Below are 144,179 nucleotides of genomic sequence, written 5' to 3' on the forward strand. Positions count from 1 at the left end.
AGAAGGATCAGACAAAGGGTCCATCTAGTCCATCACTCTGTTCCCACAGTGGCCAACCAGTTGTCGACCAGGGATCAACAAAGCAGGACATGGTGCAACAGCACCCTCTCACCCATGTTCCCCAGCAACTGGTGCACACAGGCTTACTGCCTCGCATACTAGAGGTAGCACAAAGCCATCAGGGCTAGCAGCCATTGATAGGCTTCTCTTCCAGGAATTTATCCAACTCACTTTTAAAGCCATCCAAATTGGTGGCCATGCCATGCCATGGTAGTGAATTCCATAATTTAACTATGCGCTGTGTGAAGAAGTACTTCCTTTTATTTGTCCTGAATCTCCCACCAGTCAACTTCATGAGATGACCCTGGGTTCTAGTATTTTGAGAGCCTTCCATCTGGACACATCCCTGTTTTAAGGCAGGGTGAGGGTGTTGAACCTCTTTGAGCTGAGGGGCCAAATTCCATTTCAGAGAAGCTCTCAGGGGCTGCATTCCAATGATGGGTGGGGCTGAAGGCAAAAGGGGCGGGGCCAAAACTACAAGGATATTTTGGCTTAACGCTCTTACTGCCAGTAGCGGAGCCTTAGGAGAGGCATTTCAGAATGGGGAGGAAACTGCATGGAAACTAGGAAATCATCAAATGATTGGATGGTCAGGGGGAAGTGGGTGGGGCTAGTGGAAGGGGCGTGGTCCTCTGGAAAATCCCAGTGAGCCAGATTTGGCCCCTGGCCTGAAGTTCTGCACCCCTCCTTTAAAGAATGCTTGCAGCATGTGGTTCCTCGCTTTTGGATCCTCTCTTTCAGCTGAATGCACTTCAGCTTACAGCTGAAGTAATTAAGTCCCGGGGTTTCATTGAGAGTTATTTTATATGCTAGTGCAATGAGCTCAAACCCTGGTACTCCATTTCTAATTCTTAGCACTGGCATTGTACCATGGAGTCAACACCAGGCAAGGCAACACAGGGAGAAAGTCTGTGTATGAACTCAATGTTGGAATCCAGCCTCTTGCCTAGAATATTGTTTGGAATGCACTAGCTACCAGATCATATTGGAATGTCACTATAGCTACAAGATATAGTACCATCCTAATAGAATCAGCTGCCTGTTAATAGTATATTTTCCAAGTACTATTTGGAGCAAGGAACTGGATATAATAATTCCATTCTGTGGCAGAGCAGCACCTATGCATTGCCCTTCTGCACTAGATAAGAACATCTAAGGATGGCAGATCAGGCCAACCAGTTTGGAATATCCAGAGGAGGCTGGTGGCTCTGCTTTTGATGGGGCAGAGATTACATTCTAGTTTAAGTTACAACCAGCCAGAAGTCTGAAGGAGCTATCCAAGGTGCTGAAACATAACCCCAAAATGGGTCCAGTACCCTGGATAGCTCCTTTAGACTTCTGGTTGGCTGTAACTAAAACCTAGAATGGAATCTCTGCCCCACTGAAATTGGAGCCACCAGTCTCCCCTGGTTGTATGTCCAGTAAAGTTAGTAGTCCTGTGTCAGGTTATGCCAGTCAAGGATCTGTCTTGATATCTTTCAAAAACTTCAATGTCTTGCATAGATGTTCTGCACTGTAAAAATCAAACAAGGCAGAGCTTTAATTTAAGTGTCTTCGCATATAATTCCAAGTAAGAAATTCAGAAATAGAATTCAAATTGTTGCTTCATGGTGCTTATCGAAATAGAGAAGGAGTCTGGAAAGTTGAGTTAACAATGATATAATTGGCTAGTTCCTATAATGTCAAAAGTAAGATATGATTTATGCTCTCCTTCCAGTGGTACAAAGCTAGGATAATAATACCATGAACAACAGCCAAGTTGCATCATACTGGCACTATTGTGTGCAAGAGCAGAATTTGACCCATCATTGACTTGATTCATATACATAATATCTTAAGTATAATGGGCAACATTATATAACTGATCCAATCCCCATCTGGCCTATCTCAGTATCAATTTGTTATTTTAAGAAATGCCCCCTTCTGTGCTTTGTGAAGATATCTAATCTAGAAAGCCGTAGAATTGCTAATCACGATCTTCTGAATCAGTGCTGTGCTGAAAATAGTTCACATTTTTTTAAAAAACTTTTTTTTATCCCGCCCTATATCACTAAGATTTCAGGGCGGTGTACAGATAAAAACACACAGTATAAAACAATAAATACACACAGTTAAAAACAAATTAAACCATGATCCAAGTTAAAACAATATATCATTTAAAAGCAATAGATACAGTTAAAACAGTTACAACAATGTGCCAGTGAGTTTAACCATCAAAGGCTTTGTTAAAAAGCCATATTTTTACTTGGCGTCAAAATGAAATCAATGTTGGTGCCAATCGGGCCTCCAAGGGGAAGGCATTCCACAGTCGGGGTGCCACCACAGAGAAAGCCCTCTTCCTTGTCCCATCATAATGTATATGTTGTCAGGGCCGGTGCCAGGCTTTTTTGCGCCCTAGGCAAGGTGAGCTGCTTTCACCCCCCCACTGTGCACCCCCACCCCGCCGCACCGTACCCCCACTCCAGCCCAGGTAGGCAGAGACAGGTGGGGATGGAGGCTGCCTTACCTTTCCCTCATCTGAAGTTGTCCTGGCTTGGCTTCGGCTGGGCGGGACGCTGCGGTGGGGCGGGCGGCTCCACATTCAGACGTCTGGCATGCCCAGATGCCAGAACATGGAACCATCCATTTGCGCCCCCCCCCCCCCCAGCATCCTGGCTTGGCTTTGGCTGGGCGGGCCCAGCTGAAGCTAAGCCGGGACACTGGTGGAGAGGCGGTCAGACAGCTCCATGTTCTGACGTCCGGCGCACGCTGAAAGTCAGAACGTGGAGCCGTCTGCCCACCCCCTGCCCCCCCAGTGTCCTGGTTTGGCTTTGGCTGGGCAGGCGCCCAGCCGAAGCCAAGCCAGGGATTCTGGGGTGGGGTGGGCGGAAGGGCGGCTTCGGAACGGTGCGCCTGGAAGCTGCCCTCGCTTGGCCAGAGCGGCTCAGAGTGGGAGGGCGACTTCCGGGCGCGGTGTTCGGCGCCCTCCTTACCTTGGCGCTCTAGGCGGCCGCCTGACTGGCCTCTATGGCAGCGCCGGCCCTGTAAGTTGTATTAGTGGGATGCAGAGAAGGGCTCCTCCAACAGATCGAAGGTCTCAGGCAGGCATATATAAGGAGAGGTGCTCCCTCAAGTATCGAGGTCCCAAGCCGTTTAGGGCTTTAAATGTCATTACCAGCACCTTGAATTCTGACCAGAAGCATATAGGCAGCCAGTGCAGTTCCTTTAAGACCGGTGTTATGTGGGCTCTATAAGATGTACCTGCCAGCAGTCTAGCTGCTGCATTTTGCACTAGCTGCAACTTCCACATCGACTTCAAGGGCCACACCTATTCAATTGGATAGAAAAGAAACTGCATTCAAATAGAAATGGAAAAGAGAAGAATATTTTGGAGCAATTCTCATGGGCTGGGTTTGAGGTTCTTGTGCTTATCTTACTTAGGAGGTGGCCAAGGAGTGCATCTGAGTTTCTTGTCTTTCATTGTACAATCATCTCACCAACAGCTTGTAGCTTGCTTGGCTTCACACACATGGGAAGATGTTAAGAGATGATTTTCAGATCAGGAAGTCCAGACGCCTGGGAGGCAGCAGGGCAATGGAGAGATGTGTAATAGAAATAAAACACGTTGATGATGGAACCCAGCACACCATCATAGTGATTACGTAAGCTCAAAAACGACACTAAAACAAATTCAAAATTGATGATAAATTGCTCTGAGACTGAGGAAAATAAAATAAAATGGAATCTTCTTTCATAGGGGAAGAAATCTTTCAGCAAATTGAAGTACAAATGCCACCTCTTCCCTGGAACTAGACACAACACTGCCCCCCCTTACACCTGCATTGTGGAAGCAGCAAAATATAGGCCAGGCTGTCAACAAAAGTTGATGCTGATGCTATTGCCAGTAGCAGCACAAACACACACAAACGCTGAGGAAAATAGAAAGAAGTTGCCTGTGCTACAACACCTGCTAATGGTGAGCTTTGCCTGTGAAGAACCATTGGAGAATTTCTCCTCCCCCTGGTCTCCCCAATTTCTCTGCCCACAAATAGGGTGGTGAATCTTGAGAGGCCATTTGCACACAGCTCTGGTCTAAATCCCCCCCCCCCCCGAGTACATTTATGATCACACACCTTAAATCATGGCTTTAACCATGGTGGTTAAGCTAGAAAGCCGGGCTGTGTTCAGAAGACACCTTAAACCATAGCTGTAACCATGTTGAATAAAGCGAAAAGTGTTATGGTTAAAGTTGTGATTTAAGGTGTCTTCTGAACCTGATCTGGCTTTTGGGTTTAACCACCATGGTTAAAGCCATGGTTTAAAGTGTCTTCTGAATGGGCCCACTAATAGCAATCTCTGTTCTCCTGAGTGCTGGCCCTAACCAAAATGGCCCCACCTTTCCAAATAGTACTTGGAAAATATACTGTTAAAAGGCAGCTAATTCTGCTAGGATGTTACTATAGCTCAGAGCTATAGTGACAACCAGCATGATCTGGTAGATAGATCATGATGTCTCCTTTAGAGTTCTTACTGCTTCTGACTGAAACCCAGAGCAGATTCACTGCCCCACTGACATCAGAGCCACCAGCCTCCACTGGATATACAACACCCACATTTCCCCTTTCAAACAGGCCTACAGTTAATTTGCACCTTGAAAGTTGGAATAATGTATCATTTTTGTAAACTTTGTTGGTGCAGTGAGTGAACACAATGTGTTTACTGTATAGTATTCTTATTCTGATTCTTTTTTTAAAAAAAAAATCCTCGCTTGAATTCAAGAGGGGAGGTATCAGCAGATTCATTGGAAATCCTGGGGTCTGCAGAACAACAACAACAATAACATATTTATTTCTTACCCGCTTCTCCCTCTGGATCGAGGCGGGGTACAACACAAATACAAAACACCATTAATACATATAATTGATTAAAACAATATAAAACTAATACATTATTAGAATGTAAGCCTTTACGGCAGGGTCTTGCTATTTATTGTTTTACCCTGTACAGCACCATGTACATTGATGGTGCTATATAAATAAATAATAATAAATAATAATAATAATTATTAAAAGGCATCTTAAAATTCAACTGGGTAGGTCTGCTGGAAGAGATCCATCTTTATGGCCTTCTTAAATTCTGGAAGACTGTTAAGTTGACGAATCTCTCCTGGCAGGCCATTCCACAGTCTGGGAGCAGCAGAAGAGAAGGTCCTCTGGGTAATGGTTGTCAGCCTAGTTTTTGCTGACTGGAGTAAATTCTTCCCAGAGGACCTGAGTGTGCAGGGCGGATTGTATGGGGAAAGGCGATCCCATAGGTAACTTGGGCAGGATCTACACTATTCCTTTAAATTTAAAGCAGTAGTGTAGATCCCCCCTTGGACCCAAACCATGTAGAGCTTTAAAGGTAATAACGAACACTTAGGGAATACCCATTCTCTTAGGTATGTCTGAGTATATTTACAGAGTGCGGAATGTTGGACTGAGTGGGTGTGGCTGCTGATGCTGTGGGAAGGGGAGTATATATATGGGTGAGCTGAGTGGTTTGAGGGCTTCGGCTGGTGATTGGGTTTGGAGGGTAGATGTGTTTAGCTGAGTGATTTCTTGTCAGGAGCTGTGTGAGGAGTGAGTGAAAATAATAATAATAATAATAATAATAATAATAATAATAATAATAAAAATTTATATAGCACCATCAATGTACATGGTGCTGTACAGAGTAAAACAGTCAATAGCAAGACCCTGCTGCATAGGCTTACATTCTAATAAAATCATAGTAAAGCAATAAGGAGGAGAAGAGAATGCAAACAGGCACTGGGTAGGGTAAACAGGCACAGGGTAGGGTAATAAGATCGTAGGGACTAAGGATTGTTATTATTAGATTGGTTACTACCAGAATTATTAAGAATAGGCAGGATTGGAATATAATTCAAAGGAACTAAGAACTGTAAACTACAATAAACATTTTCTTTATTTTGCAACCATAAAACCACATGTCAGTTTGGCTGTGTCTCCTGCTCTATTAGTTCATAAATAAATGCATTACATTAAACCTTCAGCCTGCTATATTCACAGAAAAGCCTTTTTACAAATCTCCTTACCTTTTCCCTCTGCTATAAGGGAAAGGTTACACTTTTCTTTTTACCCCTTCCTCGGGTATTTAAATGGTGGTGCTTAGCCTGAGGGAGGTGTGCCTGTCAAAGCCTTGTGTGTGCGGTGGTGGCTTCGCACAGCAAATAAAGATTGAACATTTCCATTAGGCAAAAAATGCTGTCTGATATTCGGTGGGGGGGGGGGTATGGAAAACCAGGGGCAAGAGGACAGAAAGACTGGAAACTTAACGCAGGATAATGACACACTGCAATATTTTGTTGCTGCTTCCACTTGTGGATATACCTTAGAATATCTGGGTGGCCTAGCTCCCATTAGTGCCCAAGAGAGGAGATTTAGGGTCATGGCATAATGACCTTCCTGGACTGAACAGCTTTAGACAGCAGCTAGAGGATCATCTTTTTGAATGCTCCCCACTGGTAGAAATCTAGCATACAACTGAAAGAGGTTCTTGCATAATCTTTCCAACCTTTTGTTTCCTTTGGTCGCATCATAATCTATGGTGCGAACACACTTAGAATACTGTGTACTGTTCTGGTCACCACACCACACGTAAAAAAGGTTATTATAGAGCTGGAAAAAGTGCAAAAAAGTGCAACTAAAATAATTAAGGGGCTGGAGCATCTCCCCTATTTATTTATTTATTTTATTTATTTATTTATTACATTTTTATACCGCCCAATAGCCGAAGCTCTCTGGGAATGAATACAAGTCTGAGGGAAAGTTACATCAACTGGGATTTTTTTAGCTTGGAAAAAATGAGGCTAAGGGGAAACATGATAGAGGTGTACAAAATTATGCATGGTATGGAGAATGTAGACAGGGAGACATTTTTCTCCCTCTCTCAAAATACTAGAACCCGGGGTCATCCCATGAAGCTGATTGGTGGGAGATCCAGGACAAATAAAAGGAAGTTCTTGTTCACACAGTGCATAGTTAAATTATGGTGATGGCCACCAATTTGGATGGCTTTAAAAGGAGGTTGGATAAATTCCTGGAGGCTACTAGCTCTGATGGTTGTGTGCTATCTCCAGTATTCGAAGCAGTAAGCCTGTGTGCACCAGTTGCTGGGGAACATAGATGAGAGGGTGCGGTTTCTCTTTTTTCCCAGAGACTGTAGATCTAGCACAGCTGCTTTCTTGGAACTTTTGGCTTGGCAAACCTATTGAGATCTGCATTATTGGCTAACAGAAGCTGTGTCAGCCTTCCCCCTAGATAAAGGATTTGGCTGCAGACTTGTATTCAGTTACTCGCTTGCTTAGTCCCAATGAATTCAATCGGCTTAACCACACATAGCTGGACGCAGGATTACCATTTTTTGCCACTTATCTGGATGTTTAGAAGCATTAAGCACTTTTAATTCAAGCTTATCTTTATATGGAGGCTTTGTGGGATCTGTCAGATGAGATACCAATTGCGTGCTTAGTGAAGTTATTAGGTTTTGACAGCAACAGTTGCAGATTGCCCAAAGGGATATAACCAGCTTTCAAATAATGTCCAGGATGCAGTATTGTTGCTGATTTATTGCCTAATTAATGTTCCATTGCTTTGCTGGAGATGTACAAGATTTTGCACATGAGGCACAATGAAAGCAATAGCCTCACCACCATTACAGCCAATAGTCTACTTTGTACAGGTCATTTCTGTCCTCTAGTTGTGTTTAAACATTTCTATAACAGAAATACGCAGTGGAGGCTGCGGCTCAGATATCCGTGGGGTGGTGAATCTGCTCCGGGTTTCAGTCAGATCTTTAAAAGAGCACTTTGGAGTTCTGACTGATTCAGACTGAAACCTGTAGCAGATTCACTGCCCCACTGACATCAGAGCCACCAGCCTCCACAGGAAATACAACACCCTTATTTTCCCTTTCAAAAAGGCCTACAATTAATTTGCATGTTGAAAGTTGGAAAAGAGTTCCATTTTATGGGTATAGGCCAAAGCTCAGTAGTAGAACACATACCTTGCATGCAGCATTTTACGACTTGAGGCAAAGGACAAGATGGGGGACCCCTCTTTCAATGTACAGGAGCAAGCTGGACTGGCAGTTGAGCCTTCTCTCAGCACTGCCAATGTGATAGTGTGTATTCCACTACACCTGAGACTACAGACTAATTTAAGGGCCTCAGGATAGGTTGTATGTCATACATAGCTCTGCCTTCAAACAAAGGGGAATAGCTGGGACACAGAGGGGAATAGCTGGGACATTCAGGAGGGACAGTCTTGCCACTGCCACTGCTGCCTTTCACAATTGAGAGGCAATTTCCTCACTCTGCTTAATGGTTGGGATGGCCCAGCAAGTGTTGTGCCTGACATCTCCACCGAAAAGGACCAGGTAAAAGGCAGCAGATGCCTGTGACCCTGCAAACCTGCCACCGGTCAGAATAGATGAAGCAGCTCCATATATTGATAGGTTGCTTTTCATAAGTACTGCAAAGCAGCTCCTATTTCAGAAGTGTTCAGCACTCATTCCAAGCACGTTTGTGCTGCTCTGAGGTTGCCATCTTGTTACCCCTTTTTTCCTGCTGCTTCTTTGCCCTTGCAATCCTTGGCCTCATTTGTCCCCACAGTCAATTCGTTATTGGCTGTGGAAACTCATGTGATAGTGCAGCACTCCATATGGCCATAGTGCAGCACTACAGCTAATGCGCTGATGTCCCAGAGATCCATAAACAAAATCACATGGAATGCCACAGCCAATACCTGAGAGTGCTCAAGGCCAATCCATCAGGCTGTCTTTTCAAGTTTAGTTATCCTGAGACAAAACAAAATAAAACACTGAATTCAGTTTAACCTCAGCTGTGTGGTCATGTAATCAATAGCATACTTGGTCTCTATGATGGGTAAAGCTTGCCCTTCTCTAAAGAAACCATGATCTGTGAATGGCCTCCAGATACTAAGCATTTCAACTATGTGCATGCGAAGTACTTTTGAATTCCCTGTAGAATTTGAGATAGGTAAACATGCAGAGATAATCACTTCTGAACCTTGATTGTGTAAACAGGTTCTGATTGAAATGACAGTCCTGAAGGAAGAAGAAAATATATCTGATTTTTCATATTACCTTGATCCTGGAGTCAAAGCAGCAGCCCGCTTTGTAATGCATGACACACAATTATTCTACAATGTGAGAAAAAGCACTTTTGGTCCTTGATTTGATTTTCACATTAGAAATAAACCTGCTCTTCTCCTTGTCACCTATCAGTTCTGTCATATTCTACAAAGGATGTTGTGCCTCTGTTCCCTGTTGTTTATGAAGCTGCTTGGTAGATTAATCTTTCCTATGTGCTTAGCATTTAAAAATATGTTTGTTTTCAACTAGGTTCTGACTTGCATTTTCTGCTATTGTCCAGAGGTGGTGCTGAATGCTCAGGTACTTCATAGCTAAAACTGAACCAGAATTGGAATAAGATTCTTAGGAACACAGGAAACTGCCTGATCATTTAGGTTTTTCTTCAGTCATCCCAACACATTCTGAGTGTTCATTGCAAATAAATTAATATAATATATATTATTTAAAATGGTGAACTGAAGGGGCCGGTGGCAAAATGAAGGATGAAATTCTGTGCATGCTAATCTTGTTGTTTTAAACTCTTGTTTTACTGCTTTAATTAATATATTGTTTAAATGGTTCTTTTTATGTATTTGTTTCAATTTACTGAGACACATGTATTATTATTGTAATAGAAACCTGGGTTAAAAATAAACAACTAAGTAATTTGGAATATGTCCCATTGAACAGTGGGAACACTGTTCAATGGGGACACTAATAACATAAGAACATAAGAAGATCTATTCTGGATCAGACCAAGGGTCCATCCAGTTCAGCATTTTATTCAAACAGTTGCCAATTAGCTGCCTGTGGGAAACCCATAAGTAGCATCTGATGTAATAGCACCATCCCACTCATATTTTCCAGCAACTGCTTTGCATAGGCATGGTGCCTATGACACTGGAGGTAGCATACAACCATCATGATGACTGGGGGCCATTCATAGCTTTTCTCTCTCCAGGAATTAGTCTAACTTCCTTTTAAAGCCAACCAAATTCCTTTCATCTGTCCCAAATCTCCCACCAATCAGCTTCATGGGTTCTAGTATTATGAGACAGGGAGAAAAATGTCTCCATATACAGGTTCTTTACACCAATGGTAATTCTGTACACTTCTATCATGTTTGCCTTCACTCACCCTTTCTTGAAGCAAAACATTCCCTGATGTTGTAACCTTTCTGCATAGGGGAGTTGCTCCAGGCCCTTAAACATTTTGGTTTCTGCACTGTTCTAAGAGTAGTTGCACCATAGATTTGTATGAGGACAGTATGATATTTGCAATTTTATTTTTGATTCCTTTCATAATTATGCCTAGCATGGAATGCCTTTTTCACAGCAGCCACACACTGGGTTGACATTTTCATCAAGCTGTCCTCCACAACACCAAGACTTCAATCTTGCTAAAGGAGTTTTGGAAGTCCAAGTAAACAATGTCCACCAGATCACCCATGTACACATGTTTATTGACACTCTCAAAGAACTCTAAATGTTTAGTGAGGCAGTGCTTAACTTTGAAGAAGGCATGCTGATTACTTTTGAAGAAGGCATGCCTCTCCTCTCAGATGTCAGGAGGTGTGCCTGTTCTGCACCAGTTACACTGGTTACCAGTTTGCCAGGGCTGGCCTAAAATATTTTGTGGCCTGAGGTGGGCAAGATGGTTGAACCTTTATTCAATAACAGCAATGGGATATCATCCTCCCCCACACCTGAGGGCAGCAGGCCAACAGCTCTCGCATCCTACACCTCGCTGCTACCTCCCAACATTTGCCACCTGAGGAGGCTGCCTCACTCAGCCTCATGATAAGGCTGGTTCTTGACTTTGTAGCAAGATCTTTGTAGCAAGAGCAGTTTGGATCTTGCCTTTGTAGCAAGATCTTTGTAGCAAGAGCAGTTTGGATCTTGCCTTTGTAGCAAGATCTTTCCTTTCTGAGCAGGAGTTTGAACATTTATTTATTTATTTAATTACATTTATATACCGCCCCACAGCTGAAGCTCTCTGGGCGGTTCACAAAAGCTAAAAATAGTAAACATTGTTTCTTTAAGATTTGTTATACATTTAGTAACGTTAACCAGGAACTGGTTTGGACTAGTTAGGAAACAAGGTGTGGCTAGCTGCAGAGAAGGGAAGAGCTCCATGCAGGAAAGTAATTGAATGCTTCACTAGTTGATCAATGAAGTTGTTTCTATAAAGTACCAGTATTGCTTCTTCAGATTGAAAACAATACAGTACCCCCCCCCCCGTGTCTATAACGAATTGTCTTTTAAGAACACATTTCTTTTATTTTGTTTTATTTACTGTTCTCGTTTTATCACAACCAAGCAGTATAGACCTGTTTTGAATAATACAGAGAAGTTACGAAAAAGCTATGGAAAAAAAGAAATCCTGCTGAAAAGGAGAGGAGAGCTTTGAGAGATGCTGATGCCAACGCTGAAGAAGAAGTCAGTCTTATGTATTTATTTTGAGTACCTGTATCCTGTTTTATAGCCCCAAGAGGTTCTCAAAACAGCTCACAAAAAAATTTCAGCAAAACATCTCTCTCAAATCTAGGACAAATCTAGAGCAGGAATTGCATAGTGTTGTACATAAAGAGAGAGGATTATTCAGGAAGCTCTTCTCCCCCACCCCCACGTCCTTATTCTTCCCTGGTGCCATACCAAACAGCAGCTTCCACCAAGGTCCTCTGAGACAAGGGGAGGGAGAGGGGCTGAGCAGCTGGAACCTGCTGCCACCATCATGGAAGTGGTTCTCTTCTTCACTTAGCAGTAAATGACGAGCTGTCTGCTCCCTGCCTCTTTAGCAACCCAGGTCTTAGCCAGTGGTAACTGGATTTTTTGCACCTCTGCTATTGTGTGGATTACAGAAGGTGCAGTTTCTTCTATCACAGGACTGTTGCAGTGGACAAAGGAGAACCTGCCACTCACTTCTGTTCTACTAGAAGCACAAGACCCTTGGCCCATAAGGAACCTTGTTATAACCCTATCAACAATGACAAGGTACTGAAAATCTGACTTCTGAACTCCTTGCCCAGTATCAGTTTCTGACTTGGTGCTGATGCACAGCATTCTACACAGATTCCCTCTATTTCCAATGTCCAGGTCATTGCTTCTGTGTCCAACATGGCATCCATGGCAGCAGGTGCCCATAGGCAATGGTATGGAAGAGGGTAAGGCAGCTAACGGGAGATGGAACAGAGGGGTTACTGTCCTTTGAACTCAAGTAGTGAGGGAACTCCAGAAAACAAAGCAATGTACTGTACCTGTTTTCCATGTCCATCTATGCGCCAAAATAATGTGAAATGAATAATCATAAAAAGTAGGAATTTATTAATTACATTGTAACTGAAGGTAGATTCACACAAAACATTTCTGCATTTAAAAAGTCACCATGCGGTGTGTGTGTGTGTGATGAAACTTGTGAACATACCCCACTATGCAACATTGTCATGTGTGGGTGTTTAACAAGATCGTGTTTGCTTAACCAAAAATAACAGTGAAAACTGCATTCAGCCTGAATATAAAGCACTAACTTATTTATTTATTTATTTATTTATTTATTTTAAGTCTATATGCTACAAATCTCAGTTGCCAATAGAAAGTAGTGCCTTGGGAAAGATCTTGATGGATTCTTTCTTGATCCTGCTGTTAACCCATCGCTAGCATATCCCAGATAAGGCAAACAATTTAAATATAGTCTGAGTCCAGCTGAATCTGATTTACAATATATGTTTATTATTTCTTCCATAGAGAAGACATGGAGAGTGGGAACAATGGTGGTATCTTTTTTAGCCCAAGGAACTATATGCTGGGTTTTCAAACAAAGGGAAAAGAAGGTTTCATGCCAACTTACCTCATAACAAGAATTCCAACACCCACCAAAAAGGTGGCATTACCAGCTGTGTATTGACTGACACATTGGAGCTCATTATAATCAGAGTTAAATCTAAATCAGTATCACTAATTATGAAAATATACAATTATTTAGAGCAGTGGCATCAAAAACAAAAATAGCTGTAATGATAGCTAACCTACGATAGGAGAAGGCACCTTAAGAAGTAGAATTATGAAAAACATTTCATACTTGGGGGACGGGGGTGATTGAACCCACACAGTATTTCTACCTCTCAAAACATATTCTATCTCATGCTTTTTCTTTAAATGTGCTCTGACAATGCCACAGTTTTATTCCTAAAATCATTGAAAATTGGGGGTTTGGGGTGGGGAGTTCTCATCGTTAGTTTGGAAGTTTTCATTACTTGTTTTTAAGCACACATTTCCAACTCCTGTTGTTGTGAAAATAGTCTTAAGAGTATGTGGAACATGCCTGGTGAAAAAAGCCCATGTGTATATGTGCATTAAGCTGGATTTCCTATGCCTTGGCAGTAGGTTTTTACTTTTTAGTACCCCACTTGGCTTTTTGCATCCCTATGAAGATATTGTTTGTGCAAAAGAAGCCAAAGCACATTTAAGCAAATGTTGTGAAGGCTGCAGAACGTAACTTGACTTGGGGCATGTTTAGATGGGGCGATATCCCGGGGATCCACATGATGCACAGGGGATCCCGGGATCAGGGAGGGTTGATCCCTCCCTTTCCCCAGGATATCGCCCTACTTTTCTCTGGGATATCACCCTACCCTTTAATCACAACTTTTCTCGAGACCGCAGGATGTGTGGCTGGCTGTCCCGAGTTTGTCCCGGCTTCTCGCGAGTCATCGTGAGGAGTCGGGAACCAGGCACGGGGCGCGGAGCTCCTCAAGAGCTCTGTGACCATTGGGGGTGGGGTAGGGGGAGCAGGAAGTTTTTTTTAAAAAAAACTTACCTTTGTCACTCGAGCGCTCATGCGCTCTTTTCCGATAAAAAAATGGCAGGTGTGACATCCTCTTCCCCACAGGACGTCACGCGCTGCGTGTAGACACAGGGCAACAATCCCAGAAGAAGGTAAGTCTGGGATTGCCCCCTCTCTGGCCCTCTACACCCGTAGGTGTGGACATGCCCTTGGTGCAGTTTTGGGTTTAGATTTTTCTCATGCAAAGTACGCTCAGAACTTCTTAAGGTGCATTATGCCACAGGAGCACACCAAATAAACCCATCTCATTAGATCTCTAGTACAAACTATGTTTGGCAACTCCCTATTCAGAATGCCAGTCTCTTCAAGCTAATTATCTTCCTGGGCTGTACCTGGAAAAAAAATCTGCCAAGCTCCACTGCTCTGGCAGCTTTTATGAGTCTTACAGCTTGGCATGAGTTGGGTTAGAACTACTTGGTGCAAGTAGGGTTAGCATTTATTTCTCAACGGCTCTCTCTTCCACCTCTCCCCACCAGCTTCCTGCTGTACAATTCTGAGGAATTCTTTTAACAAATTGCTCTCATTTTTTTTTCTTTTGATGCACAGAGTTTTCTCTCTCTCCAATAGATATATAGCTACGTAGCTGGCTAGATAGTGACCCTGTTCAGATGACATGCTAGACCACAGTGGTTAAACATTTTAAGCTAAACATTATGGCTTATTGTGTCATGTGAGCCATTCCTAACCACAGTGGCTTCATAACCATGGTTTCAAACACACTGCAAAAGGTTTAGTGAGCCTAGCCATGGCTCAGTGTGTTGTCTGAACAGGCCCAGTATTTCATCACTGAAGGTGCTTCTTCATTTCCTTTCCCCACTTTCATTTACCTTTTGCAGTGTGTTGCTTCTTATCACTGGAAATGTTTCATACCTGCTGCTCATTATTTTTTTTCCATCTTTAAGGGTACAATCCTATGCAGGTATAGACAGGAAAAAAGTCCTTCACCTTCGAGCATTCCTGGGAGATGAAGGACTTTTTTCCTGTCTAAGTATGCATAGGTTCTCCTTCTCAACATCCACTTCATGAAGTCTCTCTCTTTGCCAGCTCTAGAACTGCTACACAGCTTCCCTTAAGCCAGCCTTCTTAAAGCTAGTGCCCTCAAGATCTGTGGGACTACAACCCCCATTATGGCCATGCTGTCTGGGGATGGTGGAAGTTGTTGTCCAACTCATCCAGAACACACCAGGTTGGGGATGGCAGCCTTAAGCCATCCATGTTATTGTCAGTCCCTGGCCATTCCCCTACATCCTGGTCTTGACTATCTAATGGAGGTTGAAACTAGATCATAGAATCATAGAATAGCAGAGTTGGAAGGGGCCTACAAGGCCATTGAGTCCAATATTATCATGTGTAATATGCAGCGTCAGCCTGGTTTGTTATATGCAGTTAAAAGACCAGGTCTTGGGGCTCTAGGAGGTATTTGTTCCTTACACCAAATCCGAAAAATAAGACCTATCCTGTGACTGTTATGCACATCTTGCACTGCCTGTTCTGCACATTTTCCATGATGCTCCTACAAATTATTTCAATACTTCGTGGATCTCTTCCAAGTGTTTGGAACCCTCTGGGGCCCAAATTTGGCAACATGTGTGACAACTATAGCCTCAGCCTCATACACTGACCATGTACAAAAGTCAATTTTAGGACTGCTCTGTTAAATGTCTTCTATCAGAAAAATCTGCAGGACATTTTGTGGAGAACTTTTAACCCAGGTCCTGAGGGTTACTGACTCCCCCTGCCCCAAAATGCAGAGATTGTGTAGTCCCGCGGGTTTGCCATAAATTCATTTCCCATGCATTTTGACCAGCTAAACTTTGAGAAGACTTCTTGAAGGTACAACCTTTTCAGTAATGGAGCTCAGACTGCTTCAGAAGTTCTTCACTATAGATTTTTCAGTAGAGGTTGGATGCCCACCTATTATTATTATTATTATTATTATTATTATTATTATTATTATTATTATTTACATTTATATATTGCCTCATAGCTGAAGCTCTCTGGGTGGTTTACAAAGATAGGGGTGCTGTAGGAGTAGATTTCCTGCATCAATGGGGTTTGACTAAATGACCTTTGAGGTCTCTTGCAATTCCATGATTGCATGATGCTTTAGAACAGTTGGAAGTTTTAATCTCTCCCCACTCAAAAGGTTAGACTAGATTAGTGTTCCCCAATGTGGTACAATGTGCTGTAGAAATAATTTAATTTTCCTATTTAATGCAAGCTTTTTTGAGTGGAAAAAACTAAGGTAAGCTTTATAGCCACTCCAAACAAAATGGAAAGCAATAAATTTGACATGGACAATAGTCAGCACTATTTCTTGTATTAAGGACATAGTCCTCACTTTATTAATCTCAGAGATTACACTGCTCTCCAACAGTACTAGTGCCTTCACTAGAGAAATCTAAGTCATCCTTCACAAACATGAATTATTGAATTCTGAGCAGGTGGCTTTGATGGATTAATACTCTGACATTTCAGCTAAATTGTATCATGTCTAATGCCATTATTCCAGGTCAAAGTCCTGCTCTATTTTCCAGTGGCTAATGAAGTTTGAACATCCTGGTCTAGTTGTAACATGTCTCGCTCTTTTGGTGGTTACCTTCCTGTTTAGGAAAATAGATTTTTCTATGGGTTCTTTGCATATATGTATTAAACCTACCAGCCTGGATTTCAGCCTTAGCATGTATAGCAGCTGATGGGACTGATAGTTACTCCAAAATCTTGCTTTGACACTGGTGTTGGGACAGCATCTTCGAAAGCACCTGGCTAGCTGAGGGAGCACAGGACCGGCTGTGCGGTGCATGTTCAGGTCTGTCCTCTGACACCTCACCATGGCTCCCCACCTCTGCCAACATCTGCCAACTGAGGCAGCCACCTCACTTTGCCAAATGTTAGGGTAGTTGTCTAGACAATGTACTTGTATTATTTATTTGCAAATGTATGTCTCCTTTTGGCCCAAATGCCCCCTCAAGGCAACCTACAGTTAATGTACAGAAACAACCTGGTTATATGACAATACTAGAGAATTATTTCTCCCCCCACTCCCCACCTTTTTTTATTTAATGGGAACAAGAATAAGTTTATTCTTTCCAAATTTTGCTTCTGAATATTTGGAATGCTTCCTGTAGCTGTTATTAAGAAGGATATAGCATGAATTGCCTGGAGTGTCTGGATATAGTTTATTTCTAGCATTAAGGTTATTTGTTGTTGTTGTTTCTTCATGTTTGGTTTCTTTTTCAGTGACAGGTAGGAACATTTCTTATGCTAGCTCTTTTGGGGCACAATCCTATGAATGTTTAGTCAGAAATAAGCCCTACAACTTCCAGCATCCCCCATCCAGCCATAATAGTTGGGGGATGCTGGGAACTGTAGAACATATTTCTGTCTAAACATGCAGAGGTTGCACTTTTAGAGTCTGGACCATCACAATTGTCCTAAGGAGTGTTTTCTGTGTTTAGGAACGGGAAAAATAAATCCTGCTCTTCATTTAAAAAATCTCCGAACAACTTTACATGAAGCTCACAATGGTCTTTTATCCAGGCACACCACTTTAGGTTATAGCATTAGATGCTTGCAGAGCCCTCAGTTACTGACCCAATTCATGGAAAATAACATGTCCCCGGACACCTCCCTATTCAATCAATTGCATGAGCAAACTGTATGCCCTTTGGGGAACATGGTTGTGGGAATATTGCAAAAGTATGGATAGGATATATGTTAACTTTGAAGTCTTGGTGCCTGAAAAATGGATGGATGGATGGATGGATAGATTGATGGATAGGACTTACGCTTGATGGCTCAGGTTTACTGCGGTTGGAACTATTTTTGTGATAAGTGTGTTTCAGATGTTTCCAAAATTTAAAAATATAATTCCTACCCATAGATCATAGGGCTGGGTGTGTGGATGTAAAGAATGAATCCAACAATATTGAATTTGAAACAGAACCAGAGCCAGAAAGACAGAAGACAAAACCTTATTCAGTGGTTAGGGTAGATGGGCATAAATTGATCAAGAAAACTTGTTAATCATGGCTCTTTCATCTTTGAATTCCATACATGTGGCACTGCAGATGGAATAATTAGGAATGCTAAAATCTATCATGAATTAAGATTTGCCCCACTTCATGAACGAGTGAGTCAACCGAATTTTTGTTTTTAAAGAAAACTGACAAAATGTGGGCAACATGAAATAGTCAGTATCATTTTATATAATAAAATTTACAATTTACATTTTGAGGAATGAGAAAACAAGGAATGGCAATTAGGTTGATATGTCTTCATTTCGTGTGCAATAAATTATCATAGCCCATTATAATAGAGCTGTGAAAACAGTAGTTGTTCCAATAGAGAGAACGGCACAGAACTGTAGATGCTGAGAATTTTATCAACCACATACCATGCTGCATAACATACCTACCAGGATTGAGCCCTTTCCCATTCATACAATAGATCTGGGGAAACTGCTAACCTTGAAGGAACATTGTTGTTACATAGCAACATCCAATACTATTCTGAAATATTTTCCTTTTTCATTCCATTCTTCCGTGAAAGTACCAAATTGTAGAGCTGTGCACAGCCCCATAAATCCACCTCGGAGGCCAACTTGGAACTTCCAAATCAGCCCCAATTTGACTCAGGGCACTTCAGAACTGCCCCAATCCACTTCAGATTCAGTTCCGAATCCGAAGTGGCTGTTGCCCTCCCTCCCTCTCTCCATCCCTACCCCGAACCTGGTGAGCTGCTGCCTTCTGCCCATGCAACTTACTTGAAGCCTCTGCTCAAGCTCATAACCCACCCATCCTCCAGGAGAGCTGCTCTGTACTGCCATAGATCTATTGTTGTAAACTATGGTGGCTAGAAATGGCTGCTTTGGGATGAGGTGGCCCAGTCCACTTCGACTCATATTCGGGGTTCAGGACCAAAGCAAAGCAAAGCCCTACCAAATAGAGTGTGTGGGAAGCCCTCATCCAGGGATGCTCTCAGAATGCTCTCAGCATGGTTGTTGAACTTTTTTTTTAGTGCAAAGACCAAATTTAATTCTCAGGGGCCACGTTCCAATGGTGGGAGAGAGCGTGGGCCAAAAAAGGTGGGACAAGGTTACCACATTTTAGCTTAAAGCTCTTACTACCCATAGCTAAGCTTTAGGAGAGGCTTGTCAAGCTTTTATGAGCCTCGTGTGGCTCAGAGCGGTAAAGCAGCAGTTTCTGCAGCTGAAACTCTCCCCACGGCCTGAGTTCAATCCCAGCGGAAGCTGGTTTCAGGCAGCCGGCTCAGGTCAACTCAGCCTTCCATCCTCCCGAGGTCGGTAAAATGAGTACCCAGTTAGCTGGGGGAAAGGTAATAACGGCCGGGGAAGGCAACGGCAAACCACCCTGCTATAAGGCCTGCCAAGAAAATGTCCCTTGGAGCGTCCCTCCAAGAGTCAGTAATGACTCAGTGCTTACACGAGAGGTTCCTTTTTCCTGTCAAGCTTTTAGAATGGGAAAAGACACACACACACACACACACACACACACACACCAGCCAGGAAAGCCCGAAATGGTTGGCAGTTGGGAGAAAGAGGGTGGGACCAGGGGGAAGGGGCATGGCCATGTGGGGTAGATTGGGAATCCAAGCAGGCTAGGTTTGGTCCATGGGCCTGGGGTTCTGCACCCTTGATTTAAAGAGAGCAGTTTTGTCTTGAATGACTTGGTCATTCAAACATCAAGATCTATGAGAAAGATTGTGTACAACTATTATGGAGATGCAGGCAGTGACCATTCCTGTCTCCTGGATTTGCAAGCAAGATGGTATTGTTGTCTGGGATGGAAGAAAGACTAGTGGTGGAGCCAGGTGCTAGGGCATGATTTCTGAAAGAGCAAGGAAGAACTCCAGAGGATAGCTGTCTCAGCAGGGAGTTGAACAATACAGGTATTACATCTGCAGCAGCAGCAAATCAACTGAGGATTTGTAGAGTAAGACCTGCAGTCCACCGTTCCTGGTGCATCAGCGGATATTCTGATCTTGGAAGCAGTCCGAGATGTTATCCTTGTAATCCTTTCTAGGCAGCAATCCTTTCTCCTCAAAATGCACATACTTTTATTCGCCCAGGCATTTTAATCTGATGATAAAATGTAATCATTATGAATTGCTATTGTTTGTAATTGAGTTTGTAATTGAATTTGGTTTTACTGCCCTGAAATCCTACATAGGATGGATGGCAGTATAAAAATACTTCAGATGAACAAGACTGCAAACTTATACTCTCTTACCTGTGAGTAAGCCTTAACAAAATCAATGGGAATTACTTCTGAGCAAACATGTATACGTTTGTACTATCAATATAATCCATTTTAGGGAAAGCATTATTGCATTCTGTGCCCTTAGCTGTAAACATGGCTTCCAAGAAACTTCCAGGAAACCAGACCTTCATCCATCTCAGATACGGCACCTTTAACCTAGGTATAGTTTAACTGCCTACCTGAAGCTTCAAGGTTTCAAGCTTCCTTTGTACAGATTGCAACAGAATTTCAGTAATTAGGGCTGAAGAAAAAGCATTGTCTGCATTTTGAACTTGCTCCCTTCAAGAAATTTGGCAGACCCTTTCCATTGCCTTAACAGAGGTGAAGGCAATACGCAGGAAGGAGATGACTTCTCATGCTGTCACTCCAAGTTTGAATGTGAAAAACAGGCGATTTCCTTTTGAACTGCCAAATAAGTAGTTGGCAAACAGAGAGTGATTATCTGGATTTAACCTGCTGTCAGCTGAAAACGTTCAACTCCCTTTTGTAGATTTCTGGTGGGAAAGTTCTAGTGGGGAAAAACACAGCGCAGTTCAAGAGGCTACCATGCTCCATTTCCTCAGACAAGCCCTCCAATTACTTTTCTTCACACCATCACTACCAGTTAACTACTATGGCTGGACCACACGTTATGGTTCCTACAGGACGTCACATCACTATAGTGACTGATGTTCCTTCCCATTGCAATGATGCAAAGTATTATGTTTTGGGAACTCACGTTGTGAGTCTTCTTGTCTGCAATCCAGAGTCCCAGCACCTGCAGGCAAGAGCATAACAACTCACAAAGCTCAGCACCTCACAAAACTGTGAACTGAGTACTTCCAAACAAGATGATGCTGATTGGGAAGCAGAATCACCAGGAAGCCATTTGTATGGATTGGCTGTGGAATGCTCTCTCTAGGGAGGCCCACTTGTCTCATACAGCGATGTACAGTATCTTCAGCATCAGGCAAAGATCTTTCTGTTCAACCAGGCCATGTGTTTTAATTTTTGAGATCTAATTTGTTGTATGTCACCTAGAGGTGTGTGTTGTCTAAAGTAGTAGCTTAATAGGCAACTAATAAATATAAATAAATAATAAAATGAGTTATTTGGTTTATGATGTTTATATCCTGCCTTTCTTTCAAGGAGATGAAGTGTGTACAAGTTTCTCTCTCACACCTTTGTTTTATGTTAGGTACAGTCCTGTAATATAGACTACACTGAGAGATGGTGACTGGTCCAAGGTGATTCCATTATCTTCTTGGCGAGGTGGGGTTTCCCCAACCCCATCTACTCTAACTGCTACATCACATTGGATGTAAAACATCTGCACATTTCCTCAGATCTGTACCCACCATCCAGAAGCTGTGGTAGGAACATGTTGGGTCTTCTTGGAACCACTGCTGCAGGAAAGTGGATTGATCCTTCAGTCTTTTAAAACCTCAAGTTCTTTCTTTGGTTCATTCTCCTCTGAACTGAAACAAAATTCTCACCCACATCTACCAGCCAAATTCAACAGGTTTTGGTTTCTCCCATTTTTTTAAAATTGCAATTTCTTTCTATTTTGAATAAGAAGAAATTTCTGGATTTTGGTAAATTCTTCTCAAAAATGAATTGAAATGAAATTCTCTCTCATCTCTACTTGGCTGGGAGGGTGCTGTTGCTTCATGTCTTGCCTTGTTGGTCCCCGGCTGACGGCTGGTTGGCCACTGTGTGAACAGAGTGCTGGACCAGATGGACCTTCAGTCTGATCCAGCAGGGCGCTTCTTATGCATTTGTGTCCATCTCCTGATTTACTTTTCTCATGTCCACCTATTGTACAGTCCAAACAAAGCACAAGTGTAAGCAGTTTGTTTCTTATTATGGATTGCCTGTAACATTAAATTCAAATACATTATCAGAGCTGATGTGACTCTACCATCTATAGCAGTGGTTCCCAAACTTTTTCAGATCACCGCCCCCTTGGTTTCACAAACTCATGCCCAGTGCCCCCTACCCTACACTATAAAAATCATTATTCAGAATAGTGGTTTTCAACGACCCACCAAGGAAGATAATAACAATAAAGTTCAAAACAGTAACAATTAATTGAATACTTTATTCAAAATCCAACTGGTGTGCCCTGCCATGCTGGCTGCAAACAGAGGCGTTTGCTCTCTTTTCCCTCCCTCCCTCGGCAAGCCTGGGGCAGGTGCTTCCCATTTAGAGGGGATTCTAGGAGTTGAAGGACTTTTTTCTGTCTAAACATGCATAAAATTGTGCCTTTAACTTATCATGTCACACTAGCATGAATACAGGAATCAAATAGGATTTCCTTCTTCAGTGGAACACACTTACTTAGGAGTAAGCACCATTTTGTTATAGGAAAGGATAATGTATTTTAATTAAAATTTTAAAATAATTATCTGCCACCTGGTACAGAGTTTTCCTATGGAAAACCTGGCTGGGACTGAAGTAGAGGGGCACTAATTTTACTGTACTTATTGTCTTTAAATATGGTTAAATATCCCACAGTTACCTTGCTATTCTATTTCTACAATTCATTTTCTCCTGTCTTTTCTTTGCCCTCTCTTCGTTTTCAGGCTGAGTCCTATGCACATTTACCTCAGAGTAAGTTCTATTGATCTCAGTAGGGCTTACTTCTGAGTAGACATACTTAGGATTGTGCTGCAGCTCTATTTTTATGGTGACACAAGATACACACATATCATACCAAAAGAACACTTGAAAAAGGGGGGCTGGACACCCTGAAATAAGCAAGGGTAGATAGGAATGGTTTCAGCAGGCATTCTGAGAAAAGTTGCTGCTGAATCTTCTTTAGCCAGGAAGGACCTGGGGAATTGCAATTCTCTCTCCCAATCCTGTTGTAGTCCAGATTTTTTGGGTGGTGGGAGTACACACAGAGACACACAGCATCTCTCTCTCTCTCTCTCTCTCTCTCTCCAACCCCCCCTCCCGCCAAGCCTCACAATAGCTGCCGGGCTGATTAGGACAGGACGGCAGCAGCTCAGAGGGGAGATGGCCCCAATCTGCAACTCCTGACAGGGGAAGGGAGCCTGGTGATACCTTGCAGCAGCACAAGCAGTCCTGCGCCCCACCCAGCCTGCCGGCTGACTGCTGTTCTTGGCAGCTGCTCTGCCACCCGCCGTCCTCCACATGCTCCTTCCTCTCCGCCACATGGCTGCTGCTCCCGCCTTGCGCAGCAACTATCGCGAGAGGTCTGCCGGGGTAGCTTGTAGGACGGAGCAGCTCTGGCCGAGGAAGCGAGCAGGCGGCGGTGGCTCCAGCAGGAAAGAAGCCCTGGGCCCTCCTAGGCAGGAGAAGAGTGGGCAGAGCAGCTGAATTCGCCGCGGTTTCCTGCTCTGCTGCCTCCTGTGGGCGCTTCCCCCACCCCCTACTTCTGGTGGGGCTGCCGTGGGCTTGAGATAGGAGGAGAGAGTGGCTGCGTGAATGAGAAAGTCCTTTCTGAGCAGGAGCGGTGTGGGGAGAGCAGCTGAATTTGCCGCTCTTTCCTGCTCAGTCCCTGGGTTTTAAGACCTTCTGGAGAGACCACCTCGAGCGCCCCCCTGCCGCCCCTTTGCCTGCCAGCGCCCCTCTGCCGTCCCTTTGCCTCTTAACGCCCCCCTATGCAATCCCACCTCCCCCAAGGGGGCAATACCGCCCACTTTGGGAACCACTGATCTATAGAGACAAAGACATGAGTAATCTGCCATATAAATAAACTATTGGAAACATATGCAGAAATAAATTGGCTTTACAAACCAGCACAAGTGGTGCCCTTTTATGAACCAATACTATGCATAAAAATACAATTATTGTGTTATTTATTTATTTATTTATTTATTTATTTAATTACATTTATATACAGCCCCACAGCTGAAGCTCTCTGGGCGGTTTACAACAATTAAAAATAGTAAACATTAAAAGTATACAAAAATTTAAAAAAAAAACATAAAAACAGTAGAAAAGCAACAGTATCCATTTTTAAAACAACAATTCTGGGGTCCATTAAAAACAAACTTAACGTTGTTAAATGCTTTTAAAATGCCTGGGAGAAAATAAAATTTCTTTTTATTTTCCATAAAGTGAGGAGACGAGTGTGATGCTTAGAGGGTTACATTGTATTCAATGTGGCAACAGCAGAACCATCACAAGGTGAGTCATGAAGGAAATAGATTTCTTTTTATCACTTTCTGTTCAGCACGTCAAGTTCAATTAGGAGCAAACATTTGCCTCTGGTCTGTATAAACTGAGTTTCAAGGCCTTGATCGCTGTGCAAGCAAACAGATACAACTGAAGCATGTTGTCAGGCAGCAGAAAAAGAGAGACTGCGAGTAGTTGTTATCGCTAGCAAGCCAATTAGTGCTTAAGGCCATTACTAGAGTGTGGAAAATATGTGATGACTTGAAAACATTGATGCTAAAAGCAGAGCACTACAAGTAGAAAGTAAGCAGTCTGCTGGGTCTCCCTCTTCTCTTTGTAATTGATACACCTGTAAGCAACAGGCAGATGGCATGGCCTAACCAGGGCTGACACCCTAGGTATTACTAGTCAGATTTTAAATGACCCCTATGATAATGCCCACAGCACTCAAGTTTGGAGCTGAATGCATGATGTGCAGAATGTGGATACGGAGACATTTTTCTCCCTCTCCCTTAATACTAGAACCCAGGGTCGACCCATGAATGGGATGGTGGGAGATTCCAGACAGATAAAATGAAGTACTTCTTCACACAGTGCATAGTTAAACTATGGAATTCATTACCACAACATGCAGTGATGGCCACCAATTTAGATAGCTTTAAAAGGGGCTTGGATAAATTCCTGGAGGAGAAGGCTATCAATGGCTACTAGTCCTGATGGCCATATGCTACCTCCAATATCCAAGGCAGTAAGCTGCTAGGGAACACGGGTGGGAGGGTGCTGTTGCACTCTGTCCTGCTTTTGAGCCCCTGGTCAATGGCTGGTTGGCCACTGTGTGAACAGAGTGCGGGAGTAGATGGACTCTTGGTCTGATCCAGCATGGCTCTTCTTTTGTTGTTATGTCTTTATCTCTTGGCTTCATTCCTCAGGATTGTAAAGGAGAAGATAGCAACCATGCACAATTGGATCTAGATTGCAATATTTGTTCCTGTCAACTGTCAAAATGACAATCATTGTGGATTCACAAACCAAAGGCACTTCACTTTACATTGTGCTTATTTTTGCAATGCAATGTCATGCTGATGTAAGAATAGATATCCTGTGTGGCTTTTTCTGAGTGCCCTCTTCTTCATGTTGGCTTCACGTAGGTATTTCCCCTCACTTGATTTCACCTATGTGTGTGAATGAGCCACCACACATCATCAGACATCACAACAACTCACACACAATGCATTTCAGTTGTTCACATGTTCAACTGCGAGCCACCCAAGTGCTAAGGAATCAAGAGATGTACATTGATGAGTGAAGTTATCTTAAGTAAACACTATGACCTGAATCCAAGCTTCCTGTGACTGGAATTCTACTCATGGGATTCTCCCACTGGCAAAAGTGGGGGGAAGTAGGAGTTGGGGAAGAATTTCATTTTAGTTTGGTTTTTTATAAGAATTTGCCAAAATCTGCAAAGTATTTGGCGGGAGGCGGAGAGCTTGAGATTTTTTTAAAAAATGAATATGGGAGAAACCAAAGCTGACAGATTCATCCATTCAGCTCAGCTCTTAAAAGTCTGGGTTTGAATGCCATTTTGTGTGTATGGTGCTCAGATAACGTGGCCACCTCTTTTATCTGGAACTCTCCTCATCTTTAACAGCTACATGGCAGGCAGGCATATCCTGGTATTCTCCATGCTGGAACTAGACATGCCCGTTGAATTTGGCTGATGCAGAATAGATGGATGAGTATTTCATTTTAGGTCATTTGGGATATGAATTTACTAATATTTGCCAAGTTCAAGGACTTCAGGTTTTAAAAATTCAAATGCTGGAGAAAGCATTTGAAAGAGATCAACTTGTCCGTTGTTAGAGGGAGGGGATTTTTGCCAATTTGCCTTTCCCCCTGCAGACCCAGTGCCATCTGAATCTGACCCAGAGGTCCAGGAGACCCTCCGGAGTGGCATGCAGGGTGGTGCTGGGGTCTCCTCCTCTCCCTCCTTTATCAGCAGGATTGGCTTGGAGCTCCTTCCATGAACAGAAGGAGCTCCTCCATTCTAGGGCAACTCAGGATTCAAGCTGACATGTCCCCGCTTAGTTTATGCTTTGGTTCCTTAGCTAGCTCTTTACCTCTCTCACGATGACAAACGACTCGTACATGGTAATCATTTGATCACTGTAACAGGGCTATTTTTATTGGCCTTGCTGCTTTTTAATACACTCAGATGTCTGAATTACGTGTCATGCTGTCTCAGTTTTTGGAGTTTTAAATTTGTTTAGTTTACCGTAATTGTTTGTGATTTTATTTATTTATTTATTTATTTATTTATTTATCTATTTGTTTTGATGTTAGCCTCTTGAGTGCTATTTACTTATTTCATACTTTTTAGGCACCTTTCAGGACTGCAGTCTTCCTTTTCTAGTGGAAAGATGGGGTAGAAGTTCTCTTAATAAAGAAGTAATATGTGAATGGGCCATCAAAAATTTCACTACTGTTATTTGTAAGCCGCTCTAGGAGATGTGTTGCTAAAGGGTGGGGGTAAAAATGCTTGAAAGAAAGAAAGAAGAAATACGTTTGAGATCACCTCAAACACAGTGCTTTTCAATAGAGTCAGTTCATAATTCCGTCACCAGCCATTGTGTATACAGTAATCAAGTGTAAAGGATTTGCAGTGTATATGCACATGTGCATGTCTAACATGTGCAACGTGTCCCATTCTCACCAACCCAGTTGTCTTGGATTCATTGGTTTGCAAGCAAGATGTTCAAATGTCCAGCAAGCCAGAATGAGGAATCGGCACTAGGGCAGGAGATGTTCACAGCATAGCTGTATAACCAGCGAGCTGTTGAACGGTACACCTGCACCAACTGAGCATCAACGGAGCGTTCTCGTAGCAAGCCCTGCAGCCCATCTTCCTGGTGCACCAGTGGAGATGTTGATCCTGGAGAGGCATACTAGAGTCTTGACTTCAGGAGCAGAGCTCAGGGAAAGAAGGCCACCACTGAGAAGGCCATCTCCCTTATTGCCAATCTTTACCTTTTGCCTATTAGTGTGTTTATTGTTTCTGGATCCTAAAAAGGATCCTTGCCTCTTGGCGATGCACCTATGTCCCCCTTTCATTTTGTTTTCTTGTTCTGGCACTCTGAGCAGTGCCTGGCAGCTGGATGTAGCCACTGTTTAAATTTCCTAAAATGTTCCTGACCTGGCATCTCTCTGTGCAATTATGGGAAATCAAAAGGGTGGCTAAGCCAAGATGCATCACCACCACAGCCAGGTAAGCCCACCAGGGTCCACTGATAGAGGAGAGAGACCAGCAGAAACTATCTCCAGACACCCTCTCAAACCTGGATCAAGTCTTTGCTTTATTAAGATCTATGCCTGATGCACTTGATACTTTGCTATGAGCAAACCAAGTCCAAAGCATCTCTAACAGCCACACAGGACAGAACTTACACTCATTCCATCCTGTTTATTAATCCCATTTAGAATGTGTGTGTGTGTGTGTGTGATCAGTTCACTTATAGTTGAACCATGGGATTTTGGTAAACTTTACAATGAGTTCTAATAAATAACCGTTTCTGCACCCTGAGTGCAACCAGGCTAATAAGTAAGTATCTGAAGATCAAGCTACACACTTCAAAGACATTATTCTGATGCACATAATGCCAAGTCCACCATATGCTGTGTTTGTTTGTTTTTATCTTCTAGGTCTGATTTTTTCCACACAAGTGTTTGATTCAGGTCAAGTCGGGTTCCTCCCCCCCCCCCCCCGTTTTGTTTTGGTTTTGTGTTCGTTATTGAAAGGTCTCTGCCTGTTCTTATCTCTCTATATTATTGATTTTACTTTTGTACTGTTTCTTGTCTCCATCCACTGCCAAAAAAGGAATGTTCCCAAGCCAATAACTGAGAAATGTTTTATGAAATAACACCTACTGTAACATTTCTTTAATAATATCTAGGGCTGTGCACAGCCCTCCCTGTTGCCTCAGAGGCCATTTCAGAGCTTCTGAAATGGCCCTGATTCGACTCAAGTCACTTCAGAGCTTTCCCGACATGCTTCAGTACCAAAGCCAAAGAGAGGTTCAGCCCCCCCCCCCCAAAGTCAGTCAACTTTGCCTGCCGTGCTTGGGTACTGAAGCGAGGTTCAGCCCCCCTGAAGTGGCTCAACCCCTGAAGTAAGTCCTGCGTGGCAGGCACCCTAGGAAAGCTGGGTGCAAGGCTGACTGGGAGTCTATTAGTTTCCATGCTAGACTCCTTCCCTTCCCCCTTACCTGTAGCTGGAGCCGGAACTACTGCTGCCGGTGCAATAACTGCAGCTCAATGCTCATAGATCTGTGAAAAAGAGAGACAGCCCTCCTTACCTTTCCACTGTGACTCTAAGGGAGGAATACACATGGAAAGGTAAGTCCTGGCAGCATCTGGGGGTGGGTCAGGAGGTAACCAGGGAGGGAGGTGTCCAGTGAATCCAAGGGACTCATGATCAGCCTCCTGCCAGCTTTCCTGGGTGGGCAGTGGGAGCAGCCCACCATCACTCTGAATCAGCCCAAGGCATCCCGAGGCCTTTGGAACCAATCTGCTTTGGCCTTGGGGTGCCTGGGGTTGACCCAGTCCCACCTCGTATTCGGGCTGAGGCAGGCTAAATTGGCCCTCCTTGACTTCAATTTTGGGCTTCAGCATAACACGATGCATAATAATATCTACAAGATTGTATTATATTCTTTCTTTACTTTACTTTTTTTGCAAGTTTAGTTGTAATTTCATTAAAAAAAAATGTTTTAGGAATAAGTCGTGATTGTGGTGGGATCATCTGTATTTATTTTCAATGGCACACCCCATTTATTGTTCCTGGCAAAAGTGCTGGATTTGCCCTTGGGTCTCAGCTGACTTTTCAGGCCAGAAGAATTATGGGTTGTGATTGTGAAGTGTCTGTAATTCCCTCTTCTGACCTGCCATCCTGATGGAGCAAGGAGCCAATGCAGCACCTGCCCTTCATTCCAGATAGCATAAACCCACTTAACTCTGTGTTAGATTATGCCATTGGAATAAACTGATCCTTAGGTCAGAGTGTAACATTTTGGTTTCATATTAAGAACACTTAAGGCCTAATCTACACCAAGCAGAATATTCCACTATGAAAGTTGTATATAAAAGGCAGGAGCCACACTACAGCTTTAGAGTGGTATTGAAGTGCACTGACAACTGCTAGGGCCCATTGACCCATACCATATACTGCTTTCATAGTGCTATATCCTGCTTGGTGTGGCTCCTGCCTTTTATATACCACTTTCATCGTGCAATATTCTTGCTTGGTGTAGATAAGGCCTTTGGCTATCATTCATTACCAGTGGAAGCTGGTAGTTCTAATTTCAGTGGGGTGGTGAATCTGCTCCAGGTTTTCACCAGAACCATCAGAACTCTAAAGGAGCTATCTAAGATGTGGAGCACCTTGGATAGCTCCTTTAGAATTTTGACTGGTTCTGACCGAAACCCAGAGCAGAGCCACCAGCCTTCACTGACCTACAGTATATACACTTACACATTGATTGAACTCAATGGGGTTGACTTCTGAGCAAACATGCATAGGATTGCACTGTAAGGCTGCAATCTTATACACACGTACCTGGGAGTGAGTCTCAAAATACTCAGTGGGGCTTACTTAGGAGTAGACATGTACAGACTTGTTTGATTGTACTTGTCAGTGTGACTTCCCTTTAGACTTCTGGTCCTGTCTAAAAGAATAGATTTCTGTTTCCCTGTGCCTGGTGAACTCTGTATGTGTGATTCTGTTGGAGAGAAAGACACTCAGGGACAACCGCAGGCTAGTTGGGATGCTTCAAGCAGAAGCAAAAACACCATCTGTTTTTATTGCAATGAATGAGCAAGCTCAATAGTTATCCTGTCAGTGGGGAGAAGAGCCAGGAGCTTCTGGCATCGACAAATGTATGCCAAGTACACTTAGATGAGGATTTTTATTCTACAGTGTCATATCTCAGTGCCTAATATGTTTAATCAAAGCAGTTTTGTGCTTGCTGCATTTCAAAGCTGCTTGGTTTTGATGAAAGTAGCGCATTCAGTTTACGGAGCATAGAAAATATAATTTGACATACTTCACTGTGACTCGAAGGCCTGTGTCACCAAGCAAAGGTAAACTTCCATCTTCGGCAGTAGTTTGATTTGGTGCACAGAGTTCATAATGCATTCAGTATTTCTAGAAATTGTTTAAATAAACAGAGCAGTATTCTGCTGGGCGGTTGCTATTGTTTTCCTTAACTGCTGCACTGAGCATTCATATTGCCCCTTAATTGTGCCAAGTGATACAATTCTTATCTGTGCCGTTTACATAATGCCTCAGTAGGTAGACCAATGTTCTTCTGTTTTGACAAATGAATATTGAGGACGAAGGAGTCGTGATTTAGGGATGGTGAAAAAAAATGAGACTGAAGGGAACACAGGAGAATGGGAGAAGATTTCAAACAAGAATCCCTTCTGGAGCTCAATGGTTTTAGTTTCCTTGCTCTGTGCTTTTGTGTAGCAAATAACTAATCCATATAGCTTGCTTAGCCCTAGGGATGTAGGAGGAATTCATTTCCGTTTGGATTTCATCAATATTTACTCAGAATGAAACACAGACCTGAACGCAATCTGCAGTCAAAGTCCATACATTTCTGAGCTTGTTTTGCCATTCGTGAAACCAAATAAAATGTGTGTAAAATATGCATACATTTCAAAAATGTGCATGAAAAAATACGTGCACATCTGAAAAATTCACACAAACATGTTTCAATCAATGGGAGAAAAATGTATCCCTTTCAAAAACGTGCACAACTCATGTGTATATGTAGAAAAATGCACACACACGCGCGCACACACACGCACACAGTTTTTTGTGTAGAACCTGCCCACCTCTCAGCCACCTCCAGAGCTTACAATCTGATATGGATATGGGTCAGAATTAGCTTCAAGGTGGAGTTTGGAGGACCTTGATGAGTGTCAGTGCATCATGCATCTCTGCATACACCTTTTCCTTCCCAACAATAGACAGACCTTGGATACTCAACCTTCAAAAGCCCAAACTGAAGTTCAACAGTGTTTTGCAAAAGATAAGAGATGTATTTAATTATCATCCCATTAATCATGGATGCCCTATCATTTCACTTAATTCACACTACATTTGTTCTGCACTGTGACAGTGGACGTTGAGTCTTTTAACTAGTACAGGAGAGGGCACTCCTTTGCTTGTACTTGTGTACTCTGACGGTAGCCCATGCTTCCTTAGTCCAAAACACAAACCAGCAATGCCCAACTCCAGTGTGCTTTTTCAAAGCATGTATTTCAAAGTTGCACGCAATGTATTTTGGGATTCACACTCTCCAATCTGTGGTATTGTATTGATCTCCCAACATTAATAGGGCCTACTTCTTCTACTTGTACAAATATATCAGGGCATTTGGGTGAATGCTTTCTTGAGATGCGATCGCAAGGACCATGAAACCAGTTCAATGATTCCAATGGTGAGAGTTACCACGGCCAGCACATGTCCCCTGTGTGAGGCTGAACAGTCTTTGGATCCTAGGCTTGGTGTCTGCTGGCTTAGCAGTTGTTGTCTGAGTCCAGTAGATCCTGGTGTGCTGCTTAAAGCTATTGCAGAGACTAGTTGATTCAGTAGTCTAATCTGATTTGGACAGTGTACCTTTGCAACCCAGTGGGTCAGGGGATAAAGCATGATCAGTATCAAGACTACAGACTCAAGTTTTGGGTTGGAACAAATTAATCAGTTCATCAATACACAATGCCTGAAATTAATATTATCTTCATACAGAAAAATAATATTATTAACTTGAAGATTTTGTTAAACCCATTCCATCTGTTTTTTGTGGATTGTCAGCCATCTTTCATTCCTTCGTCTGCTTACTGACAGAATCAGCATTTTTAACCAGCATGTTCTTCTACTTGTGCTAACTCACATTAGCACTAATTCACATTAGTGCAAGTACTCATTAGTGCTAACGCACTAATATTAATGCACATTAGTTCATGCAAATTAGTGCTGATGCGAATTAGTGCAAATCTCCCCCCACCCCAAAATGGGAAACTGGCCCGCCAGTCGGCAGAAGCTGCATGACTCAGAAAAGCCCGGTCCATGGAGAAATCCGAAGGTGAGATCCATAGAGAACTCATTTGAAACCATTGCAGTTTTCTCTGACATTCCTGAACATTAGTATTTAGAAAATATCATAAATAGTCAGAGAAGGTAATAAGAAAGCAACCAACAATGAAATACAATTGACAAAGCATTCAAAGCAAATAGTGATACTTGCCTTACCCCTCCCTCCAGCCCATCTCATGATTTTCCCAGCTATTTTAAACTATTACGCCATGATAGGCAAACTTCATATTATCAATGCAGTATGGCAGGCCGTAGATCCTTTCATCTTCATCCGAGCCAGAAACAACTGGTTTTGTGCTGGGCTGCCAGCTTGTTCATGAACTCAATTGTAGCTAACCAACCCATCTGGGACCTAGCTATGAATAGAAGGTTTATACCCTTCCTGTACAGTCCAGTAATACATGAGTAGAATAACTGAGGAATGGCTATAAACTACATAAAAACTATAAACGTAACAGGTGATTGTTATTATATTGCTGTTCCTTAGAAGTACAGCACAAGAATGAAGAAAATTGCTTCCGTTACTTTTACCTGGGCGGAGGGGAGGAGGAGGAGTAAGTGGAAGAGATGTATGTAAGTTAAATCTCATTTGCAAACCAGGTGAGACTTTCACTTGGGCAACAAATGAATCTTGAGCATTACCATGCATGTTTGCCCTTTGAAAAGCCTCACAGCATTACCTTCCATTATTGCATTTGTTCTTGCCACAGGCCATTACCATTCTCAACCATATTAGAACAGCAAAATCAATTTTCTTCCGATTTAGCTGGATCGAGGTTCAGTGCTCCAGACGACTAATGACTTCAGAAGTGATAGCCAGACAATCTAAACCATATTTCCCCATGCTGAGAGGCATCAAACGAATCCTATTCAGATGTTCGTTGAATGGGTAAAGGGTGGTGAGGCGAGGCAGGATGTCAACAAGAAGCCCTACTTTTAGATACAAGAACCTCTTTTGTAATGTCCCAGTTCTGACTTCTCAGCTGCTTTAAGATTAAGGGCACAATCCTGGCGGGGGCATGCTAGGAGTTCTAGGACCTTTTTGTGTCTAAACCTGTTTAGGATTGCACCCTAAATTGCCTTCCTAGCCTCACAAGGATCTGACATGCTGCCATATCAAGGGCAGTTTATATGGCAGCAGATCCTCATCTTCATCCACATTGAGAAAATTGTCCTGTGTCTGACAGGACGTGTATGTGTGTCATCCTATATTTAACTTACAGATATAGGTATAGACATGTTATTAACAAACATTAATAAATAAGTGTGTGTGTTGGGGGAATTATAACTATAATAATATTTTAAAGTCTCTGAAAACATATTGTAGAAATTATAAATTTACATGATAGAAAAATACTAAGGATATTAAAGACAATATTTTGTCCACCTTTTGGAAGTTAAACAGAAAGACACAAATTAGACATAAATCGTCCCATTGGCTAATTTTTGTCCATTTAATTAATATAGTTAATTGTGCTATTTGCACAAACTGCTTATCCATTCTTTAAGTTGGAGTCTTTTGTTTGCCTGAAGACACATTCATTGCTTGAACATTTGATATCGCTTGTTTTATTTGTCTGCATTTCTGTTTTTCAAATACTGGCAAATGCTACAGACAGCAAACGCCACAAAATAAGCTGGTGCAATTTAGCTTAGTTTTGTCATAAAATCATATCAACAACGGCACTCACTACCATGTGATGTAGTAATGGCCACCAACTTGGATGGCTTTAGAAGGGGATTAGACAAATTCATGGAGGATAAGGCCTTAGCTAGACCTAAGGTTTATCTCGGGATCATCCCGGGGTCATCCCTGTTCATGTAAATGACACACAGGATATCCCAGGAGCAGGCAGGGACGACCCCAGGATGATCCTGGGATAAACCTTAGGTCTAGCTAAGGCTTGAGACTATCAATGGCTACTAATCGCGATAGCTAGATATTATATTCAAGTTCAGAGGCTGTATCCCTATAAATTATCAGCTCTTGGGGAACAACAATGAGAGAGGGACAATGCGCTCATATCCAGCTAGTGGGTTTCCCACAGGCATCTAGTTGACCACCGTGAGAAATAAGATGCTAGACTAGAACAATCCCACAGGGCTCTTCTTATGTTTTTAATAGTCACAGAGTGTGTAGAAACTGAGTTGATCAGAAATATAGAAGTTCCTGAGAGATAACCACAACATTTCAAACTACCCTTTCCCATGCACTTATATGGCATGTCACAGTAGGCAAGATGGCATTTACCAGTGATTTAAACCTTTGCACCATATTTAGTGCTTTGCCCCATAATGTTCAGTCACAATTAACCTACATAGAACTTTTAAGATCAGTGGGATTGCTCGTATTCTGCATGGCAACCAAATTAACATTTATATTGGCGTTGTATATAGTGCCAAAGAGGTTTAATGGCTTCCTTGTTACATGACTCCTGTCTGCAATAGATTAACTTTTACCTTTCTTCCCTTTCACTAAAGGATCCAGTACATACAGTTTAGGAGAAAATGAACCCCCCCCCCTCATTGTTTGCTTGAGCATCTGACCTAAAGAAATACCTGAAGAGTAAGTCATTTTCCATTACTTTCCTGTCATGCATCTATGGGGTGATGATAAACATCTAAAATATAAGCCTGCGGCACTATTGAGTAGTCAATAGTTCCACATCCCAAAGGTCTTTTCTTTTTCTACATTGCTTTGTGATTTGTTGTTGCTTGGTGGTGTGTGAGTTTTCCTTTTCATTTCTGAGTTAAGCTTTCTGGAGTAAACCTGAGCATAAGTTTTTTTGTATATATAAATTGCTGCAGATGCCAGGCAGACAACTACAATGGTCTGTAGCCTGGGCATTTTAGTAGAAAATAGGAAGTTCTTTGGGTCCCAAGTGATTGCTGCATTCTGTGCTCTTTCCTGTTTAGAAGTACATAAAAACACATCTTCTTGAGGACAAAATGTTAGCATGGAACGGAAGGCTATTTTGGTAGCTGTAACCCTGACTGCAAAGCATTTCTTTGTTTGGTGACTCATTGCTGCTATTAACCTGTTTTACTCTCCAGGACCAGAACTACACTTCGTGTCAAATTAATACAACCCCAACATGGTAACGCTACATCCCTCTTGCACATTTATACCTTGTCGCAGAGACAATGACATTTGTTGCGGTATTTGGGATAAATAAATAAATAAATAAATATGATAAAAAGTGGGAAATAACGCTTGAAAAGCGGTATGTGGAATATGCAATGTGCCTCAGCAGTTTTCAGTGCCCTTCAATATTGATAAAAAAAGCACTAGTGTAGATCTAGGCCAGGAAATGAAGACAGAGCAGTTTCCAATAGCATGGTGAAATAGCCAGGCATCCTATTTTACCATGGAAGCATGGTAAATAGGGAGATGTGAGTTCCAGATGTGTACAAAGACCATGCATGCCTCCCATTGCCAGGTGTGATATACATGCTTCTGCTGTATTCAACATGTGGCAGAGTCTGCCAGCTGCTTGCAGTCACATCAGAAGACCAAAAGATTGGAGAGATTTTGCTCTCCAAGACAAGTCCGAAACTGGCCACCATTAAAAATGTAATTCCATCCAGATTCTAGCCTTCAGTCTGCCCTAGTTGTCAGGAACTGAGCCTGGCTGAATGGGTGACTCAATGAAAATGAAGTAGGGAGTTAGTCTATACTGCCATCACCCAGGTCTGAACAAAGAGGAGATTTAAAGGAAACTAGCCACACCAGCCAAGGCAATTTTGTTATAATGTTCTAAATGTTATTTCTATTAATCAGTCTTTTGTGTTATCAGTCGAGAAGAAAGAAACACTAATCGTCAACTTATCCAGTATAGACTATCTGAGATGGAAGAGAAAGTTCTCAACATTGACCTTTCCTTTGTTCCAACTCCAAAATATGACATAGTACAGACTCATTCTGACCTTTTTTAATTTTTCAGAAATATCAAATTAAAACATTATTTTTACAGTCAAAATACTATATTTAGAGGCACACAATCTAAATTTAGAGTTCCATCCAACTTTATACCACCAGGACCCGTAGATCCAGCCATTCAAGTGTTCGAGCGGTGCATGTCAAAACAACTAGAAATCTTAGAATCTTCTACACATCAAACATGGCACAATATGACAAAATCATAAACAGACGCCTTACACCACCTGTCCAGCAACAAAGACAAAGTTATAAAAGAGATGGATAAAGGAGGAGCCATAATTATCCAAGCTCGCCACAACTATGAGGCAGAGGTCACACGCCAGCTGTAAGATGAGAACTATAAATCCATCGCACATGGTCTAACTTTGGTCATTGTTTCCAAAATTAAAACTACCCTGGAGGAAGGATTAAACATGGGGTGGATCAATCCTTCTTAGTATAATTTTTTGCTCAAAAAGAATAATAGAATCCCCCTTTTCTATATTCTACCCAAAATACATAAATGTGTCTTGCAAAATCCACGTCAGCCCATAGTCTCAGGGATTGGCTCAATTCTAGAACCGCTTTCACAGTTTCACTGTTTACACTTCCCTGTGCCTGTTTGCATTCTCCTTCCCTCTTTATTGTTTACTACAACTTTATTAGATTGTAAGCCTATGCGGCAGGGTCTTGCTATTTACTGTGTTATCTGTACAGCACCATGTACATTGATGGTGCTATATAAATAAATAATAATAATAATAAATAACAGTTTGTGGACCATTTCCTTAAACCATTCATTCCGACTATGAGATCCTATGTCCGGGATTCTACACATTTCCTACAAATAATAGACTCCATGAACATACATCCTGAAGATTTACTGGCCACTATGGATGTCAGGTCCTTGTGTACAAGCATTCTGCATTATAACGCACTAGATATCGTATTCCAAACTCTACAAAAATGTGAATGACGAGATCCTCCCTCGCATTTCCTTGTGTCTCTAGTGGACCTGTCTCTACGAAGGAATTATTTTTCATTTGATAAAAAATTCTTTTTCCATATAAAAGGTGTGGCCATGGGATGTCCCATGGCTCCAGAAATTGCCAATCTCTACATGGAGGACTTTTAAAAGTCAAACATCTTTACCAACAACATCTATCACTGTCACTTAATGACCTGGCTTCAATATATAGATGATGTTGTCCTGATTTAGAGAGCCATGGTTGAGGAACTACAAAAATTCATCAAATGGGTCAACACAAGGGATACTAACCTCAGTTTCGATAGTTCATACAAAGCACAACAAGTGAACTTCCTCGATATCAATGTACCAATAAAAATACATTTCTTCAATATGATAGCCATAATCCTGCACATCTCAAAAACAATTTGCCATATTGCCAATTCCTTCAGATGAAACAGAACTGTTACCAAGACCAGGATTACATAACAGAATCACAGGCTCTAGCACAACGTTTCAAAAACAGAGGCTACCCACTGAGGATTATAGAAGAAGCTAGACAAAAGGCCAATAACAGCATACATCATAATCTTTTACAAACAAAACAAAGGTGAACAAATGAAAGAATCTCATGTGTCCCACCTTACAACATGGTAACCAAGAAACTACAAAGACACATACATGTGAATTGGCATTTCTTGCAAGACCTATCAGGTTTGGCCTCAAGACATTCAAGGGTACGAAAAATCTGAAGGGCTGGCTAATGCACACTGACCACTCAAAATACCGTAACAAGAACACTGTTATTCAACCTACAATTTCACATTTACCCAGACAAGAAAGGTTTTACCCGTGTGGCCACTACACATACTGCATATTTACAAAAAAAAGTGCAGTCATTCACCAATGACAGCAACAGAAATCTGATAAGGATTACAGATTTCCTCAACCACAAGACCATCAGAGTAATCTATGCAAATACATGTCCATGCAACAAAATCTATGTAGGCAAAACTTCCAGGCAAGTAAAGACGAGGATAGCTGAACATTCATACAACTTGAGGCATGCCAGACCTGGGGAGCCTCTAGTCAAACACTTTTTGGACAAAAATCATGGACCTGAGTCCATATCCTTTTGGGCCATTGAAAAAGTTGCAGGAGGGGAACCTTTACTGAGCAGGAGAGAACTATTTTGGATCCTATCCCTAAAATCTTTGTTGCCACAGGGACTTAATGACACCTTGGAATGGAACTTCTATAGATAATCATCATAAAAAAAGAACTTTATATTAAAAACATGATCCAGTCCCTTTAAAGCCTTGCCCAAGATATGAGGGCTAAGTTTGGGCAGGATCACTCCATCTGAACTCCATGCTGCCTTTGGGAGCTTGCTAATGCAATTAACCAACATAGATAATATCTGGCCTTGGCCTGATAGTACAAGCAGCATTTTGGATAGTAAACGCAGCTCTCGATGTGGATGCTCCATAGATAAACTGTTTAACTTTGCTATTAATGACAATATCATTGTCCCCAACAATGAATACTGCTTATCAGGTTAGTTATTGTGATTAATATAGCTGTTTAAGATTATTAATTTTGTGTTCCGGATTATCTGTTAGGACCTTTTATTTCCTGATTGATTTATAGCTCTGTTAACTCACGACACAGAACATCTTAATGTAATTAAGAATATGCATGTATCCAAAAAAGAACTCCTATCATACTGATAATGCAAAAGACTGAGTAATAGAAACAAAATTTAGAACAGTATAACAAAATCTTTTACTAAAAAATCGGTTTAATATTTTCTAAAGTGTGGGTGTTGTTCTGCATAATTATATGGTATTTGTTTTGTACTTTGACTGTAGCTCCTGACAAAGGATCCTGGTATCTGAAACGTTGAGCTTTTTAAACTACAAATCTATTTTTCCGACAATACCATTAAAGATTTATTATCCTTCATAGCACCAGAGTTGGTCTCCTCTCTAGTACCTATCATTTTCAGTGCCATTAAACTGACCAAACTAATTGAAGTCCAAGAACATTGGTGTACTGGTTTGTACACTTCTTCAATCCAGTAATTGAAACTGAAGTACAGCTTTGAGCAAGAGCCATGAAAACAACCTTTCTCCAAAGATGTCTTTCAGTGTTGTTACTGTTGTAAGTGATCTGCTAATCTTGGACTGGAGTGGGTTACCTTTCTCCTGAGGGCTGCATTCTCATGTGGATAATCCATTGGGGGCTGCATGTCAGTTGTGGGAGAGGTCCCAGCAGTAACAGGGTCAGAATCAAAAGTGAGTAGGTCACCCCTTTGGGCTTTTTCTTTCTTCTACCCTCCTTATTCTGCCACGCCCTTTCTCTCTCATTCTGTAGCCCTCCTTTCTCTTTCATTCTGCTGCCCTCCTTTCTCTCTCAAAGCTTCATCCCATGTACCCTTTTTCCTCGAATTATCCCCATAGTGTAAAGCTGTTATTAGCTAAATCACACCCTGGGCGCCAGCACTCCTAAGATCCTTTGCATACCAGGAAAAGGGTTTAAGGGGGAGAAATGTAAAAAAATCATTAAAAATCAACGGATGACCCAATCCAATTCAAATTTGGTATGCTGAAAGCCCTCCTTAATATCTATTACTGTGCCAATTTTGATGTCTTTATCTTTAAAACTTAAACAGATGTAAGCATTTGTTTAATTTGTACTTTAAACATATCAAATCCTCCTCCTGTGCCCCCAGTGGCCGCTTGGAGAACAAGAAAAGATCCACCCTTAAAGGGGTAGTAAAATACAACGCTTCTTTTGGCTAAGAAGCACAATTAAAGCAGGATGCATGGGGGTGCTTCACAGTTAAAGCAGATTATAAACTGGAAAACTTCGGAGTCCTTTGCACGCAATTCGCAGAGATTGCACATTATAATGCCACCCTCCTTTCTCTCTCTTTCTGCTGCTCTCCTTTCTATCTTTTGTCATTTCCTCTTCCATCCAGCAGACTGCCAGGCAAGAAACAGGTCACTCCTGCCAGACTTCTGAGCTGAGAGATGTAAATTGCCCATGATGATCGAGGAGAGTGCCAGAGATGGGATTAACCTTCTCCCTTTCTTTCCTGTTTTGTTTGCTTATCACCATGCTGAGCTCTGATTATTCCTCTACCTGTCCTGGAGCTGTAATGAGGAGCTGCAGATCCATTGCTTCTTTCAGTGTGATTGCAAACCACTTCTGCCAGCCTTTTCTCGTATTGTTAATCAGCAAGATTTATATTTGTATATTCATAACAATGCACACTTTGGGATTTTTGTTTATTAAAAAGAAGCAAGCAGAATGGAATGCAGATGCTACAATAGTAACTTCTTCTCTATCATGATTTTAGGGGTATGGAAATGTGGAGGCGTTAAGAAGCCAAAAAAGATTCTCAATGATTCTCAACTCTTTTCTAGACTCTAGACCAGCAGCACTGGCAAAGTCCAACAGGTTGGAAATCCAGTCTCACTATCTGGCAGATGCCAGAGGTAGTGCCCATATTTTTTAACACAAAAATGTGAATTATGCCTGCATTGAACACCAAAGTATAATTTCATCTCTATTGGCCACTAATAGCACCATCCTATAAAGTAAGTCTGTAATCTGATATACACTTTTCTGGGAGTAAGGCAGGATCTAGAGCATTATCACACGTGGGTGGGAGGAATCATGTTTCCTTACTGTCACTTCTCTGTAGTTTCTCATTCTTCCTGGAAGGGAAAGAGAAAGTAAACAAAGGCCCATTCAGAGGCCGTTTTTATCACGCCACTTTTCCTACACACCGCAGGAGATCGCGGCACATTCTGTTGTAAAAAAAAAAAAAAAACTGGATTAAAAGGGGTCTATGGAAAAATGAGTGGGAGATGTATGGGAGGTGGGCAGCATCACCTAAAGGACACACGTGATCTGTAAGTGGGCAGTAGCCAGTGTGCAATAAAGCACTTGTCTGATGAATCTCCTACACTATTGCTTTAGAACAGTATTGAAGTGCATTGATAACAGCTGGGGCCCATGACACGTTCCATATACAGTTTTCAAACTGCTTTCCTGCTTGGTGTAGATCTGGCTTAAGTCCCATTGAAGTCAATGGGTTTTACTTCTTATTGAATCTTTTTCTTTCTTTAAAAAAAGGTGTCAAAACATGTGTACAATGAGTAAGCTGCTGTTCTAAGAGAATCAGCTTCCTAGCTCTCAATATGGTTCAGTCATTAATGCTGTCATACATCTTAATTAAGGCCAGACTGAGTAATGTTAGAATTATTCCTGATATTATTACCTATTTGTGTTTGCTTTTGTGCAGGTTTTTGGAGATCAAAAGATGGAGAACTCTCTGCTCATTTTGTTTTTGTTCCACAATTCTCCAAGAGGACATTATGTCCTTTCTTTTTGTTTGAATGTTTGAATGCATTATGATTGTGCCGTGAACTAGGGAATAGACCCTGAACTTTGGTGCCCTTTCATCACATTGTAAATTCTTTCACAGAAATGTGCGTAGGTGGTATATAGCAATATAATTTCTCATGTATGTAACCAGAGCCCACTCTATAGGCAGATACATAACACTACAGTCAGCTTTACCTGCAGCAGCAGAAAGCAAGGTTAATAATAATAATAATAATAATAATAATAATAATAATAATAATAATTTATTTCTTACCCGCTTCTCCGATTGGATTGAGGCGGGGAACAACAAGCATAAAATACTGGTTAAAAACATGGTATACACTGTTTAAAAGCATCCTAAAAACATACTAAAATATCCTAAAAGTCTACTGGATAGGCCTGCTGGAAGAGATCAGTCTTGATAGCTTTCTTGAATGCTAAAAGACTGTAAAGCTGATGAGTCTCCTCCAGCAGGCCATTCCACCATCTGGGAGCAGCAGAAGAGAAGGTCCTCTGGGTAACAGTTGTTAATCTAGTTTTTGCTAGCTGAAGTAGATTTTTCCCAGAGGACCTGAGTACGCGGGGTGGATTGTACAGGACCCAAACCATGTAGGGCTTTAAAGGTGATAACCAACACTTTATACTTCGCCTGGAAACTAATTGGCAGCCAGTGAAGAGATTTTAGGACTGTGAAGAGATTTACATTGGGGTTACATGTTATGGTGCCCATGGGCATCAACGCACCCCAGACACTTTTCCTAGTGGCCATTAAGGATCGCAGCTGGGGTATGGAAAACTATGGATTCAAATGGGTAGTTTAGTTCATTGGGGCTCAGGTCCCACTTCTGCCTTACCCTCAGGGCAGGTTACTTGTCTATGCCACAGCATTTTGTGGTGGTAACCAGGATAGTTTCTAAATATGCCCATGGCCCAAACAGGTTTGCTATACCTGAACGACAGCTGTGGAATGTATGAGATAGATACCTAGCTTGCCCCTGGAATTATAACATTCGCTATACTTTCCAAAATATCAGGTACTGCACTGTTTAGAGAGGTGCTAATGCTGTTGTATGCAGAAGCTACCATTATATGTGTAAAAATACCCACCAGGCTCATTCTGTCTGATTGGGAAGTGTTGACTGTCTGAGACATTTCCCTGCAAAATCTTTGAAAGATACCCTACTTTGATTTCTCAGTGATTCTGCACTGTGTTTCCTGTGTGAGTATGAGTGAATCTGTTGGATGTGTTCCCAAGCATAGGGCTCCACTCTTTGAGCCTACCAGGGCCCACCTCTGGGTGCCATCCCTTGATACATCTGGACTCTGCCTCAAAGCCTTGCCTATGTATCCCATTTCTTTCAAGAATGAGCAGCCCTACCTTCTGGAAACAAGGGCATGGTGGAGAGGAGGACATAGATCCATATGGCTATCCTGGGTGCCCTGCTGCTCAAGAGCCTGGATTTATTCCTCTTACTGCTTCCCATATTCCTCTGTCTCTACCTGTAGGAGAGAATAGACAGAGCAGCAAATGAAGGAAACTTAGGTCAGCCTGGAGGTGCAGGTAGCCCTGCCAGTGGAAAGTGGTTTATCGTTTATTTATAATATTTCTTGGCCACCTTTCAGGGCAAGGTGGTGCATAATAGTAAATCGCATAATAAAAACCAACACAGTTTTAAAAAATTAATAAAAGCACAGTAAAAAAATTAGCAGAAACAAAATTAAATTGCATGAAAAACAACAATCAAAACAGCAACAACAGTAAACATATCAGGGGAAGACAGAAGTAAAATAATACGTTTTCAGGGCCTCCTTAAAAGCGTACAATGATGGGGCCTGGTGGACCTTATGGCAACTCGTTCCAGAGATGTGGGGCTACTGTGGAAAAGGCCCTTCATGTGATTGCCCACCTAGCTGCTGCTCTCACAGGTGGGCAAATGTGAAGGGCTTGCTGATCTTAATGTGAGGGCAGACAGATATAGGGCGAAGGTGGTCCTTCAAGTAATTTGGGCCCAACCTGTTTAAAGCTTTAAAGATCAAAAACAACACTTTAAATTGGGCCTAGAACCACACCGGTAACCAGTGCAGCTGGCACGGATATATGATCGAATCGCCTCACCCTCACCCTCTCTCCGGAAAGCCTCATTCTGCACCAGCTGAAGTTTCTGAACAATCTTCAAAAGCAGCCCTATGTATAGCACATCACAGTAATCCATCCTGGATGTCACTAATGCATGGATAACTGAGGTGAGGCACATCCTCTCCAGATAGGGCTGCAGCTGATGTACCAGACTAAGCTGGTAAAATGTTTATTATACACAAACAGAAAGAACAATCAACCACATGGATTTTGCCTTTTATTTAGCTACACTAAACTATGTTGGATAGAATTAGAGTAGTACACTCAGAAAGCGTACACCTATGAATTCATGCTTAATGATGGGTTACTTGCCCGTTGACATTGACCACATGTTTTCCGGAGGCTTTCCAGAACTTGCTGCAGAGTGGAGCCATCATTTCCCTGTCTACACATTACACTGATCTCTTCATGTGTTTTTTCCCCCTAAGAAGAGTAAACCTTACTTTGGGCAAATAAAATCCAAAATGTGAACCTGTTCTTTGTACTGGATAGCTTTAACTACAGCTTAATCATAAACAACTCTGTTAATCCATCCAGTGAAACATATGCAAAACCACTCATTCGTTGTGTATATGTGTGGCTGTTTAGACAAGAGCAAAATATGTGATGTGGGTGGGTGCATGAGGCAGGGGGATTCATTCGGATTGTACAGCAGGATTCATTTCCATGGTAACAGAAGGAATCCCACATGTAATTCTGTTAATGCATTCTGCATTGTGGAATTGAAGCACTTGACTACAGTCTATTACTAACTCCATTTGGCAAGAAAAGAAATGTTCTTACATGGAGGGGGGGAGGATCAAATGCAAAGTGAATACAGGAACTGGGTTGAAATGACCTTGTTTAGGGTGTGTGTTTTTGGTGTGCATGGAGGGGAGGGGAAACTATTATATCAAACGACTTACGTTACCAAGGCTACTTTATAATTTGTTCCTTTTTACAGTCACAGCAGCACACTTCCAACAGGCACTGGAGATATTCCTGGGGGAAGTGGACCCTGAGTATAAAACATGAGGAATGGCACAAAGCTAGAAGTCTTTGTAAACCACCCAGAGAGCTTCAGCTATGGGGCAGAATAGAGATGATGATGATGATGATGATAGAAAGGCAATATTCAAGATGGACCACATGGTTTGGGTCCTCTATGATAGCACTTCAGAACTCTTTTAGTGGAAAAATGAGAACTGCTGTGGGCATGGGGCACTGCTACAAGAAGCCCACAAGAAAGCTGGGTCTGACATTTGGGGGGCAGTGAAAGTTTTACAAGACTTTACATTCTGCTCACTTCCATAGGCAAATCCAATGCTATTAATCTGCATGGTACTGCTGATGTCAACCCTTCGGAGCAATTTATATTTTCTGAAGCGCATTTCATGAGCTGAGCCCATCCACTCATACCTGTGGAATTAAGTGCAGAAGCATCCCTGAGTTCCATTCCCTGTGATTCTGCTGTATGGACGGATACCAGATTACAAGGTTCTCCACTTGGGAGAGAGAGAGAGAGAAAAAAGAGTTGAGGAAGTGTATGCCAGAGCGAAACCTCTTACCTCACTGCTCCAGCAGGCCCTTTGCTTCCCCTTTCTTTATGCTACATACTCTCTCACTGCCTTGGGACATTTACAGAGCAATCTGAACTGTGAGGAGCCCTACTGGCAGAACACCCCGATCCTGGGGGCTTTGTTCTTTCTGGGAGGACAGGAGGAACTGTGTATCTGAATGATAAGAACAGGTTGCGTAGCACACAACGAAAGTTTTGGCTGCAAAGTCCTTGCACTTTACCATGAGAGACTCATTGAGGCGAATAAATAATACTCACAGTCCTTATTCATTAGTAAAGTAAAGTTCTTTTACTGAGGCTTTCTTATCAGTTTAGTATAAACTTTCATTTACGTGCATGGTCATCATAATCATCATCAACACAGATCTCCAAACACCTAATCACCTAAACATAAACCACCTAACCTAAACCTAAGCCTAACAAGATGCCATTAAACACTGTGCATCTCAAATACATTTCACCACTAGGATTGCAACATACTTAATTGTCCAATTATCCAATTCGCCTCTGTCCATGTCTGACACGTAGGCCATGTCCTCCATGCTCCAGCTGCAATCTTGCCAAGTCCAGAAACATGATTACAAAGCTTTTAACCCTTTACAATCATTTAACCCGCTGTATGTAAAATTTTACTCAACACGGTGGAGGCCTCTTTGTTCCCCTCCAAAAAAAAGGAATTTCCCTCTGTGCCAGGGGGGCTCGGCAGGCTTAGGATGCCTTGGATCACCAGCATCTGCAGCATGCGCAGCACATTTCATTAGGGGGTTCAGCCAGGGATTTTTTTTTAAGGTAAACATTGATTAAATATATAGTAATAAAGGACTTTTTTTTCATTCATCAAACAAACAAAATAAACGAAAACTGAAGTAAACTATTTTTTTTTAATTAACAAGTAATCTGTACTTTAAAAATACACATTTTAAAATGGAGACTCTGAATACTATTTTTTTGCTGTAGTGATAACCAGGCATATATAAAGATACAGTCAATTTTCACCATCTTTAAATTTAATCAGATAATGACCTAATCCAAACTTACTAAAACAGATTCACATTTAAAACAGATTCTATCACATTAACAACAATGAGTGTCATCTTAAGTTCCAGCACCATACAGAGAATACACCATACATCAAATGCCCTAATAATGATTTTAAAAGATTGCCCTGTGTGCTGCTGAGCAAAGAATTTGGAATGAGGTCCAGGAGAGAGACTTCTGGGGTGAATATAGTGAGGACGAGGGGTGGCTGCGAGCCTAGCATAAGAGAGGGCTGGCTGGCAAGATTTGGAAAACTTGGGGGAGTGTAGGAGATCTGGAACTAGGGGCATCTCTGAAAGGCCGCGAAGGGGCTATTGGCAGAAGACAGGAGATGAAGGAGAAAAGAGAGGATGGGAAACCGTCACAAGGGCACATCAGTCTTCTTTACTGATCAATTGTAAGCCGCTCCGGGAGACTTTTAGGCTGAGGTGCGGGATAAAAATACTCTAAATAAAAATACTCTAAATAAAATAAGGGCAGAAGAAGAGGATTGGCGTAGGGGGAGCCCTGGGGAAAGAAGAGAGAGAAATGCCCCTATGTGTGGGGTAGAAGAGGGAGAGAGGGTGCAGACAGGAGAGGTATGAGTGTCCCGGAGGGGAAAGGAAACAGAGGTAATGTTTAGCCTTGAGGAGAAGCCTGAGGGGAGACATGATAACACTCCTCAAATACTTGAAAGATTGACACACACAGGAGGGCCAGGATCTCTTCTCGATCATCCCAGAGTGCAGGACATGGAATAATGGGCTCAAGTTACAGGAAGTCAGATTCCAGCTGGACATCAGGAAAAACCTCCTGACTGTTAGAGCAGTATGACAATAGAACCAGTTACCTAGGAAGGTTGTGGGCTCTCCCACACTAGAGGCCTTCAAGAGGCAGCTGGACAAGTATCTGTGGGGGATGCTTTAGGGTGGATTCCTGCATTGAGCAGGGGGTTGGACTCGATGGCCTTGTAGTCCCCTTCCAACTCTGCCGTTCTATGATTCTATGATATATTGTTACCATCCTTGGGCTCAATTCTCTGCCTGTTCAGACAGAAAAAAAGTCCTACAACTTCCAGAATGCCCAAGCCATCTATGCTGGCTGGGACATGCTGGGAGCTGTAGGCCTTTTTCTGTCTATAGGACTGCACCCTAACTCAAACTAACTTCGCAAAAGCACAAGCTCCTGGACCTAGTTCTAACCTTAACCCTAAAAAGAGCCCTGTGCAACCCCATGCATGTCTACTCAGAAGTAAACATGCTGGCTGGGACATGCTGGGAGCTGTAGGCCTTTTTCTGTCTATAGGATTGCACCCTAACTCAAGCTGACTTCTCTTGGACCTAGTTCTAACCTTAACCCTAAAAAGAGCCCTGTGCAACCCCATGCATGTCTACTCAGAAGTAAACATGCTGGCTGGGACATGCTGGGAGCTGTAGGACTTTTTCTGTCTATAGGACTGCACCCTAACTCAACCTAACTTCGCAAAAGCACAAGCTCCTGGACTTAGTTCTAACCTTAAACCTAAAAAGAGCCCTGTGCAACCCCATGCATGTCTCCTCAGAAGTAAACATGCTGGCTGGGACATGCTGGGAGCTGTAGGACTTTTTCTGTCTCCAAATCATCCCCCCAAGTCACAGAAAACTACAGCCACCCCCACTACAAACATACATTCATTCAGTCAAACAACCAGGCATCCCATTCAGACATCAATACACTCACACTGTCAGCACACATGTGCATGCACACACATACACACACTCAGCATCACTCACTCCAAAAACACACATGCATGCACACGTGCATTCACTCCAAGACCCCATGCACCCCCACAGTCTCTCTCACACACAAACCTCAGTCTTGCCTCCTCCTCTATCTTCTCCTCCTCCTGCTTGCTTCTTCTTGCTGCTTCTTGTGCTTCTTCTTGCTGCTGCTTCTGCTTCTTCTGAGCTGGGGGGTGGGGTGCTGGATGCTGCGTTGTTGCACACAGACCCCTCACCTTGCTCTCATCGCCCACCCCACGCGGCGGCCATCTTGAATCTCGCCTGAACTCACGTGAGATCTCGGCTGTTGGCTGGGTCTCACAGAGTTCCCAGCCAGCTGCCGAGATCTCACGTGACTTCGGGCGAGATTCAAGATGGCCGCCGCCACTTGCCGGGGAAATTTAGGCCCGGTTAATTGGAGTTGTGGTTGCTGCGGGCCCAGTAACCACAACCCCGGTATTTTGGCAGGGACGGGGCAAACATGGCGGCGGCAGCAGCATATTAGGGGGTTCAGCTGAACCCCCTGAACCCCCTGTCTGCACGCCAATGATCACCAGCCACTCTCTACTCACGCACGCACATATCCCTGAGTCTCCCTTTTTTCCCACTCTACAAGGGCTGAATTCAAACTTGTAGAGGTAGCCACCATAGAAACCTCTGTGATGGCTTGAAGGAGCCAGGGGGAGGGGGGCTCTCACTTGAGAAAAAACACTCCAAGGTTGGAGTGCTGTCTGAGACATTGGTGGGGTTCTTCTAGACAATCTTATGCCCCCTGGGATGCTGTCTAGGGGTCACAGGGTTGCTCTTTTAAACTGACAGGCAGAATCTCTAGGCTGAACTTGTGCTGAGCCATGTGTCCTGTTCTGGCAGTAACCGACTCTTGCTGCAGTTCAGATGACAATAGCAGTGGTGAAATTTCAATCTGAGGTCATAGCTCAGGAGGGCAAGCAAACAAGAGGAGCAGGCATCAACAAGAATGGTCACAAACAGGCAAGTGGTCAAAACACAGGTAAACAGTACATTACAAAGTCCAAGAGCAGAGTAATTAGGAAGTCCAGAGGTCAAGAAACAAGGTATCAGGCAGAGGCACGGTTCAGGAAACACAACACAAGGTGGGTGGACCAAAGTTGTTTTAAGCCTGAAGCCTGCTGGACACCACACAGAGCTCACCTGCAGTCATCAGACCTCTCCTTTCACAGCCCTACTCCTGAGGAGTCCCTTTCTCCTGAGAAGACCTTTTCTGTAGGCCACCTTGCCTCAGTCAGCCCAAGGCACGCTGAAGCCGATTGGCACCGAAGCTTCAGGGCGCCTCGGGCCACTTCAAAACAGCAGTGGGCCACTCTCCCTGCTCACCAGCCACCATCACTGCCACCGCTGCTGCATCAGTCCTGCTGCCATCTCTGCCACTGCCACATCGGTCCTGCCACAATTGCTGCCGCTGTCGCGTTGGTCCTGCCGCTATCACCGCTGCATCACTCCTGCCACTATTTTCATTGCCACTGTCACATCTGAGAACCAGGCTACAATTTTAAGATATCATGGGGGCTCTGATTAGTACCTCTATGACCACCATAGTTTGTGGCCATAGAGGTACTAATCAGAGCCCCCGCAATATCTTAAAATCACAGCCTGGTTCTCAGATGCAGCGGTGATGGCAGCAAGACCAATGTGGCAACAGCAGAGATGGCGGCAGGAGCAAGGTGGCAGTGGCAGCAGAGATGGCAGGTGAGCAGGGAAAGCGAGGAGAGGGGGGTGAGTCCAAAGGATTCATGGCTGGCCTTGCTACATATTCCTTGTAGGAATATTTCAGCCATAGCTGGAGATGCTGGAATTTGAACCTGGGACCTTCTGCATACAAAGCAGGTATTCTGCCACTGAGCTACAGCCCTTCAATTGTCTTGTAGGTGACTTTGTTCCATGAACTTTATATGAAATTGAACAAATGTTTAGTTTCCATCTATGACCTTGTTATTTAATTAACTAAATGAAATGGAACCTTTGTGTAAAGTTTGCAAAAGTAGAAAGATATGATAATGTTGAGCTAAAATTTTAATAAGAACAAATGAAACTTGTTGAATGTATGCTTCACTGAAAATATTGCTTATATATAATTATATAGTTTGTCACATTTTTTTAAAAAAAATGCAATTAAATGGAAGACATGGAAAAGGAATTAGAACACTTCTCAAGAGCAGCTCATTTAATTCAGTGTCGAGCATTTCCAATTAACCTATCAGACATTAAATGCTTTAATTTAACAATTTTTTTTGCTGCGAAAGGCTAATTGAAACTGCTGAAACAGGTTGTCATCTTAGCAAAGATAAAGGTGTTTTATTGCATGCACGCATGGATATTAACTGTATAGAGCATTTTTGGCTGGCAACCAAACATCATAGTAAAAAAAAAAAGGAGAGTTGACAGAAATTGCTTGCTAATAATAGTAGCATTTTACAAACTATAATATTTGTACTTAGAGACACATGTCTTCAACTGAGGCTCCATTCTTCCTCTGTATTTATTTATTACATTTATATACTGCCCCATTGCAGAAGCTCTCTGGAGCGTTTACAAAAATTAAAACAGTGAACATTAAAAACAAATACACAAAATTTAAAACCATAAAAAGCATAAAAACAGACAATATCTATTTGAACAACTATTCTGGGGTCAGTTAAAAACTCAGCATATGCTGTTAAATGCCTGGGAGAAGAGAAAAATCTTGACCTGGCATTGAAAAGATAATAATGTTGGCACCAGGCGAGCCTCACTGGGGAGATCATATCATAATTGGGGGGCGGGCACCACTGAAAAGGCCCTCTCCCTTGCTGCCATCCTCTGAGCTCCCATTGAAGTAGGCACTGGAGGCGGGCCTTAGATGGTGAGCGTAGTGTATGGGTCAGGTTGGTTCATGTCAGAAGAGGTGTTCCGTCAAGCATTGTGGTCCCAAGCCATGTAAGGCTTTATAGGTTAAAACCAGCACCTTGTATCTGGCTCAGAAATGTAGAGGCAGTCAATGTAAGCGGGCCAGAGAAGGTCTTATATGTTTGAACCTTCTGGTTTCAGTTATCTATCTGGCTGCTGCATTTTGCACAAGCTGCAGCTTCCGAACCATATTCAAACGCTGCCCCATGTAGAGCGTATTGCAGTAATCTAACTTGGAGGTTAACAGAGCATAGACAACTGAAGCCAAGTTATCCCTGTCCAGATAGAGGCATTGCTGGGCCACTAACCAAAGCTGGGAGAAGGCACTCCGTGCCACCAAGGCCACCTGAACCTCAAGTGACAGCTATGGTTCTAGGAGAATCCCCAAGCTATGAACCTGCTCCTTCAGAGGGAGTGCAACCCCATCTAGAACACCCACTGTAGTGAGCAGTCAAGTCTCAAGGCTATATAGATTCCAGAAGGCCCGTCCAGTCCTTACTATCAGCACAAGTTACAACAACCTGCACTACATCTTTTGGCCAACTGGTTTGCAATTTGATTAGTTAATTAGATCACATTTCCTGTCTTTCTGTTTTTAGAATGCCTAGATTTGGATGTGCTTTTTGTATCATCCATTGCAGTCTACCTACTTCATTGTCCATTGTGATTTTACAGCTCAGCTTTTTGTATCATCCATTGCAGTCTACCTACTTCATACTCCATTGTGTATTTTACAGCTCTGCTTTTCTTGGTTTTGATATATCTCCTTGGATTTTTTTGTGGGGGGAGGGTGATATGACTTCAGGCTCCAAAGTGGGATGACTGTGCATACTATCAGCCATTGATCTCAAATCCTGGCTTCTTTTATTTCTCTTTTATTTCTTTACCTCTTCTGTAAGAGGTAAGAGTTCTGTAAGAGTTCTGTAAGAAAGAAGACATGTGTTAATTAGTGTCCTGATTTCAATTATGCAGTATTCTATCTGCTTATTTTAACACTGTGACTTTAAAAGTCCAAAACAACATCAGTACAGTATAGGAATCTCTTATCTTGTCCTCCTCCTTTGTATATCAGATATCTTAAAGCTTTAATTCAAACAATGAATGGAATGCATATGATTACTTTAGAATAACCAAATACACAGGTAGGGTGGCCCAATGCAAGAATTTCCTCTTCTATACAACTATTAAAGGTGCAGGATTCCTGTCCCCTTTTGTACTGGGTCACCCTAGTCAAAGAGCTAAGTTGGGTTGCGTGTTGATATATATATATATATATATATATATATATATATATATATATATATATTCCCACTTAATTAAAAACAAGTCAGATATCCAATCTTGTTTCACCTTCTGAAGTCAAAAAATGATTTCCCTTAATCACCATCTGACCATGAAAAGACAAAGCAATATATAATTACAAAAGGCAAAACTGCCAAACCTATTGCAACAGTTTTGAATTTCTTTTCTTTTTCTTTTTAAAGAAAGCAGCTGAAAATTGTGAAAAGAGTATAGCAAAAGCTTCAAAGAGTATAGCAAAAGCTTCAAAGTACAGCGAAACCTACAGAAGTAGGAGTGAGTGAAGTGAATTTCAGATACATTGAATGTCTCACTTGTTCTTTATTTCAGTGATTTTAACATTAAGATGTTATGTAGAACAGATTTGTCTTAAATGTGTGCTGTAAAATCAGACATGTGACCAAGGCTATGTTCGGGTGGGCATGACCCCTTGTAGGCCGACTATGTTGTTCTCCTTTTTGGTTTCCAAAATATGGTCACCCTAGGTTTAACCATGGTGAATAAGGCCTTTTTGCTTTATTCGCCATGGTTAAAGCCATAGTTTACTTTTAAGGTGTCTTCTGAACAGGGGCCATGGAGTTTGCAGGCTTTGGGGGCTTTGTTTTACTTTCCTGAAATTTAAGCAAAATTTATCCACAGGAAAATAGGCAAGTTTCTCCGAAGACATATGCCACGCTGGAAAATATACACAGCGAAAAGGTGAATGGAATGCGGGACAATAGTACCCTAAATGTCCTGTACTAACATAAATTATGCAAATTGTTGCGGACTTTCTTACGGAATTATTTACATATTTTTCTGCATAATGGAAAAATAGAATCCATCTGTGAATAGACATCAGAACGAATGACACCGCACAATCCACAAAACACGTGCGGGATGGATTTCACAAAATCCGGACATCCCTACGTGACAGAAAGCATTGGAGGCTGGTGGCTTGGATTTAGGTGGGTCTGTGAGTCCATTCTGCAGTTCAGTCAGAGCCAGCCAGAACTCTTAAGGAGTTATCCAAGGGGCTGGACCTATTCAGGGGATACGATTCACAGCCCCACTGAAACAGGAGCCACTACCCTTCACTGAAAGTAAGCCCTATTAAACACAAAGGTATTTACTTCTGAGTAGACGTTACAGGATTGTGCGGTTAGCCACTTACATATACCAACTCTTGAATAAATTGTTACATTTCTGCATCATAATTGACATTCAGACAGTGTAGAGGAAGAAACTGTGAAAATATATCCTGCCACCATAAATTGCTTATTGGGAAGCAATAAAGTAACAGGCTAGGTGGCCTGGCATCAAACCTCTCTCAGAAGGAAATGTCTTATATGCAAATCATATTCATACTTCCACCTGCTCTTTTTATATTTAACTCTCTATATTCTTGTCAAGGGTGTGATTATGTAAGTTTAGTTCCTACTTCAGGTTCGAACTTGTCATTACCTGCTCCACGGACATTTTCACACCAATTTATCTCCCAATCCCCTATCATCCAACCTGCTCAGTACTTTTGCATGTCTAAGAGTTTCTGTAGCTTTGCTGCACCTTTGCTCTATCTCTGCTTTACAAGCATACATAAAAACTTGGGCAAAACCAGATATTTTAAAGGCAAGATCATGTTGTGAACATATCCTGTTCCAAATGCAAGCAGAAGTGTGTGTGTGTGCGTGCGTGCGTCCTTGCGTGCAGGGGGAAGCTCAACAATAATAAAAAAATGAAATTTCTCATTATTTTAATATGTGAGTGTATAGTTTTCTTTAAAAAACATACATTTCAGAATGCAGTTTACCCTAAAATACACTACATTGTACATATTTATCCTAAAATAGACAATTCTGTACAAGTTTTAACCCAAACACACACAAACTCCCCACACACACATACATTATGTGGTGAGAGAGAGAGAGCTGAGAACCATATAACAAAATTCAGAGAAGTGTGAAAACTGAACAATAACTGTTCTAATCCATGTATTAGTCTAAGAAGTGTGAATCAGGTCAGTTCGCTTAAAAATGCAGACAGAATGAAATCCTCAAGCATCTGTTGTTTATGATGCAGATAGCTGTATCTAATCATGCTTTCAAGCATGGGCGAATATTGTATCAAACATAGTGTGAAACTAAAGTTAGATAGTATATTAAACATTGTGTGGCATTAGAGTTAGGTATAATTGTGTAATACAGCTTCCGAGAAAACCTTCTTAGGAGTGCCTGTGTTCTAGATGAGTCCTGTGCTTACAATACATGGCATTCGTGGATAGTCCCCCAGGGAGGGAAGCAAGGTTGGCTCATAGCAGCATCTCCCTATATTTGCCTGTGATTCAGATCAAGTACAGTATCTGTTGTTAGCACCATCAATGGATACACAATTTCTTTTTTGAATGAAGAGAAGAACGTGGGAAAGTATGAAAACCAAGCAGGGGTCCAAGATGTGCTGCTGGACTCATTTCCTTGAGTGCATCAGTAGAAACTCTACAATATCCTTTTGTAGGCCTGATCACCACACCTCAAAAAGAATATTGTTGGGAAAAGTACAGAAAACAGTAACTGAAATGATCAAGGGGCTGGACCAACTCCCCCTGTGAGAAAACATTACATTTGGAGCATTTTATCTTAGAAAACAGGTGAGTGATGTGGAGGGCATGATAGAAATGTATAAGATTATGCATGGTGTTGAGAAAGTTGATAGGGAGATTCCCCCCCCCCCCATCTTTCCCCCCATATTAGAACCATGGTTCATCCCATGAAGCTGAATGGTGGGAGATTCAGAGAAGATAAAAGGAAGCACTTCACACGGCACATAATTAAAGCATGGAATTCACTGCCGCAAGATGTAGTGACGGCTACCACCTTGGAAGGTTTTAAAAGGGGATTAGACAAATTCATGGAGGAGAAGGCTGTCAATGATTACAAGTCATGGTGAATATATATTACCTCCAATATCAGAGGCAGAATTTATGTATTTATTTATTGCATTTTTATACAGCCCAATAGCTGGAGCTCTCTGAATGCCTTTGTATACCCATTGCTGGGGAGCATGAGTGAGAGAGTGCTGTTTCATTCATTTCATGCTTGTGGGTTTCCTACAGGCAGCTAGTTGGCTACTGTGTAAACAGCATGCTGAACTTGAGAGGCCTTTGTTCAGATTCAGCATGGCTCTTTCTATGTTCCTATGTTCTTAATGGCCAAACCAGGCTTGTTGTTAAATGTATGACATAGCCTTCATTGTGTAAGTATCGTTGATATTATACCACATGTGCTACTTCATCCTCCATCTTGAATCTCTTTTCTAATAGGGAGCTGTTTTCCTCCTCATATTTTGCCCCCCAGTGGTGATGTGTGTTTTTTAAAAAATATTTATTTATTTATTTATTTATAAAATTTTAAATTTTATTTATTTATTCTTTATTTATTTTATTTATTTTATCTCTGTATGCTTTCCTCTTCCTTGCTCCTGGCCAGCTGAACCACTCTTTCGGGAACAATCTTGCCTGTAACTCTACTTTCCTTTTAAAAAGAATATCTAGGCCAACAACACAACCTATATGGACCCACTCTGCATGATTTTTTTTTAATGTCAATTTTTTATTGTCTTACATGTTAAACATTCCTGTCGTTTTTTCAGTTTACAGATTGGTGCTGGAACCTGAGAGATAATTGGTTCATGGCGAAGGGTGGATTCAAACACAAGGCCTTCCGGATCTCTGCTCAGCTGTCTATCCACACTTGATCACATTGTCCCCCTACCCCAGAGTAAAGACACAAGACAAGCATTGGGTCCAAATGGTCACAATTTTATTGATTCAATAGCAAGGATTTGCAACAATAAACACCCAATTTAACTAATACATTGCCAAATTGAGAAGAAAGTTGAGAGAACCTTCTGACCCTTTCCCATTGGACAGTATCATCCCACGTTTGGACACCAGATGAGTAAATTAAGTGGTCCATACCTTCCTTTGTCCACTCGCCTTACAGGTGAGATAAGACGGCACCTGAGTAGTGTACCTCTCTCACACCGGCCAAACCCTCCAGGACTCAGGGTAGCTCTACCTCCCCGAGTTGGCTGGTAATGGGGTTGGCCTAATCCTGCCCATATTACATGCCAGATGTGACAAATGAAAAATTAGAGAGAGAGAGAGAGAGCTTTGGTTATTGGGCGGTATAAAAATGTAATAAATAAATAAATAAATAAATAAATAAATAAATAAATAAATAAAATTAATTCTCTACAATAGATTGCCTTCTTATGCCAAGGTCAAGTCCATAGGTGAAAGAAGGGCATTCTCCTGGTCATTCGAGATTAACCCCCCCGCCCCGTTCCTACTCAGCCTCTGATGTATTATTATTAATAATAATATCCTGCCTTTTGTCCAATGTTGGACCTCAAGGCAGTATTACAAAACTTAAAACATATACATTTAAAATATATAAATAGAAACACACAAAGTTAAAATATATTAAAAATATTCCAATATTAAACTATTTAAAGTAACAGTTTTTAAGGTCCTTGGCACAGACAGAGGTCCTGATCATTCACCAAAGGCCTGCTGGAACAAAAAAGTCCTTGCCTGCCTCCTAAAGCCCATCAAGGAAGGTGTCAATCTAGCTTCGCTGGGAAGAGAGTTCCAGAGCACTGGAGCAGCCACTGAGAAGGCCCTCTCTCGCGTTCCCATCAGGCATGCCTGTGATGGTGGTGGGAATGAGAGAAGGGCTTCTCCTGGAGGTCTTAAAACACAGGCAGGCTCATAAGGGAGAACACAATCTTTCAGATAACCTGGACCTGAGCCGTATAGGGCTTTATAGGTCATAACTAGCACTTTGATGAACAACTGGCTGATCCCACATTGCAAAGAAGAGATGAGTGGGAGGGATGCTGCACAGCAAGGAAAGAGGCATTAGGGGCAGGCTGTGTACCCTCAATGCTGGCACGCTGATACTCCCCACATGCTCCCGGTTGGCATGGTTTTACTCCTCCAAAGTGAGGTTGGACAAACTCATCCTCATTCAAGTGCCAAGGAGCAGCATCCCATCTTGCTTTCCATTTCCTTCTGCAAAAGGAAGCAAAGGGATGTAGGGTCTGAAAACATTCAACCCACATTAGACACCAAAAAGAAAGTAGAAGTGTTGAGACCTGAAAGTGCAGAACATACAGAACAGAAAATGAATGGCATGTCCATTTTATGAGGAAAGCTGTTTTCATACAACGGGATGGTCATTAGCATCTCCAAGATACTGGCATTTTATGTTTTCCATTAAAATGCCTCACAGCACCATCAAGATTGTTTTTTTTTTCCACTGAGGTCCAATTAGTGTTCTTCAATTAAACCAGCAGAATATGCCTCTTAATGGATGTGTTAATGTAGATAGACACGTCATTAGCACAGTCAACTTTCGTTGTAGCTCATTAGCGAGAAGTAGAAAAAATAGTGTCACTACTTAAATTACTAATACTATATCAGATAACCATAGCCTTTGATCTTGTATTATTTCAGGCTATGCGCAGCTTCTAAAATCTTTCATTAAAATAATATACTAAGTATGGCTGTATGCAAATACAGTTCTTTCCTCTTGCTTTTCCTCTTGCGCTCCCTGCTGGTGCTGCTCTTGACCATTCCTTCCTCTTATTTAATTCAGCCTCTTTTCTCTCTTCTCACATCCCATGTTAATATGGATCTTTCTAATATAATTGCAACCTTTTGGGCACTGCTGTAAAGATTAATTTGTGAAGTTAAGAAGATCTTACCATAAGCTGTTTTCTATCTATCTATCTATCTATCTATCTATCTATCTATCTATCTATCTATCTATCTGAGAGAGTAATAAATACAGTAAATGCCATGATTCCATGCCCTCCCACCAAGATGAGGGAGGGCTTGGAATTAGCCTCACAAAGCAAGGCAATTTCCTATAAACTAAATGGATGGCTTCCCACCATGCCCAACTGGCTTTTACCAGACTCCTTCTTCAGGGAGGGTCCTCATGCCACAACTTCTGCCATGTTACTAGTCTGGCGGACCACCTCCTCTCAACTCTCCCTGTTTGATCCTGCTGTGGACTCTGGGATCTGTCAGTTCCGATGCTCCCTTCCCCTCTGACACAGACTGAGTTCCTGGTGGGTGGGAGGCAAAAAGGAAGATGATCTCTGAGCCTGGGCCTCCTGTTCGATAAGCTCCTGGAAAGATTCGTCCCTGACTCCTGGAGACTCTTAGAGAATTTCCTCCCCCATTTCATGTCTTGGCTGGTCGTCTTCTACTTCAGCCTCTGAGTCTGATTCAGAATCCCCACAAGGGAGACTGGGCCTCATCCTGACAGTAAGGGCGCAATCCTTAGACAGCTGCTATTAGAAGGTGAGTCAAAGGATCTGCAACTTGTCCTGCTCGCATGATTCCTGCTGAAAAGTCAGCCCAAGGTGGGTGGCCAATGCATTGTAGTCATAAACCTGTATTTGATGTTAATATGAAATACTGGTGCAACTGTCACTGCAAAATGTTATATGAAATGATGACCAGTAAAAATAAAAAGCTAAACACATTTTGTCAGAATTTATTTGCATTGGCCAAGCCATCAACCTTAAAAGTTAACCTCTACCTGTACTAGTATCACATTAGCAGAGGCGTGAACAGCCCATTTCATTTGGATGTGGACCCAGGGAATTTTTTTTAAAGGCAAACATTTATTGAATACTCAGTCATAAAGGACATTATTTTTATTCATGTATTTATTAAACACTGTAGACACTGATGCCCTGTCCACAGGAGAGCCATTGCAGTTGTCATGTGTGTGTGTGTGGAATGAAAAGACACTCCTCAGGCCCCAGCATTGGTAGGGTGTTGTCATGATACTGGCTGAACAAGGGGCTTATAAGGTGATATTAGCCTTCAGGGGCCCTCTTCCTGACCTCTTTGAAGTGTGGCTTTCAGCAGAGACACTCCCAGCAGAGCAACAGTGCTCTCTGGGAGGCAGCAATTCTTTGGTGTGGCAGCAGAGCAGCCTGAGGACTGTTCCTGCTCATCTGAATCCCCCTCTGTATCCCTACTCAAAGGCCCCCTCAATTCAGTGCTTATTGCTTGAGACATTAGGGTGTGCCTGGGCACACCCGACACACCCCTTGTGCACATCTATGCACATGAGTGCTATTTTGCGCTCCCTCTCTTTCTTTTACACACACACACACACACACACACACACACACACACACACACACATCTTCCCCCCCCATTCCCCAATACTTTTTATACATTTAGGAGAGAGATTACAGTCCATTGCATAGTAATATAATTTTTGCATTGATATTTTACAGTAAAGCAGAACCAAAAAAAAAAGGGGAATCAGAAGTAGACAATTCTGTATGTTTTCCAGGGCTCTTTTCTCCATAGGGTTGCAATTGCTATCCTGAAAAAAACGCTGCTTTGTTAGAAAAACAGAACAGCCAGAATACAGAATAACTTGAGAAGCATTTCTTCCCACAGGAAATAATGGCTGCATTTGGATGACACTTTTGTCCATGGAGGGTTGACAAGTCAACTCACAGGTTTTTTGGGGTACTCCCCAGGTGACAGCTTTACTCACAACTATTTTTGTACATACAAATGCAGGCCCAGCATAGGGTTTCAAGAGAGTTTGTTCAGTACATTTTGTGTTCCTTTACCCAGGCAGGAGTGAGAGAGCAAGTCATGTGCTTCCCACAGTGGAGGAAGGTCAGACTGAGCAAGGGGAGGAGCAAATCACTGGAAAAACACACTGGCCCTGTTCAGCAGACACCTTAAACTGTAGTGGTTAAGGCTTTTCTTGTTAACAAAAAAGCCTTAACCACCGCGGTTTAAGGTGTCTTCTGAACAGGGCCACAGACTTGTATGCTCAAATTCCTATGAACTTATTGCAACTCTGCCCCCTTTACTGTAACTTGCAGGCAAGGTTGCAATACAGTATATCCAACAGAAACTGGGCTTGTCATTTTCACCAGGTAGGGGTTTCGCCTTCAAACACTAAGAGCACTGTTGATACCAAGTGATACCAGCCATTTGCCAACAAGCAGAAGTCTTTTGTTGTTGATTAAATGCCAGTGTCATCTGTATTTGATAGTCACTCACGTAGAGGGCAATGGAGCAATTGCATAACGGCTGGAGTAGAGGTGGAGGGAAAATGAAGAAAATATAAGTTCAAACAAGCACACACAGTGTGAAGTCGATGGCACATTTTTATACAAGACAAATTCAAGGCTTTAAAATGAGCAAGAGTGGAGTGACTTAGTTTTGTTAAATATTTCTGTTTCAGCAGCTAAAGAAAGTTGCATATGTTGAATAGTACAATCAGTGGGACCCAAAAATAGAAGTTGCAATATTTCAAGTTGGAAATTACAAAAGCCTCAATCAGCCACATCTACATCGCTCTGTTTGGCTAAACACGTATCACACAGGCATTCGTTTGGAATGAAGAAAGGGCATGACACATGAAAATCTCCAGCTTGATTATTACATTCTAAGTACAATTCTGAAATGCATCACCCCAACTTTCTGAATGTGACATTGCTGCAAAAATATTTGTATAATAGCCAAACAGAGATGCCATGTATCCAGAAACCTATTAATATGATTTACTAAGGTCTGTGTTGCCACTTCAGTAGTATTTTGTAACTGTTGCCAAGGTTCATTCTTCCTAATGAACGGCAGCATCAAAAGCATATTCACATCCTAGGGATCCTGAAAAGCTTCTAAGAATTATGGGACTTTTTTTAAAAAAATACATCTAAATAGCATGTATCAGCACCAATTTTCATTATGAGAAAGGATTGTGGGTTTTTTTGCAAGGCAAAAGAATGGGAAAGAGTTGTGTTAATGTTTCTGGAGAAGTTGTAAAATGTGCCTTATGATGGGCTCCACTGGTAAAATATAGCCTTAATATTTCCCTGAGGTTGGTACCATACTCTTCAAGTGTCCTACATTGCACTGGGCAATCTGCCATTTGCAGAAGCTGGCTGTTCTTCAAGAATTGAAAACGTGAAAGGAACAAGAGGGCCAAGTAGTTGGTATTTTGTACAGCTGATGGATCTAAAGGAGGACTGGGGTCTATCTACACATTCTGGAAGCCCCGAGGTGGCTCTGCAGTGCTGCTGCATTGATTATACAATGCATCAAATCACCTCAAAGCCATTGCGGGGCTTTCCAGAGAAGCTCAGCGTTTTAAAAGTCAGGGACTTACCCTGAGCAAGGTGAAAACGGCCCTTCTGCCATCTAACCTCACTCCATCCTTGATGCGGAGGCATGGCCAGGCAGATAGCGACCCCTGATTAGTTGTCTGCCTGGGAAGAGGGTGGGAGCAGGCCCAGCAGCCAGAAAACCCACGCTTTCACTGCACATTGGGATTAGTTGTCATCACTGTATAGGCAGCCCCCTCGACTGAAGAACACTTTTGAGTTGCCTTTACACTCCATTACCTGAGAGGCACGTGGTAAAAACAGCTTCTGTTCCACTTCAGCATAATGAGGAAACAGGGCAGTGCAGAGTAAGAGTGAGCCAGTTCTCCATCAGAATGTATAAGAAATCTATTTCATTTCAGTTCATTTTTAAATATGATAGCTAACCTCTAATAGGAGAAGGCACCCTAAGAAGAAGTGCATGAAAATATGCATAAATGTTCATGCGAAAGAGAAAACACACACCAGAGTTTGCAATTTGATAAGGGCACGAGTTGGAATGACGTTTGAGCAGGAATCTGGAGAAACTTGATGAGCTCATGATTTGCTGTTTTGCACATTCCTAGGGCTCTGTGTCACTCCTCAGGCACCGAATAGCTCTCATGCTACAATGGTCCAATTCTCTGCTTGTTTCGCTGCAGTTTAAACTCATTATTAGGACTTTTTTATTAGACTTATAACCTGCTCTTCCTCCAAGGATCACAAAGCAGCTTACACGTGGTTCTAAGGCGTTTCTCAGTCCATCTGAAGAACAGCAGAACATTCTTTAGTGGGTGAAGCATGGCTGAATCACACTGTTAGTAACAGAAAATGTTATTAATAACTAGGTAGAAGTATCAAGTGGACAGGGCTGATACTACTGGATTTGTTTGGATTTCATTCCTGGTTCCATTCACATGGACTTGTTGAACAGTTCTGCAGACTCTATGGTGTTGCAGAACATCTTATTTCAAGATCATATCTGGTGGTGTTGCTAATGGGAGTAAACATTTCAGAGGAGGGTCTTGTCAGAGTACCCCAAAATGATAAAACAGGCTTTGGGTTTGATCCAGGAGCTGCCTTTCATGAGCAGAGCTCACCCCATTCAGCAGGGTCCACTGACTCTCTGTGTAGCATTTTCAGGGGTTGCTATTGGGAGGAGGGAGCAGGGAAGCCTGCTTCAAGTTTCCTGGTTGCACACACCTAAATCTGGATCCAACATGTTGTCTCTTATATTCTTATGGCTCTAGACCCAAATCAACTCTACTATTATTATTTTATGGCTCACATAAGGAGCTGCTTCACAAAGAGGGTATTATATTCTTATTAGTGGCAGTTGACCAAGAAATAGCCAAAAGGTGGGGAAAAAATCATCGTAGAACATTCGTATGTGGCTCATAACCCCGTAAGAAATGTTAATGCATTGGCTCAGAATCTCAAAAGGATAGATCAAAACATGTTTATGCAACATGGCATCCTTTTCTTCAATAGGTAAACAGTGGTGCTTAAGCACATCTACCACACACTCACCAGTCCTCCTGTGATGAGTTACTGGGAGAGGTCTCACACCCATTGTATCACATATGGGGGACACCCTACACTCTGCTTCTTTTGAGATAGACTTGTTGAGGTAGACCTCTTACTTCTGTTGAGGTAGGCCTGACTTTACCTGTGCCTTGTTGGAAGTGTCATGTAGGCTATGCTTTTTGCATTCATGTTTTCCTTTTTATACGTTTTTAACTGTGGGGAAATAAATAAGTTACAAAAAGATCACCTTCAGGCGCAGATGTAAAGAGCAAAAAGAAATAACCTAGATAAGGGGTGCAGTACCTTTTTCAGCCTGAGAGTTGGATTCCATTTTGGAGAAGCTCTCATAGGTTGAATTCCAGTGGTGGGTGGGGCTGAAAGCACAAACAAGGGGTGGGGCAAAAATGCCAGCAATATTTGCCCTTGAGGTTCTTACTGCCAGTAAGTTAGCCTGAGAAGGAGCATTTCAGTCTTTTAGAATGGGGAAGAAACTGTTCAACATCTGGGAAACCACTCAATATCAATTTGGGGAAGAAGGAATGGTCTCTTATATTGCTAGGGCCAAACCCATTCAAGGCTGTTTCTCAAATGCTGCATCTGTAAAGTAGATGTAATCCAATATTGTAATCCAGCTGTTTTTTTTTTTAAGGCTCTTATTGTAGCTGTGTCTAACATTCCAGGTAGCAATCCATTGGGGAGGGGGGAATACAAAAGAAGAAGAAAAAAACTTTTAAAAAATACATGTAAAAAAGATTTTTAAAAACCTCAAAGCAAGCATTCACCTTTTAAACACCAAGCCACCAAAAGCCTCTATTTCCTGAATAGTCATTTTAAAATGAATGAAAGAAAAAGAGCTAACAAGCCAATCAAAGGAGAAAGCAGAAATTGTTGTCATATGCAGTATTCAGGGAAATGTGACCATGGTATGAAAGATCATCCATACAAATTGAAAATCTCTAGTTATAGTTTGAAATTACAGCAGGCTGCAATGGCGAGTTACCAGAGGCTGAGATATGCAAGTTACCCCATGACCTGAGCATCATATTAATATCCATCAATGTTTCTAATATATGAATGCATGAACCTATTAGAGTAATATTAATTTTTCTTTCCTCACTGTCAACTAACATGCCCCCTTTCCCTCTCCTACCCACACTGTTTGCAGCTGAATTTCACATCTAGGTGATTGCCATTTCAGTCTTAGGTCAAAGAGACCAGAGTGTCAAATGCTCTGGGCTGGAAACTAATGCAGGCACCCGTGCAGATAATGAAAGATCTCCCAAGGATCTTGGGAGACCTTATACATACTTACTTCTTACTTACCTCTATAGGAAGGGTGATATTTGGCTTTTATGACACAGTTCTATCCTTGAGCCTCATTCAAGTCAATGCTTTCATGCTGCCTTTCTGGCACATTTGTATTTTTAGAAATGGCACCTATCTATTTTTAGAGATGATGAAACAAACTGCTGAGAATTAGACAGTGTTTATCAGATCTTTCTAGCCCTGAGATATGTGTCCTCAAAACGGAGGGGGCTCTTGCTTATTATTTATCTAATGCTGCCCAACTTCCTATTTAGGGTGCAATCCAATGCATGTTTACTTTAGACAGAAAAAAGTCCTACAACTCCCAGCAATCCCTATAGGATTGCACTCTTATTACTCTGTGTAAGAGTACTTTACCAAATTTGGTTCTTTACCAAATTTCCTTTAGTTTCTTGCTTTAATTCAATAAGGGTTTTGAACATTTATTCTCCTGTCTGTGTACTTACCACATTAAAAAAAAAATCCAACAATATCAGCTGTTGGCAGAAAGGAGAACTGTGAAGTGTTGTTGATCTTTGGGCACCATCACTGATTATTTGACCTGCTTGCAACAAGCTGAGCCCTCCTGCATACTTACACACTCACACAGCTGCTCTCCCATTGTATAATCTGTAGCTCTCAGGGAGTCTGTATAAATTGTCCAAGCATGTGGGTGGGGTGGCGGTCAGTCAAATGGGTCTTTCCCACACAGAGGGTGCTTATAGGCTGGGAAAGATACAGACAAATTAGTTCTGTTCATGTGGTTGGAATAATAATACAAACACACCAGACATAATGTATGGATGTATTTTTAGGCTAAACTCTTCCCATGGTGGCCAAGAATACAATAAAATCAGAATTTTAATTACAAACCAGTAAAAACAACAACACAGCAGATAGACTCTATCAGTTAAAAGGAGTAAAACAACAACAACAACATTTCACTGCCAGCAGTATCATAAAACCATCAGGAAAGAGCAAGCCTGAACAGATGGGGTTCTTCTTTTTTTTAAAGAGACATTCACACCTCAGTTGGTAAAGAATTCTATAGACATGGGGCTACCATGGGAAAGTTCTCTCTCACATGCCCACCAGTGCCAATCTAACTGATTTTTCCTGCAGGCATATGTGGCATGTGGGAGAGGAGGATTTGGTTTGGTGTACACACACACGTGCGTGCGCGCACACACACACACACACACACACACACAGATTTTATTAGCTTTCCAAAACAAAATCAAACAAACAAAATATGGAAAGAGAGGGGAAAAAATGAAAATAGATAAAAAGAACTAAATTAGGTTTAAAGCTAATTATTGACAAAGGGTAGTACATTTAACATCTATTTATGTTTTTCCCTATACTTTACAGGTTTGGTCTACATTTTTTAAGCAATGCAATCTAATTTACGCTTCCCAAATGATGGTGATGATGATGATAAATATTATTACAAATTCTTGTTGTTGTTATTTATTTATTTATTTATTTATTACATGTTTATAACCCCGAATAGCCGAAGCTCTCTGGGCGGTTCACAAAAATTAAAACCATCATAAAATGATGGTATGATTGTTAAATATATTTCTATACTGTTGAACATATTTAAAATATATCTAAATTGCATATGAGATTACAGTTCTCCTCCAAATTTTGCGATGCAGTTCTTGGTTAAAAAATTGCTTACAAAATGCATATATTAGGAAAACATGCATACAAAAATGCATATATTCGGAAGAGGTGAACAAAAATATGTATATGAGGAAAAGTGTAGAAAGTTAGAGAAAGTTGAGTATGAAAATAAATTTAAATGTTCATGTCTTTTTTTAAAAAAAAAATAAACATTGCAGACTGATGAGGACTTCCACCGGCTCCATGAATTTTGTACGTAAAAATGAAAGGTGGATTGGGTATCATTGTATATGTGACTCTGCAGGCAAAACCTCCAGAAACTTCTCAGAAGTTTCATGTAGATGTTAAAAGATGGAACTCTGAGGCACCCCATAAGGACTATGGGATGGAGCAAATGGTCCCCCAGCACTACCTTCTGAGAGACTGAACCTCCAGGAAAGACTGGAGCCAGCATGAACTGTGGAAATTAACCCAGCAGGCAGGCACACAAACCCACCTGAGTTGCTTTAAACATGTCCTCTGAGAACTGCTGACACAAGCCATTGCTGAGAGAAGTCCCCCATTTACTTGAATGGAAGTTGGAGCAGGGGCTAGAAGTCTACAAACTTGATAGACTTTTACTGCTACCCACAGTACTTGGTAGAGTGATCCATTTCAGCACCACAAGGGAGAAAACAGAAGGCTGTGTTATTAAATTTGGAATCACGTCCATCCCATTACTCAAAATGAAACATAGCTCTAAAGAAGACAGTAATTCTCTGGTTTCATTCCTTTCTAGCTTTTCTTTTCTAGTCATGCTCTGTAACTGTGGTTGGGGAACATACTAATTCATCATGGGAATTCCCCCACCCACCATCTAAGCAATAGATCTTATAAGCAATTACTCCAATTCAACTGCACCAGCACAGCAGCTGTGGAGAGGGGAAGAGCTACTGCTACTAGTGAGCTTGCATCTCCAGGTGGTGTCTGTAGTTCCACTTCTACAAAGATACAAACAGCAACTAACTATTCAGCCTGTATTAAGATAACGTGAGGGTTACACAGTCTAGCCCTACTAGGAAATTCCATTTAATTATGATTTGGGCCTCCTTACCATACATAAAATAATCACTGATAACAGCAACCAGTTGTTAGGGGATGAGCCCATAGGAGCTGTGGTGGGTGGGAATTCTAATTATCTGACTGGGTTAGTAATAGTACTGCCACCTGTTTTGGACCAGGAACTACATGAACAGAATCCTGCTTCCATGTTCACATGTCCCTCCTTGGATCAGTGCCAATGTATCCGAGAGCTGGACTTTATGCCATAGGACCAATTATTCCTGCATAATATTTACATCCAGTGGTTAGGGATATAGAATTGCTGGTCACCATGGGCATGGCTAGACAAGGGGGGTGGAGGGGAATAATCTCGCGACATGGTGATCATGAGATTGTTCCCCTCAACTACACGCAGCGCACAATGTCCCAGGAGGAACAAGATGTCGCGCCCGCCATTTTTCTTTAAAGGAACAGGAGCTGGAGCGCACCAGAACTCCAGTACAAAGAGTGCTTGCAGAGCTTTGTGCCTGGTTCCCGGTGCTTCATGTTTACTTGTGAGGAGCCGGGACTATACCAGGATGGCTGCCCACACATCCTGCGGTCTCAGGATCATCCCAGGACCATGGGGAAAAGTGAGGAAAATGTGTAGGGCAATATCCCGGGGCAAGGGAGGAATCATCCCTCCCTGCTCCTGGGATCCCCATGCATCATGTGGATGCACAGGGATGATCCCTGGGATATTGCCCCGTCTAGCCATGCCCCATGAGGCCTCTTAACATGGACTTGGAAGGACTATTATGTCATAAAAGGCAGCAGATTATTATTATTATTATTATTATTATTATTATTATTATTATTATTATTATATTTATTTATTTATTTATTTATTTATATAGCACCATCAATGTACATGGTGCTGTACAGATAACACAGTAAATAGCAAGACCCTGCCGCATAGGCTTACAATCTAATAAAGTTGTAGTAAACAATAAAGAGGGAAGGAGAATGCAAACAGGCACAGGGAAGTGTAACCAGACACCGGGTAGGGTGAAGCTAACAGTATAGAGTTAGAACAAACTCAATATTTAAAAGCTATAGGGAAAAGAAAAGTTTTTAGCTGAGTTTTAAAAGCTGTGATTGAGTTTGTAGTAGAACAAGTTGTTCATTGCTATATTAGGGACAAAGCTACTCCTAATTTCTTGTATTAGTAAGACTGGGTAGAAGTCTCCTGGTTCTGTCAGCCATGCTTACTTTGGCTTGTTCAGCTTGTGACCATCCAAAACTACCTGAAATTGAGCAAACCCTACACTGAAGAAGAAGGAAAAAATAAGGCCACTACTCATATTACATTTTAAGGTACTTGCAGATGAAAAAATCATGAAATCTGTATAACTGCAGGAAATGTAACAGGTAAAGTAGTAAAACAAAGATTTCACCTATTATCTATGCATTTGGATTAATGCACAGATCTGCCTGCTGCTGAGATTTAGTGTTGTTGTTATTTCAGTGTGCACAGTGCATTGTGCAGTAACTTATGCATGCACAGAAAAACTACATCTATGCCCCAAGGAGATTACACTGTTTACAAAACACATTTAGATGGGAGAAACTGGGAGGCAACAGTTGGAGGGGAAGTTGGGAAAAGCAAGGGTAAAGAGAAAAGGATGTGAAGAAATAAAGTTACATGAGCTTAAGTTTGTTTGCTTGTAATCCAGCCCCTGATGCCTCCAAAGTTCCCTACCCATGGTATAGACCAAGAGTGGGCAGAAAATAGATCTCCAGATGTTGTGGACCTCACACACACACTAAAAAAAACCCTGCCAACATGGCCAATGGTCAGGGATACTGGGAGTTGAAATCCAAAACTCTCTGCCCACACTAGTGACTTGATATAAGGCAGGTTCCTATGTTCATTGGATGGCAGAGGGTGGGAGCAAATTGTGGCCCTTGACTTAATTTCATGCAGCCCTCAGCCTAATTCCAAAGGCATCTACATGCGATTGTTTCAGACCTCTGGGAACAATGACCAGCTTCTCCCCTGCCAGTCCACTGGATGAGAACGAAGAGGGAGGGGGAGAGAAAAGGGGGTGGCAGTAAGAGAGAGAGAGGAGGGTGACAGAAAGGGAGAGACGGGGTTGGCAATGAAAAGCCTGAAAGGCAGCTCCTGACAGATTAATCATAGGATAATTTGGCACTCAACAGAAAAAAGGTTGCCAACTTCAGGGCATTACCAAAGGCTTCAAGGAAAAAATAGGCTTGGAGAAGGAATTTGAAGGTATGGAGAGAAAAGATCTGTATTTTATATATTTTCATGGGCTTACAGCTGAGGGGGTCCTGCATCTTGAAATACTTTGAAATGTAGCATTAATAACAAAATATAACCAGAGTATTTGCCACAAGGCCCATGAAAACATTGTCATCTGATTGTGGTGCGTAGGTTGATAAATGAGACGAGACAACAACAGCTGGATTTAAACAGGGCTACATTTATTAAATGATCTGCAAAGGGGGTGAAAACTACCAGGCATCCAGTAGGGCCTGTTGCCAGGCCCCTAAAGTTGGGCGAGCCATCCATGGCCCCAGGGAGGCGTTGTACTTTTCGCCTTCCCCTGGGCCTGCCCCTTGTGGGGTAGGAGGACCTTCCTTTGTCACGCCCTATCTCTGGCCGCCCGGCTCAGAGTGGGTGAGTAGGGTTGGCCCCAAAGGTAAGCCTTATCTCCCAGGCAGGCTGTGGGGCTCAAAGCTGGGAGCCTCAGACTTACCAGTCACTGTGAACAGTGCCATGTGAATGCTCACCATTCCCACTCCCTCTCTGGATGCCCGTACCTAGCACCAAATAGCAAATGTGACAAAATTAAGAAACCAGATTCACCTAATTAATACACCCAGACTGTCTCACAATGTGGAGTAGGTGAAAAAAACTCCTACAATATTTAGTACAGGAGCAAAACATTCCTACTCAGCTCCTAATGGCAACTAGCAAGCCCACACTGCCTACAGGGAGGGAGGGTGGGAGCTGTGCAGCAAAGAGGGGGAAGGAAGGGAGAGCCCACCTTTTATGGGCTTGTTATCCCATCCCCCCATATGGCACCATACCAGCGCCTGGCCGATGCCAGCTGGGCATGTCTCCATTCTCCCCCACCCACAAACGCCTCCCCATGCCCAGGCTAGGCCAGGTGTGGCAGAATGGCCATAGTGATTAAAATTCAAGGAACATAAAAAGAAATGAAAAGAAGTGTTAAGTCACAATCACACAATCCATTTTTACTCATCAATTTCTAAGAGCAATTTCCTGGACTCTCATGCCTTATAAGAGGTGGCAGTCAAAGCAGGTTAGGAGTGGTGGCGAGGAAGTCAGGCTAGGAGTTAAATCAAAAACTTTGGGGACAGTCTCTTCTCTAATCAACATCGGTGAATTACAAAGATCATGTTGATCTACAGATCAGTTTAATAGAAAATTACAACACAGACTATATAACTCTGACAGAGCAAATTGAGTTAGAGTTGCAAAGCTAAGTTAATAGACACCAAGGTAGCATTTAGTCTGTCTCATTTGAGTTTATAATGGGCTCCTTTGCCTGTTAAGAGAAGTCAGAAAGACTAATCTTATTCCACATATGACCTTAAGGGCTCGACCATTTAATTGCATTATTTTTTATGAGAAGACAATTATTCAAAGTGCTGTAAAGTATCTTAATAGGGAATGAGAAAATAGCCCTTTATTGTTTCAAATTACTCTCCAATTTAATCTAGGGGGAAACAGAAATAAGTGCATTGATTTCTGAAACCCTCTCAACAGGAAAATTCACAGCATAGCTTTTCTACAGAGTCACACTTTTTAAACCTGCTGCGTATAAATATGTTGTGAGCAATGACCCACTTGGTTCCATTGATTTTAATGTAATCTCTTCTGTAAAAAGTGTCTTGTAGTTTGTAGACCAATAGCTCAGTTTCTTGTGGCACCAACACAAAAGTGCTTATGAAAGATGCCAGCCCTTCTAAGCATCATATTATTGAAGCATTACAAACCATTACCATCTGCCAGAGACAGTGGACTGGTCTTTTGGAGTACTCACAGGAATGCCTATACATCTCTATTCATGGGCCATTCTATTTTCCAGACACTAGTTTAAGAGACAGAACTATCCATTGCTCTCACAGAAGCTCAGTTTATATCCTCACCTAGCAGCAAAGACTTTATACAAAGTACATGAGTTATGATGTCATTGATTTGGGAGGGGTGGTGGCTAAATGTCTGATGTGTTTCCTGAAAGATTCACTGAAAAGACCAAATGTGGTATATTGAATTCCAAGGAAATGCATGAGATGACAATGCAACAATTAGAAGACTTCACAGTTCCATTGGTTAGTAGAATTTTGGGTTCAAAAGCATATGTAGAGTTCCTTGCAGGAAGAATAGTCTGGGAAAGAACTTCTTGGCCTCCTAAGCATATGTTGTTAGGAGGGTAGTGAATGAGAGCAAACTCTCATTTCCATGGGAATCTGAGTTCAGCCCCCTAGCAGAAACTGATCATTGTTTTGTCCAATAGTATGATACCTTCCATTTCTCATTTTACTGGTCTAGACAGCAAATTAGAAAATTGCTAAGTGGCTGGTCCCAACTTTTTAATGAGCCTAAAGTTGGATTATTGAGCTGACTAGTTCTAACAGAACACACCATTCCACAAAAGAACTGATGTTTTAGATGTGTGTAAGGGAACAAAAATGTGAAATTTGCATTTGCCCATTCAGCTTTCCCGGTATGGGGCCAACTTGCCAGAGCCCTAGAGGCCACTGCTGAGCTACCTATGAGTGGAAGCATTTTCTGAAAGGTGCCTCTTTCTCATAACATTTGAACACAACACATGGTGTGACATCATTGTGCTATGGGGAGGGCAGGGGGAACGCTCAGTACAATAAACCACATCCTGTATTGTGTTTACCTGGACTTTATGAGGAAGAAGAGGAAAGTAGCCACAGAGTTTCTGCCAGAGTATGTCTCTCTAGTTAAGTCATATGAGTCATTGGATAAAAGCCCCAAGAATCACTGCACTCTAGTAAGAGAGTTTTCTTCATAACATTAGGCATACAGTTCTCTGTTTTGCTCTGGCTGCTTCCCCACCCCTACCCCTGGCTGCTAAAAACCTGTTTGAGAAATTTTACAAATAGGCTAAAGATGTAAACTATTAATCTGCTAAATTATAAACCGCTAAAAACGTATTCTTAAGGAAAGATGCACTACTATCTGCTTACTGTATTCACTTTATTAATAGGGACGGGTGAGATTTGTATTTGGTTCATCTTTTGATAAGAAGGAACAGAAAGAACATGAGATAAAAGAAAACTGAACATGTGAGAATACTAAACTGACAGATTTGTCCTTCCAGGCTAAGGGCTTTGTGTGCTTGCTTCTAAAATGTCTGGGCTTGAATCCCAGTGTACTCAGCCATGTTTGTGGTGCCCAGTTAGCATTGCCACCTCTTTCATCTGACAGGCTCCTCATCTTTAACAGCTACATGGCAGAAAAGTACGACATGGATCTCTCCATACTCGCAATAATTGTACCTATTAAATTTGGCCAACGCTGGTAGGTAATTGGTTTGTTCATTGATAGGAACTTCACAAATTCCTTCATGATAGAAAAAAATTGAGATTTTAAAAATTCAAATATAGGAGGAAGCGTACTTGACATTTCTCTATCCCTATTCGTGAACATTTTATAATAAAATGAGAATTACGTCCAGTAAATAACACAGTAATGAATGGTTTCAAACTTGGGGATCTGTGGGCACATTTGAATTTTTGAGGAAGAGTTGTGGGCATCATCACAACTTGGAGCCCAGAGGCATGGTGAGGAAATGAAGATGCTGGCAGCTGGATGACAGACTTCAGGTGTGAAGTGATTTCAGCTTCCAAGAAGGATTTCTCTTTAGTAGTGAGGAGTTGGGTGCCTCAGCAGGTGCCAATGGAGGTGCCTGGGTTTGCTCTGGTGGCCATGGGCATCACCTTGCTGACCCAAGGATTATATATTCTTTTGGTTTGAGAATGATGATAAAAAAATATTGTAACTAGCCTAGAATATTTTATCTAAAGCCCTTGATTCCAAGCCATTTTGTCTTATAGGGAAACGCAGCTGAATGTTCCCTCCCCCAGCACCTGTAAATATAAATATTCTAATTGCCTTTCATTACCAAAACCCATCAGGATATTTAAGGAGCATGCATGCATGTGATTCCATTTGGTTTCCCTTAAGCAACGAGTAATTAAGAATGCCTCCATAGACATTACATAGGTGGGTGAGAAGTGGCAAGTTATAACTGAACCTAATGTAATCCATATGGAACATAATACAGTCTAACCTGCCCAGTGGAAGCAAAAAAATATGCAGTTTTGAATTTGCAGGGGGAATTAATGCCAGCAATATGCCCTCTAAGACAAAACTATGTTTTAATATGAGCAACATTATTTTTGGCATTTGCATTTAGTTAATTTCAAGATGCAATAACCTTTACACACATGGGGATTTTAGTTCAATGTGCAAAGAATTGAACCTATGCAGGCAATTGTATTGGTTCACTTTTTTTATCTGTGATGGGGGGAGGGACACAATTCAGCCAACATTAAAGCAATATAGTCCATAATATAATCCTATGCACACTTTCCAGCTTGTAAGGTCCATTGAATTCTGTTGGACTTATTTCTAGTGCAGTGCCAAAAAAAATTATTGTTCCACTTTTGCCACTTGGTGGGGGGAACTCTGGTGAAAGAAACTGGGAGAGGTGAGAATTCTGGAGAGGAATTCTTAACTAATACCTTTTAAAGTGTAGGCAGATGTTCAGGGGGCTTCTTTCTATTTTTTAAAAAATCATCCTCGGCACTTTCAGGAGCCCAAGAGTTCTTCCTCAGTGCCCATTGGAGAGGGTGAGGGACTCCAATAGGCATTCAAGAAGAACTGTCAGGTTCCTCCAAGTGCCAGGGGTGTTTTTAAAATAATAATAATAATAAAAAACAAAAAATAGAACGAAGACTCCTCAACAACCAGCTACACTTAAAAAGGTATGTGGAAACCCTGTAGCCCTCCCCAAAGAGAAAATTCTCCAGATTTCTCCCCCTCCCTGCAAAAGAGGCAGTAGAAACAATGCCTCTTTTGCAAAGAGAGAAAGGGTTCCCAAAAATAGGAAGCAGGATTTGACACAGGACTACTTATTTCTGATTAAATCTCTGTAGGATTAAGCTCTCTGTCCCCAATGCAAACATTTGGATTTCGATATGCTGAACCTTGACTCATGTGTGCCCTTTGTGTTTTGGACTTAGCCTTTTTAGGGGGGCTGGATTGTTACCCTAAAAAGGGACAACCCTTTCTAGAAAGGCTCAGAAAATCAAGCTCTTTCCCCCACCCACAAACTCAAAAAATAACATGGTTTATTCCAAGCGAAATCATGCACCATAAGACCTTTAATGATGACATCAGGACTGCAACAGGGCCAATGCTTTCCCAAAAACTCAGCTATGGTGAACCTCCAAGCCACCTCCCTCCCTCCCACCTGCTGCCCTGTCCAAGTCTGGAGCCCACAGGTGTGTCCTGCCCAAGTGCAGCAGAGATCAAATTGAGCTGAAAGTGGTCAGGACCAGAGACAGTTCACTGTGGCAGCTGTTTGCACATAATCAGGTCAGACAGAAGGCAAGGCTAGAAGTAGAATGCTTAATTAAGGAGCGAGGGACTTGCGATCCTTCAGATGCTGTTGGAGTACAACACCCATCACCTGTGACCATCAGCCCATGCTGGCTGGAGCCGATGAAAGTTGGAGCCCAACAACAGTAGTCCTGCAGCAAGATGGGTGAACCTCAGTCTTCAAAGAGGGAAATTCATGAGCTTAAGATGTAGGGATTGGTGAACTCACCCATGCCTGAACCGCGCTGCTTGCTGGGCCCCCACTGGAAGGCCAACACTGAGAGCCACCAGGTGAGTGGCGTGTGACCTCCCTCATCACTTATTGAGCTATCATTTTGCAGAAAATGGTGGTACATTCTTTCATGTAAAGGGGCCTTTTATGCAAATGGTGGTCTTAAATAAGTCTTATTTACACAAAAATGGAGGTGAAAATGGTCAGGCAGGTGGGGCAGTCCAGATATAGCCCATGCATGGGGATAGACATACTAGGGTCTGATCTATGCCAAGCGGGATATAACAATATGAGAGCAGTTTGAAAATGGGATACGGAATGTGCCATGGGCCCCAACAGTTGTCAGTGCACTTCAATACTGTTATAAATCAGTAGTGTAGATCTTCCCAAGGTCGAAGGACATGGTTTACAGGATGCAGGCACTGCAATGTTGTGGCTGTGCAGAGGCTATGTGTTAAATGAGTGAAGAATGACCCTGGTTTGTATCGGCTGCTAGATGCTTCTTTGTTCAATGTCATTGTACCCAAAGTGGTGGTTTAGAAGTGTAGTATACATCATCATCATCATCATCATCATCATCATCATCATCATTATTATTATTATTATTATTATTTATTTATATAGCACCATCAATGTACATGGTGCTGTACAGAGTAAAACAGTAAATAGCAAGACTCTGCCGCATAGGCTTACAATCTACTAAAATCATAGTAAAACAATAAGGAGGGGAAGAGAATGCAAACAGGGACAGGGTAGGGTAAGCAGGCACAGGGTAGGGTAAAACTAACAGAATAAAGTCCGCACAACATCAAGTTTTAAAAGCTTTAGGAAAGAGAAAAGTTTTTAGTTGAGCTTTAAAAGCTGCGATTGAACTTGTAGTTCTCAAATGTTCTGGAAGAGCGTTCCAGGCGTAAGGGGCAGCAGAAGAAAATGGACGGAGCCGAGCAAGGGAAGTAGAGGCCCTTGGGCAGGCGAGAAACATGGCATCAGAGGAGCGAAGAGCACGAGCGGGGCAATAGTGTGAGATGAGAGAGGAGAGATAGGAAGGAGCTAGACCGTGAAAAGCTTTGAAGGTTAACAGGAGAAGTTTATATTGGATTCTGAAGTGAATTGGAAGCCAATGAAGAGATTTCAGAAGCGGACCATAATTGAATCCATATGTAGCTGGTTGACGGCATTTGCTCTTCAGGGCTAATGCACCAGCAATGGCTAGGTCCCTCCATGTAGGCTCTTCCTAATGAATGATAAAGCAAGAAGCATTACCATGTGGCCATTCCAGTCTCTCTTTTACTTGAATCTGATCCAAAGCAAGTTTCAGAGTTCCATTTTTAACCATGGTTCATGCTCAGCCATGCCCTCCATTCTAATAGTGCTTGGAACATTTTTGACAACCTTTCCTTACACCCTTTATGAGAAAAAGATCATTTTATTTATTATTTATTTATTACATTTCTATACCGCCCAATAGCCGGAGCTCTCTGTACTTTCAGTAAAAAAGCAACAACAAAATGACAATGATTTTTCTCCAAGTTGCAACTTCCTTTAGGATTAGATGTTCTGAAATCTATCTATCTATCTATCTATCTATCTATCTATCTATCTATCTATCTATCTATCCATCCATCCATCCATCCATCCATCCATCCATCCATCTGCTTCTCAGTGAATAATTTCAACAGCTGATCATCTAAGACTTGTACAAAATGTTGCCAGCTCATATCACAACCATCTCTGCACACACCGCATGACATTTTCCTGAGCCTAAGAGCAGGATTTCTTTCACTGTCTTAAAGTATTTGTCTTTGTCTGCATCCTAATTATATTCTTCTGCCCCTGCCAATTTGGTGTCTGCATACTTAAATTGGCAGGAAACGTCATGGCACGTCTTGCTCATGTTTCTATTAGATCTACGCTAGATGGTGCTAACTTTCACAATTTTGAGGAAAGAAATTAACCGACATGAGTTAATATACATCCACAGTTCTGGTTCATTTCTGTTTGGAAATCAGAACTTTTAAACACCATATTTGTTTCCCTTTTCATCATGAATTCTGGGATAAAGGCACTCCAGGGACAAAATCAATGTTACATGCAAATGCATGACTGGATGCCCAGACCCATCCAACCCTAAACCCAAAATCAGCTTCAGAAGAGTGTGATTTTGAGCACTGGAGTGGTGGCATTGGAAGGTGCAGGCAGCCTCTAGGGACTCTTTCCCATGTCTTGGTCAGAAGAAGGAAGGACTGCTCAAGCCATGTATCGAGGGAGGTCTGTGTTACTGCTGCCCCCATCACCACAGGAGGAAAAAGACAGGGTGGTTGCCACCAATGTCATCATCAAGGGGAGGAAAAGGGGAGGGGGCAGTAGTGAGTGCCACTTTCTTCACACTCACACACACAGTGTGGGCAGTGGTACAACCTCCCACCTCAGGCAGCAGGAAGACTTCTTCTGGCCATGCAACTCATCTCCCCACTCATCCATTTGGAGTGAAAGGGCACCTTGCATTTTGAACTAGCAGCTGGATCAAGGCAAGGAACCAGACACATAGAGCCTGTTGATGTACACAATTCCTTGTCCAGTGAAGGAAACACAAGCAGAGGGCCTGAGGCTGGAGTCCTATATTTTAAGTTGGGTTTTAGATCAGAATCGCTCCCCCCTCCAAATTCAGCATCTGTCCAGTTTTCTCCTCTATTCTTACAGAAGGACCGGGTGGGGGGAGGGTTCTGACATTAAACAGAAAAAAGCCAAGAGCATCATTATGACAGGTATCACTTGAAAACAGTTTTATTTATCTATAACATCATGCCTTGTGAGCTGTATAAAACATGATGGGATCAGGCCTGTGTCACTTCAATTCTTCCAGAGTTGTACATAATGACATGGTCAGTATGTAAGCCATATTGAAGACTGATGAGAACGTGCCATGCCGGGCAATTGTTTTCATTTCCTACCAAGTAGAGGCAATAGGGAGGTGGAGAGAAAATGTAGCAGGCATGTGGGCTGTGGCTTTTTTCGGCTGCCACTGAAATCAGATTATGAATGTAATTATTTCAGGTTATACGGGGCCCTTGCAGCAGCAGGCTGCCCAGTTTATAAAAATGAGTATAATAATAAAAAGTGTCCCCCTAAGACAGGGATGGTACAAATGTCTCAGCACAGTAGCTTTAGGCTACTGACCTGGCCAGTTATTTGTTATGTCTGCCTAGATGGCAGTGCAGTATTGGTAAACCCTATATATTTTGGAGTGCCAAATTTCATCTTTGTCAGAACCTGACCACTGCCACTATATGTCAAGGTTCCTTCCATGTCCTGGACCCTTTGAGCAACTCTTTAAGGATCTCCTGCCTCCTCAAGAGTCCCACCTTTTGTCTCTTTACCTTCCCCCTTCCAGTAACATGGGGTTTAGGCTGTAGTCATGGGGTGCGTGACACTCCAGACACCTGTGGCTTAACACAGCAGTTTGCTAGTAAATCAAAACAAGCAAATTACAATTAAAGGTATTTTATCAATACTTATTTATTTATTTATTGCATTTATATAATGCCCCATAGCCAAAGCTCTCTGGGAGGTTTTCAAAAGTTAGGGCTGAGTGATACAAAGGCATTAAAAGAAAATAAATTTGCAAAAGGCAAGTTCTTTTACCCTAGCTACATTTATTTCTTCAGGCTTTTTCTTCCTGCTCTTTCCTCATGCTCCGGTCTTTTCTGTCTCTGTCTCCTGGCTGGCTCTCTCCTCTCTTTTTATACCTTCTTTCCCAAAAACTGAAAGCACTATTTCAACCTTGAAGAAATGAAACTTAATCGGAGAAATGAAAACTTTACCAGGGAAATAAATCTTAAACAGAGCTAAATGGGTCCCATCTTTCTCCAGACCGAGTGTGTGTGTGTGGGGGGCAACTTGTGTATAATGGCTAACTGCTTGTAACACAATAAACTTACTCTCTGTGTGTGGGGGAAGCAGAGCGCAATGGAGGCAGATCATTCCAAAGTGGAGTGGACCCAGTCGAAAGTTGCGGATCGGGATCCAGAGCAGATCGGGGGGGGGTCCGTGCACAGCCCTACTATAAAGCGTTACATGGCTTGGGACCACAATACCTGACAGATCGCCTCTCCCAACATGAACCTTCCCGTACACTACGCTCAACATCTAAGGTCCTCCTCCAAGTGCCTACTCCAAGGTAAGCTTGGAGGATGGCAACAAGGGAGAGGGCTTTTTCAGTGGTGGCCCCCTGATTATGGAATGATCTCCCTGATGAGGCTCGCCTGGCGCCAACATTGTTATCTTTTCGGCGCCAGGTCAAGACTTTCCTCTTCTCCCAGGCATTTAACAGCATTTAACAACATAGGCTAAGGTGTTTTTTTTCTTAATGGACCCCAGAGCTGTTGTTGTTTTATACTGTTTTTATATTTTTGATGGTTTAAAATTTTGTATACTTTTTAATGTTCACTGTTTTTAACTTTTGTAAACCGGCCAGAGAGCTTCGGCTATGGGGAGTTATATAAATTAAATAAATAAATAAATAAATAGGGAGTATGCAAATGTTTTTAATAAATAAATAAATTGGGGGTATCTGCTCCTCAAAGAAGAAACTGTTGTATGGCATACCACAAGGTGCCACCCTATTCCCAATGCTGTTCAACATCTACACAAAACCACTGGGAGAGATCGTCTGAAGGCTTGGGGTAGGGTGCTATCAGTATGCTGATGACACCCAAATATATTTCTCCATGCCTTCATTTACAGTGTCAGCTAAAGATAGTGTGTCTCCTCTGAATGAATGCTTGGTGGCAGTAATGAGCTGGATGAGGAAAAACAAACTGAAGCTGAATCCAGACAAGATGGAGGCGCTTGCTGTTAAGGGCCCTAACATGGGTTTGGAGGTGTGTCAACCAATTCTGGATGAGAATTGGTTGACACTCCCCATGAAAGACTGCATTTGCAGCTTGGGGGTGCTTCTGGATTCATTGCTCCAAATGACAGCACAGATAGATGTGACAGCCAGGGGTGCGTGTTATCAGCTTTGGCTGCTATGCCAGCAGGAAGACCTGAAGATGGTAGTGCATGCGCTGGTAACTTTGAGGCTTGACTTCTTCAATGCGCTGCACATAGGGCTACCTTTGTACCTAGTTTGGAAACTTCAACTGGTTCAAAATATGGCAGCCAGATTGGTCACTGGCACACCTAGGGTTGACCATATTACACCAACATTAAAATCACTCCACTGGCTGCCAATTAGTTTCTGGGCAAAGTACAAAGTATTGGTTATTGCCTTTAAAAATGTATGTGGTTTGGGTCCAGGTTACCTGTGGGTTCGCCTTCCATGGTACAATCTGCCCCACACACTCAGGTCCTCTGGGGAGAATTTACTCCAGTCAGCCAAAACTAGGCTGATAACTGTTAACCAGAGGGCCTTCTCTTCTGCTGCCCCCAGACTATGGAATGGCCTGCTGGGAGAGATTCGCCAACTTAATACTCTCTCCAAATTTAAGATAGCCATAAAGCCTAATCTCTCCCCACAGGACTACCCAGATGAATTTTAAATCTAAGAGTTTTAAGATGTTGTGATAGTTATTTTAATATTGTATAGGTTTTATATGTGCTTTTAATCAGTTTATGAATTTGACTTATATTATATTGTATTTAATGTTGTTCCCTGCCTCGATCCAGAGGGAGAGGCAGGTAAGAAATAAATAAATATATTTATTTATATATTTATTTAGAATTTACTTCAGCCAGCAAAAACTAGATTAAGTTTTTAACCTAGAGGACCTTCTCTTCTGCCGCTCCCAGACTGTAGAATGGCTTGCCGGGAGAGATCCACCAACTCAACAGTCTTTCTGAATATAAAAGCTATAAAGACTGATCTCTTCTGGCAGACCTACCCAGTTGAATTTTAAGATCTCTGGCTGTCATTTTAATAATGTATTAGTTTTATATGTTTTAATCATTTATTTATTTTATAGTATTTTTTAATCTACATTGTTCCCCGCCTCTATCCAGAGGAGAGACAGATAAGAAATATATTATTATTATTATTATTATTATTATTATTATTAAATATAAAAGATTGTGTGTTATTTATGCAGTGAAGACATATCTTTAAAAGCTGTACATATTAATGTTAGATAACTTCCATAAAAAGTTCAAATTGGACATTAACAACATCAGTGCAATATTTCTTTTTCATTTTTATAGTTACACTTCTGTAGTGCTCAGCGTTTTAACTGCTTTGCAAACAGTCTTTCCTTATGAACTTAAGTAAATAATGAAGATAACATAAGAGCAGACAACTAAGTGAAACAGTATGAGAAATAATAACCTTAAAGGCAAATTGCTCAAACTCGGATTTTATTCTTAATTACATAAACTCCCTTAGCAAAATAAAATAGTCCCTTCCATTAAAGAAGCAAACAGCAATCCTGAACAGCAGTGCTTATCTAAGGTATGGCTGTGTGTCCACCACAATCAAAAGTACTTCACAGAGCAATACAAAAGCCACCCAAAGACAGGGACAAGTTTTAGCTGAAAGTTCTTGTTGCCAGTAACAAAGCCTTAGGATAAGCATTGCAACCTTTTAGAATGGGGGAAAACTGCACAAAAGCAAGGAAACTGCCAAACCATTGGTGGTCATGGAAAAGGGGTGGTGCTGAGGCCATATGGGGAATGCTGGAGGACCAGATTGGGACCACAGGATGTGTGTGAAGGTTTGACCCCTGGACCTCAGGTCCTGCATGCCTGGTAAAGATGCGTTGCTATTGGTGTCCCAGCCAGAGGTACATCTATGCATGCGGAATTCTCCTTAGGCAGCTCAGCCCAAAATGGCTAAATCCCATCGGTATGCTGGGGATGGCTTTGGATCCAAAGCTTCCTCACTGATCAGATATGCCCATGGATAGTGCCTGCAAAATAGAATCATAAAATAGTAGAGTTGGAAGGGGCCTACAAGGCCATCGAGTCCAACCCCCTGCTCATTGCAGCAATCTACCTACACTAGCTGAGAGCTGGCATAGTTATTTACCATTAGTCCATTTGTGTCAATGGGAGAGAAAATGGGTTAAGGACACGACATGTTGTTTACATTGCTTTTAATGGGTAATTGTATGGTTCTTTTTTCCATTGTTATGTACATTTCCCTGGAATCCTGTGGATGATGGGGCACTTATAAATTCTATAAAATAATAAGCAAACAAACGAATTTGTGTGCGAGAGATGGAGACTGAAAGCCCCCTCAATGTCCCATTATGTCTAAACTAGGAAAACGGTTTATTCTGACTGTGGTTTGTTCAAGCAAACCAGGATTAACCTGTAGTTTCAGATCCTGGTTAGTTCCACAGTTAGAATAAAGCACAGTTTCCAATGCTTGGACATAATGGGAACCCACAGCTCTTCAAAACCAGAAGTGGGAACATTTAAATACTACCCCCTTGTTTGTGAAGGTGAGAGAAAAGGAGAATGTGTAAGCCCAAGGTTTGCTGTTGCTTGTTCTCATAATGCCAGACCACATTTAGCGTTATGTCTGAATCAGGTCTACTATTCCATTTCAAAGGAAGAGGGCGCTTCCACTATGGAAATATAATTTATTGCAAAACATATATTGTCAGCTCTTGAATTTATCATTCATATGTACTTTCCTGCTAAACTGCAAAGGCTGGAAATATTACTTATTTTTAACATTCATCTCCCACATGTTGCATAGTGCGCTTCCTGAATGAATTAGTGTTGGGCTAAATGTGTTGGGCTAGGGTGACCATATGAAAAGGAGGACAGGGCTCCTGTATCTTTAACAGTTGTATTGAAAAGGAAATTTCAGCAGGTATCATTTGTATATATGGGGAACCTTTCCTCTTCATTACCACAGTTAAAGCTGCAGGTGCCCTGCCCTCTTTTAAATCTGGTCACTCTAGTATAGCTCCTGCACCTTTAACTGTTGTGATGAAGAGGGAATTTCATCAGGTTCTCCATATATACAAATGACACCTGCTGAAATTCCCTTTTCTATGCAACTGTAAAAGATACAGGAGCCCTGTCCTCCTTTTCATATGGTCACCCTATGTTGGGCTAAATGTGTACAACCACATTTTTCTGTTTCTATTTGCTATTCATTCTCATACATAGCTTGTTCACCCCCCTTTCTCCCTTACCCTCTGTCTCCCTCCCACCCCCTACACACTTACACACATACTGAGCAACAATACATGCATAAACGGTCCATTTACGGCTGTACTGTTGTGTAAACGGCTGCCATTTGTGTAAGAATCGATTTACGGAAAAACAAGAGTCACTATTTGTGTAAAAATGGCACTGAAGAGATGGACAGCTGCTGGGCGCTCACAGACAGGTCTGGTAAGGTCTGGTGGCTTGTGAGCAGATCAGAAAGTTGCTTATTCCTCTTAGCAAATCACACAGGATTTGGGCAAAATAAACAGACTAGAACCTCAAATTTAACCTACAATGCAGGTAATGGAGTGTCAGCCTGGAGTTCCCCCCTCCTCAGATCTCCAGGCCCTAATTGAGTATGCCCTTCCTCCCCACTGCCATGCTTGTGCTAGGCCCCCAAGTGAAGGTCCATAGTACCCAAGGCCAGCCAAGTTATTTTTGTACCTGAGGCACAAAATCCCACAAGCACTTCTCCCCCTCCCTGCTTCAATAATAGATTAAACAACTAATAATTTCCTTCCCATTCAGAACAACCCAAATCATCTTCCTGAGGTGTCCATCTCACTTTGCCCTGAAAGACATCCCTAAAATAGTGCGAAGGATTGGGGTCTTATGGCCTGGCTGGGGCCCAGTGTAAAATAAGCAGGCACCTCAGAGTCCTCTGAAGTGCACATGTACATTAGATCCAGATTCTGACTAAGCAGCTGCAGCAGGATATGAGGTGGAGATGAATGAGACTCTGCCTTGCACTTTGCTTTCAATTTCACTGATTATTAAAATGTTATTTAGGGGTGCCACAAATGCCCAACTGGGTCCAGGAGTCTGGCAGACACCCCTCCCCCAGCGTCTGGCCTCCTAGACCCAGTTGAGCACTCCCGATATGAGTGCAGACCCCCACCTGCACTCACAAGGCCCTGGTGAGCGCTCAGTAGCCACTTGCCCACCACACCAAAATTGCGAACTGCCAAGGTGAGCGCAGGTGAGTTCGCCCACCCCAAGATTACACTTTTAAGAGAACCAACTGGAACTTTGGCCAAAGGAGGGGAGAAAGCAGACTCTAAGATAGTTGCTGTTGTTGTTTATTTTGTCACTGATTTATATAGTGCCATCCCTGTGCATAACACTTTTCTGAATGTAAGTCCAGGGCCGGCCTTAGGGGTGGGTGAGCTGGGCAGTCACCTGGGGCGCCAAGGTGGGCTGAGAGGGGCACTAAATTGAGCTCATACCTAGTTGTTGTTGTTTTTAATGTGCTGTCTGCATTGAGCTGGGGTGGCAAAAAGCAAGGTACCACTCCCCCCCCCCCCCCAAGGTTCTTCAAGTTGTTTGGGTATTAACAAGAAAAATAATGTTCTTTCAATTAGCTTTAAAGTGAGTTTCTTTTCCAATTTCCACTCTGATGTCATTTGCAGTTGGTAAAAATCAGTGGAGCACAGCTTTACTTAGGCCTAATCTATACCAAGCAGGATATTCCACAACAAAAGTGGTATGAAAGCAGCATATAAAAGGCAGGAGCCACACTACTGCTTTATAGCGGTATTGAAGTGCACTGAAAACTGTTGGGGCCTATTGACACAGACCCATATACTGCTTTCATAGTGCTATATCCTGCTTGGTGTAGATTAGGCCTTGGAGGCAACATTACTAAGCACTTAGCACTTCAAATACTGTAAACACTGTAAGTGCTATATAAATAATAATAAAATCATAATAAAATAAAGCAGTAAGTTGCAAGAGGTTACCTGGATACCTTTTAAATTTATAACTTTTCTTTATTATTTTTAAAGATAACAATGATGGCTGTTCTATAACAAAGAATGCTTAACAAAAGATAGGAACTGCTGCAAGACAAACAAAATAAATAAATATTGCAAGTGAACCTGTGATAGCTCCAGTGTGTTGCCTAGGCACTGCCACTGCTCAGAATGTGGCTTTTCAAACGTTGGCTTGTGCAAACCGTGGCATAGTGGCTGTATAGGTCCCTTAAGTTTGTGAATGTGTGGTAGTCTGCTTAGATCTCTAAGAAATTTCAGAATTTTTTTTTTACAATAAGTGTTTAAATTTTGACATCTCCCTGATCTGGAGTGCAACACGTACAGCTTTGACAATCCCTGCAGCTACCTGAGCTTATGGCCCAGAATTCACCCCTGCTTGTAACTTCTGTCCTGGTGCTGGACCTGCTGATCTCATGAACCAGGAAGTGTTACCAAAACAATTTTATGTATTTATTTATTACATTTCTATACTGCCGAATAGCCAGAGCTCTCTGGGCGGTTCACAAAACAAAAGAGATAACTAAAATGTCTTCAAAGTCTGCCCCCAACCACCATCTGAGATCTATAGGTCTGTTATGGAGCAATGTATAGCATTTTTGTGGAAACAGGAGACTTAGGCCTAATCTACACCAAGCAGGATATTGCACTATGAAAGCGGTATATAAAAAGCAGGAGCCACACCAAGCAGGATATAGCACTACGAAAGCGGTATATGATATGTGTCAATGGCCCTCAACAGTTATCAGTGCACTTCAATACTGCTATAAAGCAGAACTGTGGCTCCTGCCTTTTATATACCGCTTTCATAGTGCAATATCCTGCTTGGTGTAGATGAGGCTTCTATCTTCTGCTCTTCAAAGCAGTATAATTTTTCTCCTGGTGTCCTCCTGCCACACCCAGCCCCCAAAACGTGAAATTGGCACAAGATTTGTAGCAAAACAGTGGAGAATGCAAGGCTTCTTTCTGGGCTTTCTTAAGTGAAGTACTTTTCTTTTGAATGAAAATGAAATGGAAGGTAAATGAGAAACAGCATTTGTATGGGCTGGTAAACAATCCATTCCTTTGTGAAGTGCTGTTGTTGATTTGTGTTATTAGCGTTCTAGTACAGCAGGAAGCATCTCTTTAGAAATCTTGTTGATGTTGGTTTAAACATTAACATGACAAGGTTACTAATTCTATGGTGCTGTCACCCCCCCCCCAAAAAAAAACCCTATCAAACTGTCAAGACAACCATGGGACAGTGGGGAAACCAGAACACCCCTTTGCCTTTTGGTCTTTGGTTTCATATTCACCAGTCAATGCATTCAAATCTGTAGCCTAGAAACAAGTTAGTCATAGAGTTCATTAGAAAACACACTTTTTCTTCCATTTTTCCAAGGCATTAGAAAAATCTTCACATGAAAAGAATCTAGTAAAGAAAAGATACGGAAGTTAAAAGGCAATAGATACAATCCAGCTGTGTCTGCACGCACGGCAGCTGGAGCTGCATAATGAAGTTTTGTTAGGGAAGGGGTGATTCAACTGATCAGCTGTTCTGAAATTAGGGGGACTAAATGCAGCCTCCCTCCTGCTGCTGAACATCAGCTGAGGGGTGTAATTACTCCTTTGCTAACTGAGTTCATAATGCGTAGCTCTGGTAACCAGAGAGAAAAGAATTGCACATGCAGCATCCAGTTTCTCATCCAGCTTTGGAGACATCATGTGCCCAAGCCGGAGTGCTTCCAGAAGTAAAGTTATGAGCACCACCACTCAGAAGCCATAGCGCAGCTCTTCTGATTTTCCATTCGCTTTAATGGATTTTCCACTAAGAAAAACAAACAAACAAACAGAAGAGGGTGGTGGGAAAACCCAGGAGAGGTACAACTGGAAGACGGTGACATCTGGACTCCTGTAACGTTCTGTGAATGAGCCAGGGCAACTGAACCATAAAAGCTTGGGATGTGCTCCGCTTCTAATCGGACCGGAGAAGCAGGAGCGGAGCGGGGGGCTTCGCCTGCCCTTAAGGCGGAGGCGAAGAGGATTGGGGGGCCGGCGGAGCGTGGCGAAGAGGATCGAGGTGAAGGCGGATCCTTCGCCTCGATCCGGAGCTCCGCCAGAAAGGTAAGTGGGGTTTACCGGTCCCTGCCGCTGTCGCCCATGCGGCGACGGCAGCAGGGCCCGGTAACCCCCCTCCCCGCCCTCCTCTCCCTTACCTGCCTCCGTCCGCGGTCCGTCGGCGTCTTCAATTGAGCCCACGGTTCCACCAGGAAGTCTGGACCGCTTGCGGCCCAGACTTCCTGGTGGAACCGCAGGCTCAATTGAAGATGGCGACGGACCACGGACGGAGACAGGTAAGGTCCCCCTCTCCCTTGGTCTTTTACCGGGCTCTGCCGCTGGGACTGCCTTGAGTCTTGACGTGCGTGTGCACCCCTGGATAAGCTTTCATGGTGCCGAGTTTGAGATTTTTAACGTGCAAATGGACGGAGCTATGGAAAGGGGTGTGAATGGGGTGCCCGGTTTTGATAAATTCCCCAAAAATCAGGAGATGATGGGACTGCCTTGAGTCTTGGCGTGCGTATGTATCCCTGGACAAGCTATCATGGTGGCAAGTTTGAGATTTTTAACGTGGAAATTGACGGAGCTATGGAAAGGGGTGTGAATGGGGTGCCCGATTTTCATAAATTCCCCCAAAATCAGGGGATGATGGGACTGCCTTGAGTCTTGGCGTGCGTATGTATCCCTGGACAAGCTATCATGGTGGCAAGTTTGAGATTTTTAACGTGGAAATTGACGGAGCTCGGAGCAGAGTGGACATAGGCGGAGCGGGGGCGGGGCGGAGTGGCCCGATCCACAAATCACGGATCTGGAAGTGAAGCGGAGCGGGGGGGTCCGTGCACACCCCTAATAAAAGCATCACCTGGAAGCACCCACTATCAGGGCAATTGACTTTAATCGGAACAAAACTGCTATTACTAAGTCTGCGATCCTATGCACACTGTCTTGGGAGGAAGCTCCACTGAGTGGCTAACAGGGGTGGGGAACTTATGGCTCTCCAGATACTTTGGCCGACAACTCCCATCGGTCAATAATGAAGCATGATGGGAGTTGTTGGCAAAAACAACTGGAGAGCCACAAATTGCCCACCACTGGGCTAAAGTAGAGATCGAAGATATGAAAAAAGTGGAGATAGAAAGATATGAGTTGGAAGATATGAGAGTAGAGATGCAAATAGAAATGGAAGATATGAGAACCATCTGAGATATTATGACTGGTTAAGGAGGCACACAATCCTAAAGTCCACAATCAGTCATTTCTGTATATAGTTAGAACTCAGTAAAAGAAATTATTTTATTTTTTCTAGTCAGAGCTAGTGGTTCTCCTAACCAATGTCTACTTATCCCTCCAGTCCTTAAAAAAATGTGTACAAAATTCTGCTTGTCTAACTAACCAGGAAGATGCTCTGGTTTCTGAATTGTCAAGCAAATTACAGCCCACATGCACTGGTGTTATATAGCTCATCAAGTCTTATTTGACTGTGATGTAAGTGTGCCTAAGATACCTGGAAAAATTCTGTGAAAGAACGTGGACAAATGATCCGGCTTTGATTGTGTGCTCCATTGCTTGTAATGGCTGTGAGCATTTTACCAAGAGCAAGATTATTTACCAAGATATAAATCTCCATAAGAAGTAGTCAAATTAGCATTCTTCAAACCAATGCACTAAGAGAAGACCAAATAAGCTTGTGGAATTAACCCATGATGATTGGTGCCTCCATTCAGAAAGGTAGGAAAAGTGGGGAGACAATAATGGCGTTTGCTTGTTTTTTAAATTAGTTTTTGCTTTCCAGAACTTTGCTAATATCTTCTCTTTTCTTTTCTTTTTTGCTACCACCAGATTATTAATGTTTCATTCTGCCCTTTTCCATGGAACAATAGCCAGATTCTTTAATGTATCTAAATAGCTGCTATATCTCAGGGTAATTGTACTCTACACATTTCAAAAATAGAAGATCCCTTCTTTCCTAAAATGCTGCACTTTAGCTCAGCTGAACTGGAAAGAACCCATTTTCTTCACACGCTGCCCAGCATTTTTCTTAATCTGCACAAAAAAATGGTTCTCTTTAAAATCTTTGCTCATTAGAGCCAGCATGGTATAGTGGATAAAGTGCCATCCCCCAAACTACGGAGACCTACCTGCAAATTGCCTATGAAGCCCCTACCCTACCCTTCCTCACCGAACTGTGATGGTCAAGGTAAGTGGGGGAGAATCTCAGATTCTTGGGGAAAGATAGGACAAAAACAACAACCCAGCACTGAATAGGCATCAGCTTACAGTTTCCATTTACTGATTTAATACGTTTTTCAAATTTAGTAGAAAATTACTCCCCGTAGTTTATTCTGCATGCAGACATGCTGATGTTTCAGGAACTAAGGGGGAACAGTTCTCATTTCCCCTTAGAGTGTATCTTCTGCCTCATATTAAAGGCATTTGTTATCTCTGCATCTCAGTTGAACAACTCTTGTCATATTCACAATCGAGGTGGTTCTAGAGAGGAAAAAGGGTAGATTTTGCTCCCACCTTTGTCTTTCAGTGCCTGGACTGTTAATCCAAACTGATTGATATTGATGATGATGATGATGATGGAGCAATTTGAATGGGGCTGTTAAGAACTAACATCAGTGGACTAGCCACCCTGGCCAGCAGATTACCTCTTGCTTCCATCTGGCAAGGAGCTGTTGCTGTGAGTCTGACACACAGTTGGGGCTCTTTGCTTCACAGAGCAGCAGGGGAGGCAAGAGGTGAGTCAACTGTTCAGTCCTTTGTGTGTGCCTCTGCTGCCTGTGGAGGCAGCAGCAGCAGGAGGAGGAACCGCCTTCAGGTTTCGGGACAGAGAAAAGGTATCTTTGTGAATGCATGAAGGGGCCTGTAGGAGTGTGTGAGGCCAGTTCTAATCCTTCAATGATGTCCAGCACACCCACAACATGCCTGAGCACGGTCGGCTGAGTCTGAAGGGGGCGGGAAGTTTCATTGTGCATTCAGAAAGGCTTATGATAGGAGAAACGTGCACAAACTGCTTGTGAAGTTTTGTTTTTTGAAATGGAAATAGAGGCAGAAATAGGCTGAAGCAATTTTAAGTTACAACAAGAGAAAGGGAGATAAACCAAAATGGACAGATTCATCCAGCTCTATGTATATATCAAAATTCATGTCATCAGGTAAGCCAGGGGTAAGCAAAGTTAATAGTGAGGGACAATAATTGTAGGCCAAATTGTCTGGAGGGGCACACGCTGCCCACCCCTGACCTAAGCAATGAGATTCTAACAATACAGTAGTCTACAAAAGCCAGTGCAATTCAATTTAGTTTTTGTGAACTGCCCAGAGAGCTTCGGCTATTGGGCAGTATAAAAATGCAATCAATAATAATAATAATAATAATAATAATAATAATAATAATAATAAGAAGATGATGATGATGATGCAATAAGGGGAGAGGAAGAATGATAGGCCTTCAATCCATACAACAGAAAATACAGAAATGTACCCCCAAAAGGAAGGAATGTTCTGCTTCTCTGCCATGTGCGCAGGCAGGCAATTAGCCGTTTTGCAACCTGACATCTGCACGAATGTGTGCGCACAGGCCATAGAAGCAGGAGTGCATCTGTAGTTATTAGAATCTTCCCAGGACTTTTTCTGGAGTGACTTTTTGAGAGTCTCCTTGGCACAACAGATTATTCCTCAGCAACACTGTTGGGGGCATGGATACACGCCATGTGCTTGTGTTGATCCATATGATAAGCTGCAGGCACATTGTGACTAATGTGAAATGTACACTGATCCAAAGTGTGATTGCTGCAATGAAACAGCTGTTGGCTTTATTGCCTCCTCTTCTTTCTCAGTTTTCTGGAGGAAAAGAATGTCAGCCCAATTTCTGTTTTTATGAGTGTTACTTTCCCAAGGTCCTTCTTTGAAGATGTGCATGACCATGCCCTCTAACTAAAGTTCACCCACAGATAAAGGTTAGCACTGCTGGTTGAACATTTTCTCTTTATTTTAGCAGTTCTTGGGAATAATCCCCCCCTCTGATTTTTGGAAGCCTTTTTGGAAGATACTTAGCTTTCTTTTTTCTCAAACTGGATCAATTCTTTTAAAATTCAAAATGTAACAACAATTAATCTGCTTTAGAACACTGCTGCTTGTCACTGGATACTACAAACAGGCAGATCTTACAAGCACATAATTTGACTGTCAAATCTCATGAATATGCATCTCTTTATTAACACTATTGACATCAAATGTCCTGATTACCAGTAGTTATAAAGCAGGAAGAATGTTGCATCTGATTGACTTAAAAGAACATGTAATTTCTACATATTTCATTTGGCACGCCACCTTTCTGAATCCCTAAGTTTGGGTTAGTGCTGCCTTTTAGCATATCTACTTCTAAACCTCAGGGCCAGCCCTACTACAAAGCATTAGAAAGCGGGTGCAACAGGTGGCAGAGCATGGGAAGAGTGGTGCTCTCCCCCTCCAAAAAGTCTTCCGCTTCATGGTCCTGCTGGCTGCCTGCTGGTCGGCCATGTAGGCAGTCAGCACTTCCCACCTCACCCTGCTAATGCGCCTCCTAACCCAGCTGGCTACCAGGCGGCTTACTTTTCCTGACCCAGATATGCATGCACACCTCGCTAAGGTATTTCCCCCTTTTCAGGAGCCACGCGGCAACTGTGCTCCTGGAGGTCCTGGGATCTCTCACAATACTTTGCCAGATGCTCAGGTACCACACAGCTCCTGAAGGCAGAAACACCTTAAAGGTAGCACTGGCAAAGCTAGTTGGTGGACAGGTGTGCTGATTGGGAAGGAGGGGGGATGGCGACCTGCCTTGGGCCAGGCCTGCTAAACCTTGATATGGGCCTGCTGCACTTAATGCTTCATTGTCAGTGAGCAGCTCCTAAGCAGACAGAAGAGAGAGAGAGAGAGGCACGCTCATCTAAAGGGGTTCTTGCCCCTATATCTATAGAATAACTACTATACACTGTACTGAAATTTCAACTATATTTAGTTACATAATACATTTTTTTCTGAGGTTCTGCACTGATGTACATACCTAGGCAGCTTCCATGCCCTTCTCTCCATCATGATGTAGTGCACAGCTAGACTGAGAAGAGGTGGTGACGACTGTAGTAGTAGCAACAGTAGGACTTGGAGATTGGCCTAGATATCTCAAGTGAGCTGTGAAGTCAGCTGTAAGTCTCACTATGTCTGCAAAGTACATAGTGGCCTCAGACACACCACTATTCGTGATCCCAGCTGCAATACCCTCAAACTCAATATGGGCAATTAGGGGCAAATCATAAATATCCCACCTTACCTCATAGGACTCTAGGACCAGCAGCCTGAGTACTTGAAATAGTTAACACTGTGCATTTCTATAGCATTTCACATCAATTATCTCAGCAATTTCCATCACTGAGCAAGGTGTTGGACTAGAATTTTGTTTTATTGAAAGCATTTCTTGACCCCCTTTCAGGGCAGAAGCCCTCACAAGGCGGCTTACAACAATAAAATACTTAGAAGCAGTTAAAATATTAAAACCAATAAAAACATAAACACAATAAAATAGCAATAAAACCATAAAAGCCAACAATAAAACCAGCAATAATATCAATGTCAACAACAACCACAACAACTATATCATGAGACAGCCGCGGTAAGATAATATGCTTTCAAGACCTTCTTAAAAGCCTGCAATGACAGTGTGTGGCAGACCTCCAATGGGAGGTTGTGACAAAAGTGTGGGCCCACTGCAAAGAAGGCCCTCTCACAGGTGATCACCCACCTAATTGTGCTCATGAATAATCAAAACCAAAATAATCTGAAGGAACAGGACATTGACTCAGTACTATGCATCCGGATCAGTGGAGGCTGGTGGCTCCAATTCTGGTGGTACTGTGAATCCATTCTGGACTTCAGTCATAACCAGCCAGAACTCTAAAGGAGCTATCCAAGGTGCTGGAGCTATTTTGGGGATAGGGTACAGAACTATGGACGTCTCCTTTAGATTTCTGGCTGATACGGACTGATACCCAGAATGGATTTACAGCCCGACTGAAATTGGAGCCACCAGACTCCACTGATGCTGATCTGACTCAATTGCTTTGCACACAAGAGATGAATCCAGACTAGTTCTCAGTTATTTAAAGATGACACATCTGTGCATTTGCATAAGTAACTCAAGTGACAGACCTGCCATGATATTCAGATGCATTGAGGTGTTGCTCCCAAATTAACCAGGTTGCCTTTGCTCAGCTGTATTTCTCAGGGCATTTCTTTGAGCGTATGGTGTCACTTTTCCTGTAATGAGACAGTTTCCAATTTCTATGAGATCCTCTCATAAATATTTCATCAGTGTGTAAAATAACCTCATTTCAGCCTTGCAGGAAATCATGTGCCAAATCTCTCTGTCTGCAGTCAGACCTTGCTGTTCTTTCCCCCAGAATACAGACAGACAAACCTTTCATTTACTTTATATTCTTGTTCTCCCCCGACGCACACACCCCATTATAGAACAGTGACTACAATTTCTGTTATTCATTTTTTTGTATGTGTCTGTGTTCATCTCCTCTAGCAATAATCTAAAGTGCTGTGATTCAGCAACTGTGTGAATTGATACAGACTATCAGGATTAGCTGGCTGCTTCATTCCCTAAAATGTGATAACTATTAGTCACCTCTTTATGGACTATTTCTCTCTGCCTCTCCTAAGGAGGCACATGGAAAGATATAATTAATGCAAGGTTCTCTTTCCCTTCGAACTGAGATAGGCTTTGTGATCCAAAGTATAACTGACCAACTTTCATTTTCAGTGGTGAAGTACAAGGGTAGGCAGAAGGTGGATCGGGATATCCTGGGAGATCTCTAGGTGATTTGCAGTAGATCAGTCCAATAGTTTAACAATAGGAAGTAAAATTGCAAGCCCACCCAACAACCAAGCAGCTGGCTTGCAGGAGTGTAAGATGGAGGAGAATTTGGCAGAGGCAATGGTAAAATGCAGCGGCAGTGGTGGCTTTGGCAACCGTGCTGACCACACTGAAGGTCTCTGAGGGTTGCATGTGGACCGTGAGTTGCAGGTTGCCCACATATGTCTTATAGCAACCTTGCCCAACCTGGTGCCCACCAGATGTTTTAGACTTCAACTCCCATCATCCACAGCCAACATGGCCAAAGATCAGGAATTCTTTTGAGTTGTAGTCCAAAATATCTGGAAAGCACCAGGTCGGGGAAGCTGGACTTATATGATATGGAACAGGAGTAAGCGACCCAAAGCCCTCCCAATATTTTGGACTACAACTCCCAGAGTCCCTGGTTGGGGCTGATGGGTCATATAGTCCAAAACATCTGGAGGTTGCCTACCCTAGTGTAGAAAATATAGTAAAAGAGAATGTTATATAACATTCTTTCTGACAACCTCCTTGGAGCTCAGTATTACCACACCTTCCCAGCTTAACCATCTCTTCTTCCCCTGTTCCTCTCCCCCTTTCCCAGAGTCAAGGAATGCGGAACCATATACAAAGTGGCTGAAGTCAATAGAAAGTAATCATCTAGATGAATATTTGTCCATTGCTTCCTTGGCAGACCTAATTAGTGTCACTTGTAAAGTAATGAAGCATGGAAGGCTCAGAATGTCATCCCATCTTTAAAACCTCTCCATGCATTCATAAAAAAGACTTGCTACTTGTATGAGAAGCTTGTTATTTGCTTTGGCTCTTCAAGCAGGTTCTGGAAGAGCTCACACAAGATTGAGTATTTAGATAATTGATTAAGCCCCACCACCACCACCACCGCAACTTAATGCTTGTGTTTACATACCTTGTGAAATCACTGGGTTTGTTATTTCCTCTCTGAGCCTCTTATGAAGCTGAAACACCACAAGAGACAGACTTCACATTTTGTTATCCCAGATGTGGTCCAGCCAACTGCACCAACAGATCATTTGTCCTGGGCAATGGGCCTGCAAGACCAGCCAGCAGCTTGTACCTGGGCACTGCTCCCTCTGCTATCATAGCTTCCCTGAGTATCCTTCTCTTCTCTCAGTTCAGTAAATGAAGGCTATATAATATTCTCCAGCTGTTTCCAGATTAACCTGAGTTAATTGCTCTGGGTGCACATGCAGTGGTTTCTGGGAAACCACAAGTAGATTTGAGTGTGTGGGCTGGGGGTGAGGCAAGATTCACAGCAAGGTTCAAAGATTTGCTGTTAGATATATTCAAGATTAAATTTCCAGAACAGCAGTGCATCAGAAAAGTGGTGTTATTACCGCCCATATGCTCCAACTATCCCTATTCACTAGGGACACTCCAGGCAAAATTCTCCTATTTTTGTCTGGAAAATTACTGTCCCTGCTTTGCCATTTGGTTAAATGACAGGGTGCCTTTTAAACATTGTATTAGTGCATGCATCCATACATACTAGAATTCTTCAGGTTTCTGCCCTCTCACCCACACCCAATTTCTGAGTATGTGGGCAGACTGTTACCAAGCATGCTCGTTCACATAGACAGGAGCCTTTGACCTGAGGTGTACACAACTGATGTAAGCACTGTATTCTTATTAAATGAGGAATTACTGCTCAAATGGGCAGTAACTCAAGCACTCCTTTGAAGTCCAAGAAAAAATAGCTTAATTAGTATTCCAACTCTAGCACATGGGTGAGAATATCAGTTCTACAAGGCCTACCTTGAAAAAGACAAAGGCTGGAGAAATTTGCATTTACCAAATAAGGAAGGGAAGATAGTGCTATGGAAACAAAAGTTTAGAAGCAAGAAACACAAACGCTAAGGGAAATGGTGTGCTGTGGAGGCAAAAACAGATAGATTGAAGAGAAAGGGGAAATTGCCAAAATTAGAAAAATGTTGTGGTCACATGATCTCTTCTGGCAGGCCTACCCAGTTGAATTTCAAGATGCCTTTTTAATAATGTGCTGCTTTTAATAATGTATTAGTTTTAAATGTTTTAATTAGTTATATGTATTTTATGGTGTTTTTATTTGTGTTGTACACCGCCTCGATCCAGAGGGAGAGGCGGGTAACAAATAAATTTATTATTTTTATTATTATTATTATTATTATTATTATTATTATTATTATTATTATCCCAATGAACTTTCTTCTGAGTTGGCATGTATGAGATTGTGCTCTGAATAATCCCGGGAGCAAATCTAATTTACCATCTACACCTGCCTTAAACATGTATGATTCCAATAATGTTGATTTTGTGCCAATGTGCCATGTTTAATCAATGTGCATATTGCATTGGTGATGTAGGCATAAATAGATAACTCAATAAATTAATTAACTGAAGGCACTGGAAATCATGGTACCCTGCAAATGTACATCTTTTTCAACATCCAGAAATGAACAAAATGAAACATAGAACAAGAGAATTCTGAATGCATTCGTTCCACTTTGGAAATGAGATTAAGTAATTTCTAACTCTACATATCATTGGGGTTGGTGACACAGAGCTCCTGTTTCTAAATGGATTCCTCACCAAAGCTGTTTTCCCCCTCCTCCTTTCAGGTAATTACTATAATGCTAGTATATTGCTAAAGGCATGAACCCAAGGGCAAGGGCTTTAGCCTGGGGATGAGATCTGGGGCTTTTGAATAGAAGCAGACCATTTGCCACAGGCAAGAGAACATTGAGAGCACTGACGAGTCACAGATAATACTGTTCAATTTGCTGAACTGAAAGGATATAAAGTGGTTACAGCTATAAAATGGCATTGACAGGGAAGCAACTTTTGCTCCATAAAGATTGTTCAGATGAATGTAGTGCTCCCCAAGCGCAGCAAAAATCAATAACGGTCTTCAATGCACCCCCACCTGTCTATGTCAGTGATCTTTCTCAAAGTAAGATTGAGCAGGAAGAGATAGGGATAGTAGTTTAGGAGGAAATGGCATTCATTGCTTTTGGCTATATTGGAGGAAGAGCATAATCAGCAAAGTGGTTGTCATCTTCAGTGTTCCACTTCCAAGGTTGGAGTCCTGACTTCAGATGATCCATCTGAGGCTCCATCTGATGATTCTAGGGGACCCGTGATTTGGGACATGTGCATTTGCTGGGGAAATCTTTAATGAGATAACTCAGGTCAAACAAGCAATTTCTGGACTCCAAGCTGCTCTCTATGTGATACGTGCTTTCACAGAATCTGGCAACAATCCAGGGAGTATTTGGATGAGGGAAGTTCAGAAGCAACCTTAATACTGTTGAATCAAAATCATGTAAGATTTACAAAATCATGTAAGAACTTCCTGGTAGACCACCACCCCTTTAGGTGATTAGTTCCACTGTCAAACTGCTCTTACTGTTAAGATGTTTCTCCCAATATTCAACCTAAATCTACTCTCCTGTAACTGAAGCCCATTAAGTCCAGCCATGCCCTCTGGGCCACCAGAGAACAAGTCTAGAGCTTCAGGGTCTTTCACCCAATGAAAAGAAAATCATTAACGACAGACTAGCCCCCAAATATTATACCAATAATTGCTTAAAAAGCTCTCATGGAATGCTCTTCTTGAGGATTCTACAAAGGGCATTCATGAAAGATCTTCTCTGGTGACACACCTCAAAGGAACCTCTGGCTATTCAGAAGGAGGGGTCACATAAAGCATTAGTAGCTCTGGTTGAAGCAAGAATTATTATTATTATTATTATTATTATTATTATTATCATTATTATTATTATTTATATAGCACCATTAATGTACATGGTGCTGTACAGAGTAAAACAATAAATAGCAAGACCCTGCCGCAAAGGCTTACATTCTAATAAAATCATAATAAAACAATAAGGAGGGGAAGAGAATGCACCAAACAGGCAGTATAAAAGTCAGAACAAAATCAAGTTTTAAAAGCTTTAGGAAAAAGAAAAGTTTTCAGCTGAGCTTTAAAAGCTGCGATTGAACTTGTAGTTCTCAAATGTTCTGGAAGAGCGTTCCAGGCATAAGGGGCAGCCGAAGAAAATGGATGAAGCCGAGCAAGGGAAGTAGAGACCCTTGGGCAGGTGAGAAACATGGCATCAGAGGAGCGAAGAGCACGAGCGGGGCAATAGTGTGAGATGAGAGAGGAAAGATAGGAAGGAGCTAGACAGTGAAAAATCTGTGAAGAATCTTCTGAAGTAGGAATTGACTGGCTGATCCAGAATTGCCATCCCATCCCATTGCATTTCAGATAATTTCTGAACTGTTTGTTTTAGGGATTTCACCAGCAGTATTATACCCATATAACAACATATTTTTCTCAATGTCAGGTAAAAGAATCTTGATCGTTCATTTGATCAAGACTAATGTAGTTCCATAATGATTTTTTATCAGTTAATTTTGGTCAGAGCAAGACAGATATTGACCTTATACATTTCTACTTAATCTTAGAAATTGAAGGGAAATACGCTCTCCCTCCATGATTGAATAAAGTAGCGATTTATTCTTCACAATTCATTTGATTAAAATCTGTACCTCTCAACAACGATTTCAACAAATGAGACAAACAAGTTTAATTAATGATAAGCACATTTAAAATCCCTCCAGATAGATTTCCATTTGCTATGCCAAGGAAACTAAACGTATACAATTAATTACATGAACAAAGTTGGAACATGGATTAATCAAATGCAAACTGCTGTAACCAACTCTGTTTTGATTCAGAATGAATCAAATTACATGGAGGAAAAACCTAATACTCAGTGGCAGCTGGTGCCCACATTGGGGCTTGTGGGGTGGAGAGAGGGCAGCTAATGGTAGGCAGATCCAAGGGGTCACAGTAGATATAGCAAAGGGTGTTACAGTAAATAGTGACAACTAAGATATCATTTTCTCCACATATTTCTCTCTTGGAAAGACCTAAGGGCACTTAAGCAATGCATTGCAATTATACAGCAGCAAACTAAACTGAAGAATAGTGTCTTACTTTGGTTCAGAAGGGTTGAATGCTGTCACACTGGATTCTATGCTGAGATGAAAGGTATGTTGCCTTCTCCACCCTTACATCCACCTGAGTCCTGCAGTTGGGCACATCACTCCTTGAATAAGGAGTTTGGCCACAGAGTTTTCAGCCCTGGATAAAGGAAAAGAGTTTATTTGTAGTAAAATCCATAGCACTGGGAGGCTGCAATTCTATGCACACTCACATGAGAGAAAGTCCATAAAACCCTAGCCCCACTAAACAAAGTGTGAATTATTTCTCAGTGAAATGCACAGGGTTGCTAGACAGACAGGCCGATAGACATAGATAGTAGGGATGTGCTCCGCTCCGATTAGGAGCGTAGAAGCAGTAGCGGATTGGCCTGCTCCGCCTTACCCAGAGGCGGAGTAGGAGCGGACCGCGGACCCCCTAGAAGCAAGGCGAAGAGAAGCGGCCATTTTTCGGAGCTCCGAGTTCAGGCGGAGCGCTCCGGTCGCCATCTTGAAAACATTTCGCCATAGGATTGCATTGCGGCAAATAATCGCGCATAACTACGTTGTTTTTGAAGCTATCATTCTGAAAATTCTTGTGCACAGAGAGTCGTGGATGGGGGTCATTTTGAGACCACTCTCACCTCTCTGCATCGTACGGGTCGCGGGCTATATTTTTGTGAAAATCGGGTCAACCGCGCGGCTCAAACTGCGTTTTCGGCTTTTCGCCCATAGGATTGCATTGAGGGAAAGAATCGGGGATAACTGGGGGGGGGTTTAAGCTATCATTCTGAAAATTCTTGTGCACAGAGAGTCGTGGATGGGGGTCATTTTGAGACCACTCTCAACTTTCTGCATCGTACGGGTCGCGGGCTATATTTTTGTGAAAATCGGGTCAACCGCGCGGCTCAAACTGTGTTTTCGGCTTTTCGCCCATAGGATTGCATTGAGGGAAAGAATCGGGGATAACTGGGGGGGGTTTAAGCTATCATTCTGAAAATTCTTGTGCACAGAGAGTCGTGGATGGGGGTCATTTTGAGACCACTCTCAACTTTCTGCATCGTACGGGTCGCGGGCTAGAATTTTTAAAAAAATCGGCGGGAAAAATACCTTTTTCAAAGGGCTGAGGGGCAGAGTCAGCTCCCGGTCATGATGATCCCAAAGTTGGAGGAGGGCATAGGCAAAACAGGTAACTTGGGATTCTGGGAAACTTCTCTTTCTTCATCTGAACGGGCTTTTCCCCGTGTTTTTTAACACACCTCGCAGGGATGTTGTGTGTGGGGTGCCCGATTTTCAAAAATTCGCCAAAAATCAGGGGATGATGGGATTGCTTTGAAACTTGGCGTGCGTGTGTATATCCCCATGAGGTGTCATGGTGCCAAACATGAGGTTTCTAACTTGAACAGAAAAAAAGTTGTATACTTTTTTAGCTTTCAATGCAAGCCTATGGGGGGGAAACGGAGCTCCGGATCCGGATCCGGAGCTCCGGGCGGAGCGGAGCGGAAGTGGGCGGAGCGGGGGCGGGGCGGAGCGGCCCGATCCGAAAAATGGCGGATCTGCAAGTGAAGCGGAGCGGGGGGTCCGTGCACACCCCTAATAGATAGATAGATATCCTAAAAAGGAGCAGCCCAACAAGGGGCATGTCTACACTAGGGGAGGGAGGGGCTCGTGATACACTAATTGTGAGATCCCCCCCCCTCAGTCCACACACAGTGGGCAATGTCCTGGGAGGAAGGAGGACATCTCACCCGCCATTTTATTTTTAAAAAACACAAACTGGAGTGCAGCAGCGCTCCAGCGCAGAAGTAAGTAAAAACAAAAACCTAAACAAACCCCAACCCCGCTCCCTTCCCCCACCCCCGATGGGCACGAAGCTCCTGAAGAGTTCCATGCCCCATGCCCAGTTCCCAGCTCCTCATGTTTACTCGTGAGGAGCTGGGACGAAACCGGGACGGCCACCCACATGTCCTGCAGTCTCAGGATGATCCAGAGAACATGACAAAAACTGGGGTAAAAGCAGTCCCGGTTATCCCGGGGAAATGGAGGGATCATCCCTCCCTGCCCCCGGGATCCCCTGTGAATCATGTGTAGACATGCCCAAGGACTGAGGATACTCAGTGGGCATACAGTGTATGCTACTTAATTAATGGAGGTAAGGAGGAGGGAATAGTGGTCTTGGGATGGGTTGTGTTAACCTGGAAATGGCCATTTCCAGCTTTGTGGAACATAGGGCAGAAACACTCCTCCCTGCAACAACTTGTCCAAGCTTTAAAACTGGCGCCCATGCTGGCTTGTTCCCTCCTCCCCTCGAGTAGCTGGGATCAGCAGAGGCCAGAAGCCAGGCCAAGAGGAATGCAGGGATATCGGGGGTGGGGATTTTTCACCTTAGTTTTCACTGGAGTGCAAGTGCGTTTCAGCTCCTCTTCTTTAAAAATAAATAAATGGCAGGCATGACTGGCGCGATGCTCCTCTTCCCTTCAAAGATGTTGCACTGCTGACTGGACACCCTGGGACAATCCTGGAAGCAGGTAAGTCTGGGATTGCCCCACTCCCTCCTTCTACACCCTTAGGTGTAGAACGGGCGTTAGGGTCCAACTACACATTACATTGAATGTATAATGTGCAACTACATCTGGGTTTTAAAAATGTTATACTTAGCATGGTGTGTGTGTGAATTTCTCTGGGGTTACAGCACACAGAACAAGGATACTGAGCCATGATCCTGATGAAAATTGCCACTCCTATGCTGCCATTAAGCTTTGAAATTCCCCACCCCAGCTAATTGAGCCACAGGCTGGTGATTTTCATTGGTTTAGTGACTGGTGAGGGCAGGGTTAAATGTCCTCCCATGCTTAGCATGAAATAAAATAACACAGATGTAGCTGCATGCTATGCATTTAACATAAAGGGCCTTCAAGGTTTTAACTGCATTTATTTATTTTATCGAATCAATTTATTAGCTACCTTTAAAGACCAAAGGGGTTCACATCTTTAAACAACAACAACACAACAAAAAAGCCCTACCTGCTATTGTGGAGAGCTTCAACATGGGTGCTTCCAAGAAATCCAAAGCCCTGCTGGCCCAAGCACAGTTGGGAGGAGGGGCATCTCAAGAAACTAACAAACACCAAATTCCCTCCTATTGAAATGAATGGGAAGACATTGTTTCATGCCAGCTCCAGGGCTGGCCTAGATCTAGGGATGTCAGAGAAATCTGCAATGGAATCAAATGAGTTTGGATTTTTAAGACTCCACCCCATGGATTTTGCAGTGGACCAGCTTTATCCCAGTCGGTTGCATTCTGCAGACTTGTGGATCATTTTTCTAAATTCCCAGAATTTTGCAAAAATGTAGTAATAGAAAAAATATGCAAGAGAGAGAGAGAGAGAGAGAGAGAGAGAGAGAATACACATTTCCTCCCATAGGCTAAAGCATGAAGATGTGCAGTGTGTGTGTGTGTGTGTGTGTGTGTGTGTGTGTGTGTATGAATTTGGCATGAGGGATTTGTGCATTTCTGCAAGTCTGAATTTGCAAAAATGCAAATTTGTGCAAATGCAAGTTTCCACAAATTTGGAAACTCAAAAAACATCTGATTCTATTGATGAAGAAACAGCACAATGAAAGGCACCTGATAATCCTTAAAACACAGACAGAAAGGAGTTTATATAATCTGTACATCTCTACCAAGGTTCGCAGCTTTTAGGGCCTAGGAGAGCTAAGGCTCCTGTAGATCTGTAGCCTCTCCCAGCAAGCCCTCCATCCCATCCCAGCATGTCTCCTTTTCTAGGGTGGCCATGTGAAAAAGAGGACAGGGTTCCTGTATCTTTAACAGTTGTATTGAAAAGGGAATTTCAGCAGGTGCCATTTGTATATACTGTATGGGGAACCTGGTGAAATTTCTTCTTCATCACAACCGTTAAAGCTGCAGGTGCTTTAAATCTGGTCACTCTAGTATAGCTACTGCAGCTTCAACTGGCATAGCGATTTGTTGGGATTTATAACCTGGAAAGGGGGAAGATTAGTTGTACAGAATAGCAAGTTGAAGCCTGTTATTTATTGCTCATTTATGTCAGCATTTTGTGATTTCTTTTAAAGTCCAGTTAACATGGATCCATATTGATTAAAAACTAGACGGTCATCAAAAGAGGAAAAAACACAGAAACACTGAAATAGAGATTGTAAACAGTGAATTTTTTACTCAGTATTGTCTCCAATAGTAGACAAGACTTTTGGAAAGGGAGTCTGTTATTCTGATTAAAAATACTCCAAATTACCAGTTTCTGACTATCCCAGCATGTTAACTGCATTTCTACATGTTGGCCTAGAGTAGTGTATTGTAATGTAACTTGATCTATGGGAGAAAATGCACCTTGACAGCTGTTCTCATAGATTTTGCACACTCTTTTCAAAATGCTAGATTCCATTTAAAAGTTGGCAAATAAAATGACAATGCTGCCAACAGTTTAATAAATGATAACGCCATTAATTTTAGAAGGAGAATAGGACACATTTTGTTGCCTCCCTAATTAGAATGTTATCAGATTATTTTTATTTTGAGTCATAAGAAAGCGGTCCTCAGCACTAATAGCAGGGGAAAATACAACAGGAAAAGGCAATGGGATGCAATTATGTTTGAATTAATAGATTTGAACAGGATTGTTAATATATTGCATATTTGAGTGCTTTGCCCTTCTTCACAGCAGGGCTGGCTTTGCGGGTCTAAAAACTTGTACATCAACTGGAATCCTTGTTCCCTTTCCCATCTTCCATCAGTGAAAAATATCCAAAGATATCATCAGGGCCGGTGCCAGACTATTTTGCTCCCTAGGTAAGGTGAGCTACTTTTACACACACACAGCCCCCAAAAATGCCAACTTTGATTTTTAAGAACATATGTTTCCTGGAAAAAATAAGAAGCACAAAACTTGAAACTGCTAAATTTATTTTAAAGTGCAAGAAATACGTCGTGCCAATTATAGCAAACAAATTGGAAAGGAACGTCTATGGGTCTAAAATGCATTATTTAATAGGAATATCACCTCCAAATCATCCCCCCAACTCACACACACTCAGCATCACTCACTCCAAACAAACACATGCATGAACACATGTATTCACTCAAAGACCCCATGCACCCCATTCACCCATACATTCTCTCTCTCTCCCTCCCTCTCTCTCTCTCTCTCTTCCGGACGCATTCCGGAAGTCTGAACATGGAACTGTCCCACCCCCACCCCAGTGTCCCTGGCTTCGCTTCGGCTGGGCAGGCGCAGGGTGCCATCTCACCCGCCCAGGCCCAGCTGACTCCCCGGGTCGGGATGGCTCATAGCCAATGCGAGTGAGTGCTGCGCTGCGCCGCACCCGGTGACCCTCTTAGCTTGGCGCTCTAGGCGGCCGCCTGAGTGGCCGCTATGGTAGCATCGGCCCTGGGTATAATAAAAAAGTGATTCATATTTTGAACCTTGCCCAGTATATGTTTCAAGCTTGCTAGTCTTTTTCAAGGGTACCACAGACAAAACCATATGATGCACATTACAATGAAGTAGTATGAAACATCCCTTGGATGTAAAACCAATATTGTCAAACTAGGCACTCTAAAATCACTTTAAAACAAAGTGGTGCACTTTTTATTATTCCTGTTTAATTCTTTTTCACCTCCAGAGGAAGTCTTTCACATTGATATCATAATGTGTATAAAATTTATCTTTCAGACTGTGCACTCTCTCTTCACCTAATAATGTCTCAATCTGTTTGAACAAGAAATCCATCCTTGAAAGTCGCTGAGAGCAGTACATAACAGATTATGGAACTTCATTTGAGCAATACTGATAACTGATTTAAAAAAACAACCCACCAAACAAAATAAGTTTATTTAGCTGAAAACGTAAATGCTGAAATTATTGAGCAGTGGAATATATAGATAATTTAATTTTCCTAAATCTATAATTGGACAATACCTTTATTAGGACTAATCAAAAGGTCACAAAAGAGTGAGCAAGCATTTGAGTTCTCCACTGAGTGTTAAGAAAAGCAGGAGTTAGGGTAAAATCTGGTTTGATGTTCACATTTACTTACAATCTTAAGATGGAGAGTAGAAGGAGATAACTGACTTAGGCTGCATTCGCATGCACACTTACCTGTGAGTGAGACCCATTGAATCATGCTATCTTATGCACTGGACATGCATAGCACTGTTATAATGCACTCCTTTAGTTGTCTATTAATTCAGGGGTGGGCAACAGTGAACTAGCCCTCAGCCTAATTTCAGAAGTGATCTGTGTAATGTCAAATGTATATATGTTATGTTTTCGTGTGTATGTCATATATATGCATTCATGTTACAACTGCATTTTTCTAGTAAGTAGATCTAGAAAGTGAGTGTATGAGCATGAGGAGGTATATTGTGAGTGTTATCAGATGAGCATTTTATCACATGCTTGTTACTGGCCACTCACGGATTTTTGCAGGTCTTTTTTTGACACTGTCTGCCTCCCACATGCCTTCCACTTCTTCTGCTCAAATTTCCTTCACAAGAAAGACCCAGAAAATTTGATTCTTTTGGCTGTGACAAAACTTGCCACCATTTCCTGCTGTATGCAGGGGAAGCAGTGCATTAAAAACACCCACAATGGGCCATGTGATCATTGCTTGCTTCCTCTTCCTTCCCTGTGTGAAGAAAGAGGAAGCTGATTGTCCCTATTGTGGGACAGGAGCAGGATGCAAAGTGATGGTAGGGAAATGCGACTCCCCCACCACCACCTGTCTGATGATTTGCATATGTGAGATGATTGGCTGAGTGAATGGGGGTGGGGACAAATGATGTGTGATATATAAAGAAGGAGCAATCCCTGTGGAGTTTTAGATAGGGAAGAGTTAGATAGGGTTGTGAGGAGATAGATAGCACCTATGATCTATGTTGATAGAATTAGTGTGGGGATTAACTCTGTGTGAGTGTGTGTGTGTGTGTGTGTGTGTGTGTGTGTGTGTGTGTGTGAGAGAGAGAGAGAGAGAGAGAGAGAGAGAGAGAGAGAGAGAGAGAGAGCATTTCTGCACCTGCCTTTTCATCCCTGTGCATGCAAATGACACAAAGGGGATCCTGGGAGCAGGCATGGACAATCCCTCCATTTTCCTAGGATAATCCTTAGGTGGAGAGAGAGAGAGAGAGAGAGAGAGAGAGAGAGAGGATATATAAATTTCATAGTAACTTATTACAGTAGCACAAGTATTTATGTGCAGTAGGAGAGTAAAGTGGTTGTTTAATACTTTAATTCTGTAAATGATTCTGTAAATAATAAATATTTCTCTGTTTTTCAAAATTTCACACCTATGACTTATAGCTACAAAGGTGTTAACAGTGTTAAAGAAAATGATGTATGTCAGAATAATAAGCCAGGGTGTCCTTACATCTAAAGTAGTAAAAGAGTTGGACCTGAGGTAAAGCTCTTAATGGTGGCACTACAGTGCCTGTGGTGGAAGTGCTGGCTGCTGTGGGAAAAGCTTTCTAGAAAAGGTATTTACACCGGTAAACAGGCAGGAATGCCACACTCTATCGGCCATCAGTTCTGGCAAGAGCCATCTGTCATTTCCCCACATGGTTTCAGAACCTACAAACTTGTCTTTCCTCCACTGATGATATCTTGATAGAATCTTTGGCCTAAGCATAAAGAAAATGGTTCCCAATCATTCAAAATGCAACCTGTAATCTTTATCCTGAGCCATGAAACAATGGGAATGTTCTAACATCCTTTCTGTGCAAGCATGCTAAGACACAGTAATACAATCCAATACACAAGTATTTTGGTTCAGATCTCTTTCCAAAGCCATTACACCAGTTTTGCTTTTCTGGTTTATAGTTTACGTAACGTCTTGTTATGCCTTTCACATCACTGCATCTTGTGATGTACTCCCACCATCAGAACAATGCTGAAATACAGCTCTTGTTCCATAACAAGGAACCTGGAAGCACATGGCCACAGAGGAAGGAAGTAGTTAGACAGGCTGCTCATGTGGAAACTATCCATCATATAGTGCTCTTTACTACAGTTGCATTCTAAAGAGGCGCACATGTTCGTTGCTTGTGGCACAATGTTTGGCTTTGTAGGCCAGGCACATATTTGTCCCTGAGTCCTCCTGGGATAAGCAGTCTCTCCCCAGTTAGCTGTACCTTCTCCTCCCCCCTATCCTGTCAGGACCAATTGAATATTGGACTTAGGCCACATTGTAGGGGGACCATATTTTGGAAACCAAAAAGGAGGACAACATGGCTGCCCAAAGGGGGCATGCTCATCAACATGTCCAGCCCCAAGGGGGCATCCTCACCAACATGCCCAGCCCCCAAAGGGGCATGCCCACCCAAAATTAGGCCTACCAAAATACAAGCACACCAACATCCAAAAAGCAGTCATACATAAAACATGTTCAATAGTCAGGGAATTTCTGAATCAGTAAAAGACACCATCACTTGGCAAAGCCCATCATGTTCACCTACGAAAACTACCACAAGCAAGAAAAGAGAGATAAATGATGATGATGATGATGATATAATAATAATAATAATAATAATAATAATAATAATAATAATAATAATAATGGCAACCCTGTTAATTTTTTAAAAGACTTTTTAAGAAGGATGGACAATTATCAGCAATTTTTACAAAATATACGTCATGCCAATTATATCAAACAAATTGGATAGTAAGGTCTATGGGTGAATGCATTATTTAATAAAAAATATCACCTCCAAATCATCCCCCCAACATGCAAAAAACCATGGCCCACCCCCCCCCCCCACACACACTGCCAGCATGCTGCCAACACCCCCCTTTTGTCTTACCTTCTACTTCCTTCTTCTCTTGCTGCTGCTGCTTCCTCTTCTGCTTCCTCAACACTGGTGGGGGGGAGGCGCTGGAGGACGCTGGTGTCCCCAGAAGTGCGGGAGCGTGGCCCCCAGCCCATTGCCTCATGTCGATCTGGGGCTCTCCCTGGTCGCTGCAGTGACATCACTGCAGCGACCAGGGAGAGCCCCGCTGGATGGAAGCAGGGGTAGTCCTTAAGCCGAGCGTCTCAGAAGCACGTGCTTTAAGGACCAGCCCCCACTTCCATCCAGCGAGGCTTTCCCTGGTTGCTGCAGTGGGAGAGCCCTGCCGGATGAAAGCGAGGGCCATCGTGCCCGCCCAGCTTAATCCTAAAGTGGCGTTGGCTCTGGGAGGGCTGCTCCAGGGCGCACGCATCCTAGTGTGGCTCCTGGAAGTCTGAGAACGAGTGCGCCATGGAGCTCTCCCCCCAGCATCACTGTAGGCTTTGGCTGAGTGGGCACCATCATGCTCACCCAGCTGAATCCTAGAGCGGCTCTGGGAGGGCTGCTCCAGGGCACATGTGTTCCATGAAGTCCAAAAACGCGTGCCCCAACCTCTTTTTGCCCGGACAAAATCAGAAAAATGGGGATTTCCACCCGGACCATGTTTAGGGCCCTCATTTCCAATCATGTCCAGGCAAAACCGGACATATGGTCACCCAACCACATTGGCACTGAGCTTACTTAGAGGATTCTTGTAGTATCAGAAGAATTTCTTTTCCATTTGGGTGCTCAGGAATCAAAGCAGAGTTGTTGCTGTTCAGTTCCTGTTTTCTCATATGTTTGTCCATAGCAAGAGATGGATCCTTCTTCCAATCCCATTGGGGTTTCCTGCATCCCATCATTCTTAGGGATGGTAGGTTAAGCTCTCTTAGGGTGGCCATATCTCCTCTTTTACAGAGGACTGTCCTCTATTTGTAGCCATCCTCTGTTTGAAGGGCTGTCCTTTCTAATCCAATTCCAGTTTAAAGATAAATAACTGTAAAAACTGCAGCCCAACAACTGTTAGCGCCTGAACAGTAGACTGAAAAGGCAGGCACACACATCACCTGATCACTGTTTTCCACACTATGGTGGGATGGACTGCATTCCTATTTAAATTATAGCAATTATTTTTAAATTAACACATTCACATGTGCACATTTTATGCAGATTGATCATATCTGTTATTCCCTTCAAGTACTTCTTCACAATGCATACTCTAGCTCTTAGATTCTTACTCTGGTTGTTAGAAAACCTTCATGTAAAACACAAAGTTCCAACATGGATACCGTTTAGCTTTGTGTCCAATGTATTTTATAAAGAATCAAAGTTAAATTGACTTCTTATGGCACAGGAGTAACTGGAAATGACAACAGGAACCTTGTTGTGAATATGACAGGGAAAGGAGGAAAATGTTTCATTATCCTCAGCAGGTAGGGAAAGGAAAAGATGAGAGAAAATGAAAAATGAAAACCCAATTGTTTCTACAAGATGGCTGCTGAGGAAACAAAATAGTGACATGAGGGAATTGCAGAGCAATCAAGTAAGAAACTAATTTCATAAAATGATGTTATTTTAATACTTCAGAGGAAAGTGAAATGTATTTTTCTGTATCCCTAGTGATTCTTTGGCACTTTATTGGTACATCTAAGTGCACTTTATTCCTTGCTGGACTCCTTGGAAATTTTATCTGCAGCAATAGGTAAATCTGAAATGTTATAAAGATGTTTCTGAACAATATTGCCTAAACTGACACTGAGGAGATTTTAAGATAGCCTTTTTGGAAGAATGTTAAGCTGGATTTTTTAGGACATTTGATTTTGTAAGAACTCATTAGCCATTGTAAAGCTCACTCAAAAGAGCCACTTAGGAAGATTATAGTTTTCACACTCCTCTTACAATTTCAAAATAGAAGGAACTCTCAGAATCACTGTGACTAGATTTATTACCATTAAATTTGTATATAAATTTAATTTATACCATTAAATTTTTATATAAATTTCTATATTCACATATAGAATAGTTGACCTTCTAAGACACTGATGTATATGATGAATCTATTGTAAAATGTAATCACAGTATCATGTATTTTTTAAATGATGCAGTAATAACCAGATCATTTGGAACTTCCTTTATACATCAGTCGTCTGAGATGGGTCCTTTTTATCCCTAGCAAGAAATATTCTGATAAAGAAAATATTTCATAATCTATAATGTGATAATTAGTGCATATGGTCATGAAAACCCACCCTACAGGAAGTCAGTTTGTAATTAATTGGCTTTATGCTGTAGATAAATTAACTACAACCTTTTGGGTTGTATACAATAATAGTCTAACTTATCTCCCATTCATTTCATTGGAAGCAACCCTTAATCAATGGTGCTGCAAGGAAAGGGTACATTGGAGCCTCATCTTGACGAAAATCACATTGCTCTTATTCTCTGTAGTATGATGAAATCGGCTCAGCTCCGTCAATGTGACATGGCAGAGCAAGCCATCCCTGAAACCTAGCTTTTCAGTACCAGGAAAAACATACTTCTGGATGGGCTGGAGTGGGGGAGAAGGGTAGAACCAACGTCATTGATGAGAGAAGGTTGTTACCTGACCCTCTCCAGGCTCCCCCTGCTACTGGTTGTATGAATGGGAATGGGAAGGGACTAATTTGGCAGATCTCTATTTAGCTTTCTCCGCTGTGGCACCCCGGTTGTGGAATGAGCTCCCCAGAGAGGTCCGCCTGGCGCCTACACTGTACTGCTTTCGTCGCCAGCTGAAGACCTTTTTATTCTCTCAGTATTTTAACACTTAATTTTAACTTAAATTTAAATTTTATTGTTCTAACTCTGTATTTTAATCTTATATCAATTTCTGCTGCGTGGTTTTATCCTGGTTGTGCTTTTTATACTGCATTTTGTAATTGTGCTTTTAACCTGTTGGTTGTTTTATTGTGGTTTTAATTTTTGTGAACCGCCCAGAGAGCTTCGGCTATTGGGCGGTATAAAAATGTAGTAAATAAATAAATAAATAAATAAATTAGAGATGTGCAGCTGTGCAACAGTGAAGAATAAAAGCTTCCTCCAGATATGTACAGTTTCAGATATAGATTGGGGTGAACTAATGCAGCATCAGAGAAGCTAATAACGCAACATCAGAGAAGCAAAGTAAAGCAGCATCAGAGAAGCTAAATAACAATGGAACGAGCTAGGAAAATGAGTGACAAGGGGTAGAGGAAGGGCAGCTTCACCCCTTGGGAGCACCCCACCACCCCAATTTCACTGTATTCCAGCAAACTGTCAATGAGTTATTGATTCCTACTTTATTGATTTCAAACATCAGAGAAGCTAAAAAACACAACACCAAAGAAGCGAACTAATGCAGCATCAGAGAAGCTAATTAATACAACAACAGCGAAACAAAGCAGGGCAGCAATAAGGAAGCACTTAATTATGACTCTTAATGGAACAGGGTAGGAAAAAGGAGCATTGGGGAGGAGGGGAAGGGGCATCCCCAGCCCTTGACCACATCATAGCCATCATATGCCCAGCATTCAATGTGGAGGAAAGGAGGCACATTGCAGAGCAAGTAAGTGGGAACCAGTTCAACTAAAAGGAGCACAGTAAAGTGACTCTGTGATCCTGCAGCTTTTTGAGGCAGAAGCAGCTGGTTAGGTATGCATTGGACACAATGTCAAGAACTGCCGAGGACCTCGCAATGCACCCAAGCTTCAGGAAAAACCCTGTGAAGACCGCCCCCAGGTATGTTTTAGGCTGTTTTGGTTTGAATATGTTACTGTAACTACTAGTAATGCCACTGCAACTTGTAATTATTTGGTCCATACTACAAATTTAGGCTGTTTGTAATTTCCTGTACGTATAATGAGCCCTGACTCTGATCTACTGTAATTGCAATTTTTTTCGTAATTAAACCCAGTATTGGAGGCAGTTCTTCTGTGCCTGTGTGAATAATGTAGCTGGTGTGACTAAGCAGCCAAACTCCACCTGCTCTGATTCTACTTACTGTAATCCTTTATTACAGAAGGAAATAAAAATGTCCACTGTTGGCAATGATTTTACTTCAACTGTTTTGTTATTCTTTGCCAAAGAAACTTGCACTGGCGACTGAATTGGTGACCAGAATTTTGATAGATTTCATGTTGATCTACTCAGTTTCTAAACAAAACACATGTGAGGACAGCCAATCAGAGAAGGTTGAATCTCATACATAAGGGCGGGGGGAATAATGTTGCTCTAAGCACATTATGTTCCCAAGCTGCACTTTGGTGTCTGATGTGCATGCACTAACATCCATCCATGATTTGAAAATCTAGAATATAGGACAGCATTAATTCAAGTTTAAACCAGACATGTAAATCATATTCCAATTCTGAATCTCAGTGGGGTCAGTTTACTCATCACTCCCTGTCATAGGAAATGGAAACATTAAAAATGGCATTTTCTTCTAATAGTGAGTAGTAGATTTTGCTTATTAAAATTAACATTCACTTCATCAATGTCTCAAAAAGGCAACATCTACATTAAGGTCCTGGTATCATGCACATTTATTTAGATATTGTCAATAGGTTAAAGTGCAGATGATTACTCAACTAAATTTGTTCAATGGTTTTGACCATCACCCTTTCAATACTAAAACTCAACCAATTTGGGAGGCTAGCCAACATTTAGGGGCTGATTATATATTTTTTAAAAAAACCACTATATGCAGGATAGATAGACAAGGATAGTATTCAACTGGATTCTGCTATGGAAACTGAAAGTAATTATACTATTATCGGAGAGGCTGCCAGTTCTTATCATATCTGCAACCCTCCCTAGTCCCTAAAACGCTGCTTTGGGGGATTCCCCAAGCCTCTGGATCCATTTTGGAGAACGGACATCAACCATTTTCCCTGAATGAGTGGAAGTACCTTTAAGCTATAATTAATTTATATAAAATTATATACATAATTGTCTTCACTGACTTTGTTACTACAATGTGCCTTTTGGCAGATGGCCTTCAATTGAATTGGATGTAGCATCTGTCACTGCAAAATCCATTATGTTGTTCCATGGATGCTAGAGTGTCTCATCTTTAGCAGTTATTTTGTCTAAAGACCTAGCATCCTGTTCAGTCCCAGGATGCCAAACTGGGCATTGCCATGCCTCAAATGTGCTTGAAGTCATGCCCTATAATTAATTCCAGGTGTATGGAAACAAACTATAGTTCGTGTTAAGGGAAATGCATTCTGCCCATGCACAAATGAGGGTTGTTTCCCCTTTATTATAATAGTGATTAGTTCAGAAGTTCTTACATGGAGAGGGTATGTGAAGGGGGAAAGATTATTGTTGATTGGGCAGGTAACATGCAATTTGCAGAGGTCTTTCTTGCCTTTGGCAGGTGTCAAGGTCTTTACCTTTTGCTTTGCCAGAGCAATGTGCAACGAGAGAGGGACTAACATGCTGCATCTGAGTTATGGTTGAGAAAATAGACAATGATCATATTGACTACAATCTTGTATGCATGGAGAAAAGGTAGCAAGGTGGTACCCACATTGTTATTGTTATTAAAGGGGCACAGAAATGCTCTTTTAGTTAAGGCATGTCAGGGAAATAAAAAATAGTCCTCCTGCCATTATAAGTCTCAAAATTCTACTGCTTATAACGAGGAGACCTGTAGAGATACAATCATGGAATATTTCAAGGCACTCCAACACAAATGGCTACAACTATAACAAGTTTAAAAATGCTGAAAATTGACACATTTGTACCTTTTTACTTAAGCTGTGGCTCAGCATATCATATTTTTCTTTCACGTTCTGAGGAAAATCACTGGTGTACTTTATCCAGGCTTGTTGACGAGGTGTGCTTTTCATTGGTTTGGTGAAATTCTGACATGGGTCAACTCCCAGTAGGATTCCTGCAGTGATATATAAGGTCCACATCTTTCATAAAGCAATACAGAATCAGGACTATGTGGGCCACATTTGCTGGTCTCAGGCATTCCAAACTCCCCATTTGGATTTAGGCCTGAAATACCCAAGAGAAGTATGAGTGCATGGGAGGTAAGTAAGGCCAATTCTGTTCAGGTGTCAGACTTCACATCCCTTTTAGTTGGAAGACTTTATTAATGATTTGTTTGTTTATTTGTTTTGGATGTCTGTGTTTTATGATGAAGTTTTTAACAAGCTCCTTTGGGTATAACAGAAAAGTAGTGTATGGTATAGGGTTAGATCTATATCTATATAAGCGCATGTATATCTGGGAGTATAACTGTGGATTTTCCTTGGGGGCGTGGATATGGATTGGGATGTCATGGGCATCTGGTTGGGGTTCAAGGCTTGGCTCCGTGGACTGGAGTCTGCAGACCGCCACACTTGCATGATTTGGTGCATTGGGCAAGCTCGGTGGTCCCTGCTGGCAGCTCAGCCTTTCTGTAAATATATTCAGACCATTTACACCTTTAACTTTGCATAAGTGGCCCTCTTTACACCACCATTTATGTAAAATGGCAATTTACAGAAAAGGCTGAGCCACCATTCTGAGCAAAATGGTGGCTCAGCAGAGTTGTGGGACATCACTCCTCATTCACCTGGCACCCATGTGGCAAACAGGGTTGGGTGGCCGATGGGGGACTGGCAAGCAACAGACAGTGTGGGCAGGGTTGAGTTCAGCCATCCCTATTTATGAGACTATCATGAGGAGCTCCTGAACTTAAAATTGTACCACCACACTTGTACCAGCATTGTACCATCACCATGCCATTGTACCACCAAACTGTACTACCCCACTTCATTTGTACAACCACAACATTGCCACTTGTTTAGATAACTTTAAAAGAGGATTGCAGAAATTCCTGGAGGAGAGGTCTGTCAGTGGTTACTTACTTTACTTACTACTATTAGCCTCAAGAGCTTAACAGGCAAAATACCGCTGGTTACTTAGCTGCTTGTCATTGCTGTTGTGCATCAGAGGGGCCCTAATGTCTTCATACCCTTCCTCAAAGCATCTGGCTAGCCCTACCAGAAATAGGATGCTGGATTATATGGGCCCTTGATATGATTCAGCAGTGCTCTTCTTATATTTGTTTCCATGTTTCTTGCATTACATTTGACCTTTGCCATGAGATTATCTTTTCTCTTCTTGTACCTCTCTCTTATCTTTCCTTATCTATTAAATACAGAGCAGACACTTGATATAAATACACTATTTTTCCTACAGACTGCTTTTTTTTCCTGGGGAGAGTGACATAGAGATAGGCACACAGCCTTTGCCATGGTCAGCCAGCAATTCCTGCAATGATTAGACATCTGCTACCCTTTGGGAGGCTTTCAGCTTTGATGGGAGCCACTCCAATCAGAATTAACTAGTTCTGTCTTCAGACTACAGAAATATTGCTTTCTTGGAAGGGTGTTCGGGCTCTTATAGCATAAGGAGCAGGAAGCAGAATTCTTAGGAGATCAACAATGGTATTAAACATTTTGGAATGTACCTTTGGTGCATAAGAATCAAGGATGTAGATGCTTGGCATCTTACAGTAAGCATAATGATGGAGAGGTAAAAGAAGCTGAAGAGAGGGATCGATGAATCTGTCAGCTTCAGTTTCTCTTCTTTTCTCATTGTTTCTGATCTTAAATTCTGTCCATTTCAAATTTCTCCAGCCTTAAGTTCAATTCATCCCAATTACTGAGGACTTTTTTTTAAAAAAAAATTTTTTGCTGGGGCAATTCATAAGCATGTTTGTGCTTATTTCTCCCAATACAGCCATTTCTGTATGCATTTTCCTTAATATACACATTTTTTTTAAAGCGATGTCCCTAATATAATAGGGGTGAGCAGAACGGGTCTGTTCCCTCCCCAAATTTGGGTGGGGCTCTGATGAGGCAATTCTCTGTCCTGATTTTTGGGGTGGCTCTGTCTCCCACAGCACTGGGTTACTCATTGGAAACTGCTCCATTTTTGGAGAACCACACTATTACTGTCAATGGGAATTAACGAAAATGCATATATTTCCATTGTTTTTAAAGATAAAGAGATGAAACTTAACACCATGGTGGCTCTTAAGTAGGGCTTTAGCTAAGTGAAATTTAAAGCAGATCCCTTCTTCCTTTGATTTTTATGATTTCTTTTTTAAAAATCTACCTCAAACACCCCCCTTCCTGAAACTGCACAGGACCTTCTATCCTTTACTTTGCTGATGCGCAGTTGTGCATCTTCAGTTTATAAAAATATTTATTTATTTATTTATTTATCATACTTATTAGGGATGTGCTCCGCTCCGATTAGGAGCGTAGAAGCAGTAGCGGATTGGCCTGCTCCGCCTTACCCAGAGGCGGAGTAGGAGCGGACCGCGGACCCCCTAGAAGCAAGGCGAAGAGAAGCGCCCATTTTTCGGAGCTCCGAGTTCAGGCGGAGCGCTCCGGTCGCCATCTTGAAAACATTTCGCCATAGGATTGCATTGCGGCAAATAATCACGCATAACTACGTTGTTTTTGAAGCTATCATTCTGGAAATTCTTGTGCACAGAGAGTCGTGGATGGGGGTCATTTTGAGACCACTCTCAACTTTCTGCGTTGTCTGGGTCGCGGGCTATATTTTTGTGAAAATCGGGTCAACCGCGCGGCTCAAACTGCGTTTTCGGCTTTTCGCCCATAGGATTGCATTGAGGGAAAGAATCGGGGATAACTGGGGGGGGTTTAAGCTATCGTTCTGGAAATTCTTGTGCACAGAGAGTCGTGGATGGGGGTCATTTTGAGACCACTCTCAACTTTCTGCATCGTACAGGTCGCGGGCTATATTTTTGTGAAAATCGGGTCAACCGCGCGGCTCAAACTGCGTTTTCGGCTTTTCGCCCATAGGATTGCATTGAGGGAAAGAATCGGGGATAACTGGGGGGGGTTTTAAGCTATCGTTCTGAAAATTCTTGTGCACAGAGAGTCGTGGATGGGGGTCATTTTGAGACCACTCTCACCTCTCTGTGTTGTCTGGGTCGCGGGCTAGACGTTTTTAAAAAATCGGCGGGAAAAATACCTTTTTCAAAGGGCTGAGGGGCAGAGTCAGCTCCCGGTCATGATGATCCCAAAGTTGGAGGAGGGCATAGGCAAAACAGGTAACTTGGGATTCTGGGAAACTTCTCTTTCTTCATCTGAACGGGCTTTTCCCCGTGTTTTTTAACACAGTAGCCCCACCAAATGCACAAACACAACCTGAAATCATATACTAAGCCAAGAATAAGAGATAGAAACACAGCACTGCTCCCCACCCTAACCTTGGGGAACAACTGAATCAATGTGGTGCAAGGGGATGAGCTCCCCTAGGGCATCTCATCGTGGACGTGCCCCCACTCTCTCCTGCACTGGAAGGCCATTAGAGCCTTCCAAAGAGAGTAAAACGGTGGAGCAATGCCTATCATGAGTTGAAGTGAATGGTCACTTTTCAGTGGTGGAGCAATGCCTGTTCTGAGTCGAAGTGAGCGTTTTACTTCTTCTCAGAGCTGTGGCTGTCAGTGTCTTGAACTGGCAGCTACTTCCCCCTCCCCCGGGCACGTCCCCCTATTGCTGGTAAAAGACAGATATAGCCTTTTTAAAAAAGTTCTTCTTGTTGTTTATTGAGCAACACTGCTGCTTTTAATTCCACCCCTCCTTTGTTTATTGATTGATTTATTCCATTTTATATGCATTACTGGCTTATCCTTGGCTCACTTCCTTATGCCCCCAGAAATGCCAGCTGCATGCCTGCCTGCCTTCCCTCCCTCCTCCCCTGCCCACCTCGCAGGGATGTTGTGTGTGGGGTGCCCGATTTTCAAAAATTCGCCAAAAATCAGGGGATGATGGGATTGCTTTGAAACTTGGTATGCGTGTGTATATCCCCATGAGGTGTCATGGTGCCAAACATGAGGTTTCTAACTTGAACAGAAAAAAAGTTGTATAATTTTTTAGCTTTCAATGCAAGCCTATGGGGGGGGGGAAACGGAGCTCCGGATCCGGAGCTCCGGGCGGAGCGGAGCGGAAGTGGGCGGAGCGGGGGCGGGGCGGAGCGGCCCGATCCGGAAAATGGCGGATCTGCAAGTGAAGCGGAGCGGGGGGTCTGTGCACACCCCTAATACTTATACCCCGCTCCTCAGCCAAAAAAGGCTCTCGGAGCGATCTGTTCCCTGACTGTTTGCTCTAATGGGGTGAAATGGGGGTGTGTGCTCTCACTATGAGAGGTCAGACATAAATATAATACCTTTAATATATTTCAAAGCACATAAACTTTAATCCAGTCTTCAAAACAGGAGATATAATAGCACTAGCAAACTTTTCTCTTGCCAGCCCTTCTTCTCTTGACTTTACGCCTGGCTGAGTTGGGTCCATACTTGCAGTACACAGATCAGCCTTTGGCACAAGATTCTTTTCCATATCCTAATATTGGCTTGTGAGACCGTAGGGCTGTACAGTGCTCGCCAGTCATCATCACTTCCTGGGACATCTCACTTACATAGAATGGTTTTCATTATTTTCATAATGTGAGCCTTCTTTCCTAAATCCTTCCTTTCTTTCAGCCAACATTAATTTTTCAAGAAGTGAAGAAAAGTTTAGACACAGCTTCCATAATTTAAAGATATGGTACCAAGTCGACATACATGGAGGACTTCAATTTTTGTAGGAGGTCAGTTTCTGAAAGTTCTGCAAGGTCTCTTAAGAGAAGATGAAGTGCATATGGGGAGTGGAACTTGGACTCTTTCTCTCCTGGGTTCCAGGGTGGAGTGAAATGGGTTATATCATCTGCAATCCCTCCCCCTAAGCACTGTGATTTGGTTAGCTACAGATGTCAATCTCAAAACTACCCCTCCCTCACCACCATCAGCAACAGTGTCTTCCTAATATGGAAGTGTTCAGTAAGCCATACATCAACATGAAATGTGCTCTCACATTGCCTAAAAAAACCTTCAGATACCTACGGATCCATTCAGGGCTCCAAACAATCTTCTAACCACACTACAGGTTTGCCACAGGTTTAAAACTGGCCCTTAACTGCACTGCAATTTCGGAGGTTCATCAGAGCCCGGATTTCGGTGTGGAGTGCACACCCTTGTAATATGCATTTATTGTTATTTCCCCTAATATGCATATTTGAATTTTTGTTTTGATTCAAGAATTCCATTGCAAATTTCAGAGAAGTCCAAATTTTAAGGGATAACACAGGCCTTAGCTAGACCTAAGGTTTATCCCTGGATCGTCCCAGGGTCATTCCTGCCTGCTCCCAGGATATCCTGTGTGTCATTTACATGAACAGGGATGACCCTGGGACGATCCCGGGATAAAACTTAGGTCTAGCTAAGGCCTCAGTTACAGTTCAGGTGGTAATTCAGTAGTTCAAAATTAGGTAGGTTGGTATTAAAATGAAATGTGAACTAATTTGTCCCATGTCCCTAGCTGAAGTTCATAGTTTTCAGTGAAGAAGATGGATAGCAATTTACCTACTTGATAATTTTATAAACATGCATAGGACTGGGCTGTTACTCATGTTTTTGTACCTGCATCAGTTACTTATATTGGCAAATTTGGGAGGCAGACATTTTATCCAAAATATGGGAATGTTTATTCAGAGTCAGAGGGCTGGGTGACTTTCCCAAATATGTTGGATGCTTGTTCACTAATAGAAAAAGAAAGGATGACAAGGCTAAACACTGAAGAAGACTCCATAGTTTATGATGTTTTAAGGTGCTACAAGGCTTTTCATTTCCCCTGCAATGGTTCAAGTATAACCTGTTCCATTTGCAACAACAGCCCAGGACCAAAGTCTGAGCATGGACCAAGGGAAAGAGATAGCATGGCTATTAGGAGTCACACGGACTGCTATCAGGTAGCACTTAATATAGCTTCTGAAATGTTGTCAGGGAGGAATTACATGTTAATTAAACTTTTAAGGGCCAGCCTTAATGTAATGATTCCTAATTGAAAGTGATGTGACAGAAAGGAAAGCAACATTTCTGACCTTGTTCTCAAGAATGAGAGAGCATCTCAGGACCAATTTACATATACTGCAGTGAAGGCAGCACCTATAGTTTTTGTTGTTGTTGGAACAGTTTCAACTGAAATTGTTGATAATTCTCCACACTGTAAAAGGTTTTGGTTTAATTGTATTGTCCAGAGCATGGTGAATTAGAATTAGAACAAATGCTGGAGCATTAATTCAAACATATATTTAACATACCAAAATCATTGAAAGTAGACAAGTAGAATTGACATTCTTACAATCTATTGTGTATATGTTGCTGTTTCTTAGGTTTTATTATGATATTGTATTTTAAATTTGTTGGCCACTTCATGAATAAGTGGACAGCAGAGACAGACATAAGGAGACAGCAGAGTGTAAACATTTTAAATCAATAAAACTAAGGAGTGGTTGTATGTATGTGAGACCTATGGGAGTCCAGCTTAATTGGGCATCGACTGGGGATGGCTGTAATGGATTTTCAGCTATCAGACAGAAGCAGCCATCAGAGAAGAGTCTGCAACTCTTTCAGGTATCACTTGTGAGTTCTTGGAGAGGACACATTCATTTACTGGCCAAGAGAATCATGAACTAGATCCACTTCTATTGTTGAAGTGATGTGGTTCTGTGCCTCTACATAACTTGCTTCCTGTCTTAGCCCCGCCCCTGCTCTTTATGTAAGCCTCTCTGAGCTCTTCGGAAGAATATAGATCTAACAAATCAATACTTCTTGGAAACCATGGGTTGGGAGACATTATTTGCCTTGTTTGCCTTTCAATGGGCAGTCAAGACGGTTCTGTTCTGTGTGGCTTTTATGCTGTGTAATGCTTTGCTGCTCTTCCATTTTAATGCGGCTCTCAAATTTTATTGTTTTGTTTGCTCCTTGTGTTTTTTCAGCTTCATGCGAAGTTTTAACAATTTTATCCTACCTCATTCTGGGCACCTGGTGTTAGGCAGAATGTGTGACTTCTAAATGTAATAATAATATTACAAACAAAAACTTACCTCCCCATAGCATCTGAGGAAAGTAGTTTGGTAAGGAAGCTAAAGATTAAAAAGTGGAAGGAAAGCTTCTAGCAGTGGAACTCTGGGGCAGGCACCAATCTACTCTGCTCATAATAAAACCTCAGGCAAGGATTTAGACTCATCATGATACATCATGCCTTCACCATGCTGTGTCAAGGTAATAATCTCCAGTTCTTTTCTCATCCAAGGAAGGGAAAGGAAAGAGGATCACACAGCTTTCTGGGTGGCTTGATATATTGACGATGATTTTTCCTTCAAGTTTTCTTACCCCTTTTGTGGATTCTTCTGGCTTTTCTGATAATTCAGCTACTACCCATGGAATACAGCACATTCATATATTTCCAGGATGTCCATCATTGTGTTTTCCCATTCTAGTATGAAATTGAATATTATTTCTCAAACAGCACTCTCCTTGAGAAACGCAATGTACCAAGATAATAGCGTCAATTTAAAAAACAAACTGGACTGTGCTTACTCAAATATTGCTTTATATTATATGGTATGATGTAAACTTCCCAGAGAGCTTTGGTTAATGAGCAGTATAGAAATAAAATAAAACATAACCAAACATGCCAAAAATATGCCTCCATAGGATGGAACTGGCAAATTGCTTATTATTGTTGGACACCTACAGAAGGCAAGGCATTGAAATTCCATCAGAGAAGACTAGATTTGTTTTGCAAATGAAGAATGTAAGCCAGAATGTGCTGTGAAAATTTTAAAAGTGCACCCTTACAGAATAATACTAACATGTGATTACTTAGCTGTACAGGAAGATCAGGGGTTGAGCCAATCTTTTGCCACTGAGTGCCACATGCAGTACTGGGTGGCAGTTTGGAGGCTGCATATACGTTCGCCTATATGCACATGTGTGCATGTGCCCCCACCCCTACATCCACACCCATCATACAAAGACACACTGGGAGGCGTAACTTTGCCCTCCTTCTAGTGGACCCAATCGTTCTGGCAAAGAAGCTGTATGGGTATGACTGTCCTGGTGCACCGCTTTTCCCAATACAGTTGAGTTCCCCTACATCCCAATGGTCCTGCGAAAGAGGCTGCACAAAAGAAGTAACCTCCCCACACCCACTTTCCCAGTGCAAGTAGGCTTCCAGCTAGGGATATGTGGATATTGCAAAATCCATTCTGTCTGTGTTTTGCGGATTATCAGGGGCTTTTCATTCTGTCATCCACTCACTGACGAATTTATTTCAGTTTCTTGAATTTGCAAACATTTGATTTTGTGCAAATGCGCAACCCCCCAATCCCCCCCCAAATGTGCATTTTCATGTTTTAGCCTATAGTGGAAATGTGCATTTTTGGCCAATGCTATCTATCTATCTATCTATCTAGACTACATTTGCATAACATCCCTGAAAGTTTCTTTTTAAAACAGTCTACAAGTCCACAGAAGCTGTGCTGTTCAGGAAAAACCAGTGCATTGCAAAATTGCAACTGGATCCATAGAATTCCTAATTCTGTTGCAGATTCTGTTGTGAATTTCTCAGACATCCCTACTCCCAGCAGCACAGTAAACACCTGTTTGGCAGGCCCTCAGGAGCCCAGTCTCGCTGGGAAAGAAGGTGTGTGGCTATGACCCATCTTGTGCATCCTCTTTCTGAGCACAATTGCCTTCCTGACTGCTGTTTGATGACCTTTTGGGAATCTTACAGCACTGGGAAAGAGGGCAGTGGGAGGGGGGAGTTATTCCCACACAACTTCATCCCTAGCAGTGGTGGCATCAGACGGGAGTTTTGGGAGGGCAGCCATAGCTCTGGGCACACAGAGGCAGCTACCCATGGGCTGTGGGTTGCTCCCCCCCTTCCATGGTTGAGGAGGAGGAGGAATTACTTCTAGATTTTAAGCAAATTCTAAAGAGCTGTTAGAATCTGAAATATTGAGTATTGGTAAAGGAACACAATTATTAGGATTCATTCACCGCCCCACCCCCTGAAATTGCCCCAAACTCCCACTCCACTTTTGAAAATAGTGGGGAGCATATTCATCCCAGCACTCATTTTTCTCTCAGATGTGTGAGATGCAAAATACCAAACTTAGTGCAGTCACTCATTCACCTTCACCTTGACATTTCATTACCAAACATCTCTCACGTTTGAGAATGAGCCAGGAGTGCTGGAATACATTATGTTCTCCCAATACATATCACAGAGTGACATATTCTATATTACCCAGAAAGTATTTATTTCCTTCTTTCCTCTACCGCTATAATAATTCTTTTATAAAAATTTCTGATACAATCAAGACACTGAACCAAATATTGCATTACAAAAACTTCCATAACTGACCATTTATCAGAATTCTTTTCTTTGAAGGACAGACTATCTGCCTGCTTTATTGCTGAGAATAATTCCACACAAGTAGATCTAATACAGAGATACTTCCCCCCCCCATTTTACAGGGGGAAATATCTTTTTTAAAGAAAATCTTCTCTGCTTTATTGCTTTCCCTATTTTGTTTTCCTGTAAGAACAAAACTCCCCAACCCCCTCAAATCTTTCTGCAAGTTTAGAAGGTTTCATATTCTCTATCAAGTTATATGTTACTTTTTCTTTTTGTTTATTTTCAGTGCCAGCAGAAGCTGCTTTCATTCCTTGATGGCTGAAGCCCTTCAACCCATAAATATTTCTGAGCACATATATGTACTTGAATGTATAAAACAGGTGGCAAGTGGAATGGAGTCACTGACCATAATTTCTGCAATGAACAACAACCTTGTGAGGTAGGTTGGGCTGAGAGTCTGAGACTGGCCCAACGTCAGTGAGTTTCCATGGCTGAGTGTGGTCTAGAACCCGGATCTCCTGACTCCCAGTCCAACATCTTAGCCACTACACCACACTGGCTCATCGATTTAGGTTTATCATTGCTATACCCAGACTTACACCAGCATAACTAAGAGGTAACTTATGCTTTCCCAAGAACAACACACACACACACACACACACACACACACACCACATACCACACCATAAGGCTAGAAAGCAGGGGTGCAACTAGGTGATTTTAAATCTCTGCATTGCTGCTAGTTTTTAGTTTGCTTTAAACTTTTACATTTTTATTGTATTTTATTTTTTATTTATTTATTTATTACACTTATATACCGCCCCATAGCCGAAGCTCTCTGGGCAGTTTACAAAAGTTAAAAACAGTGAATATTAAAAAGAAATATACAAAAAAATTAAACCATCAAAAATATAAAAAAACCAATAATATGCATTTAAAACAACTACTCTGGGGTCAGTTAAAAACACACAACTCAGCATATGTTTTTAATTGCTTGGGAGAAGAGAAAAGTCTTGACCTGGTGCCAAAAAGATAACAATGTTGGCACCAGGAGAGCCTCATCAAGTAGATTATTCCAAAACTGGGGGGCCACCACTGAAAAGGCCCTCTCCCTTGTTGCCATCGCCAAGCTTCCCTTGGAGTAGGCACTCGGAGGAGGACCTTAGATGTTGAGCACAGTGTACGGGTAGGTTCATGTCGGGAGAGGCATTCCATCAGGTATTGCGTTCCCAAGCCGTGTAGGGCTTTACAGGTTAAAACCAGCACCTTGAATTGGGCTCGGAAACATATAGCCAGCCAATGCAACTGGGCCAGAGTTGGTCTTATATGTTTGAACCTTTTATGGTGTATTGTGTAGTTTTTATCACTGTGAACCGCCCAGAGAACTTTGGCTATTGGGCGAGATAGAAACATAATAAATAAATAAATAAATTTAGACCCTGAACTTAATGGTATCTTACACCCCTCCCTTTAGACAGCCATGTGTATTACTTCGGTTGTGAAGCACACAATTAGTATTCCTTCCCCTGCCCTCCACAACCCATGCTTCCCAATCACTTCTGCATGCCTGACATGGTAGAAGGAAAAGCAACAAACAAACAAACAAAAAACAGTTTGCCAATCCTGATTAAAAAGAAGAAGAAATACTCCAAGAATGCAGAATTCCACTTTTTACGCTTATTTAAATTACAGCCCCATCATGACTATCTTTGGTTCTGCTCCCCTAATGTTAAACACATTTACATGGGAATAAGTGCTGTTGTAGAAAAGCATAATAGATTTTTAAAGTGAAAATAATAAAACGAGCATCTGTAACTAGCACTGTGCCAAATTTTTCTATCTATTTATTTTCTCCTGTTCATTGGGGGAAGGGGTGAAAAGAAACGGCACCCGGAAATTGTGGGAAGGGGCAAGAATTTCAGAGGAAATTCTCAGGATGCAGGGGTTCAGGGCTTCCCTGACTGCATGGAGGTGGCTGGGGGGTTGGGGCGCTCTTTATTTTGCAGCCTTTGCTGCTGCTTTCTGAAAAGCCCCCTAGAGGACTTCACCAAGACTTCACCACAACTTCCTCCCTTGGGGTTTTTTAGAGCTGCTCCCTGTTGAGTGATTGAAAACTGAGCAAGACATTTGTTTTGTTTTATTTAGTTGTTGTTAAAAGTCCTTTTAACAAGGATGAGGAAGAGGAGAAGAGAGAGCATGAATGTTGAGAGCTATTCAAACATGGTTCTGACCACCCTTGATCATTTCCTTCTGCTGCATCCAGCAAATGCTTACAGACTTTTCTACTTGAGTGACTGGCTGATTTATTGTTTTTAATGCTACTGTGCAATGAAGGTCTGCTGCTGTCTACCCATGCCTGGCAATTGGGTGAGATTGTCTGCAAAATCCAGAGAAAGAATTTTGCCTCTGTCCATCTGGAGAAAAAGGCAAAACAGAACTTCAGGAGTCACTGTCAGCAACAGTTTGGACTCTGCTTTTGACTCAGACAAGGAGTTGGGGCCAGATCAGACCATAATGCCATGGTTAGGCTTGCATCACTGCCTAAGCCCAGTGGACCAAGGCTCCTTGTGACAAGGTTCCCTGAATAAGGACCTGCAGAGTCAGGATACTCTGAGCTTGTGCAATCCTAGACACTGTCTCCATTCACACCGGGGACGTTATGCACTCCTCTTGTTAGCCTATCAATGCTGGCAACAAACCTAGAGGGAATTGTCCAAGAGGAGAAGGAGTGCTAGGCTCCAAACCAGGTGCATGCCCATTTAAGGCCTTCCACTCCTCAGGGATTTCCCCCCATAATGCTAGTACTTGGGGGCATCCCACAAAGCTGAACAGTAAGAGATTCAGGACAGATAAAAGGAAAGAATTCGTCACACAACACATAGTTGAATTATGGAATTCTCCACCACCAAGCCCCCAATTTGAATGGCTTTAAAAAGAGGAGGGAGATTAGGAAATTCATGGAAGCTAATTCTACTGCTCATCATGATGGCTATATGTTACCTCCACTGCCAGAGGCAGTATGCCTATGTGCACCAGTTGCTGGGGAACATGAGTGGTAGGGTGCTATTGCACTGATGTGCTACTTGTGGGTTTCCCACAAGTGGCTGGTTGGCCACTGTGTGAACAGAATAGTGGACTCAGTGGACCTTTGGTCTGATACAGCACAACTGCTCTGTTCTTATGTCTTTACAAGAGCTCTCCAAGGTACTGCCTTGCTCCATCAGCCCCTTATCAAGGTAAGGACAGGACTTTCATAGGCTCTCTTTTCAACTATCCATTCATCAACTCAAACAAAAATAGAATGGCTGTTATTTTAATAATGTATTAGTTTTATATGTTTAAATCAGTTTTATGTATTTTATAATATTTTTATATTTTATGTTGTTCCCCACCCTGATCCAGAGGTAGAGGCAGGAAAGAAATAAATATATTATATTATTTATGAGAAGAAACCATTTGTTTCCACACATAAAGCTCGCAACAGTGACTTGTATGGCTAGCATTGCATTACTATTTGGGTTTTTTTAAAAAAAGTCACAGGGAAAATAGACAATGTCAGTGCCCATTCAACTAACGGCAAGCATATGAGTGATTGTGATCAGATCACATATGCAAATTTATCAGCTTACATGGCCAGGATAAGGCATGCATGGAAACCATGTGTTACAGTCATGTAATAGAGTACAAATGCCGTTGTAAAAAGGGGTATTTCAAAAGTTGAGCACTGAACCATTTGGTATAGGACCCAACCCTGCATTAAAAGTCACACCCTATGATTCTGCTGATGGCAAAATTGGTTTATAAACGTGTGAATGCACACACATGTCAAACAGTTCTACTGATCTTTTTTCTTTCACTTAAGCATTCTGGAGGCAAATAATATATCCTTCACATTCTTGATCCTCACAGATTTCTACTACATTACTTTTTATGTCACTCTTGTCCTGTAGCTATGGATGTTTTTAGAATGTTTTTAGGATGCTTTTTAGGATGTATATGTTATATACATATAACAATGTATATTATGTTTTAATTCAGTTTTATGTATTTTATCATTTATTGTTGTCCCCTGCATCAATCAGAATGGAGAGGCGGGTAAGAAATAAGATGATGATGATGATGTAAACCGGGCAATTTGTTAGTTGCACATTCTCCCACATTCAGTTTTCTTTTTTAAAAAAATATATATCTCAAGTTCCTTCTTTTCTAAATATAAGGAGCTTGGGGAATTTTTGGTAAATTCTTGTCAAAACTAAACTGAAATGAAATCCTCACCCATCAGCACCAGCCAAATTCACTAGACACAGTGATTCCCAGAATGGAGAGGACCATGACATACCTGCCTGCTGTGTAGCTGTTAAAGATGAGAAACCTGCTAGAAAAAAGAGGTGGCAGCCGTAATTCAGCACTATCATGGTTATATAAGCAGAGATTCAAATCCAGACTTCTAAGAGCTAAGCACTCAAAACTCTGGGCCTATGTGGATGAATCCGCCAGTTCTGGTGTCTCCCACAGTCCCGAGTTTTTAATCTCAAATTATTTTGTACCAAATATGTAGAACTTTGCAAATTTGGGAAATTATTATCAAAACAGAACAGGAACAAAATTCCCACTTATTCCTAACTTATGGATGAGCATGCTATCCCCTTAAGCATCAGCAGCAGTTTCTGCAGCTGAAACTCTCCCCACGGCCTGAGTTCGATCCCAGTGGAAGCTGGTTTCAGGCAGCCAGATCGGGTTGACTCAGCCTTCTATCCTCCCGGGGTTGGTAAAATGAGTACCCAGTTAGCTGGGGGAAAGGTAATAACGGCCGGGGAAGGCAACGGCAAACCACCCCGCTATAAGGCCTGCCAAGAAAATGTCAGCGAAAGCTGGCATCCCTCCAAGAGTCAGTAATGACTCAGTGCTTGCACAAGAGGTTCCTTTCCTTTCCGAAGAGCATTTCAGGGAAGCCAGTTTATAATTTCATAGTACCAGCTAGTGCTGTGCTGAATCCTGCCCCCTAGTTTGGGGAACTTCTTCTCTCCCTGCAAAAGAACCATCTTTTTTTTCCCTGCCTCTTTCAGAGGGAGGGGGAGAAGTTTGGAGAAATTTCTCCTTTGGGGAGGGGGGAGCATTTCCACATACCTTTTAAAAGTGTAGCCTGTTGTTTAGGAGCGTTCTTTCTATTCTTGTTTTAAAAACAACAACAAACTCCCCCCCCCCCCGGCACTTGGAGGAGCCCAGCAGTTTTCATGAATGCCTACTGGAGACCATGTGATGCCCTCTCCAGTAGGCACTCCTGAGCTCCTGCAAGTGCCGGGGGTGTTTTAAAAATAAATCAATAGAGAGAAAAGCCCATAAAACATCCTACACATAACAAGGTATGTAGAAACCTTATCCTCCTCCCCAAAGAAAAAAATCTCCAAAATTCTAACCTCTCCCAGTTTTTTCACCAGAGTTTTCATTTTTCCCCCACCCCCACAAAATACTGAAAATGGAATAATTGAAATTTTCCACACAGCACTAATACCAGTTAGCTATATTATTATTTTTAAAACCCTACACATTTATGACAGATGACATATTCCAGATTGATTAGGCTGTAGTTCTTAATGATTAATACCAAACCAAGATGTCTTGTCATCTTCATTTTGTTCAGAAAAAGGGTTGAAGACACAAGGATCCCAGAAGTGCTGGTGTTCCATGACAGACTGACTCAGAGTGTGTCAAAGTAATTAAGAGCCATTTGTTCCCTGCACTCATGGCGAAACAGGAATTTCACAGCTCAGTTGTTTCATCTTGAAAATGCTCTCTGATGTTTAACACCAGCTGAACTGGAAGACTACAATCTTGTCTGCCCTTGGGGCTGCAACCTAAAGAGTTCTTTTGACTAGCCCAGCCAGCTCGTTAGTACACATCTTAGCATGGCAGCAAGTGCTACAATAAAACACACCTCTTTGTAAGGGCCGATGGTTTGATTTTCTTTTTATGCATTAGGAGCAATTTTTTTTTTACCACATGGTAACAACACATTCTCCAGGCACTGTATAGAGAAAATGGATATATAAAGAAACGTAGCATTAAAAACTAGTTAAAAGAGCATCAGAATATAATCAGTAACAGTAGCACTCAAGGTAGCCTGTACCTTACCACATTGGAAAACTACTTATCTCAGATTAAACAGTCTTTCCACAGTGTGGGGTGGCTTGAACCTGAATAACAAAGGAGGAGACCCAGACCTATTTTTTCTCTATCCTAATTGTCCCACTAATCAGCTTCATGGGATGATCCCAGGTTCTAGTATTATGAGGGAGAAAAATGTTTCTCTATCCACATTCTCCATACCATGCATAATTTCATACACATCTGTCATATCTCCTTTCCCCCCCAAACTAAACAATCCCAGGTGTTGTAACGTTCTCCCATAGGGGGGATGCTCCAGCCCCTTGATCATTTCAATTGCCCTTCTGCACTTTTTCCAGCTCTACAATATCTTCTCTCTCTCTCTCTCTCTCTCTCTTTAGGTATGATGACCAGAAGTGTACACAATATTCTATGTGTGGTCACACCATAGGTTTGTATAAAAGTGGTATGATACTGGCAATTCTCAATTCCTTTTCTAATTATGCTGAACATGGGATTTGCCATTTTTTCAGCAGCCACACACAGGCTTAACATTTTCATTGAGCTGTCCAACTGTCTCTGGAGAGGCCACCAGTGAGGGAGGAAGCAGCAGCCAGGCACCTCTCCACCGTGCCTGGGTCCAGCTCCAGCTGAGAGCGCCCTCCCTCCTGCTACCAACTGTCTCTGCAGAGGCCACCACTGAGGGAGGAAGCAGCAGCCAGGCACCTCTCCACCGTGCCTGGGTCCAGCTCCAGCTGAGAGCCCCCTCCCTCCTGCTACCAACTGTCTCTGCAGAGGCCACCAGTGAGGGAGGAAGCAGCAGCCAGGCACCTCTCCACCGTGCCTGGGTCCAGCTCCAGCTGAGAGCGCCCTCCCTCCTGCTACCAACTGTCTCTGCAGAGGCCACCACTGAGGGAGGAAGCAGCAGCCAGGCACCTCTCCACCGTGCCTGGGTCCAGCTCCAGCTGAGAGCCCCCTCCCTCCTGCTACCAACTGTCTCTGCAGAGGCCACCAGTGAGGGAGGAAGCAGCAGCCAGGCACCTCTCCACCGTGCCTGGGTCCAGCTCCAGCTGAGAGCCCCCTCCCTCCTGCTACCAACTGTCTCTGCAGAGGCCACCAGTGAGGGAGGAAGCAGCAGCCAGGCACCTCTCCCCCGTGCCTGGGTCCAGCTCCAGCTGACAGCCCCCTCCCTCCTGCTACCAACTGTCTCTGGAGAGGCCACCAGTGAGGGAGGAAGCAGCAGCCAGGCACCTCTCCACCGTGCCTGGGTCCAGCTCCAGCTGAGAGCCCCCTCCCTCCTGCTACCAACTGTCTCTGGAGAGGCCACCAGAGAGGGAGGAAGCAGCAGCCAGGCACCTCTCCATTGGGCCTGGGTCCAGCTCCAGCTGAGAGCCCCCTCCCTCCTGCTACCAACTGTCTCTGCAGAGGCCACCAGAGAGGGAGGAAGCAGCAGCCAGGCACCTCTCCACCGTGCCTGGGTCCAGCTCCAGCTGAGAGCCCCCTCCCTCTTGCTGTCACCTGTAGCTGCTGAACTTTCCAACTAAGATTGTAGTGCCTGAATTGCTTTCCTTTTTCCCCTCCTCCTCCTCCTCCCTCCCAATCCCCTTTCCTTTTGTGTCATGTCTTTTAGATTGTAAGCCTGTGGGCAGGGACTGTCAAGAGATACTTTTGTAAGCCGCCATGAGAGCCTTTTTTGGCTGAATGGCAGCATAAAAATCCTTAAATAAATAAATAAATAAATAAATAAAATTATTATTATTATTATTATTATTATTATTATTTATATAGCACCATCAATGTACATGGTGCTGTACAGAGTAGAACAGTAAATAGCAAGACCCTGCCGCATAGGCTTACACTACAATCCCAAGAACTCTTTCCTGGTTGGTCTTCGCTAGCTCATATCCCATGAGGTTATAGTTAAAGTTGGGATTTTCTGCCCCAATGTGTATCACTTTACACTTGCTTACATGAACCGCATTTGCCATTTTGGTGCCCATTCTCCCACTGTGGCAAACTTCCTCCAAAAAAAAACCTACCCTAAATAATTTGTGTCATCGGCAAATTTGGCCACTTCATTGCTCACTCCTAATTCAAGATCAATTTTGAACAAATTGAAAATCATTGGTCCCAATACAGATCCCTGTGGGTGGGACCCCCATTATTTACTTCCCTCCATTGTATAAAGCCCCCTCCTCTTGTTTCAGGGCAGGCCGATCGTGCTGGAAAGTGTAGATGCTATTGTAGGACTCCTTTACAGTAGATTTCAATGGCCAGGATGGACATGAAAGCCATTTTTTCATAGTTTCACACTAGTTGTTGGAAATTCTTTTGCAGGAGCATATCACAATGGTACTTGCACTTCTCCTCTTGACTGATAATCCTTTATGCTTCTGCCACTTGGCTGCAATACAAGTGTCTACATGGATCCTCTCTCAGCTGTGGTCACTCTGCAATGCAGCCCATCTCTTGCATTTTGCACCAGTTACCTGATGGTAAAAAGGTAAACAACAACAACAACAACAACAACAACAACAACAAAACCCCTTTTCAATCCATGATAGGCTTAGAAGCAAAGGGTTGTGTCCAAGGGTGTTATTCTGTCTGTGGAACAGAACTGCTGGCAGAACAGATTTTTTCCCTGCACCCTCTCCCACATGTGCCCCCCCCCCGCAAATCTCCAAAAGTTGGGGGATCCTCCAGAGCAGATTCAGGACGTGTGTGGGAGGCTGAAGGCATTTGGGGGAGGAGAGAACAGAGAAGTCCTGTCATGTGAGCAGAAGTCCTGTTACACAGTTAGACTTCTACTCGCATGAGGATTGGATTCAACCCACAGAGTTCTAGGCAGAGCAAGATGTAACATATCTAACAATGATCCCAGAGTCTCTCACCAGGAAACACACACAGAGAGATTGACTTGTATGCAAAGCCACATTTGGGTATGAGTTTGAGAGACATATCACACCAGCAAGGAACCTGGACAATGTTTATGTAATTGGTCCCTAGTGAGAATAGTAATTATGCCTCTTCCGAGGAAGGGCAATATAAACATTGCTTGTGGCAGCTAGATATTGTGTTTACCACCACCCTCCTGGGGCTTTTCAACACAACACAGCCCTTGGTACAGTCACTGAACATCACTACGTCTTCTAGAGGGATTTCATTAGATCTCAACAATGTAAGGAAGTGATTGTTTCAAAAGAGAGAAAGTAGGGCCAGCAGAACACTTTCTTCTGTTGTAGTCAGACTGTAAATCTGGGGGCCTAATTCAGCAGGTTTTCATGCCTGACAGATGATCTGAGAAGGGGAATGGTGCCATTTCTGCAGGATCATATACCCACATTCATTCCAATTTCAAAAGTTAGCCAGATTTGTAAATTGTCACTGGAGACATATTACAGTGCTTTTGGAGAATTTGAAGGCCTGGGCAGTTTTCCAGGCAGACAGATAAAGTGAAAGTAAGTCCCATCAATATCAGTGGAATTGAAATGTGCATATAATCCCTTAAATCCAAATATTTTCCATAAGACTTCAGTGCAGTGTACCTTTTCTGGATTCTCCTACAGGAAGTTCCACATCTGTAGACCAGCAGCTGTACAAGAATTTATCCACCCATAAGGGGCCATGGAAAGACAGGGATCTGTGCCATCCAAAATGTAATGATGTGAGCATGATAGCAGTGTGTTTCCAAAGTCTTTGAGGGGAAATATTTAGTGAAAGACATTTTAGAGGACAACCCTATAGTCTCTGAGGCACTATAGTTCTCTGACCTTGCAAGGAATAGTCAGAGATCCAACAGTCGATCCCAACCCGTTGGAGTTGGATTGGAAAGAAACACTCTGTTGCCCTCCAAGGAAACTCAACCTCAGAGAGTGGGGAAAGGGAACATTCCAGTGGGTGGGGAGGGGAGGAGACCAGAGAGGCCAGGATTCAAGTTATCCTGACCCTCTGCCAGCCTCCTTCCCACTCTCTCTGAAGCACCTTCGCTAGATGGGCTAAAAAGCCCACCTAGCAAAATCTACAGGCTGGAAGCATGGAGAGGCAAAGATCACCTCTGCCACTCCTCCTGCCCTTCATTGGATGATGAGACGCTTCTGGGTTCAGGGGCTTCTGATAACCAACGGTGCAAACAATCGGGATTGCACCCTTAGTGACTTAATTGTTCTGGGGGAGCACCCCAAGAATGAAAGCAGCAAAGTAAAATCTGGAAGGTATCTGGAAGACATATCCAAGGTACTTCTAAATTCTACACTGCATTGTCTGTAAAAAAAAAAATACCCAAGAAGAGAAACAGTCAGTAACTAGTACACCATGAGACAATCCTGCAGGCAGAGCTGTTGATGTAAGTGTCTAGCTATACCTACCCTAAGCAACTCTTCTCTGCAGGTTCTTCTGGCCACCCAGATGTCTGCTACCAATGGTTAGCTTTGTCAAGAGATTTCATCTGACTCATGCAGACTCAACAGCCTAGGACCTGTTGTGTGGTAATTGCATGCCTATTGAAAACCAACAGCTTTCAGATGACTGGATCAAACAAGATAAAACTTGACTAAATGTTTTTAAAGTGTTGGCTGAAAGACTGCACTAGAAACATTTATGCTCCCCTGGTGGCCAATCCCCAACAGAAAGGTGATAATCCCAGATTTCAGTGGTAGGCAGAGAGTGTTATCCTTGTTTACATAGAAGTAAGTCATATTGCATTCGGTGAGACTAGTCTTAATTCAGCATGCACTATACTGTAATTATAAACTGGTAGTGCAGTGCTACCGTATTTCTTCAATTGTAAGACGCCATCGATTCTAAGACACACCCCATTTTTAGAGATGTTTATATGGGGGAAAAAGTGTGTCTTAGAATCAAAGAAATAGGGTATACATGCCAGAAGTAAGTTTCATTGAGTTCCAACAGGGATTACTTCCAGGTGGGCATGTCTAGGATTGCAGCCCCATTCTCTCACTTTATATAAATTATCTGCATCAGAGAATCTGAGTTCTGAAGATTAGCACTCATACTAACTCTGCACCACCACTGGATACTACCCAAAGAACTAAATTACCCAAAGAAGCAATTTAAACTTGAGAATAAAACAGTGTCTTTTCCCCATGAAATGCAGTTGGCTGTAATTTTTTTAAATTCACTGTATGCATAATTATGCTTAATTCCAATGCTTACCCATCCAATTACTGTGCAAAAATTCTTGGTTTATGTAAAAGCATGCTCTGAACTCATGCTGCAAAGTCACTAATTGGTTTTTATATTAATTCTGTCTCTCCCTAATTTAAATCTCAGTGAAATGGAAAGTGCTACATTATACTGAACTAAAGCGAGAGCATTTTATGTTCATCGTAGGCCAAAGATTGCTGATGCAGCTGGCTTAAATGCAAATAATGTAAGAGTCAACAATCCATAGTAATAATTCACAGGCATGTAATAGCAGCATGTTCATCATGGTGTAGTTGTTGCAATTATCTCATTTCTTTTAGACTAAATTTCATCAAAATGTGCAACCAAGTGATGGGCAGACAATTTGTACTAGGAAGGTGAAAAGTGGTGAAGGGCACCGTCACACAAGACCCAATAACCAGAGCCATGTGCAAAAGATGTACGCTTAAGATTAAAGAACAAGGTGCCTCTGAGAACATTCTGAGCCTAGGGAATTATTTTTAGTACCAAAATTGAACCAAGCTCACAGCCTCTCACACAAACATCCACTGGTAACCCCAAGCATTCTTCATCTCGCCAGCCAAATATAAGTGGGATAAGTACTTTTGTCATTTCTATTGTTAAACCATAGGGAGTCAGAAATCCTTGCTGAATAGTGCAGAAAAGGGCAACTAAAACAATTGAGTGGCTGGGGCATCTTCCCTATGAGGGAAGGTTACAACAACTGGGATTGTTTAGCTTTGAAAAATGGTGAGTAAGGGGAGACATGACAGAGGTGTACAAAACCATGCATTGCTTTGTCCATTCCTCTGGGTCTCCTCATGGGCAGGTATCACAGGCATTCGCTATGGAGTGCGAAAGATTAGGCCCAAAGGGAGGGAGGGGGTTGTTGCCTCCCTTCTGAAATAGCTTTGCCCTTAGGGGTGGGGTAGGTTTGGAAAGAGCAGGGACCCAGCGCAGACGACACGTACTGTGGCCAGAGCGTCTTGCAAGCAGGGGGCAATGAGCTGCTCAGGAAGGCAAGGCCCGGCTGTTCACTGCTGGAGTCACAACCAGAAAAGGGAGCAGCCCCCAATGACTATTGGCTTTGAAGGCAGCTTCATCTCTCACTGAACTCGCTCACTGGGCAGTGGGGTAGGCACGGGAGAGCAAGTGCGGCAGCTTGAAGCGGCATGGCTTAGAGCCTTCCTACACTTATTGTGTGCTCATGTTTCCTCACCATGACATCAGCAGCACCATGCCCCAGTTCTCTCCACCCCCTGGCTCTGCCATTTCTCTCCAGTCCTCCTACCACAGGCTGGAAATCCCTGAGAAGGGAGCACAACCTTTTTTCTTCCCTCATCTTTCCAGGTGACAACTCCATCTGACATGATATAAGACTGGCTGCTTAGCTGGCCAGCCCACCTCTTTCTAAGCTTCTCCTTCCATGCCCAGAGGATGAGCAGTTAGCAGCACAGCCCCAATCTGCCATGCTTTCCAGGATGTGCCACCTCAAGCAGGTCCCTTCTGCTGCTTAATGAATGGGCCGGCCCTGTGCCTATGTATACCAGTTGCTAGGGAACATGGGTGGGAGGATGCTGCTGCACTTGAAGTCCTGCTTATGGGTTTCCCATGGACAGGTGCTTGGCCACTCTGTGGACAGAATGCTGGACTAGGTGGATCCTTGCTCTGATACAGCAGGGTTCTTCTTATATTCTTACGTTATTATTTACTGCAAATCATTCAGATCCTGGTCTGCTTATCCATTGCCCTTTTCAAACTGCATGCATGCTACACCTTGGACAGCTTATTTAGAGTTCTGAGTGGTTCTGACTGAAACCTGGAGCAGATTTACTACTCCACTGACATCAGAGCCACCAGCCTCCATGGGTTTCAAACAATTTTTTAAAGCAACTTAAAGTGACACCGATAAATGTTGCCATGTTAAAGAAAGAAATTAAAAATAGAAGATACCAGTATCTCAGGAAACCCATGTGTCCTCCTCATTAACCCATTTCATGCTGTTCAGGACCTAATAGCAGTAGCTTGGGGGGTGGGGGAGGTTGTACCTTGCCTAGGGCATCAAAATACCTTGGGACAGCCCTGTGTTACAGAATTTAAAGAAATACATAATAGCTATAAGTCCTCTACTATTCTCAGCAAACTAAGAGTAAAAGTTAAAATGATGAGTCAGTATGTCCTAGAGAGGAATATATTGTATGAATCCAGAACTTGTACCTGCCCGGACCTTAAGATCATCTACAGGGGCCGTTCTCCATGAGCCCCTGCCAAAGGAAGTGAGGCAGGTGGCTACTAGGAGGATGGCTTTCTCCGCTGTGGCACCCCGGAGCTCCCCAGAGAGGAACGAGCTCCCCAGAGAGGTCCGCCTGGCGCCTACACTGTACTCCTTTCATCGCCAGCTGAAGACCTTTTTATTCTCTCAGTATTTTAACACTTAATTTTAACTTAAATTTAAGTTTTACTGTTCTAACTCTGTATTTTAATCTTATATCAATTTTGTTGTGTGGTTTTATCCTGGTTGTGCTTTTTATACTGTATTTTGTAATTGTGCTTTTAACATGTTGGTTGTTTTATTATGGTTTTAACTTTTGTGAACCGCCCAGAGAGGTTCGGCTATTGGGTGGTATAAAAATGTAATAAATAAATAAATAAACTTTGTATTCACCAGAATGTTATCAATTTGGGTCCATTCCACACCTTCCTCTTGGGGTGTTTTGGGGTGTATGATATGGTCAATATCAATCTCTAGAAAGAAGAGCAGAGGAGAATTCCATGATTCCTCCACAATTTTGTCTTCATTTAGTCTTCCTTTTGAAGAAAGTGTGTGCGTGTGTGTGTGTGCATGCGCGCGCGTGTGAACCCCTATACATAAAATGGTGCAAAGCAACTGTGTTTGTGGGGTGGGAAGAAAAAATAAGAGAGAAATCTAAATCTCTTTGTTCTTCTTTTGCCAAAACATTGCGTAGGATCACTGGAAGGATGGAAATAGAAGAGAGAAAAGCTCCATTCAGGAAAAGGTTTCAACAGTCTCTCATCTCTCCAAAGTAACAGAGGATCCCATGGTCCAGAACAATACCAGCAATTTCAGTATTATCCCACTGGAGTTCAGGTAGTACCATGGAGCAGGCTGTCGTCAATGGCCCAAAGATGGAAAAGGCAAGCTTTCACACAGCCTAACCCTGTACTCAGTCGAACACTTTTGGAATCATCAGAACTGTTCCCACGATCATTTTGTAGTAGACAAGTTCATTCTGCTGCCCTCCCTTTCACTCTTGTGATGGATCTCTGTGCCTTGACTATCTGGAAAAGGAGCTAGTATTATACACATAATTGGGAACTGAGACAGTGCATCAAAACAACAATGATAACTACATCCAAAGTCATAGGATCCATGCTTTTATATGGGTTCCAGCGTCAACAAAGGCCTATTGTGTTCCACAGGGCTATTCTAAATAAGCTTGGTCTTGGTAGCTGAGAAGCCATTCCACAAAGGAAACAAGCATAACAGATGTTTGTTGGCAGGAATGTTAAATTCATACATAACCCAGCCAACTGTGCAAACAACTCATGCTGCGTAGCTGCTATTTGTTTAGGTCCTTCTGATGTGTTCCCTTTAAATGTTTCACTCTGGGAATCTGAGCTGCTCGTCTAACCAGATTATTAGTCAGGCAGAACAGAGGCAAACATGATCAGCAGTAGTTCAAGGAAGAGCACATCTTTGAGGAAAGATAATGCTGGTGAGAATTCACCAGGCACATGCTGCTTCTCATGGCACAAGAAGGAAGAAGCTAGGAGTGCAGATCAATAGCAAAGCTGACGTTATCTGAGAGCAGGACAAATTGAAGAGTGTCAACTAAAGTCATAGAAAGTTTTCCCAGACTTCCAGCCATGTTCAGCTAAGATCCCACCCCTTTTCCGGTTGAAGTACGTCAGAGCAGAAAATTATAAAAGGTATTACAACTTCACAATGGGGGGAAAAAGAAATGTGTGTTTTCTTAGATGAGAGATGCTGCTGCTTGCTGAACCAATTAGTAAGAAAATCGAAATTAACCTTTTAACTTTATGTCAACAGGTACTATTCATTCAACATCCAATGATGGGATATGGAAAAAGCCCAATAAAAAGCAGTTACCTCAATAAATGATACAAAATACCATAGTGGGAGAAATTGACAATACTGCCTCTGACACCGGAGGTACCATATAGCCATCAGTAGTCTTATCTTCCAGGAATTTGTCTAACTCTTTTTAAAAAAAAAAAAAAAAAAAAAGCAATCCAAAGTGAATTCCATAGTTTAACTATGCACTGTGTGAAAAAGTGCTTCTTTTTATCTGTCCTGAATCTCCCCCCAATCACCTTCATGGGATGACCTCAGGTTCTAGTATTATGAGAGAGGGAGAAAAATGTCTCCCTATCCATCTTCTCTATACCATAAATAATTTTGTATCCACCTCTATCATGTCTCTGGCTTACAAACACAGCTATTGCAACCTTCCCTCAAAGGGGTGTTGCTCCAGCCCCTTAATCATTTTAGTTGCTCCTTTTCCAACTGTCTTTTTTTAGGTGCACTGTCCAAAACAGTACACAGTAAGTGTGGTCATACCATAGATCTGAGTAAGGCCAGTGTGACACAGTGAGGGACTGGCGAACTCAGCCCTGTCTGTGCCACGTGACAAACCCCCACTGGCCACTCAACCCTGTTCACATGCACGTTGAGCCACCCTGTGGTCTGCTGGTGCCTGGCAAGCTGCACCTGGTCTCCTGCTCCCTTGCTGAGCTGCCATTTTGCATAAAAATGTCAGGTTGGCGCTTTTCATAGAGCACCATTTGTGTACATGGCCCTTTACAAAAAATGCTGAGCCACCATTCCGCTTGCTCAGTTTGGCATGTGCCAAGTCAGGTAAGTGCTGGGATCTATGGACTAGCATGTGAGGGGCTGATCCAGTGAGAAATCGCTGGGACTTTTGCCCCAGATGGACGCCAGTGACATCCCTAGACACAGTAGAATTGTTTTCATTTCAATAGCAAGTGATAAATGCAAAGCAAACTCCTCCATTCACGGGCTGACCAGAGCCAGCTCTAGCCAGTCTCTTGCACAGCTCAGCAGCTGAAGCTTGTGCCCCAGCAAATGTGTTATCCCAAAGAGAAAAACAGCAAATGTGTCCATGCTTGTTTTATATAAGAGGCTCTTGCTTAAGCCTGCTAATGCTTTGCTGCCTGATAGAGAGAGGGATTAATTGGGCAGCATTCTGTTCTTCAAGAAGAAGAATTAGCTCATGGGGCCTGTTTCCCTTTCATTGTCAGCTGTGCAAGGCGGCAGGGTTAACCAACATGCTTTAGGATCTATCGTGTGTGAAGCCAGGAACTGGTGTCTGAAGGTGCTGGAAGTCTTTGGCTCTAGCAGAGAGAGGCAACATTTTGGCAGCACAATTTCTTGAGCTGACACTGCTCCAATGCTGGCTGGTGGCTCCTATGTCAGTGGGACAATGAATCCACTCTGGGTTTCAGTCAGAACTGCAAAGGAGCTATCCAAGGTGCTGAACCCTATCCAGCACCTTGGATAGCTTTTTTTTAGAGTTCTAACTGGTTCTGACTGAAACCCAGAATGGATTCACAGCCCCTCTTGCGAACTGTTGGTAATTTATTTATTTATTTATTTTCTGGTGCCTACTAGCTACTGCATATCTCCCACCTCTTGCTGAGGCCCCTTCCATTGATCTATGTCCTTGCTTAGTTTCTTTGGTTATGATAGCAAATTCGATTACGTTCCTGCTTGTTTGCTTTGTTTATGATATATTTGTACAATGTTTTCTTTTGCTTCAATTCACTACACTGTATGAACCACATCTCCATTTGACCATATAATTTCAAATGTTTTAAATCTATTTTAGAAACACCCAGGACGTCCACCCTACCTACCAAACACACACAATTTTGTTTTACATGGACATCTTTGTCAGTCTTTGCCCTACTGTCTTTAGGGCCACATAACTGCTTTTAAATACAACAGATATTTTGCCTTCTCACTGGGTTTGCTTTATGTTTCCATGACTTTTTGAGGGGAAGCAGGATATGACTAACCTGTTTGTTTTCTTTTTCAGCAGAGGTGCTGCTGTCAACAGTTCCTCTCCTCCAACAGCATTTCTGTTTTTTTACTAACATGCATACCCTTTTTGATCTCCTCTTTCTGCTATATCTTCTCTACCTTTAAACAACAGCTTCTCCAAACCTTGACCCCGATCTATGGTTTTGAATTGCCCATCCTCTATTTCCTTCCCTTTCTTCTTCTTATATGTACATGTTCCCAGCATTGATATGTTTATATTTTGCTGTCTCTTCCTTTTTCTCTGCTTATGTGATTTTTTGTTCATATCACATTGCTGTAATATTTTTCCTCCAGTCTCAAATCATGTTGCAGTTTAGTCTGTTGTCTCCATTGCATTTATTTTTAGATTTTACATCTCTCTTCTCTGATTTTTGTAAAGTGCCATGACATATACATAGATGGTGCTATTTAAATAAGATTAAAAAATAACTTCCAACTTGAAAATTAACAGATTCTTACAAAGGGCTCTAAGTAAGGGATTTTGGTAATTATACATCTTTTGTGTAATATATAAAGTTCTACACAAGTTATACACTTCAAAAATAATAACAAACAAAATGAGAGATTAAATCAGCACATGTAGAATTTTCACAGATGTGGAGTTCGCTCCAGATTTGGGGTACAACCCTATAAACGTTTAGAAGGAAAAAGGTCCTATGATTTTCAGAATCCTTCCAGCCAGGCATTCTGGCTGGGGCATGCTTGGAGTTGTGAACAAATCTTAGCTTCAACCTATTGAGACTTAGAACAGACCCAGTGAAATCAATAGGACAGGTAAGTACGGACTTACTTAAGTCCCATTGGTTGAGTAGATTAACTTAACTCTACTCTAAGCATGACTAAGTCTGGAGAAAGTCATTTGAAGGCCTTAGCTAGACCTACCTGATAGTCCACAATGGAGGAGGGAAGATCTCATGTTGCGATTAATGTGAGATCCCTCCTTCATTTACATGTGAGGTGCGACGACCTTAGGAAGAGAGGCGTCACGCCCGCCATTTTAAAAATTATTTTTAAAGAAGATGGAGTGCATGAATGCTCATGCTCTAAAAGTATGGGTTTTTCAAATTTAACTTAATTTCCCCGTTCCCCCCACCCTACCCCCGATGGGTGCAGCTCCAGGCTCTGCACGAGGAATCACGCGGAGCCAGGTCAAACTGCGGCAACAGGCCACACATTCCACGGTCTCAGCCCGAGACTGTGGAAGAAGTGGGCCCAAAGGGGAGGGCTCTATCCCAAGGCAAGGGAGGGATGTGGATGCACAGGGATGAGCCCGGGATGAGCCCCGTGGTAAAGCCTGGTCTAGCTAAAGCCAAAGGTCCGTTCCAGCTAATTTGAATGAAAAATGGAATCTCATTATTGCATTTTGCAACTTGCAGTATATAGGTGTAAGATTGGAGAGAGATCCATTTTTCTTGCTTTTTTTTTTGTAAGATTGAAATAGTGAAATCAATACAAAAGAGAAAGAAAAATCTCAAATGTTCTTTTGCTAATTGAAATCAATGAGAGTCTTTCAAGTGACTGAACGGCCATTGCTAATGAATAAAAATGTGCAATAATTATGAAGGAGAACATACTTCTGTATTAGGGATGGCTTGAACTGATGAAATTAATTTTCAACTAATCCATAGTAAAAGTTAAGAAACATCTCACTTGAGAGTTTTTTCGCCAAATCTTTTTTCCCCCCAAAAGTACTTTTTATAAGCCTTGGTTTTCAATTTCTACATGATGCATTTGTTGCCATTAAGTTAGGCAGCATAACATTTCTTGATGTTATTATTCAAGGGACATAGAAAACTCATTCAAAATGAAAAATACAAGAGCACCTCCTAAGAGAAATAATGCAGGAAGAGAATATTGGTTTCTGTATTGTTGCTCTGCATGAATAAGATTTTTTTGTGTAATATAGTATTCTTGAGCAATGAAAAAAATAGAAAGACTTTTTGTAATTATGTTATACCATCCATATTAACCTTGCTCTCAAATCAATCCTTATGGTGTAACCAATAAACAAAAACACCTTATATATCAAGGATCTCTGCACAGATAAACACTATGCAATTTGTCAATGTCACATGAAAAACGATTGTATCAATTATATTAATTGCCTCTATAGTCTACCGATTTGTTACTCTGTATTTGTGAAAAAAAATCTTAGCTTTACCCTTTTGAGACACCCATTTTAGATATCCCCACACTTGTCCATGTCACTAAGTTTTTAAATACTTAGAGGCTGCATAAGCCCCATTGAACTCATTGGAGCTTACTTCTGAGTAGACACGTACAGGATTGCACTATAAGCTTTGCAAGCCAACTGGCTGTTTAGCCAGATATATATTTAATAATACCCAAGTCAGGGATCTATTCAAGAGGCAATAGAGTGCAGTAGATCTTCCATTTCTTTCACATAGCACCCAACTTTAATTGCCAGCCCCATTTTCTGAGGTGAGAAACACAAAAAAGGTTCAAGGTTTTAACACAGTATTCTGGAGCAATAGATGTGGCATAGTTACATTTTACTGCTATGTTAAAATTGTTGTCTATTTCACTAGCATCCATATTGACAACATTATATTAACTATTCATATTATTTTAGTAATAAAACACTGTATATTAATAGCACTGCACTAGGCAGCCAATGATCATAGATCAGATGATACAGCAGCTGTATATTAAGCATACATAAATGTATCATTCCAAACTTCTTCTGCCCTCCTCTTAAAATTGCTGTGTGATATCCCAGGGTTGTGTCTGCTTTGCTTCAGCGCTGCTCAACAACAATTGCTTGCTGATGAGCTTGAGCTTGGGAAGATTAGCCTGTGTAAGCAGGGCATATACATACATTTTTTTTCTAGCCGGAAGAGGAATCTCTCATACAAACAGCTACTGCCTGTGTGGTCACTCATGTCAATCTAGCAGCAGCTGGGGCAATAGTACTACGACTCAGGTGTTCACGGGGAATACTGAAGGGTTTAGTCCTGCTGCTAGGGGTGACCAGGTATCCTACTTTATAGAGGATGGTCCCCTATGTGAAAGGCCATCAGTGGAGAATTCTCTATTTGAAGAGCTGTCCAGTCTAAGTGTCCTGTTCGAAGCTAAAGAACCATAAGAATGGAGAGCAGGGAGGAATTGAAGTTGCCCATCAACAGCACCTGTAGAGCAGATAGGTCACCTGGTCACAGCGTTCCCCACTATGGTATGATGTATTAAATATCATAATTATTTCTACATGTGTGTCATCTATATGTATAAACTGCTTGGTGCAAGGTCACCATTGGATAACACCTGGTCAGGGAGATGATTAGAAAGATATACCTTTTTTTAATTATTAAAAATGGCATATGGGCACGTGGCATGTTTACACTACTGTGGTCACCTGTTAAACAGACACTGCCTCTCCTGACATCCATATATTGGATTGACAGATTAGAACTGGCTCAGTGAATTGCTAGCAGGCCGACTACATGGAAGAAAGAGCGACCTCACAAAGGCCTGCTTAACACATGACAAACCTCCTGCACAAATACAAAAGAACACAAGAGCCCTGCTGGATCAGACCAAAGATCCATTTAATCCAGCATTTTGTTTACATTGTGGCCAACCAGCTGCCCAAAGGAAAGCCACAAGTAGGACATGAGCACTAGGGGTGTGCACGGAACCCCTGCTCCGCTTCT

Source organism: Elgaria multicarinata, chromosome 4, assembly GCF_023053635.1.
Source record: "Elgaria multicarinata webbii isolate HBS135686 ecotype San Diego chromosome 4, rElgMul1.1.pri, whole genome shotgun sequence".
Classification (NCBI taxonomy): Eukaryota; Metazoa; Chordata; class Lepidosauria; order Squamata; family Anguidae; genus Elgaria; species Elgaria multicarinata.